Source organism: Podarcis erhardii, assembly GCF_964252035.2.
Source record: "Podarcis erhardii genome assembly, chromosome: 12".
Classification (NCBI taxonomy): domain Eukaryota; kingdom Metazoa; phylum Chordata; class Lepidosauria; order Squamata; family Lacertidae; genus Podarcis; species Podarcis erhardii.
The window spans coordinates 559,021-690,428 of NC_138513.1; the positions used below are offsets into that span (position 1 = coordinate 559,021).

General features: G+C 51.4%; 6 protein-coding genes across 11 annotated transcripts; 3 read left to right on the forward strand and 3 right to left on the reverse strand.

Annotated features, from left to right (window-relative positions):
* Window positions 1-817: 817 nt before the first annotated feature.
* Window positions 818-20,384, reverse strand: LOC309325993 (protein HEG-like). 2 transcript variants are annotated; one of them, XM_081834453.1, is made up of 12 exons: window positions 20,216-20,384; window positions 19,305-19,424; window positions 17,561-17,686; window positions 13,564-13,677; window positions 12,062-12,120; window positions 10,325-10,491; window positions 9,169-9,297; window positions 8,726-8,768; window positions 6,356-6,393; window positions 6,011-6,089; window positions 3,980-4,139; window positions 818-1,121 (listed from the first exon to the last, which is right to left on the reverse strand). In XM_081834453.1, the coding sequence occupies exons 1-12, from the start codon at window positions 20,378-20,380 to the stop codon at window positions 966-968; spliced, it is 1,356 nt and encodes a 451-aa protein (XP_081690579.1). In that variant the 5' UTR covers window positions 20,381-20,384; the 3' UTR covers window positions 818-965. The 2 variants fall into 2 exon arrangements, with proteins under 2 accessions (XP_081690579.1, XP_081690580.1); XM_081834454.1 differs by having other exon boundaries at window positions 13,564-13,682; window positions 20,216-20,356.
* A 1,256-nt stretch (window positions 20,385-21,640) lies between these two features.
* LOC309325896 (uncharacterized protein) lies at window positions 21,641-40,012 on the forward strand. The gene is made up of 17 exons (XM_081834240.1): window positions 21,641-21,743; window positions 24,699-24,805; window positions 24,995-25,152; window positions 25,286-25,407; window positions 25,506-25,637; window positions 26,955-27,462; window positions 29,183-29,284; window positions 29,800-29,878; window positions 30,031-30,239; window positions 32,480-32,722; window positions 33,583-33,681; window positions 35,788-35,981; window positions 36,407-36,581; window positions 37,561-37,720; window positions 38,619-38,772; window positions 38,988-39,099; window positions 39,780-40,012. The coding sequence occupies exons 1-17, from the start codon at window positions 21,732-21,734 to the stop codon at window positions 39,959-39,961; spliced, it is 2,748 nt and encodes a 915-aa protein (XP_081690366.1). The 5' UTR covers window positions 21,641-21,731; the 3' UTR covers window positions 39,962-40,012.
* Window positions 40,013-41,927: 1,915 nt separating this feature from the next.
* Window positions 41,928-64,120, forward strand: ASIC3 (acid sensing ion channel subunit 3; the record flags this gene model as incomplete). 2 transcript variants are annotated; one of them, XM_081834420.1, is made up of 11 exons in its annotated part: window positions 41,928-42,482; window positions 53,568-53,718; window positions 57,268-57,395; window positions 57,642-57,792; window positions 58,331-58,387; window positions 58,495-58,648; window positions 60,370-60,461; window positions 60,554-60,633; window positions 61,612-61,683; window positions 62,181-62,236; window positions 63,656-64,120. In XM_081834420.1, the coding sequence occupies 11 exons, from the start codon at window positions 41,928-41,930 to the stop codon at window positions 63,732-63,734; spliced, it is 1,575 nt and encodes a 524-aa protein (XP_081690546.1). In that variant the 3' UTR covers window positions 63,735-64,120. The 2 variants fall into 2 exon arrangements, with proteins under 2 accessions (XP_081690546.1, XP_081690547.1); XM_081834421.1 differs by lacking the exon at window positions 62,181-62,236 and having other exon boundaries at window positions 42,267-42,482.
* A 1,588-nt stretch (window positions 64,121-65,708) lies between these two features.
* Window positions 65,709-75,782, reverse strand: CDK5 (cyclin dependent kinase 5). Its single transcript, XM_081834548.1, has 12 exons — window positions 75,622-75,782; window positions 75,095-75,183; window positions 74,159-74,226; window positions 71,271-71,331; window positions 70,907-70,963; window positions 70,661-70,756; window positions 70,077-70,151; window positions 68,928-69,024; window positions 68,756-68,825; window positions 66,651-66,711; window positions 66,460-66,540; window positions 65,709-66,096 (listed from the first exon to the last, which is right to left on the reverse strand). Exons 1-12 carry the CDS (start codon window positions 75,656-75,658, stop codon window positions 66,010-66,012), a joined length of 879 nt encoding a protein of 292 aa, XP_081690674.1. The 5' UTR covers window positions 75,659-75,782; the 3' UTR covers window positions 65,709-66,009.
* An 854-nt stretch (window positions 75,783-76,636) lies between these two features.
* Window positions 76,637-92,352, forward strand: LOC309325897 (uncharacterized protein). 4 transcript variants are annotated; one of them, XM_081834242.1, is made up of 8 exons: window positions 76,637-76,712; window positions 81,133-81,625; window positions 81,816-81,897; window positions 83,443-83,930; window positions 84,132-84,189; window positions 84,456-84,538; window positions 85,956-86,082; window positions 88,044-92,352. In XM_081834242.1, the coding sequence occupies exons 2-8, from the start codon at window positions 81,224-81,226 to the stop codon at window positions 89,549-89,551; spliced, it is 2,748 nt and encodes a 915-aa protein (XP_081690368.1). In that variant the 5' UTR covers window positions 76,637-76,712; window positions 81,133-81,223; the 3' UTR covers window positions 89,552-92,352. The 4 variants fall into 4 exon arrangements, with proteins under 4 accessions (XP_081690368.1, XP_081690367.1, XP_081690369.1 ...); XM_081834241.1 differs by lacking the exon at window positions 76,637-76,712 and adding an exon at window positions 76,809-77,198; XM_081834243.1 differs by lacking the exon at window positions 76,637-76,712 and adding an exon at window positions 76,809-77,198 and having other exon boundaries at window positions 81,822-81,897.
* A 13,666-nt stretch (window positions 92,353-106,018) lies between these two features.
* LOC309325932 (vomeronasal type-2 receptor 26-like) lies at window positions 106,019-110,313 on the reverse strand. Its single transcript, XM_081834318.1, has 4 exons — window positions 109,541-110,313; window positions 109,218-109,445; window positions 108,237-108,363; window positions 106,019-107,373 (listed from the first exon to the last, which is right to left on the reverse strand). Exons 1-4 carry the CDS (start codon window positions 110,288-110,290, stop codon window positions 106,454-106,456), a joined length of 2,025 nt encoding a protein of 674 aa, XP_081690444.1. The 5' UTR covers window positions 110,291-110,313; the 3' UTR covers window positions 106,019-106,453.
* Window positions 110,314-131,408: the final 21,095 nt, after the last annotated feature.

Here is a 131,408-nt window from a genome sequence, read left to right on the forward strand (position 1 = left end):
TGCAAAATCTAGTGACAATAACCCCTGGAACATGAAGCAATTGGAGGCCTGGATTTGGCCAGGAAAACAAGGCTGCGTTTCACATACTGTGAAAATCTTTCAGTATCTCCAGGTCAAAAGCCATTTACAAGAGAAGGAAAGGAGTTGTTTTTGCACACTGGCAAAGAAGATGTTTATTTAAGTGTACCCATTTTACAGGAAAGGGTTGTTTAAAACACAGGTGGTTATCTAAGAATAAACAGCAAAGAGGATTTCAGTTAAAAAATTCCAGCAATTCTTTAGATCCCTGTTTTCCCAGGGCCAAAGAACAGCTGCGGCAGTCTCCCCCCTGCATTTTGGGGGTGTCCTACAAGGCTAATAGCTCCTGGGCAACCTGACGACCGAGTTATAAGGAGCAGGAAGTTGCGTATTTCTTGAGACAGCTATTTGGGGCTTTTTGGAAAGGGAAGATCAGCCACAAAACCTGCAGTGGAAGAGCAATCACTGTGTCTGGCCTTTTCCTCCTGCCATTTGCCCCCCCCCAACCCCACACCCCACTTTTCCTCTTTTACGGTTTGCCCCACAGAGGTGAGGAAAGCAGGTTTGGGGTGAACCTGAGAGGACAAGCAGGAAGGGCAAAGTGGCCCCTGCCCCACGGCCATTTCTCAGCCTTGGCTTCCAAGGCCGTTTCTCGGCTTGTTGTTGTTTTTTAAACCACCCCACCCCAGAACAAACTGTCCAGGGCAAGGAAAACGCAGCTGCCCCATAACTCAAAGCCCTGACGTTCATCCAGACTGAAGCCTCAAACCCTCAGCTCAGGCCCCTCGGCCACTTTGTGGGTCTTGTGACAGCCAAACCCTCGTGGGGAAGAAATCCTTGGCAGCAGAAAGCCTGAATGCCGCCCTGGCACCCGATGCGGGCGCCCCCTTGTCCGGGGAGATCCAGGAGCAGGTTGAGGGGGCAGAGAGGGGACCCCAGGTCCTCCTTCAGAAATAGCTCCTCCTGTCCTTTTCCTCGGCGGTGTCGCTGACAAAGACGAGGTTGTGGCAGCCGCCCAGCGGCTGTGGGGGGGAGGGCAGGGAGCTCGAGGAGCCCAGGAACGTCTTCAGCCGGGGGGCATTTGCTGGGCGCTGCCCCACGTCCTGCAAGGCACAAGAGGAATGGGGCTCAGGGGGCGGGACAGGCAGCGCCCCACATCTCCTGTCAAGGATCCCACCTGTGCAGCCAGAGGGACAGGCTGACCTCTGGACTAAACTAAGGATTTGGGTGTGTGTGTGGAGGGGAGACACATTTTGGACCCTCCAGGGAACTTGACTTCCTTCGACGCCAACCTGCAACATGGCCCACAGGCAGGGATGTGAGCGGCATCCATCTCGAGGGACAATGGAGTCTACCTCTGGGGGTGGAACAGCGGCATGAGCAGCCCCAGAGTGAACTCTCTGGGATGCAAGCCTGGGCAGGGGGCCTGGGGGTCCTGGCCTGCCCAGATGGCAAGGCCCCGTCTTGCCAGGCTGACGGGGTCCCAAGGAAAGCAGAGCAAGGCGTTTGGCACCAGCTGGGCTGCAGAAGTTGCTGGAAGACTGTCTTGCCAGATTGGTGCATGCTCTGGTTATCTCCCGCTTGGACTACTGCCATGCGCTCTACGTGGGGCTACCTTTGAAGGTGACCCAGAAACTGCAATTAATCCAGAATGCGGCAGCTAGACTGGTGACTGGGAATGGCCGCCGGGACCACATAACACTGGTCCTGAAAGACCTACATTGGCTCCCAGTATGTTTCCAAGCACAATTCAAAGTGTTGGTGCTGAACTTGAAAGCACTAAACGGCCTCAAAGGCCCAGTCTACCTGAAGGAGCATCTCCACCCCCATCGTTCTGCCTGGACACTGAGGTCCAGCTCCGAGGGCCTTCTGGCGGTTCCCTTCCTGCAAGAAGTGAGGTTACAAGGAACAAGGCAGAGGGCCTTCTCGGTGGTGGCCCCCGCCCTGTGGAACACCCTCCCATCAGATGTCAAGGAAATCAGCAGCTAGCTTATCTTTAAAAGACATTTGAAGGCAGCCCTGTTTAGGGAAGTTTTTAATATTTAATGCTGTATTATTTTTCAACACTTGATTGGGAACCACCCAGAGTGGCTGGGGAAACTCAGCCAGATGGGCGGGGTATAAATTTATTATTATTATTATTATGATGATGATGATGATGATGATGATGAGGCGTCATGCAACCGCCTTCAGGACTTCACTCTGTCTTTGTGGAGGGTTCACCCCTGAGCCTTTTCTTCTCCTGAAGATGTCCCACAAGACAGTGGAGGTTTAGGGTCAGAGTTTTCCTTCTCCTAGATGGGCTCCCTTCCCGGGTGGCTGAGCCCCACCTGCCCCCCACTTGCAGAAACCACCTTCTTGAGCCTTGGGCCACCTCTTGGCCTCATGGGCCCCATCCGCTGGAGCCTGTCTTCACACACAGGCAAAGTCCCAAACTGCCCTCACCTGGTTCAGCCATTCTGGGAGTGTCACCTGCTGGCAGCTTCCAGGAACCACAGGTGTCAACAGAGTGCAGGAGGGAGGTGGGCAAACTGCCCCAGAAGCAGCACAGTGTGCCCCCCATCAGAGGCATGACCCCACTCCGAACACCCCATTCGTCCCAGGGATGATGCTGGCGGAAATTGGGGTCCAGCCATCAGAGGACCAGAGGGTCCCCATCCTTAACCTGGACCATCCCATGTGTTCAAATAATAGTAATAATTTATTTTATTTGTCCACCGTGGGAGCAGGGCCAGGGCAGGAGAGTGCTAGAGTCCTGTCTAGTCAAGTTGCATGGGATCGATTCCAACCTGTTACCTCCGAGGCTGCAGACAGGCTGCTTGGACGAGTGAAACCAACCACCTGTCTCCTTGATCCTTGCCCATCCTGGCTAATAAAAGCAAGCTGGGAAGGGCTGGGCGATGGGCTCTGCGGGGCGGTGAATGCTTCCCTCTGTGAGGGAAGTTTTTTAATGACTGATGTGGGTGGCGCTGTGGGTTAAACCACAGAGCCTAGGACTTGCCAATCAGAAGGTTGGCGGTTCGAATCACCGCGACAGAGTGAGCTCCCGTTGCTCGGTCCCTGCTCCTGCCAGCCTAGCAGTTCGAAAGCACGTCAAAGCGGCTTAGTCCTGCTGGCCACATGACCCGGAAGCTGTACGCTGGTTCCCTCAGCCAATAAAGCGAGATGAGTGCCGCAACCCCAGAGTCGGCCATGACTGGACCTCATGGTCAGGGGTCCCTTTACCTTTAATCTCCTGTTGGAAGCCGCCCAGAGTGGCTGGGGAAACCCAGACAGATGGGTGGAGTATAATAATAATAATAATAATAATAATAATAATAATAATAATAATAATAATACCCCATCCATCTGGCTGGGTTTCACAGTCACTCTGGGTGGCTCCCTACAGAACATTAAGAACAGAATAAAACATCAAACATTAAAAGCCTCCCTAAAAAGGGCAGCCTTCAGATGTCTTCTAAAAGTTTGGTAGTTTATTTCCTTGACATCTGATGGGGGGGGGTGTTCCACAGGGTGGGTGCCACCACCGAGAAGGCCCTCAGCCTGATTTCCTGTAACCTCACTTTTTGCAGGGAGGGAACCGCCAGGCGGCCTTTGGGAGATGGACCCTGGTGTCCGGGATGGAGACGCTCCTTCAGGTCTACTGGGCCCTTGAGGGCTTTCAAGGTCAGCACCAACACTTTGAACTGTGCTTCCTTCAAAATGAAGGGAGGGGGTCTTGGTCTGGCTCCTGGCTGCCCCATCCTTGCTTGACCAGCTTCTCCAGTGCTCACCCCCCCCCCCTTAGCAGTGGGCACCCTGCCCCTCTCGGGCACAGGGGTGGGCATGTGGGGAGGGGAGTGTTCCTGCCTTGCCCCCTTCTTTGCCCTTCTTGTGAAAACCAAGGCAGGGAAGACCGCCAGGTGCCCCTTGCCTCAGTTACAGAAGACAGACCCCCCCGCCCCCCCAAGCCAAGGCTCACCGGGCCCCAGAGGGACAGGCGGTCCCCTCTCCTCATCTCGGCCTCCTCCAAGGTCCACGGAGGCCTCACGCGGGGCAGGCTCAAGGTGGAGGAGGCGTGCAGGGGAAGCTGCGGGGCGCCAGGGGTCTCCTTGAGGTCCTCCTTGGGGGGCCGGGTGCTTCTGTGGGGAGGGGAGAAAGAGAGAGGGAGGGAGGGAGGGAGGAGAGGTCCAAGGAGGAGGAAGAGGAAGAGGAGCCCCATGTCCTCCAGCTCAGCCTCCCCCAATTGCTTGCTAGGCAAGAAGGGGGTCCTTCTTTCCATCCCCCCCAAAAAGAGACACTTTGCTTCTTTTTCTTTCTTTGGCGATCCCTCGTAGCCGAGTAAGATGGTTCTATAAAATTGGAGAAATTGAGAGATATATAGCCACACTGGCAGCATATCTCTTCTTTCTCGTATCCAAAAATGCAAGAAGGGCTTTTAAGTTCTGCCCTCGGCGGTCCTGGAAGGAGCCTTTAAAAAGTCCCATATGCTCAGAGACTTTGCGCCTCTTCACTGGGGGAGATAGGAAGCCCAGAGCACTTGTTCTTTAGATGCCCCTTTTATGAAGAGGCATGTAGTGAGACCATTGATCCCCTGCTGGTGAGGCTTGCTCACCTCCAGGAAAAGCAAAAAATGGACCTTTTCCTGTTAGGCAAAGATCAGAAGACAACTTGGATGGTCGCCAGATTCTGTGTACAGATCTGTAGGCGCAGACCATCCCCCGACCCAAACTAGTTTGTTAAGAAAATCCCCAAACTCGGTTCCATGGGTGACTCTGGCTCATCTCTCTGCGGTAGCTTATCTTAAATTTTTAAGTGTCTATACGCTTATTGCATTTATAAATTTTAAATTTATTGTTGTACATCGTTTTTAATGTTTGTTTTCCTTCTGGGATTGTACCCCCAAGTGTGTTTTATCAGCAGTAATATGACCATAATAAATTATCTATCTATCAACATGGTTTGAACAATGAGTTCGTAAGTGACTGTGGAAGCCAATTCTGGATCCAAGCATCTTTCCATGGGGGGGGGGCACATTGGTTTCCAGGCGGGCACCCTGATGCTGTGTTTGGTCTCCCCTCATGGGCCAAGGGTAGGGGCCAGCACTGTCCCCCCAAAAGCCCCCACCCTCCCCAAGGCAAGGAGGCCAGTTGTGTTCTTCTGCACGAGGAGAAAGAACATGCAATGAAGGAATCAGAGTGACGAGGAGAGTTAAGAGCACAAGATGATGGGGTGGTAAAAGCTTTCTGGAAAATGATACATAATGAGTTGGAAAAAAATGTTTAAGATGATTTTTGTCCCCAAACCAGAGGCTTTTTTGTTAGGCATTATAGGTGCGGAACTACCAAAAGAAAATAAAAGACTGCTTATGTATGCAATGACAGCAGCAAGGATGCTCTTAGCACAGAGATGGAAAGAAGGAGAAAGACCGAGCAGAGAAGATGGAATATGCAGGAATTGCGAGACTGACGGGAGAGATCAGAAACCAGGAGGACCAAGTATTCGTAAAAGACTGGAATAACTTTCTAACATATGGTATGTGAGAGATCACTGTAAACAGTTGAAACCATTGGCAGGAATACAGTGACACTTGTAACGTAACATGGATTTTGGATACTATGATTATATAACAGACAGATTGCACTCAGCAAAAGATGCAGGAATAAAATTTAGAATTGGAACCCAGGGAGGGAAGGAAGGAGGTTTCAAGGTTTGAAAGAACCCCTTTTTAATGTGTGAAAGGTTATGGTGTATAACCTTCATGTAAAACTAATAATTTTTTTTTTATTTTTTTAAAAGAGCATAAGACAAGCCTGGCTTCAGGATCCGGCCCATCAGGTCCAGCCTCCTCTTCTCACAAGGGCCAACCAGATGCCCATCAGGGGAAACCCTCTATCAGGATTCGCACTCAGAACCAGCTGTCTCCCCTCCTGGGGCTTCCAGGGAGAGCAAGAGGCAAACTGGTCTGTAGCCAGAGAGCAGGATTTTTCCTGGGGAGACACCCCCCCCTTACCTGGAAAGAGACCCAGCGATGAGCAGCAGCAGCAGGAGACCAGCGAGGCCAGAGACGACCACCAAGGCCAGCAGGAAGGCTGGGGGGGGGGCAGAGAGGAGTCAGCCCCAAAGCGGAACCAGGTGAACCCAAGGCCCCCCCCCAAGGGCTCTTGCGCTCCCCAGAGAGGAGCCACGGGTTGGCCATGGGGAGGACAGGACGTTGGCCAAGGGGGGTCCCTCTGGCCTGATCCAGCCACTGCAGGCCCCCCCTCATGCCCCTTTGCCCAGGGGGGATTAAGGAGGTGGGGGGGGAAAACGGGCACCAAATTGCCCCATGAGGGCAGGGGGCAGGGAGGGCACTTACGCTCCTGGCAGCCGGCACCACCGAACCCAAATGGACACCTGGGAGAGAAAAGGGGATGGAAGGTTAAGGCAGGTAGAGTCATAGAATGGGGGAGTTGGAAGGGACCCCCCCCCCCCTTGCAGGGCAGAAATCTCATCGAAAGAAGTTTATATGTTGGAAATGTAAAGCGAAGGATGGAGATTTTTTTCACATGGGGTGGACATGTGAGAAAATGAAAAAAAGAATTGGGATATGATTTAAGACGAATTGAAAAAATTGTTCAGATATACATTCCGCAAAAAACCCAGAAGCTTTTTTGCCGGGGTTGATAGGAGCTGAAATAAGAAATGCAGACCATGTGTGCTACGACTGCCGCCAGAGTCTTAGTAGCCCCAAAATAGAAAACTCAGGAAATACCAACATTAGTGGAGTGGCAGACAAAAATGGTTGAATATGTGGAATTAGCAAACTGACCCGCAGGATCCATAACCAAGAGGAAACTAAGTTCAGAAGTGAGTGGAGTAAATTTGTGGAGTATATATGTAATAATTGTAGAAGTTTAAAAACTGTAGTAGGATTAAAATAAATCTTATGATGTGAATAGGATGTTATGGAGAACCTGCGAAAAATGAAAGATTACTATGAAAACTTGTTGAAGGGAGGGAGGGAAGTCTGTGCTCGATGGAGCGTTGGGAAAAAATGTACATAGAACTTCAGTGCATTTATTTTGTTTTGTTTGTGTTAAAGAAAACTCAATAAAAAGCATTAAAAAAAATAAAAATAAAGAAGTTTACAAAATGAGGAATGGCATGGAGAAGGCAGAGAGAGGAGTCTCTCTCATAACAGGGGAACCTGGGGTTCAAATGGATAAAATAAAGTCCTTCATGCAATACAGTTAACCTGTGGAACTCTGCCACGGGAGAAAGTGATAGCGACCAAGCTGGATGGCTTGAAAAGAGGATGAGACAAATTCATGAAGGAGGAGGAGCAGCAGAGGTTGGATGGCCGCCTGTCATGCGTGATCTAGTTGAGATTCCTGCATTGCAGGGGGTTGGACTAGATGGCCTTTGGGGGTCCCTCCCACCTGGACAATGCTGTGATTCTGTAAGAGGGTGATGGGTAGCCATGAGCTTGTGGGTTTCCCTTGGGGGCATCTGGGTGGCCCCCGTGAGAAGAGGAGGCTAGAGACTGCAAGAAGTTTTGTAAGGAGGACTATTTGAAATATTGCAAGACGATGAGGAGAGTTATTAGTTAATGATAATTAGGAGTAATAGAGAAATTAAGAAATGCAGAATAAGTGATAAAGAACGAAAAATCATCAGAGGTGTTGATGGAAGTCTAAAATACTGTATAAGATAAGAAGTTATGTTATATGATTGTTGGAAATGATATGTTAAAAAACCCGATAAAAATGTATTTTTAAAAAAGGGACGAGAAGAGGAGGCTGGAGCAGGTGGGGCCCATTGGGTCTGATCCTGCAGCCTCCAGGTCCCCTTCAGCCGCTGGCTCTGGGGAAGAATGAGGTGGGAGAAGACCCTGCAGGTTCTGCCCAGACCCTGGAGCCCACCTGGTCCTGGAGGGGGCAGCTCAGGGAGGGAGGAAGAAGAAGAAGAGAGGAGGTCAGAAATGGAAGCAGCTGCAGAAGGCACTCCCTGGTAGCCACCCCCCCCCCAAAAAAAGGAAAAAGCCAGGAGGAGCAGAAGGCAGGGAGATGGAGTTTGCCCCGCCAGGGCAGGTCCAGTCAGGAGCCACCTCAGCAGAGGAGATAGAGAGCGGTCATAAAATGTTGCAAGAAACCTCCCAGGTCGTCTCAAAGGGAGCCTTTCGCAGCCTGCAGGGACTTTTCCCTGCCGGAACCCCAGAGGAATTCTGCACATGGCCAGAGACCTCTTGGGATGGAGCCAGGGCACCCCCAGACCTCCTTCGCAATGCACCCCTTGAGGGAAGAGTCTGGGTGGGGCCCAGACATTGTCCTGGGACAGGAGGGGAATGTTTGTGTCCTGCAGGCAGGCAGGCAGGCAGGCAGGCAGGGACAACTCCCCCCCCCCCGGGGGGGGGCAAGAGGGACAAGGCCTCCCTCTCACACCTCCTGCAAAATGGGACACCTGCCCAAGTCTCTTATTTCCCCTTCTTTTAATAATTTCAATTGGGGTGGGGGTGACAATAAATTTTCCGCACCGGGTCCCAGCTGACCTTGCTACGCCACTGCTTGCTGCTGGCTTGTTTTTTTATGGGGTGGGGAGAAGTAACAGCCACAATACGTGAGGGGGGTCTGGGGAGGGGGCCGCTGCGCTCAGGCCCTGCTGGGGGCTCCCTTTCAGAGGGAGGTGGAAGGAGTTGCCCCCGCCCCTGGCAAGTCGCCACAGGGACACCCCCCCCAGGGAAACTCACCTGGTGCAGGTGCCGTTCTGCAGCCAAAATCCACTGCTGCATTCTTTGGGGTGCAGGAGGGAGAAGAGAGAGAACAAGCATGAATCACAGGAGGGACCCCAGGGGTCATCCAGCCCAACCCCCTGGAATGCAGAGGTCTCAGCTGAAGAATCCCAGACAAGGGGAATTGACGTGCCCCCCAAGTGGTGCTCTGCCCCACGACCCCCCTTCCCACTCATCCAGGCAGTGATGACCAAGGGGCCAGTTCACACATCCTTAAGGCAGGACCCCCTCCCACCCCACCTCTGACTGGGGGTCTCCTCTGCCTCCCTCAAGCCTTGCATCACCCAGGGTTTCGGGGTGGGGGGTGCTGGGTCCCTGCCCCTCCCATCTGGCTGGGAGCCTGGAAACCCCTTGGAGGGCCGGCCCAGGCTCCCTCCCTCCCCCCCCCAGGGGAGCCACACCTGCGCAGGTGCGGTCGGCTGGGTGCGCCTGGAAGTGGCCGGGCTGGCAGGTGCATCGGACGAGGCCGTCTTGGAAGGAGCAGCTGGTGGAGAGGGGGTCACAGACGTCAAAGAGGCAGAGGCTCAGGCCTGTGGAGGGAGAGAGAGAGGCAGGGCAGCCGGGGCTGAGCGGAGGCTGCAGGATCCGGCCCAAAGGGGCCAAGCGAGACCAGCCTCCGGGGGGGGGGGGAGATCCACAGGCAGGATCCCAGCACAAGAGCAGCTCTCCAACTCCTCCTCCTCCTCCTCCATGAATTTGCCTTATCCTCTTTTGAAGCCATCCCCGTCTCATGAGGCAGAGAGTCCCACAGTTCAACTCCGCTTTCCTTTATCTGACTCATGGGATGCCCCAGACTTAGAAAAGCTTCTCCCTCTTGGCTTTCTCCGTGTTACGAATTATTTCTCTGAATTTTACAGGTTATAACTCTGATCATAGCGTGTTTCTTACTACCCTTTTCCCCAAACTAAAAGTCCCCGAAGTCAGGCTCTTCTGCAATCCTTTTCCAACTCTGCAATGTCCTTTTCTAAAGGAGGGCAGCTCAGTCGCAGGGAGGACCACCCCCCCAACAGTCTGCGGCAGCTAGACTGGGAACTGAGTGGCTGCCGAGACCACATAACACTGGTCCTGAAAGGCCGACACTGGCTCCCAGGACATTTCTGAGCACAAGTCCAAGTGTGGGTGCTGACCTTGAAAACCCTCAACGGCCTCAAAGGCCCAGTAGACCTGAAGGAGCGTCTCCATCCCCATCATTCTGCCTGGACACTGAGGTCCACCATCGAGGGTCTTGCGAGAAGTGAAGCTACAGGGAACCAGGCAGAGGGCCTTCTTGGTGGTGGCACCTGCCCTGTGGAATGCCCTCCCATCAGATGTCAAAGAGAAGAACAGCTACCAGACTTTTAGAAGACATCTGAAGGCAGCCCTCTTTAGGGAAGTTTTTTAATGTATGAAGTTTTATTCTGCTTTTAGTGTTCTGTTCGAAGCCGCCCGGAGTGGCTGCGGAAACCCCTCCTGCCTTCGCAAGCGCCAGGCCTGCCAGCCCCCCCCCCCGCCTCCCTTGCCCTGACAGACCTGGACCTTTTCCCGGGACACCCCCCCCCCCAGCTCCCTTCCACTCACTCTGGTAGGGGCCCGCCTTGCGCAGGAGAGCACATGTGGGGCCCCCCACGTGGCTGCTGTTGTGGCACTGTGCCCGGAACGTGGCCACGGCCTCTGCCACCTGCCGGCTGGTGACTGGCGCCCGTGCGGAGAAATGGTGGAACAGGGTCACTTCGGAGCTGGGCCACCTGCGGAGCGACAGGTGAGGTGGGGGTCAGGGGGGCATCCGCCTGCCCCAGCCCCAACCCCCCATTCCCTTCCTTCCCCCTCCACCATCTGCTTTCACTGGGGTGAACAGCCACCCTCCAAGCCAGCCCACCTTAAGGGCTGTCGCTGGGTTTACAAAGCTCTGTGGGCGCCCAGAAAATGTGCTTTGTGGATACGGAGGAAGCAGAGGGAGGCAATGATCCGGGACTGCCAGCTCCCCTGGTCTTATTTATTTCTTTACTAATATATTGATAGATCAATTAAGGATTTTTACAATTTTATAACATGCAGAGAATAACAGGTGATGAGAAACCAGAGAGAGGAACTGAGTCTCTTGGGTTTTTTCTTTTTGGGGAGGGGGGAGGGGTAATGAGGATGATGTATTTTGGATAAAATTTTGTGTTGATATGCCTAATAAATTTTTTCCAAAAAAAATTAACTTATTTGTTTCTTTAGTTATTTCATAAAATTTATACACTGCTTGACTGGAGAGGGGGGAAAAGCAAAACTCAAAACGAAAAAATTGCAGCCACACTTTAAAACATACGGAAATTAGAAGACTAAAACAGATTAAAGCCACCTCAACATTCTGGGCATCCGAGTGGGCCTGTCAGTAGAAGGATGTTTATAGCAGGCACCAGAAAGAGTACAGGGAAGGCGACTGGTTGAGGTCAAGAGGCAGGGAGTTCCCAAGGGCAGGCGCTGCCACATGAAATGCAGGGAAAGGGCAGGATGTGGCACCTGGAGCAGATCCCAGCGGTCAAGGGGGCGCATGTGGGGTGAGAGAGACTCCGTTTGCCATGGGGGGGGTTGGTTTCACCTGCACTGCCCCCCTCCAGCCCAGGAGCCTTCAGGGGTCTCTCTGCCACAGGCACCTGGCTATGGGTATTTTAATTTGCTGAAAAGTGGAATATTATGAGCCGTGGGGCAGGGAGTGTGCTTAGTTTATCTCCTGGCCACTATTCCATTAATGTCATTAATACTGTTTCATAGAGTATAAATGTTATATTGATTTGTTAATCACATGACAGGGCTCTGTGACGTTCAGCTTATTTTTGAGTCATTGCTTTCTTAGCAGCGAATTATAGATTGCAAGTGTTTCTCTGGCTGATTTGTTGATTATTCTATATGATTCATGTGGATCAGTGATGCTCCGCCCTGTCATTGCTAATTATTGTTTGTAAGGTGCTTTGGGATTCATCTGAAAGAAAAATGGCGCAGAAATATAATTTTAAAAACTAAAATATTAATTGATAGTGCAGGTAGTGGACTCGCCTTCCTTGGAGGTTTTAAGGCAGAGGTTGGATGGCCCTCTGTCAGGGATGCTTTCCTTGTGAATTCCGGCATCACAGCGGGTTAGACTAGAGGACCTCTTGGGGCCCCAACTCCACCATTCTATGATATCAGTCTTGCCTTGATCCCCCCCCCACAGCGGCAAGCAGGCAGATGGATGCACATGGACACCTCGTTTTAGAGGTGGGGGGCAGGAACCCAACCCCAAGCACCCTGACCCCCCTGACATGCAACCCCCCCTCCCAGCCCCTCACTTACTTCAGGTCTCGGACAGAAGAGCCCAGGTAGCCATCGAGGTGCCCCAGGATGTGTTGGAACTGGGGAGAAAAAGTTGGAAATGTGGGGGGGGAGAGAAGCAGGCCACAATGGAGCTCCAAATTCCCACCATGCCCCCCCCCCAAGTCCCAGACCACAGCTCTCAGCGAAGGGGCTACTGTCATACAGTGGTTCCGCTCCTTCCTCCTGGGCCGAGTTCAGAAAGTGGTGGGGAGGATGAGTGTTCAGACCCCTGGGCCCTCACTTGTGGGGTGCCTCAGGGTTCCGTCCTCTCCCCCATGCTTTTTAACATCTATATGACACCGCTGGGAGAGATCATCAGGGGGTTTGGGCTGGGTGTTCATCAGTATGCGGATGATACCCATCAGAACCAGAGAAGGCGGTGAAGGTCCTGTGTGAGTGCCTGGAGGCGGTTGGAGGATGGATGGAGGCTAACAGATTGAGGTTGAATCCTGACAAGACAAAAGTACTGTTTTGGGGGACAGGAGGCGGGCAGGTGTGGAGGATTCCCTGGTCCTGAATGGGGTAACTGTGCCCCTGAAGGACCAGGTGCGCAGCCTGGGAGACATTTTGGACTCACAGCTGACCATGGAGGCACAGGTTAAATCCGTGTCCAGGGCAGCTGTCTCCCAGCTCCATCTGGTACGCAGGATGAGACCCTGCCTTCCCACAGACTGTCTTGCCAGAGTGGTGCATGCTCTGGTTATCTCCTGCTTGGACTACTGCAGTGTGCTCTCTGTGGGGCTACCTTTGAAGGTGACCCGGAAACTACAACTAATCCAGAACGCAGCAGCCAGACTGGTGACTGGGAGCGGCCGCCGAGACCATATAACACCGGTCTTGAAAGACCTACATTGGCTCCCAGTACGTTTCCGAGCACAATTCAAACTGTTGGTGCTGACCTTTCAAGCCCTAAACGGCCTCGGTCCAGTATACCTGAAGGAGCGTCTCCACCCCCATCATTCTGCCCGGACACTGAGGTCCAGCTCCGAGGGCCTTCTGGCGGTTCCCTCACTGCGAGAAGTCAAGTTACAGGGAACCAGGCAGAGGGCCTTCTCGGTGGTGGCGCCCACCCTGTGGAACTCCCTCCCGTTAGATGTCAAAGAGAAAAACAACTACCAGATTTTTAGAAGACATCTGAAGGCAGCCCTGTTTAGGGAAGTTTTTTAATGTTTAACAGACTACTGTATTTTAATACTTTGTTGGGAAACCCAACCAGATGGGTGGGGTATAAATAATAAATTCTATTCTGTTCTTCCTCTGAGCTAAAGGGGAAAGCCCCCCAGAATGGCTTTTTAAAAAATGAATTGTATGAAACAAATGAATAATCCAGGACTTGGTGGGGAGGGCAGAGGGTAGGGGAAGAATCCCTAAAAGCCGCTGACCATGAAGGCCGGAGGGGTGGGGGGACATACAAGGAGCTGACTGCTGCAAATGGGGACCGATAGAGCCTTCAGCCAATTGGGGAGGGGGGCGTCCCTTACCGATCTCTGGATCTGGAGGGCAACCCACGGCAGCTGTGACTCGCCTGAGGTGATGCCCGGCAGCGACCAGTCGGGGCTTCCCGAATCCCACGGCGAGAGCCGGCCGGGGAAGGCCTTGACTTGGCAAGAGAGAGAGGGAGGGGGCAGAAGTGGGATCAGAACAAGGCAGGGAGGGGGAGGAGAAGCCAGAGCACATTGTTAAACTGCGGAACTCCCTGCCACAGGAGGCCTAGGTGGCTTCAGCAGAAGGGCGGACAAATTTGTGGAGGTGGCTCTCGATGGCTCCTGGCCAGGATGGCTCCACTCTACCCTCCCCAGTCGCAGGCAGAACCGCTTTGAATCCCGTCTATGGAAACCCCAGGAGGAGAGAGGGTTGCTCTCGCACTCGGGTCCCACTTGGGGGTTTCCCCTCATGGGTGTCTGGGAGAACAGGATACTGGCCAAGTTGGGCCATCGGCCAGATCCCGCAGCCTCTCCTTAGGCTGCCTTTTCTTTTCTTTTCAAAATTATTAAAAGTTTTCCAACAAAATTTACAATAGTCAATACTAAATAAAAACAAAATAAAAACACAAATTGCATTTTACATTTCTATTCCCCTTCCCCTCGGCTTCCCCCAACTTCCCTTTCTGGTTTATCACTTATTCATTTCTTCTGCATGTAATTTTCTACACCTTGTATATTGAAATTGAAATCCTACCTTATTGACATATTCTTAACATTTTACCCTCCAATTTATATTTTCTATTTTTTAATTGTAAGTGTCTTAATCAAATCCAGCAAGTGAGTTCATTACAGTACATTGTTTCTGTATATGCAGCACGTATACTGAAATTGGAACGATACAGAGAAGATTAGCACGGTCCTTATTGCTGCCTTTTCTTTAATTTTTTGAATTTTTATTAGAAATTTTATTTACAACATAACATAAACCCTCCACCCCCCCCAATACAGAAATACAATAAGCATAACATACAACAGTACAAACAACCAAATAAAATACTTCCTTTATCCTGTATCTGGCCTCCTTATTTACTTCTTATAAACTGTTTCCTTTATGAATGATTATTAAGATTTTTCTAATTATAACTTAAATATCCACAAAATCTCTTGCAGACATGGATCGAAACAATCGAAACAAGTCCAGGTACGTATTTTAGGGCACTGTTTTGTGAAGTATTCTCTGCATTTTCCCCATGCTTTTTGAAACTCTTGTCTGGTGTGATCTCTAATTGCCTCTCTTAATCTAGCCAGCTCAATAGACTCTTACAGTTTGTCTTGCCATTCCTTTTTTGTTTTTATGCTGCCTTTTCAACCAGGCTGGAGAAAGGCTGCTCACGGAATCGCAGCGCTGGGAGAGACCCAGGGGTCATCTAATCCAACCCCCCCATCCTTTGAAATGGAGCCAAGCGGACGTCAGTGTGGGGGATATTTATGGGGGGGGGCAGAAAGGCTTAAGCACAAGGCGGAGCCAAGGGTCCACACGCAGAATGAGGCCGCGCACCCATTATTCGTCCCTTTCCCCACCGCATTTCCGTGTCACTGGACACATTCGCAGTCCATCTCTCTGTGTCCCCCCCCCCCCCGTGAGTAGAGAGTGGGCACAGGGGTCTTCATACAGCTGACATTTTCAAATCAGATCAAATGTGGCTTGGGGGTGTTATGTACAGTGGTACCTCGGGTTAAGTACTTAATTCATTCCGGAGGTGTGTTCTTAACCTGAAGCACCACTTTAGCTAATGGGGCCTCCCGCTGCCGCTGCGCCGCCAGAGCACGATTTCTGTTCTCATCCTGAAGCAAAGTTCTTAACCTGAAGCACTATTTCTGGGTTAGCGAAGTCTGGAACCTGAAGCGTATGTAACCTGAGGTACCACTGTACTGAGTTGAATAGGATCCAAAATGCAGTAGTCTGATTGGTCCACAGGAGCAGCCCAATCCAACTCCACGTGGAAGTGAATTCGCAACCTGATTGGCCTAGAGGAGAATCCCGGAATTAGCCAGTCACGTGGGGCCCATTGTGTAAATAATGTATATAAAGCAGACATTCTGGGGGAACTTCCATTCCTCCTCACCACAATGAGCTGTATAAAGATCATGAAATCCACTCTCGACTCCAAGTATATATATTTTTTTGGGGGGGGGGAAGCACCTCAAAACACTTATTTCTCATGAAGCCACAGGAGAGGTGTGGATTGGGGCCAACGCAATGTATGCCCAGCTCTCCACACCAGGAGGGGGAGCCCATTGGAGGCAGAGGAAATGGGGTGGGGGAGCCTCTGCAGACCCACAAGAGAGAGGAAAAGCAGTTTCTCCAAACTTCACTTTCACCCATCGGGAAAAGGAGAGGACCACCATCGCCCTCTAGAGGACAGGTGAGGCCATCGCTCTTCCCTCCATCTCAAGCCACAGGCCTGTCTTTCAGTTGTCCTCCCTGATGCTCCTGATTTTTCACAGAATCCTAGAATGGCCAAATGGAAAGGGACCCTCAGGGGTCATCCAGTCCAACCCCCTGCAAGGCAGGAATCTCAGCTCAAGCATCCCTGACAGACCCCCATCCAACCTCTGCTTAAAAGCCTCCAAGGGAGGAGAGTCTGTCCCAGAGGTCCCTACAGGACATAATTTCTTTGCCTTTTACTTTTAATTCCACCCGCCCTCCCAAAGGAGACCAGGGCGGGAAGCAGCAAGTGATAAAAGAGTAAAATATCTTATGTTTTGCGGGGGGGGGGGCTAGATGACCTTTGGGAGCCTTTCCAACTCTACAATTCTGTGAGTGTAAGCAGCAAGGCCCACATTCAGACTTCAGCTTTAGCTGATTCCTGCCTTGCAGGGGTTGGACTAGATGACTCTTGGAGGCCCCTCCCAACTGTTTTATGATCCGGTTCTATGATCCCAGAGACCCCCTTGGCTTTCTGTGACTTTACTTGACCCCTGGACTTAAGCAGCAGGAAGGGGCTGGCTCCTTGGGCCGGTCACAATCTCTCAGCCTAGCCTACCTTGCACGGCTGTTGTGGGGATTAAGAGGCAGTCACCTTCAGCTCTTTGGAGCGGCTAGGGACAAAGGTGAGAGCTGTTTCCTAGTTCTGCTGGATCTCTCAGTGGCTTTTGATACCATCAACCATAACAGCCTTCTGGACCGTCTACAGGGGCTGGGAGCTGGGGGCAATGTTATACCAGCTCCATCTGGTACACAGGATGAGACCCTTCCTGCCTGCGGACTGTCTCACCAGAGTGGTGCATGCTCTAGTTATCTCTCGCTTGGACTACTGCAATGCACTCTATGTGGGGCTACCTTTGAAGGTGACCCAGAAACTACAACTAATCCAGAATGTGGCAGATAGACTGGTGACTGGGAGTGGCTGCCAAAACCACATAACACTGGTCTTGGAAGACCTACCGGTACATTGGCTCCCAGTACGTTTCCGAGCACAATTCAAAGTGTTGGTGCTGACCTTTAAAGCCCTAAACGGCCTCAAAGGCCCAGTAGACCTGAAGGAGCATCTTCACCCCCATCATTCAGCCCAGACACGGAGGTCCAGCTCCAAGGGCCTTCTGGCAGTTCCCTCATTGCGAGAAGTGAGGTTACAGGGAACCAGACAGAGGGCCTTCTCGGTAGTGGCGCCCACCCTGGGGAACGCCCTCCGGTCAGATGTCAAGGAAATAAACAACTATTTTACTTTTAAAAGACACCTGAAGGTGGCCCTGTTTAGGGAAGTTTTCAATGTCTAATGCTGTATTGTTTTTGATATTTGGTTGGAGGCCACCCAGAGTTGCTGGGAGACCCAGTCAGATGGGAGGGGTATAAATAAATTATTATTATTATTATTATTTGGAGAAAAAGGTGGAATATAAAGGCAATCAATCATCAATCAATCAATCAATCAATCAATCAATCAAGGAGGGCCCTTGCTCCGCTCTTCCTCGGTAAGGGTGCTCAGAAAGGCCAGCCCACTCACCCCCATACACACAATTCGAACCCCGAACCCAAGCTCTACCCCCTTACCTGGCACACAGCCCAGGGTGGGGCTGAGGTGGTAGCCCAGCCCACAGCGGCAGGAGTTGCGCCCGGCCTGCTCCTCGCAGCTGCTCCAAGGGGGGCAGTCCTCCTCTCCCCTGCAGGCGGGGGGCTCTGCGGGAACACACAGAGTCAGAAGACAGGAAGACACCCCCCCCCCCATGGGAAAGGGAATTTCAAACACTGGAGAGCCTCTTCCAGGCGTTGCTGAACTACAACTCCCGCTGCTGTGCTTGCTGGGAGTTAGAATCATAGAATCATAGAGTTGGAAGAGACCACAAGGGCCATCGAGTCCAACCCCCTGCCAAGCAGGAAACACCATCAGAGCACTCCTGACATATGGTTGTCAAGCCTCTGCTTAAAGACCTCCAAAGAAGGAGACTCCACCACACTCCTGGGCAGCAAATTCCACTGTCAAACAGCTCTTACTGTCAGGAAGTTCTTCCTAATGTTTAGGTGGAATCTTCTTTCTTGTAGTTTGGAACCATTGCTCCGTGTCCGCTTCTCTGGAGCAGCAGAAAACAACCTTTCTCCCTCCTCTATGTGACATCCTTTTATATATTTGAACATGGCTATCATATCACCCCTTAACCTCCTCTTCTCCAGGCTAAACATGCCCAGCTCCCTTAGCCGTTCCTCATAAGGCATCGTTTCCAGGCCTTTGACCATTTTGGTTGCCCTCCTCTGGACACGTTCCAGTTTGTCAGTGTCCTTCTTGAACTGTGGTGCCCAGAACTGGACACAGTACTCCAGGTGAGGTCTGACCAGAGCAGAATACAGTGGCACTATTACTTCCCTTGATCTAGATGCTATACTCCTATTGATGCAGCCCAGAATTGCATTGGCTTTTTTAGCTGCCGTGTCACACTGTTGGCTCATGTCAAGTTTGTGGTCAACCAAGACTCCTAGATCCTTTTCACATGTACTGCTCTCAAGCCAGCTGTCACCCATCTTGTACTTGTGCCTCTCATTTTTTTTGCCCAAGTGCAATACTTTACATTTCTCCCTGTTAAAATTCATCTTGTTTGTTTTGGCCCAGTTCTCTAATCTGTCAAGGTCGTTTTGAAGTGTGATCCTGTCCTCTGGGGTGTTAGCCACCCCTCCCAGTTTGGTGTCATCTGCAAATTTGATCAGGATGCCCTTGAGTCCATCATCCAAGTCGTTGATAAAGATGTTGAATAAGACCGGACCCAAGACAGAACCCTGTGGCACCCCACTAGTCACTCTTCTCCAGTTGTAGTTCGGGAAGAGGGGAAGGGCCAAATGTTCCCCTCACCTGTGTTAGGTTTGATGAAACCAAAGGAGGAAGCATCTCTTCTGGAGGAGGCAGAGAGAGGATGTGAGAGCCACCTTCAAATTTTTGCTTTCTGCTGCTCCAGAAGACAGAACTCGAACCCATGGCTTCAAATGGCAAGAAATGAGATTCCGACTAAACCTTAGGAATAATCCTACGGGCAAGAGCTGTTTGACGATGGAGCAGATTGTGGGCTCTCCTTCCTTGGAAGTTTTTAAGTGGAGATTGGATGGCCTTTGGGGGTCCCTTCCGACTTTACGATTCTAGGATTCTGTGTTTGGGACTACATCTCCCAGCATCCCCAGCCAGCATGGAGGCAGGTGGCAGGGGCTGATGGGAGTTGTAGTGTGAAACGACTGCACTGCACCCAGGCTGGGGAGGGTTCCTAACTGCACCCCCAAGTCTCCCCCCCCCAAGCAAAGAGCCGCTCAGCTTTACCCTGCTCTCCTGGGGCAGCAGCCCCACTGCTGGCCGTTGCCCTGGGGAGTGGCGTGGTCCATGTCGGAGGGTTGGAGCTGGGAGGGTCCGATCCTGCTGACCAGTTGGCTGTACTGGGCTCTGAAAGAGATGGAAGTTTGTTGGCAGCAGCTCTGTGACACCCAGGTGCCCTTGGCAAGATGTAGCCATGCCCCTATCAGGCTTGGGCAAGCTGGCAGCACTAAGATCATCCATTCTGCTGATTTAATCTTTAACTGGACTTTGAATAATTGCAACCATTTTGAATTTCATGGCATTATTGTGCATCACGGGGGGGGGGGACTAGATGGCCCTTTAGTCCCCTTCCAATGCTACAGTCGTGTGATTATCCTTCTTGTGCATTATCCGGGTTGTGCAAACCGCTCTTGAGAATAGTGCTTTTTATAGGGCAGTGGGCACAGGGGATGAGTTGGTGGAGCTGAGGGGGCGGCGGCCCAAAAAAGCTTGGGAACAGCTGACGTAGATCTGGATTGCATAACCCGCATTCGGTTCCTCAGAGGTAATGCTCAAAAGCTGGAACCCATCCAGAGAGAGAGAGAGAGAGAGAGAGAGAAAGAAGGAGGGGGGAAAGGGGGCACCATCTCACTGGAGTGACTTTCAGCCTCTGGAGGATTTCAAATCCCAAACCAGGAATCCTAAAACCAGGAATTAATGCAGATTAAAGTTCACTTTTTGGCTTTCCATCCCAGGGACACAAGCGAGCTCTTCCCTTCTCCCCTAGCGGAGCAGGTCCAGGCCAGAGTGGCAGGATAGGGCCCCCCAGCAAGCAGGCAGGCAGGCAGGCTGCCCCACTGAGCCAGCCCCCCAAGAGAGGCTGCAGGATGAGGCCCCTCCCAGAGCGCAGCAGCCCCCCTTCCCCCGGGGCCACTTACCTGCCCGCGGCCCCCAGGCGGCCCCCAGCCCCACCTGCAAGGCGGCCACGAGCCAGCAGACGCCCCCCCACATCCTCCTGGCCGCCCGGGATCCGTGGGGCGAAGCAGGGCCACTGGGGGGGGCGGGAGGAAGAGGAGGGCGCTGACCCCACACCTGGCACTCATTAACGCGGCCAGGGCGCCTCCTCCAATCCCCGGAGGGGGAGGAGATTCCAGGGGGCTGCCTTGGCCTGGAATTGCAGAGGGGGAACTGAGGGACCCCACCGGGTCATCTAGTCCAACCCCGGCCAGGCAGGGATGGGCAGCTGCCCCCAGGGCCGGATTGAGGTTGGATGAGGCCCTAAGGGGCTCCTGAAGGTAATGGGGGGGGGGCTTGATATATCCAGCTGCCCTTTTTGTGTTGGAATAGATGCTATAAGGTAATTTATGGACCTCATAGGTATCTGGGGCCATTTGCACATAACAAATAGGAGCCCACGCAACACAAAACACGGTTCTGGATGGAGGTTTTATTTTATTTGTTTTTTATCTTATATTTTGGAAATGTAAAAGCAGTTTTTCCCCCCTTTAATTTTTTTGCCCCCCCCCCCCAAGAGTGGGGCCCTAAGGTAGAGCCTGTTGAGCTTATACGTGAATCCGGCCCTGGCTGCCCCATCTGGGGATTGAAGGGGCGCTCAATTCGCTCCCTCGAGCTGCAGCGGCGGAAGGGACCCCACCGGGTCATCTAGTCCAGCCCGCCTGCAAGGCAGGAGGGAGCCAGGGAGGAAGGCGGTTCCGAGGACTGTAAGCTCTTCTTATATGCAGTAGCAGCAGCGAGAATATTACTGGCCCAAAAATGGAAGCAAGAAGAATTACCGACGCTTGAAGAATGGAGGATGAAGTTAGTGGACTATGCAGAACTAGAGAAACCAACAGGAAGGATCCGAAACTGGCGGGACCAGAAATTCGCGGAAGACTGGAGTAAATTCACGGACTATCTGAAAAGTGATTGTGAAGAACAGGCGAGGTTTGTAGGGTTGCAAGAGGTTTTGTGAGGAGTATTATTGGAAGTATTGCAAAGAGGGAGAAGGGGAAGGATGATCTGTTAAGAGATGTAAAGGCGATATAAAGTTAAGAAATGCACAAGAAGTGGTGAAAACGGTGGATCGTCAGAGGTGCTGGCGGAAGTCCAAAAAGACTGTACACGTTTTGTGGTGCAATTTATAATTTATATGTTAAAATCAATAAAAATTTAAAAAAGAGAAGGCGGGTTCTGGGTGCGGATTCTGCCGTGCACGGGGGGGGGGGAGGCGCTGGCCCCTCCCCTGCCACCACTAGGCCTGCTGGCCTCTCTCCGGCTCTCTCCGGGGTCCGCCCCCCGGGGGCGGGGCCGGCCAGGAGAGGGCGGAGCCTGGCGCCCTTTGACCTCCCGCGCCTCGCCCAATCGCCAGCCTTCCAGCCGCCGCCGCCGCCGCCGCCGCTTCCGCCCGGGAGCTCGGGAGGGGGAGGGGCGCCTCCTGCGGGACCCCCCGGAGAGATGGAGCCCCCGGTGAGGGGGGGAGGGGAGGGGAGGGGGGAGGGGAGACCAGGGAGAGGCGGCTCCGGGGGGCGGGGGAAGAAGGACCCCCCCGGAGACTCCACGGGGGGGGCACTGCTGGGGGGGGGTCAAGCCCCCTGTCCGTGAGGGTCCCCTGCCGAGCCGGGGCCGGGTAGGTGGGCGGGGTAGAAATGGAGTACTATGGGGGGGCAGGAGGGAAGGCAGCCCTGGGGGGGGGAGAAGGACCCCCCCAGGAGACTCCACGGGGGGGGGGCATTGCTGGGGGCCCCCTGCCCGCGAGGGGCCCCTTCCTCGGGCCAGACCAGCTGAGCCGGGGCCGGGTAGGTGGGCGGGGTAGAAATTGGTGATGGTGATGATGATGATGATGATGATGATGATGATGATGATGATGCCCCTGGCAGAACTGTCCGGATTGCGCCCCCCCCCCCCGCCCGCCCGCCAAGACTAGTGAGCTCTTCCTTCCGCCTCTCTTCCCACCCCCACCCCAGGCAGGTCATCCTCTGATTAAAACCTCTTCTCACCAGGCCATAGTCAATACTTATATATTTATAGACCTATTTATGGACATTTTGAAGCGGATGTTGCACACGCCCCCCTCGCCGGCAGCCCTGGCGGGGGCTCCCCGTCCCTAACTGTGGCAGGGCCGGGTTTAGTATAAGCAAAACAAGAAATAGCTTAGGGCCCCACTCTCTGGGGGCCCCCCCAAAATTCACTATTAATATACTTCTTCATTGTGTTTCAATTCAACAGTTACTTTGATAAAAGACATATTTTGTTATGTGCAAATGGCTTTAGATCCATAAGTTACCATATAGCACATGGGTAGGCAAACTAAGCTCCGGGGGCCGGATCCGGCCCAATCACCTTCTAAATCCGGCCTGTGGATGGTCCAGGAATCAGCGTGGTTTTACATGAGCAGAATGTGTGCTTTTCTTTAAAATGCATCTCTGGGTTATTTGTGGGGCATAGGAATTTGTTCATTCCCCCCCCAAAAAAAAATATAGTCTGGCCCCCCACAAGGTCTGAGGGACAGTGGACCGGCCCCCTGCTGAAAAAGTTTGCTGACCCCTGATATAGCATCTATTCAACACACAAAAACTGCAACCATTTGTTGTGGGCAAAGGACAGCTGGACATAGAAAGGGCCCCTTTCCCTTCAGGAGCTGAGGGCCGCATCAAATCTCAATCTGGCCCTGCCCTGTGGACATGTGCCAGGCCGCCTGTGAGGTCTCTCCTGTTGAGGTTTAGTCTGATTATAGGTTTATAAGTTTTCGTAAGTTAGTTTAAGTGAAGTCTGTTGCAAGTGGATTTCTGATGGACAGGGCCAATCCTGAATGTATTGGTTTTGTGACCATGATGCTCATTTGCCTTCAGTAGCAGTAAAGCTCTGCTGGATGGAAGAAACATTAGTTGCCTCTGGTCTCTTTTTGGGAACTCTGCTCCGTGTTTAATTTTTTTCCTCCCCAGAAGATGCTGGGGCGACAGGGTCTCCTCTTTTAAAGACCCCCCCCATGGCCACCACCCCTGCTTCCTGTGGGTGGGAGTTCCACCATTTAACTCAGCACTGCATGAAGAAGAGGCCCTTTCTTTTCTCTGCCCTGAATCTTCCAACTCTCAACTTTGTGGGATGCCCACAAAGAGAGAGGGGAGGGAAGAAAAAACACTTTTCCGTATCCATCTTCTCCATGCCGTGCATCATTTTATCAATTTTATCTTCCTTTGTGGGTTGTGCAAACAGCTACTCTGAATATTGCTTTTTTACAGGGTGAGGGACCCTGGGCATGGATTTATGGGACTCCACTGAATTAAGGCTTTCAGGGGTCCCTGGCTCTTCCTATATTATTATCATTTTGTTTTATAATGTATATAAAACAGAGATAACAAAGTTGCACGCAACTTAAAATAACAATATTGCAAGTACAGAGTGTTGACTGTATCAGATCAACAAATAAAGTTCCAGTTTGCCAGGCTTGAAGATGACGGTTCCGTCGTCTATGTCCTGAAAGAGTCCCAAATTGTATAAAAAGTGTCGGTTCCAGGCCTTGTCAGATCTCAAATTACGTGTGTGTTTTTCCATGATAGAAAGCTCTCTTCCAGAGTGAGTGGAACCAGGCATCCAGTGTAAGACTTGGAGCTGTTTGAGTCGAGTTACTCTGTAATCTCAATTTTGGACAGCAGGCAATAGTTTTCTAAGCAACATTTATCATTTCTGTCAAAATTGAACCTCAGGAGGGGAGGATCCTGCTGGCCGGCCCCCCGAGAGAAGAGGAGGCTGCGCTGGAGGAAAAGTCTTTTTCCCCCCGTGTTCCTCTGACACCTCTCTCTCTCTCTCTTTAAATACATTTTTATTAATTTTTAACATATTAATTCCAACATTCATACAACATAACTTCTCATCCTATACAATATTTTTGGACTTCCATCGACGCCTCTGATGGTTTCCCATTATTTTTCACATATTATGCATTTCCTAATTTCATATTACCTTTAATATCCTTAACTAATAATTCTCCTCATTGTCTTTTTAGCATTATTTCAAATACTTCACCTTACAAAGCTTCTTGCAAACCTACTAGCGTAATCTGTTCATCACAGCTACTTTTCAAATAGTCCGTAAATTTACACCAGCCTTCTGAGAATCTCTGGTCCCGCAGGTTTCGAATCCTTCCTGTTAGTTTATCTAATTCTGCGTAGTCCATCAATTTCATCCTCCATTCTTCTTTTGTCAGTAGTTCTTCTTGCTTCCATTTTTGTGCCAATAATATTCTTGCTGCCTTCATTGCATATAAAAACAACTTACAATCCTTTCTGTTTATATCATCTTCTACAATGCCAAGTAAAAATGCTTCTGGTTTCTTAATAAATGTATATTTCATCATCTTTGTCCATCTCATTATATATCATTTCCCAGAAGTTTTTCATCCTCTGACCTCTCTCTGCCCCACAGACTTTGGGGGACCTGCTCCTGACCCTTTATGAGATGGGCTTCACCGAGCGGCAGGTGCGCGATGCCCTCCGCGCCGGCTGCCTCAGCGCCCCAGAGGCTGCCAACTGGTGAGTGGCTAGATGACCCCTGGGGTTCCCTCCAGCCCCCTCCCCTGCCCTAGAGGGAGACAGTTCTGCCGGCTGCGCTCCCGGAGGTGCTCCCCCCTCTCCCCTGACCAGCCCTGAACTCCCTGGCAGTGCAGGCCCTGGGGCTTCTCCTGCTTGACGGCCTCGTCGTCTCCTCCTCTCTTTTCCCAGGTTGCTGCAGGAGAGGGCGGAAGAGCCGCCAACCCCCCAGAGCAAGCCTCCCAGAGCGCTGAAGGACTGCAGGGCGATGGACGCCTTCAACCCCCCCAGGAGGGTCCAGGAGGCCTCGTCGGGGCCAGCGGCTGCCAGCCTGGGCTGCCCAACCGCAGGTGAAGAAGAGGCTCCCTGTCCGCAGCCTCTCCCCCCCCCCGCAGGGGAGGCCCAGGGAGGCAGCCTGGGTGGACCTGTTGCACTGTCTCCTTTGGGGTGGGCTTCCCAGCATGCTCCTTCCTCTCCCCCCAGGCGCCAGGGTGGAGGTGGCCGCCAAGGACCCCCCCGGGAGAGCCGGCAGCCAGGCTTTTGCTGAGCAGCAGCGGGAGCAGCTGGCGGAGGAGCTGAGGGCTGAGAGGAGGACCAAGCGGCAGGTGAGACAGCTTTCCGGGGGGGGGGGGTGAGACAGCTTTTCTGGGGCGGAAGCTGCCCCGGCTTCCTCCTCACGGCTCCCTTCCTTCCTTCCTCCCAGGAGCACGAGTTGGCCCTGCAGAGAATCGCAGACGACCGGCGTCGCATCCAGGGCAAGGCCCAGCTGGCGCAGGAAGCCCCCCCTTCGGAGAAGAGAGTGCAGCCCCCCAGCGACGGGCAGTGCCTGCTTAGGGTGAGAGGAAGAGCAGCAGCAGCCACAGGCTCCCTCAGGGGCCATTCCCCACCCCCACCCCGGGGGCCAGGAGGGAAGAGAGGAGGGAATTGCAAGTCTTGGGTGGGGGGCTTGATTCAAGGAGGGAGGGTTGTAGCGTTACCAAAACAAGGAAGGATTGGACTCTGATTAATAGAATGCACAGGAGGCTTGACCAGCAAGACTCTGGGAGGGCTGCGTATAGTAATTCCTCTCCCCCCCCCCCCGGCCCAGGTCGTTTTATTCACAAAATAACTTTTTACACATTGTTCGTAAGAAACAATCAGACTCCCTCTGAGCATTTCAAAAACCCCACGTGGGACAAAGTCAGATCAGAAGAAATTCTTTTAACCACAAAGAAACTATTTCCTACTTGAGCATGCACAGTAGTCCAGAGTAAATAAAATAGGAATAAAAGGAGGAAGGCATTCAGCAAAACCCCAAAGATCATAAACAGGAATAAACAGGAGAGACAGGATGGCGGTATTTGCCATCTCCTTGTGAACTCTCTTCCTGGCCCTTAAGGTCTATCTAAAGATGAAACTATGTCAAAGTAACCTACTATGAGAGCCAGTGTGGTGCAGTGGTTAAGAGCGGTGGACTCGTAATCTGGTGAACCGGGTTCGAGTCTCCGCTCCTCCACCTGCAGCTGCTGGGTGACCTTGGGTCAGTCACACTTCTCTGAAGTCTCTCAGCCCCACTCACCTCACAGAGGGTTTGTTGTGGGGAGGAAGGGAAAGGAGAATGTCAGCCGATTTGAGACTCCTTAAAGGGAGTGAAAGGCGGGATATCAAATCCAAACTCCTCTTCTTCTTCTTCTTTTATCTTTATGTACTGAGGATGCCTGGTGAAGCAACTGGCCTGTGTTTCAGAATGCTTATATGTGCCTGTCAGGTGTAGAGAAAACAAATGGCAGAGGTGGAGAGGCTTGTGGGATTCGATCAGAAACCATTGTCAATTAATCAAACCCAGTCAACGCCATGCTTTCATCGCGGACACAATGGCTTGCTCCATATTTCATAATTCCTCAAAGCAATCCCACCTGACCCCCACACTCTGGATATTGCACCCCTACAGAGGGTGTCTGCCTGTTTGCCGGGGTTGGGCTAGATGAGCCTTAGGGGTCCCTTCCAACTCTACAGTTCTGTGATTCTTGGCTGGGGGGGGAGGTCATTTTGGCCTGAGGAATGTAAGGGCCGGGCCGGATCCCAGGCCAGCCAGATGCCCCTTAGGGGATGCCTTCAAGCAATGCCCCGCAGTGGGAGACCCAGCCCATGGCTGCCCCTCTTCTCCCCACAGATCCGCCTCCCCTCGGGAGACTCCGTGCGCCAGAGCTTCCCGTCCGCCTCCCCCCTGGAGGCCGTCCGCCTGCGCCTCCTGGAGCTTCACCCGCAGCTGCCGCCCGCCTTCTCCCTCCTGCAGGGCTTCCCCAAGCGCCACTTTGGGCCGGCCGACCTGCCCCGCTCCCTGGGGGATCTGGGCCTGGCCCCCAGCGCCACCCTCTGCGTGGTGGGGCCCCCGGCACCCCAGGCCCCGGCCTCCAAGGGGGTGGCGGGGCCTGAGTCCCCACCGCAGACCCCACACGAGGAGGAGGAGGAGGAAGAAGAGGAGGAAGACGAGGAGGAAGAAGAGGAGGAGGAGGGGATGGCAGGGCCTGGTCTCCCGACCCCAGAGGGGAGAGGCCTCTTCGCTCAGGGCGCCCACCTGCCTTCCGTCCTCCGCTCTCCGGCACAGAGGGTGACTCCAGGGGACTTTGCGGGGCTGCACGGCCACGGGGAGCTGGCCTTCCCTGAGCCCCACCGCTGGGGTAAGTATTCAGGAAGGGGCCTTTTGCTGTAGTAGTAGTAGTAATAATAATAATAATAATAATAATTTATTATTTGTACCCCGCCCATCTGACTGGGTTTCCCCAGCTACTCTGGGCGGCTTCCAACAAAGATTAAAAATACATTAAAATGTCACACATTAAGAACTTCCCTGAACAGGGCTGCCTTCAGATGTCTTCTAAATGTCAGGCAGTTGTTGATCTGTTTGACATCTGATGGGAGGGCGTTCCACAGGGCGGGCGCCACTACCCCTGTATGCCTCCAAGCTGCTCTGCTTTTCGTCCACCCACTGAGCGGCGCTCCCCTGGGTGTCAGCCAGGGAGCCCCTGTCCCCTGCCCTCCCTGGGGACGCCCTGGGGGGCTGCACCTGCCAAACAGGGGCTCCGTCGCTCAGCCCCAGCCCTGGTCCCCCTAGGAATGAAGATTGTTCTAGTCCTCTGGACTCTGAGTCCAGGTCAGGGGACATGTCAGAAGATGAGTCCGTCAGGCTCTGCAGGCAGCAGAGGCTCTCTTCAGGCAGGGGGCCTCTCCCAGCAGGGGGTTGAACCCGGCACCTTCTGCATGCCAGGCAGGGCTCTGTTGCTGAGCTGCAGCCTTGTCCCTGAAAGCAGAGCAAGCTGCCAGCCCTTTACAAGAGGCGCAGAGATGCTCTGGGCTCCTTGAGTTCAGTGCTGCCTGCACAGACTGGCAGCAGAGACTTTTCAGGGGTCTTCCAGCCCTGCCTGGAGAGGCTGCCAGCGGGGAATTGAACCCGGCACTTCTGCATGCCAGGCAGGTCTCTGCCCCCCAAGCGATGTATATTTGGGGCTCCTCCCTGGAGCTCCCTCCCATCCCCAGTTCCATGGGGGGGAGCACATCTGTGGGCAGAGGATGTGACTGCCCCACCCCACCCCCCCGGTGTTCCTCCCTTCTCTACAGCTGCCTTGGGCTCCTATCAGGGTGGATTGGATTGGATTTAAATCACAATTTAATTCACTAGTCAGTATTACACTTGATTTCAATCATTTCTTTACAGAAAGACTCATTCTTGCTGGTATAATCTTAATATTTGCAACCAGATGAAGGTTTCGTTTTTGAAATAATAAATTTTCAGAATAGCTTTTACAGTTATATCAGAAATGGCTGATTTGGTTATACTATTAGAAATACATAGAAATTATTGTGAGGTTTAATATGTTAACTGTTTAATTTTGGACAACTTTTCTGCTGTACTTTATTGGAAGGAGAAAAATAATCATTTCCTTAATAACAATAACTTAAATGGAAAATTTATCTTTAGAAAGATAAAGCATTTTATTTCAAAAATCCAATTTAAAATTTTAAAAATCCAATTTTTTGTTGTTAAATCATTGATTTTTCATCCACCCTGGCTCCTATTAATTCCCTGCAGACACACCTCTTGGGGTGGGCGGGCAATAAGCCCCTTCCCAGGCCAGATCAGAGCTGCCTTGGACTCCTTGCCAGGCCTGTGCCAGGGGGTGTAGCAGATAGTGTTGGGCAGGGACCTGGGCTCGAATCCCCACTCAGCCATGGTGTTGGCTGGGTGACCTTGGGGGCCGCTCCCTTCCTGTCAGCCTAGCCTGCCTTGCAGGGGTGTCGTCGTGGGGTTTAACTGAAGAGGAGGAGAACAACAACAACAACTGGATGTGCCCCCTCTAGCAGAAAAGTCCGAAACAAAATGCTCTCTCTGTCCCCCCACAGGGAGGGGCCACCGGATGGACGTGGAGGAGCCCATGGAGCAGGAGTCCTCGGCGACCCTGAGGGAAGGAGAGGCTTCCGGGGGCCGGGGGCCGCCTCTGCCAGGTCAGCACCCGAGGCAGGAAGGTGGGAGGCTCCAAGATCTGGCCTGCCTGAGTCACTGTAGAATTGGGAGGGACCCCTGAAGGTCATCCAGCCCAACCCGCTGCAAGGCAGGAATCTCAGGGTGGAGCCTCTGCTTGGAATCCTCCAAGGAAGGAGAGGCAGCAGCACGCCCTCCCCTCCTGTCCCCAATTACGGCCAAGCAGAGTATAAATCTAAATATACTTCATTAAAATGGGGGGGGGGCCTCGAGACGCTTCCTTGGGTATCAGCACTGCAAACCTGGCTGGTGGGGAACAGGGTGGGGTGGGGGCGAGGAAGCCAAGATGAGGGGGGGGTCCCCTGATTTGTGGGGAATGTGGGTCTACTCTTGAGGAGGGAGATCCCTTGCTGAAGGTTGGGAGGAACTTCTGGCGAGCAGAAAGAAGGGCAGGGCGTAGGCCAGAAGGGGGGGTGGGGTGGGGGCGAGGAAAGAACCTTGATCCTAAGTTTGGGGGGGGTCTTCTTTCTGTTTGAAGGCTCCTTGTCTTTTGGGGAACGCGCTCAGGGCCTCCTGGGGTCTCGGCACCAGTGGCCGGCGGAGGGCAACCTGCTGAGGTAGGGGCCTGGCCCAGCCTGGGCTATCTGGGGGTACTTGTTTTCTAGTGGGCGGAGGAAGGCCGGCTGGGAACGTGGAAGGGGGGCGGGAAGCAAAGCGAATGGGGGTGCCTGGGTGTCTTCATCATTGCCTGTCTCTTTCTGCCCCCCAGGACGGCCACCGGGAGCCGAGCCGAAGCGCCCGCCCTCCCCCTGGCTGTGGCCCAGGCGGCCGAGTTGCGCCTGCAGCGGGTGAATGCGCAGGGCCCCGAAGGCGAGGAGAAGGCCTCTCCGGCCGCCATGTCCCCCCAGGGCCGCCCGGCCCCCGCAGTGCCCCCACTCTTCCAGCTGTCCCTGCGAGGGGCCACAGCCCTCCTCACAGGTAGAGGCTTCGCACTGCAGCTTGCTCCTTCCTGCTGCTGCTGCTTAATATCATTTCGATTTACCGTATTTTTCGCTCCATAAGATGTACCTAGTTTTTAGAGGAGGGAAAAAAATATTCTGAATGAAACAGTGAATGTATGATTTTTGTGGTTCATGCTGTGGCCACAGACATGATATGTGATTTGACGGTGAGTTTGGGGTAGCCCAATGCAAAAATCCTGAGAATCCATGTGGATCCGTGCTTTGTAACCACGTTTTTGCGCCATTGCAGCCCCACAAAACAGTGGATGCGGGGTTTTTTTGTGCAGGCTGTAGCCATGGACATGCTATGTGATCTGATGGTGAATTTGGGGGACCCAATGCAAAAATCCTGAGGATCCATGTGCTTTTACCTCCCCCCTCACAGGCAGCCTCCTTTATCTCTAAAGTCCCTTATCTCCCTCCCAACACCCCCTTCCCTCTTTCTAAAAAAAAAAAAAGCACGATCTGCTTTTTGCCCCTGGGCAATTCGGCTCCAGAGACCACACATTTGCCCCATAAGACACACAGACATTTCCCCTTACTTTTTAGGAGGAAAAACGTGTGTCTTAAGGAGCGAAAAATACGGTATATATCTCTCTTAACCCAAAGGTCCCAGGACCATGTGCAACATTCAGAGCATGATTTGCGCAACGTAATGCAGAGCCTGATATTGCCCAGCTAAGCCCCTGCAAGACAGGGGTCTCCGGCCAGAGAAGATTTAATGGCCAGAAGTCTGGGAGAAGAGGAATGCGCCTAGAGGCAAGCCTCTCTGGGGAGAGCAGGGCACATGCCTATGTCTTCAAAGGCAAAGGATGAGGAAGAGGAGGAGGAAAAGTTCTGGGAAACTTCATCTGCTTAAAGCATCTTCCCTGGCTTCCCATCTCCTCCCAGAGTCCTCATAACGGTTTACAAAACCCTGAAGAACTTGGGTCTGGGGCACCTCAGGGACCCCCTGAACCCTTAGAATATGGCAGCTGCGTCACAGAGATCGTTGGTCCTTCTCTGGGGCCCATTGGACAACAACGAGAAACCAAGCCGTTAGTATCATCCGCCCATTCCTGTGGAACTCTCTGCCACTGGGCACCTTCTGTGCCAACCTTTTAAACACCTGCTGAAAACGTTTCAGTTAAGAAAACCTTCCGCAATAGTTAGTGGAGGCTTGCTTTTAGCGCTCTGGCTTTTCATGTTTTATTATGCTCTTAGTCTGTGATTTTGTTGTTCTGTAGTTCTAAACCGCTCTGATATATATCGAGGACTCAGCAGGATAAAAATATTTTTATAAATAGGCCAACCAGCTCAAAGCGCTGCAGCCGGACTGCCGACTGAGGCTGGTCAAGGGGAGCCGATGACCCTTTGCTTCGGCCGCTGTTTCTGGACACAGTTCAAAGGGCCTCGAAAGCCCTCTCTGGCAGGGGTGGCAAGGTTTACCAGCCGTGGGCTGGATCACTCCCACGGAGATCGTCTGTGGGCCAGACTGGCGCAGTGCGACGCCAGAAATCGCGTCTGCATATGTCCGCGGTGCCTGAAATCGTTTCTGTGTATGCCCGGATGCTGAAAATTGCGCCTACGCAAAAGCAATTTCTGGCTTCTAGACAGGCACAGATGTGATTTCCGGTATCTGCAGCTGCGCAGACGCGATTTGTGGTGCCGCTTAGCGAGTCCCCATGCCATGCTGCGCCAGTTTAGCGCAGCGCAGGGGGGACTCGCTAAGTGGGTGGCTCAGTTCGGGGGCGGCTCGAGGGCCAGTAAAGCGGTCTTTGTGGGCCGCATCCGGCCCTGCACATTGCTGACCCCTGCTCTATGGCTTCTGTCTAGGCTATCTGGAAGACCACCTTCCCCAGAAGAAACCCCCCTGGCTTTCTGGGTCCCCCCGCCCTCCCAAGTCCCTTGCTGGGGGAGGCAGGAGGGGCCTTTCTGGTGGGGGCTGCTCCTAGGCAACTTTGGAACTCCCTGCCTGGAGAAGCCTCCCTCCTCGCTGTCCTCCTTTTCCTGACTTTTTCCAAAAAGGAAAATGGCGCTGTGCTGTTTTTACTCTCTGCCCTTTAATAGATTTCCTGTTTTAGCTTGATTAGAGTTCAGTTACTTTCTGGCAATGATCTCTTTTGGCTTCTCCTGTGGTCTGGTTTTCCTGGGCTCCCCGCTCGGGGGGAAGGCGGGATCCGAACTCAGGGCTGCAATGTTTCCGTCGGCTTTGTCCCCCCCCCCCCCCCCCCGCAGCGCCCAGCAAGCAGTACTGCAGCAGCCTGGCTTCGGTGACGCCGGTGCTGGCGGAGCACCTCCTGGGTCACCTGATGCAGCAGGGCCTGCTCAGCCCCCGCAGCCTCAAGCTCTTCTTCGGCTGCCCCCTCCAGAAGCTGCGCCTCGACTGCTACCCCTACGCCACCAACCAGCTCCTGGGCCAGCTGCGGGCCTTTCCCAGCCTCCGCCACCTCAGCCTCCTCGCCTGCTCCGTCATCACCGGTGAGCGGGGCGGGAGCGGGATGGGCAGAGGGGCCCCCAGGGGTCATCCAGCCCAGCCCCCTGCAGTGCAGGATCTCAGCTAAAGAAGCATAGAATGGCGGAGCTGGAAGGGGCCCCCTAGGGTTATCCAGCCCAGCCCCTGCAAGGCAGGATCTCAGCTAAAGAAGCATAGAATGGCGGAGCTGGAAGGGGCCCCCTAGGGTTATCCAGCCCAGCCCCTGCAAGGCAGGATCTCAGCTAAAGAAGCATAGAATGGCGGAGCTGGAAGGGGCCCCCTAGGGTTATCCAGCCCAGCCCCTGCAAGGCAGGATCTCAGCTAAAGAAGCATAGAATGGCGGAGCTGGAAGGGGCCCCCTAGGGTTATCCAGCCCAGCCCCTGCAAGGCAGGATCTCAGCTAAAGAAGCATAGAATGGCGGAGCTGGAAGGGGCCCCCTAGGGTTATCCAGCCCAGCCCCTGCAAGGCAGGATCTCAGCTAAAGAAGTATAGAATGGTAGAGCTGGAAGGGGCCCCCAAGGGTCATCCATCCCAGCCCCTGCAAGGCAGGATCTCAGCTAATGAAGCATAGAATTGTGGAACTGGAAGAGACCCCCAGAGGTCATTCAGCCGGCTGCAGTGCAGGATCCCAGCTAAAGAAGCATAGAATGGTGGAGCTGGAAGGGGTCCCCAGAGGTCATCCATCCCAGCCCCCCACAGTGCAGGATCAGAGCTGAAGCATTGCTGACCGGGGGGGGGGGGCAGAGAGGGTCTGGGCAGGAGGCTGCTCCACGGGACCTGAGAGCTTAGCTGTGGGAGGCGGGCGGGTTCTGTGCTCTCATCCCCCTGAGCTGACCCTCTTCCCCCATTTCTCCCCCCCCCCAGACCAGGGCGTCTCTGTGGTCCAGCACCTACCCCGCCTGCAGCACCTCAACCTCTCGGCCTGCGTGAAGCTCACCGACAACTGCCTGCAGTTTCTGAAGGGTACGTCACGGACACCCCCCCCCCCCCCGTCCTGCTCTTTTGGCTGCTTCCTCTCCGCCTGCAGGATCAGGCCCATGAGAGCCTGCAGGATCAGGCCCCATGGCCCACCTAGTCCAGCCTCCTCTCCCCTCCCCCTCCCCCCCGCAGCCCCCAGCAATGGGGATTCAGAAGCATCGCGGCCTCTGACTGCGGAGGCAGAGCCCTGGGCTTCTCCAGGAATTTATGTTCTGTTAAAGAAATAATATTCTGCATTAGTTTTCAATTACAGTCCAATAATAACCTCATTATAACAATGCCAAATTACAATGCCATTACTAATACCAATCATTCAGGTACCAAGTTATATAATTTAGGTGCCCCGCCCCCATGTGCTAGACTCAATGGTTTGGTGATTGACTTTATTTCTGCGTTCCAAAATCATAGTAATTTCAATTACACTCCAGTCTAGATAACAATCCTTGCAATATTAACAACTTCCCTTCGTATTGAAACATTAAATGATGTATAAACTTACAAGCAAGGCATTCAAACTATATTCTTATTCTTCCTGTGTGTGGCAGTTATTCTTTCTGTGATATTTCTTCCTGTCCTTGTAAAATGTTACGTCTGTATTTTCCCAGTTGCTGCTGTTCTCCATCATGCTTTGGGCAGAGCTTCAGAAATTCTCCATCGCTCTGTCCTGGGCTCCATTGTTTTGCAACTTTCAACAGCAACCTCAAAAATCACTCTGTCCCAATAAATAGCCTTGTAGAGGCTCTTTTCCCTCTCTGCCTGGGAAGGAGAGCAGTCCGTCAAACTGCAGATGACTCAATAATGAACCTTATCAGTTCCTTGGCAAGTTTGCAGACTCCTTTCATCCTTCCGTCTGACTGAAGATAAATGAGCAGTTATACTCCCAATTAAATTAAATTCCAGCTCCATGGATAATAAAGGATGGGAAGTTTCCATCGTAAACCTTTTGCAAAATAGAGCTCCCCTCCCTTTTTCCTTTTCTTTTTAACACACACAGTTCCATTTGATGTTATATTCCATACCTTCAATACAGTTTCATCCCTCCTTACCTGTACATACATAATAATCTGAGCTAGCGTTCATCTCCATGAATTTATCTCATCCTCTTCAAATGCCACCCAAATTCCTGGCTATCCCAGCCTCTGGTGGGAGGGAGTTCCACAGTTCAATTCTGCGCTGCGAGAAGGAGGACTTGCTTTTAGCTCTCCCCGTGAAAAAAGGGGCCTCTCACCCTTAGGCATTTATTTTGCGTTTGCATTTATTTATTAAATTTGTATACTGCCCCCTAGACCCATAGATTTCAGGGCGCTTCGCAGCATAAAATTACAATTCTGCTTTATTGACTTGCTGATCACAGAATAAGATTTTGGCTTTAATTGTGATGCTTAGCTTATTTTCACTTGTCGCTTTTAAGGCAGTGTTTTATAGAACGTAATTGTTTCACTGATGAATATATGATTTCAACTGCATTTGTGACGCTCTAGTACACTCTGTCGAGCCGTTATTATTACTGATTCTTTGCAAGCCGCTGTGGGAATAATTTGAATGAGAAACGGCAGAGAAATCTATTTTGTGAAGTGTCCTGAGAACTAGAGGGTGTAGGATGGTATACAAATTTAATACAATCAATTAAGGACTTTTTAAAATATATATATATATTATTAAGAATATTACAGTGAGTTAAATAAAATAAAAGATAAAAAGAATACCTAAAGAAGGCAGAGGAAAGTAACAACATGGCAATAAAATATAATTAAGGTGACAGAACTATAATTCGGTATCATCATAAATATAATTATAAATAAATTATAATATACTGTATGTATGTAAACGGTTAAGCTTATTGTTTCCCTCAAGTATACATCAATTCATGGGTCACTGTGTTTTTCATAAATACGTTCCAAATATCGTTAATTTTGTCCATATGGTAATCATTGAAAGCAATCTGTTCCTGTGTTGCAAGAGCTGCCATGTTACTCTGGTCCGTGTCGCTGGGTTTTCTGTGCCCGGCAAAAAGATTGGAATGGATGCCTTGAAAGAACGATGGAGAAATGAATGGGCGTGTGATGGATCTGGCCCCCGCTCTCCCCGCAGGGCTCCCCCAGCTGTCTCACCTGGCGCTGGACCAGACGCACGTGACGGATCGGGGCCTGGGCGAGTTCCTGCTCTCGGCGCCCCCCTCCCTCACCCACCTGAGCCTCAACCAGACAGGCATCACGGACGGCACCCTCGGCCTGCTGCCCCAGTGCGCCCCCCAGCTCTGCACCCTCAGCATCAAGCAGACGGGCGTAAGTGGCCCCCGCAGCCTGGAAAAGGGCCTTCTCCCGGGGGGGGGGAGCTTGGGACGGGTGCAGCCGGCTGGCACCTGGGGGTGGGTGGGTGCGGGTGGTCCTCTCTTGGTCCCGTGGGGGGGGGGGGGCTTTCCCCACCACCCCAGTGTGGTGTAGAGCGTCAGGCCTGAGAGACTGTGACGCTCTTGGGAAGACCTTGGAAGTCGCCTCAAGCTCCTCGGGGTTTAAGCGCAGTGAAATATTGCCCTTTTAAAATGTGTTTTTTGGGGGGTATTGGGTTGTTCTTTTATTTTTATTCGGCATGTTGTGGTTTTATGTCTTGATTTGATTCTGTCAGCCGCCCTGAGACCCCCGGGTATAGGATATATATAAATTCAATAAATAGTAATAATTCAACCGGCTGCGCTGTGTTGCTTCCGCAGGTGGTGGACGTATCAGCCCTGAGGCGCCTGGAGGCTCTGCAGACGCTGCATCTGGACGGGACCCCGGTGAGCGAGGCCTCCCTGTGGGCGCTCTCCTCGCACCCGGCACTCTGCACCCTGACGCTCTCGGGGGTCCAGTCGGTGGACGGCAACACGGCCCTGCAGCTGGTCTCAGGTGCGGGGGGGGCGGGGGCTGTGCCCCTCAGGCGTTTGGGAAAGGGCCCCATTGTCTCTTTGCCCGTGGGTGCTGTCCCAGCTGGGGAAGTGCAGCCTGAGAAGGTTTGCCAGCAGAGGCTGGAGAGGCTGGCACCAGGGGGGCAGGGGGGGGTGTTGCCCATGGGCACACGGAAGACGCCCCCTGGCCGACAGTTCCCCCCACAACAGCTTCCTCTGGGCAGCGAGGGCGCATTAGAATCACCGGCTTCTAGACTTGGAAGGGACCCCCAGGCGGTCATCTAGACCAACCCGGAATGAAATGCAGGACAGGAAGTGAGAGCACAGAGCTTCGCTGGCAGCTGAGGCAGGACCTGTGGCTTGCTATTAGCATTGGTTTATAATTGGAATTATTACTATTAATGTTTTGCTCACCCTGAAGTCCCAGGCTGCAACAATTTAAAATGCAGTCAAACCTCGGTTCTGTTTGACTTCCGAAACGTTTGACAGCCAAGGCGCACCTTCCGACTGGTTGCCAGAGCTTCCTGCACTCAGGCGGCGCATCCGACGTTCAGCTTCCGAAAACTGGAATGTTTGCTTCCGTGTTTTCAGTGTTTGGCAGCCGAAAGGTTTGGAAATGGAACTGAGGTTTGACTGTGCAAGATTGAAAAAGCATGTTAAGCCACCTCAGGAGTCGTAACTGGGGGTTGGGACCTGGAAAGTTACTTCTCCAAGCCCAGCCCCAGTCTGTGGGCCCTGACCCAAAGCTCCCCTGCAGCCCACCTCTAGGGCACTCGCCCTGTGCTGTAGATGCCGCAGACGGAGCCAGGAGCGGCCCCTGGCCCCTGCTCAGTTTTGGCTTCCCTGGCCACCTTGTCCAGGAGTGTTGGAGAGCAGGTCCCCCCATGTTGGGGGGTTGGGGGGGGGAGCTGCGCTGCGGTTCCCAGCTGGCTTGGAGGCGCTTCCACGTGGGAACCCACCCCTTGGGGCTCTTTCTCCAGGTCTGCCTGCCCTCTCTCACTTGGCCTTGCCCAGCCGCCACACGGTCACTGACGCCGGCCTGGCCGCCCTCTGCCGCCTGGCAGGGCTCCTGGAGCTGGACCTGACAGACTACAGCCACATCACCAACGAGGGGCTGCAGCACCTGCCCCAGCTGAGCAGGTGAGGAATGGGTGCACGGATCCTGCCCCCCCCCCAGCAAGGCTGGGCTCTGCACTCCAGCCCCCCAACCCCCCTTCATAGCAGGCCTTGCTCCCTGGGCAGCCGTCCAAGATGTTGGGTTGCGGAGATTTCTTAGAGATTATCCTTCCTGCCTCACGTTCGGGAGTTCAGCAGAGGGTATCCTTTTGCAGCTTAAAAAGTGATGCTTTGATAGGCTAGCATTAGCCATTAATAATAATAATGATATTATCATTATTAGAATATTTGAAATGGTTTCCCTGATGAATTTGAAATGGTTTCCCTGATGAACACTCTGTTACGCTCCGCCGTGTCGTCATTATTACTGATTCTTTGCAAGCCACTGTGGGAATAATTTGATTGAGAAACGGCAGAGACATTTATGTTGTGAACTGCCCTGAGATCTATGAGGTATAGGACAGTATACAAATTAAATTAAATTAGGTTTTTTTAAAAAAATAAAATTATTAATTTTATTACAGTCAGTTAAATAAGACAAAAAGAAAAAGAATACCTAATAATAGTTTATTATTCAAACCCCGCCCATCTGGCTGGGTTTCCCCAGCCACTCTTGGCAGCTTCCAACAAAATATTAAAATACAATAGTCCTTCAGATATTAATAACTTCCCGATACAGAGCTGCCTTCAGATGTCTTCTAAAAGTCAGAGAGTTGTTTATTTCCTTGACATCTGATGGGAGGGCGTTCCACAGGGCAGGTGTCACTACCAAGAAGGCCCTCTGTCTGGTTCCCTGTATCCTCACTTCTCGCAATGGACCCTCGGAGCTGGAGCTCAGTGCTGTGGGGTCCAGAGGCCATCTTTGGCCACTAGACTGGGGGGGCCGATGGCCCGACCTGAGGCTCTTCTGCGGTTCTTTCAGGCTGCGCCGCCTGTCTCTCTGCAACACGCTGGCCACGGACCTGGGCCTGCGCCACGTCCAGGGGCTGCCGCTTCTGGAGGAGCTGTGCTTGGACCGCCTCAACGTCTCCAGCGCAGGGGTGGCACGCTGCATCGTCACTCTGCCCCACCTGCAGGTACGGCCGGGAAGGGAGCAGCGCCGGGGGGGGGGGGCTCAGCCGGCTCAGCCCCTGGGGGAGTGGCAGGCACTGGCCAGGGGCTCCTTCCCTCCTCCAAGCTCCTCTCTTTGGGCAGCTGCAGAGACACAGAGAGGGAGAGACCTGGGGCAGGGCAGGCATGAGGGCCCCAGGGGCCCTGCCCCCCCACTTTATCATCTTCCTCCCCCCCCCAGGTGCTGAGTCTTGCCAGCACGCCGGTTGGAGACACAGTGGTGCACCTGGGCATCTCCCGCTGTAAGCAGCTGCTCAAGGTGAACCTGAGCCGCACCCGCCTGACAGACCGAGGTGAGTCCTGGCCCCCCAACGCTTTTCTGGCCCCCAGCCCCACCTGGCCAGAAGCGGCATCCAGAGCTGCAGTTTCCACGGCCCACTAAGAGAGACGAAATGCAGCAACATTCGAAACCGCAACGGCTGATTGCACATTCACTCAAAATCCGATTAAAGCCCTTTAGTTCCATTAATTAATTTGGCAAAGGAGATGAGCATGATCTGGAGATACTGGCTCTCCGAAGCCTCGCAGCCGTTGGCAGATCCAGGGCTCCCCCCACCCCCCAGGGTTGGTACTGCCACTTTGGGGGACGCCGCTCAAGAACAGCTTGGCGGGGGTCTGGCCTGGGGTGTCAGCTGCCGGCACAGAGATGGGAAGCAGAGGACACCCTCCCCCTTCTCTGTGGGGGGTGCGCAAAATAGAACCAGAATGATAAGAGTTGGAAAGGGACCCCCAAGGGTCATCCAGCCCAACCCCTGGCAATGTCAGCGTCCCTGACAGCTCTGCTGAAAAACCTCCAACGAAGCAGAACCCACATTGCCGGGGGGTGGACTAGATGACTCTAGGGATCCCTTCCAAGGCTCTTTCTGCCCTTAGTCCTCCCTGAGGGGCACGGGCCAGGACACGGGGGAGACTTTGCTGCAGGAAGACCCAGCTCCTGCCCAGCTGCCTTTTGCCCCTTCCTGTCTCTCCGCAGGGCTCCGCTTCCTGCGCCACGTGCCCCTGGTGCAGCTCAACCTGGACGGCTCCGGCGTGACCCCCGAGGGGGTGGCCGTCCTCCTGGCCGCCTGCCCCGCCCTCGGCAGCGTCCGTGCCGGCCACCTGCGCACCTTGCCCTCGGAGGACGTCTCGGACGAAGAAGGAGAAGGACCCAGCTAGGCCAGCAAGGCCTCCTCCTCCCTCCCCCCGGCCTCCCCCCCGACGCACGGCGCACTTCTCTTCCTGCGACTCTGAAGGTTTGGCACGGCAGGGCTCCCTGCAGGGCTGGACTTTCCGCCTCGGAGCCGCCCACGTTCTCAGCGCCCTCGTCATCACCGCACCAGGTCCGCTGGGAAGCCTGCCTCTGCGGACGAGGCTTGTCCTTCACTCGTCTTCCAGTCTCCAGCCTGACTTCTTGTTTCCCTGTAGCTGCATGATGGGTGTTTCTTTCCTTTTTTAAAAGAAGAAGAAGAAGAAATCCATTTCGAAAGCCCAGGCTCTTAATTCCTGGGGGACGCAGAGAAGGAGGAGGGAAGGGGGAGCAGAGGGCCTGGGGTGGAGGAGGCCGGGGACCCCCCATTTCTGAAGATGCCTGACGCAAACGGGTGCAGTCCTTCCCCACCCCCAGCCCAGAGGAGTCCTGGGGGGCAGGGGGGGCCAAATGGGACGCGGAACTCCTGAAAAAACTTCTCTGCAGCTTGTGCCTTAACAATTTCCAATAAAAAAACATTGACGGGTCTCCTGATTGTGTTGCCTCTGATTGTGCTGGCTTGGATCGGGGTGGGGAGCCTCCAGAGACCCTCCAAATGTCTCCCATCACCCCACTGACCATGCTGGGAGCCCCAAAGCCTTTGGGATGATGCCCAGTCAACGATGCCAGGGCTGCCCCTCTTCCACTGTGGGGCTTTTGGAGTAGGGCCAGACTGCCTTCCTCATCCTCTTCTCTGCACCTCAGGCTATTGTGAAACCTTTCTGATCCCACATTCCCTGCCCCCTAAAATATGCACTGCAGTGCACATAGTTAACCAGTGGAATTCCCTGCCACAGGATGACATGGTGGCTACCAGTTTAGATAGAGTTAAAAGGTTGGGCAGAGCCTTGGGGGAGCAGGTGGACAGCCTCCATGGCTGCCTGCAGGGTGAGGGGTGCCGTCCCTCTGAAGGCCACCCAAGGAGGGATTGGGCCGGCCAGGGGGGGCTGAGACAGCAAGGCGGTCCTTAGGTTCTGCAAAGGTTGCGGAAGTGAGAAATCAAAATTCGCACTCAGTCCACACTCCTGGGAAGGGAGGGCAGAGAGATATTCTCCCCCCCCCCCTTTGCACGGCCTGCCCTGTGCTGGTGCCTCTTCCCACCCTTCTGGCACCCGCTTCCTCCTGGGCCACCTGCTGGGGGGGGCAGTCTTGGGAATCTGAGGGAGAGGCCCATGAAAGGGAAGTTGCCCCCAGTTGCAGTCACCATTTGGAGAGCTCTGGCGTTGCGATTCCTGCATTGCAGGGGGTTGGCCTAGATGACCTTTGGGGGTCCCTTCCAACTCTACGACTCTCTTCTTCTGAGCCACCGCTCCAGCCCAAGTGGCCCAGAGGCGCCTTGGGTCCCCCTGCTCCCTGCCAGACCCCCGTCTCAGAGGGGAAGAAGGGCGCTCTGGAGTCCCCGGCTGCTGCTGGGGCGGGGGGGGGGGGCTGGCCGAGGACCCTTCCCTGCGCGGCGGCGTCCTTGGCGGAGCCGGTTCCGCAGCAGCAGGAGCCGCAGGCTGCGAAAGAGGCAGAGGCGGCGGCAGGCGGCAGGCAGGCAGCGAGCCGATGAGGCGCGCAGCTGAGCCTGCCGCATCCACCGCAGAGCCCCCCGCGCTGCGCCTCTGCCCGCCCGCCTGCTGCGCCCGGAGGACCCCCGGCCCGCCGCGGTGACTGGGGAGGGGCCGCCCCCGCTGCCGCCCCCTCACCTCGCCTCCCGGGGATGGGCGCTGCGCCGGAGAGAGCCCCCCGGCAGCGCCACGCAGGGCGCCCAGGGCACGGGCGGCGGGCCAGCGGGGAGCGCGCCGCCTGGCAGCGGGGGGTGCGCGCCTGAGCGGCGGCGGCAGCGGCAGCAGCAGGTGGGGCTGCGCGGCGCGCGGAGGCTGCGCGGGCGGCGCCCCTCCGGGAGATGCCATGATGCCCGGGGAGGTGCCCGGGGTTGGCATGGCCCGCGGGGAGCGCCTGCCCGGCCTGCAGGCCTTTGCGCGCGGCTCGTCCCTGCACGGGCTGAGCCACCTCGTGGCGCACGGCTCGCGCTCCCTGCGCCGCCTGCTGTGGGCGCTGGCCTTCGGGGGCTCCGTGGCGCTGCTGGCGCTGGTCTGCGCCGAGCGCGTCGCCTACTTCCTCAGCTACCCGCATGTCACCAAGCTGGACGAGGTGGCCGCGCCCAACCTCACCTTCCCCGCCGTCACCCTCTGCAACCTCAACGAGTTCCGCTTCTCCAGGATCACGCGCAACGACCTCTACCACGTGGGCGAGCTGCTGGCCCTGCTGGACGCGCGCCACGAGGTGGCCCCGCGGGGCGACCCCGAGCTGCTGGCCGCGCTGCGGGACAGGGCCAACTTCAGGGGCTTCAAGGCGCGCCCCTTCGACATGGCCGACTTCTACAACCGCACCGGGCACGACCTGGCCGAGATGCTCTGGCAGTGCACCTTCCGAGGCGCCAACTGCAGCGCCAGCAACTTCACCGTGGTGAGGAGGGGCAGACCCGGCTCGGGGGGCGGGCAGGGCACCGGGGCGCCGCCGGGGAGGAGAGGGGACCGCGCAGCGCCCGCGCTCCCGTCCCGCTTGCGCGTTGCCCACGGAGGGTGCCGGCTGCGTGGCCGCTGAGGGAACGGGGAGCAGGGCTAGGCTGCCCCCCGCGGGCCGGATCCAGCTGGAGGCTCTCTTTAAGTGTGGCTGCTGGGAAGAGTGGTCCTACCGTCGGGCAGAGGGAGGCAAGGTCCCGGGCCAGGTAGGGGCAAGCAGCCCTCCTGGCAATTCTTCCTGCGGTTCACACCTGCTGGAGGAGAGAGACACACCTGTCACCTTTTGTGGGTGGGGGACGCTCCCCTCTTCCCAGGGTTTGGGGTCAGGAAGGGGCAGACTTTGGACATCCTTGATAATATGGGAACCTCAGCATGCCCAAAATTCGGGACGCCCAAATGGATGTTCTCAGTTCTAGATCTTCTCTATTTTGGGCTCAGCACTGTGTGGGGGAACCGCATGCACACCTTGAATTCAGCATGAGGTCAGGGCAGCAATCAGCCCAGATTGGCTTGGGGGGGGTAGGGGCTGCCATCCTGCCCTTCGCCTCAGGCAGCTAAATGTGGTTCAGCCCTGGGGGCGGGGGCTTGTCCAGCAAAGAGCAGCAAATGCCTGACCAGGGAAGATTTGAACCCCGGACTCCTGGCTTTGGGGAGCCAAATCGCCACCTCAGCCGGCATTCCCCAAACCCTTCACTCCTTCCTCCTCTTCCTCTTCTGTCCTGGGCACTTTCTCCAGGGCCCTCTGTGCACCTGGGGCTGCCCTGTGCCATCAGAGGTTTCGCTCCTCTGGGCCCAGGTGGGATCCCAAGTGGGGTGTTGGAGGGGGGCGGGGAGAGGGGCCCCATCCCAGGAAGAAGCCTGCATTTAGCAAGGCAGCATGGACAGCCCCATTCATTGGGGGGGGGGAGGTGGAGGATTTGCTTAGCTGGAGACAGAGAACTGGCCTGAGAGCTAGCAAACCAGCTCTGGGCGCAAACAGCCTTGGGGGGGGGCATCTACCTGCCCCTGTCCCACCCTGAGCACAAGTGGGCATCAGTGCAATGAAAGGGGCGTGGGGGGGGGCTTGTGGCTGACTTAGCTGGACCAAGGCTATTTGGAGACAGTGAGCGCTGGGCTTGTCTCCCCCCTGAGACCTCTTGAGGCAGGTCCTGGGGGTCCCCAGCTGAAAAGGGAGCACAGCAGCCCTGCAGTGGGGGCCATGACCACAACCCTCTGCTCCTGGCGCAATGGGGCACCTGGGAGCAGCTGCAGGAGGAGGCAGGTCTGCTTGTGGGGGAGCTGGGGGGTGAACAGGAGAGCAGAGAGGCCTGTCTTGCAGGGAGCAGCTGCCAAGGGAGAGACAGGAAGCCAGCCATTCCCCGGGGCTGGGGGGCTCAGAGGCCCATCTCCTCATTCCCTGCAGTGGAGCGAGATCAGCCCCCCATGAGCAAAAGCCCCATCTCATGAACCAGCATGGGCCCCAGATTCTGAATATGCAAAACGGGGTGCCAACTTGAATAAAATATTGGGGGAGGCCAGGTAAGCTCTGCCCCACATAACTGATTCCAAGGCATGGCACAGATACACCTCATTTGAACGGCAATGCGCCAGCGGGGTTTGCGTGGGACTCAAAAGGTCTAGGGAGCACCTGCCACTCTGTCCTTCCTGGGGCTCCCTGGCCGTTTTAGGGGCTTATGGCCCCTAAAACGAGGGTCTGGATCAAGGCTCCTGCTGGGTCTGGTTCTCCGAGGCTGGGGCTCAACTGCTCTCATTTCGGCTTCTAGGGCGTCTGAGGGTCTCAACTTGGGTGCCCATTAAGCTGATGCCCTTCTCCCTTGTGGTCAGGGTGGCATTAAGAGGACTGGGTCAGTTCATGCGGGGGGAGGAGGGGGCTCTGGGGGGCTCCATCCAGGATGGCTCTGCTCTGCCTCCACAGTCAATGTCTCCCAATCCCACAGAAGGGGGGGGAGGGCTGCCCCTGTGGTCGGATCCTGTCTGGGGGCTCCCCATTGTGCCTGGTCCCTGTCAGAACAGGAGGCTGGACTAGGGAGGCCTAAAATCTTATGTTACGAAGTTTCGCTGTGAAGCCGGTTGGATTGTGGAGGGGTTGGGCCAGGGAGGGGGCAGCTCTTCTTCCTCACAGAGACACCCCCCCCTCACACTCTAGGTTTCCAGTTCATCTTAAACGTATCCCAGGGTATTGCTGCAAATCTCTCACCTGCACCCCCAAAAACCATGAAATGTTGTCCCTGCACACAGCTTCACATGCCCCAAGGAGGCTGGGGGGGGTCTTGGAAAGTGGGGGGCAGGGGAGTTGAATGGGTGGAAAGGACAGCCACTCCTCTGCCAGCCCCCCCCCCAGACACCTGAGGCTTGGAAGCTGGTAGGGGAAGACTAGATTGCCTTTGGGAGTCCCTTCCAACTCTTCAGTTCTATGATTCTCTTTTTCCTGCCACTGGGACACCCACCTGCCCCAGAGGAATGACCCTGCTTCTGTCTGGACCCCCAAATTCCTCCCCTCTTCTGCCCACCTCTTAGAAAACCTCCCCCCCCCCCAACCTGGCCTAGTCCAGGGGCCCCTTCTGCCAGGGGGGCAACCAGGGACTCCTTTGCAAGGGGGCAGCATGCAAAGTCTCCCTTTTGGGGCAACAGGTTTATTAATTGCCATTGGCCACGGCAGCTGGAAATGGACCTTCCATGGCGAGGGGCAGTCTACCTTTGGTGACTGTATGTGGGGAGGCCAATGAGCAGGGGGAGAGAACTACTTTAGCATGTGTTTTGGGGGCTGGCAGGGCTCAGGGGGCCCTGAGTTTGCCTTGAAAGAAGCTTCTGGATTGCCCAGATCAAAAGCTGCCCACAAGGTGGGCACTCCACTCCTCAGTGGAGGAGACCCCAGAGTCTCCAGCCCCACAGCCAGGGGGCCCTCTGCAGTTTGCCCGTGGCTCCCCCGTCCCCGTTGCACTTCCTCCAAAGCACCCGTTGCCTTGACAACATCCACTCCTTCCTGGGACAATCCGTTGCCATGGTGACTTTGCCCATCTTCAAGGCAACTGAGCTTGTTGCCAGGGCAGCAGCTGCTCCCCCCCCCCCCCCAGGGTCGCCTATGGGGAAGGGTCCTGCCGGCTCCAGCTGGATAGCCATTGTGGGGGAAGCATCTCACAAGAGGGGCAGCCTGCCAAGGAAGGTGCCCAGAGTGTGGTTTTACACACACACACATACACACATGCACAAATGGCAGTTTCTTCCCTTAGCCAAAAAAAAGGAAGAAAACACCTGCCCTTCTGGATCTCTCCTTCTGAGAAACCGGGGGCCGTTCCTGGTCTCATCTGGCCCCCTCAACCATTTCTGCTCTTCTGTGCAGAAGAGGCCATCGATTTATTGATTTCTGCAGGGGTGTTTTCAGAGGCCCTGAGACACTTCCTTTCCCTTTCCCAATATTCACTCTCACACAAACACCCTTTGCTTTTTTAAAAAACACACCAACACACCGGCTGCAATTAGCTCTGTGTTTCTGCACTATTGATCCTTCCAGACTCAAGGGGGGGGGGATTAATCTGCCACCCAGCAAATGAGCTCCCTGCACAATTAAGCCATTTCATCCCAGAGCCTCGCTTTGCCTTCCTCCTCCTCCGCTCTGCCTGCCTGGATTCCTTGCAGATGGACTGAGACTCAATTACCTTGAATAATTCCTGCAAGTTTTGCCACTTCGGAGGAGGAACGTTGCTGAGTAGCCCCCCCCCCCAGGAGGCAGCTGGGCAACAGCCAGTTTCTGGGCTGCCATCATAAAACTCTCTGTATTCTAAAAAGAAGTACCGTATTTTTCGCTCCATAAGACTCACCTGACCATAAGGTGCACCTAGTTTTTAGAGGACGAAAACAACAACAACAAAAAAGATATATATTCTGAAAACAGTGGATGGATGATTTTTGTGGTTCGTGCTGTGGCCACAGACATGTGATCTGATGGTGAATTTGGGGTGATCCAATGCAAAAATCCTGAGGATCCATGGGCTTTTACCTCCCCCCTCCCAGGGTCCCTTATCTCTCTTCCGATCCCACCGATCAGCTGTTTCCTTTGACACCCCCTTCCCTCTTGTTTGCCTTGGTGTCTTTTCCTTAGCTGGAGCAGTTTTTTACTCCTCCTTTTCTTCTAATTTCTCTCCTTATTGCTTTAGTCTTCCTGTTTCCACCCCTTTGCAAGTTTGCTGTCTTTACCTCCCCCCTCCCAGGCAGCCTCCTTTATCTCTAGCATCCCTTATCTCTCTCCCCAATCCTTAAACGATCAGTGGCTTTGTTTCAACACCCCCTTCCCTCTTTCCAAAAAAAAAAAAAAAAGCACGATCTGCTTTTCTCCCCTGGGCAATTCGGCTCCAGGGACTACACATTCGCTCCATAAGACGCACAGACATTTCCCCTTACTTTTTTGGGGGGGGAGTGTGTCTTATGAAGCGAAAAATACGGTACTTCTCCACGAAGCACCTGACTCAGCTATGGCCCTCACGGCTACTTGCTTCGTGGTCAAGTGGGCATTTAAACCCTGGTTTCTTCCAGGTCCTAGTCTGGTATTCTAACTGTTATTGGCTGTTTTTGCATGTTTTTAAGCAAAAGCTGGCCTTGTTCCCACCTCCTAGAACTCTGTTACAGATAAAAGAAAGCCGTTCTTCCTGAGTTAAACTGTGGAACTCCTTCCCGCAGCAGGCAGATATGGCCAGCAACCTGAATGGCTTTTAAAGGGGGTTAGGCAAATTCATGGAGGAGGAAAAGGCCACCGATGGCTATGACCCGTGATGGCTGGGCTGTAACTGCTGAGTGGCTGGACCTGATCTGCCAGGCTCTCCTTAGGTCCTTGGGAGGCCTCTCCCTGCCTCCTCCCCAAAGCTGAATTGTCCAGGGTGCAGCTGGAGCAAGGGCACCAGGACTCGAGTCCCCAGAGCCTGAGCTTTCTTTAAAACAATGAAAAGAATAGAACATCCGTCTGCAGCCCGCCTGGAAGCAAAGTTAGGCATCAAACTGTGCAGGGCACCCACCTGACTGGAGAGCAGACTTTCTAGGAAGCCAAGACACGATGGCTTCCTCTTGTTTTGCAGAGCAGGTCCAGGAGTTGGAAGGGACCTTCCCCTCACACTGTCTGTGCAGCCCCCTCTCCCCTTCTGTTTGGGGTTGGTGTGGGGGCAGCACACAGAGGCCATCCTGCTTTCTGTCTTTGAGGGGTTTGCGGAGGGTGTTTGGGGGCAGAACATGGCAACAGATTGGGGGCAGGGGGCATGTTTTGCTGTCCGGAAGGGCTCTTGAACGGGGGGGGGGGAGAGAGAAAAGACAGGAGAGATGGGGCTTCCTCCCTGGCTTTGCCTTGCCCCCTCACCTGTGCGCTGGGGGCAACTTGCATCTTTACTGGGGACAGAGGGGAAGGAGAAGCAGGGGGGCCCTCCTGCCTGGGTGCTGGTGGGGAGCAGATCTCCAGCTTTGCCCCAAAGGGGAGGGGGGAAGAGGTGGGGGTGTCCCTCTTTGCTGCCTTGTCCTTTGGAAGAGGAGGAGGCGGGGGGCGTCTCTCCCCCATCTTGTGTGCAGTTCTGCCTGTGCAATCCAGCCATGGATTTGCAGAGCTTTTACTGTGTTTAAACACTCCCCCCCCAAAACCTTCCCTTGTCTTTCTCACCAACCGCCCACTAGCCATATTTCTGAAATGCCATTTTCACAGTGATTGACAGTGCACTCCTGTGCCTCCTCAAAAGTAAGTCCCATTGAATTCAGCAAGGCCCCAGGTATGTGGGGTTGGGGTTAGGACTGCAGCCCAAATATTCTAGAATCTGAGTCTTTGGCACCTTGAAAATCCCCCCCCCCCCTTCAGCCTTTGTTTAGCTCTCAGACTTCCTCTCGTGTGCATCATTTTTACTGTCAACAACATGTGTGCTTTTGTGTATGTGTGTGTGTGAGAGAGAGAGAGAGAGAAAGAATGTGGCAGAATGCCCAGTGAAATTTATTGCTGAATGTAGGTTTAAAATTTTCTTTGACTGAGCTGCCTTTGGAAAGTGGGAGAAACTTTTCCTTTTTCTTACTGGACTTTGGGGTTCTAAAACATGGGAAAGCAGACCAGATTAAGATGGTTGTCACTTTGAACCCATACTTATCTGCATGAGGGGGTGGGAAGTATTGCAAACATATACAGTCATACCTCGGGTTACAGACTCTTCAGGTTGTGTTTTTTTGGGTTGTGGACTGCCGAAACCCGGAAGCACCGGAACAGGTTACTTCCGGGTTTCGGCGGTTGTGCATGCGCAGAAGCACTAAATCATGCTTTGTGAATGCGCAGACGTGGTGCTGTGGGTTGTGGATGCTGCGGGTTGTGAATGTGCATCCCACACAGATCACGTTTGCAACCCGAGAGTCCACTGTTATGGACAAAGATGCACCAATCTTGTTAAAGGAACCCCAATTTGATGTCTGTTGTATAAGGACCATTTTACACCTCCTATATCTTCACAACAGCCCCGCGAAGGAGGTTAGGCTGCAAGGGCCAAGGCAGGAAGTGAGTGAAAGACAGTAAGTTAAGTGCACATGCTCAGTTCTTCATTTTGCAATGTGCTGGGAGTTCCATAGCCTTTTGGAGCTTATGCCATTAGGAAACATGTTAGTCTTTCAGATCCCACAAAGGTTAGAGTCTGGCTCAACAGCAGGAAGAACTTTCTGATGGTCAGAGCTAGAATGGAACCGTTGGGAGCAAGAACTCATCACTTGGTGTCAGGGAAGTCATCTCGTAGGACCAGAGAGCTGGAAGGGACCCAAAGGCTCATCCAGTCAACAAAAGCATCCATGACAGAGGCCAGCCAACCTGCTTAAAAACCTCCAAGGAAGGAGAGTTCAGCACCTTTTGTTTCACTGTCAAGCAGCTCTGACTGTCAGAAAGGTTTTTTGAATGTTTAGCCAGAATCTCCTTCCTTGCAACTTGAATCCATTGGTTTGAGTCCTGCCCTCCAGAGCAGGAGAAAACCGGCATGTGACAGCCCTGTGGATATTGGAAGGTGGCTCCCGTATCTCCTCAGAGCCTCCTCTTTTCCAAGCTAAACATCCCCACCTCCTTCAACCACTCCTCATCAGGCTTGGTTTCCAGACCCTTGACCATCTTGGTCGCCCTCCTCTGCCCCCCCTTCCAGCTGGTCAACATCCTCCTTAAATGCGGTGCCCAGAATTGGACACAGTATTGTCAGGTGTGATCAAGGCAGAAGAGAGGGCGTCTATTATTTCCCTTGTTCCAGACACTAGACTACTGTTTCTTGAAACTCTTTATTCTGAGACAAAGCAGCCCAGGCCTAGTGATCTCAGGAACTCTTGATGGTAGATCTTGCCCCAATGAGGCACGCAGGAGGCCTTCCTTCCCACAGCCTTCAGAGTCTCCTCCCCACGTGGTCCTTCCCAAGCAACTCCCAAGACTCTGATGCCCAGTCTGTCTCTGCTCCACCCTCTTCACCCCTCTCCTGGTCCTGGGAGACCAGCAGGGAGGAAAGTTGGTTGCAGCGGGGGGGGGGGGGGAGAGCCACATCTCTTCACCAACAGACCCATTTCTGCCTCTTGGCCAAACTCCTCTCCAGCCTCCGCTTCTCTCTCTGCATCTGCACTCCTCTCTGCCCCAGCCTCTTCCTGGTGGCAGGAATCTGAACATCCTGGACCCTGCCCCATGGTTCCCCTTGCCCTCCACCAAACACCCATCAAGTGGAACAAAAGAGATATTTACATTTCCCTGTTTCCCAGCCAAGTTCATCCCACCCTTTTGTCTTCATCTGGGTTTGTTGTTTCTGGAATGGCTACCTGTCTGGCACTCAGGTATCAGGATGCCAGGGATTATCCCTCAGGCAGAGGGGCTGCTGAGGAGCTGAGCTCAAGTGTCTATATGAATTTCTGAAGTTTTCCCAGTGAGCCAGTACAGAGATACGTTTATCAGTGAATTCTTACATTTGGTATTGTGCAGCAAAGGCCCTTCGGATAGATAGGAAGAAACAGTGATGAAGTGCTTTGTGGGGACAAAAGTCACAAAAGCGATTGTGCTGATTTTGGTAGTGGGCTGCATGTGCATGATATCTGCTGGAGGGGCAAACCCCCCCCCCCAACCTATACATAAATCCCTGCAGCACCTCTGCATCCAGCCAGTCACTGTCAGGAACCAATGGACTCTCCTCCCTTAGAGGTCTTTAGACAGAGGTTGGGTGGCCGTCTGTCAGTGATCCTTTGGCGTTGGGGGGGGGCTGGGCTAGATGACCCTTGGGGATACCTTCTAGGGTTCCACGTGGGGTCTGAGTGCAGCACCCCCAGTACCCAGGCTCTCCCCTCCTTCCCGGAGCTCCCTGGCTCCCGGCCTGCCCTCCCAGTGCCAGGATGCTCCTGGGCCCCCCTCCCTGCCCCCTGGCCCTGGGCCAAGCAGCCTCCTCCTCCATCACCTGCCCGGGATCAGCTGCCTCCTCCTCCTCCTCCTCTGCTGCCCAGAGCTTCCCTCCGGATCCTGACACACAATCCCGCAGCTCCCGACCGTCGAGGGCCATGCAGGAGCCCGGAGCGGGCGAGGCGGCCCCCAGGCCCTCCAGCTTTGCTGCCTTTGCCGGCAGCTGCACCCTGCACGGCCTGGCCCACGTCTTCCTGCCGGGCCCCTTCACCCCCCGGCGGGCGGCCTGGGCGGGCGCCGTCCTGCTGGCGCTGGGCATCTTCCTGCACCAGGTGGGCGAGCGGGTCCAGTACTACCGGGAGTACCACCACGTCACCCTGCTGGACGAGGAGGCCGGCCGGCTGCTGCTCTTCCCGGCCGTCACCCTCTGCAACTTCAACCGCGTCCGCCGCTCCCGCCTGACGCGCAACGACCTGCACTGGGTGGGCCAGGAGCTGCTGGGCGTGGAGGCCCCCGCCTTCCCCGAGTACCTGAGGGCCCTGGGGAGGGCGGACGAGGGGGGGCCCGGCTTCTACCCCACCCCCCGCTTCGACATGAAGGAGTTTGTGGAGCGCACGGCCCACAGCCTGGAGGAGATGCTGCTGGACTGCCGCTTCGGGGCCCGGGGGTGCGGGCCCCACAATTTCACCGCCGTGAGTCCCCTCTCCTGGGCCTGCGCCTCCCCCAACCCCCCCATCCCAATTTGGGGACCCTCAGAGCCCCCCCAGCTTCATTGGGGTTCAGCTGGATGCCCTTTGGGAGTCCCTTGTGTGATTCTGCGTCTGTCAGAGATTCTTTATCTGCGACGGCTGCCTCGCGCGGGGTTGGACTAGATGACCCTCGGGGTCCTTCCAACGCTGCAGCTCCACGAGTCTAGGTCAGAGGCTGGGAGAAAAATAAGAGCAGGCCTCCGAAGACTGGAATTGAAATGCCCGATGGGGCAGCCGCTCTTTCTGTGGGGTGTCAGCAGAGGGTGGGGGTCACTTGGGGAGGCCTGGGGGGATGACGACTAATGAAGCCACTTAGCCAGAGACCCCCCCACCTCTGGGTGAAAAGATGAGCATCACCCCCTTTGCTCTCAGGCAGGATATCTCAGTCTCTAATGCACACCAGAGGTTTGCGTCTAGGGCCGGGCGTTGGGGGTGGGGGGCTTGTCCAGAGGCGGGGGGGGGCAGGCCTTGCCTAGGGAGACCCCTGAGATGCCCCCTCCCGCTTCTCACCCCCCCCGGTCATCTTTCCCTTCTCCTGGCAATCTCCTCCCCAGCTGCTGCCTCTTCCTCCTCCTGCTTCTCCTTCTGCCCCCCTCCTGCCCCCCCAGCCCAGCTGGTCCCCAGGGCCACTCCTGTTACTCTGTGCTGAGCTGCACCAGGCCTGCCGCTTCGACCAATGTCTCCTGCGAGAGGCTGGAGCAGTGTCAGCGCAACCCGAGACGGACGGACGATGGCGTGGAGGACGGGGGGGGGCAGTGCGCTTTGGGTCAGGGGGGGCCAGAGGGGAGGCTCTCATGCCGCAGAAACGGCCCTGCGCAAGATTTGGGGAGGCCCTGCTCCAGGACCGGGGCTGGGGGCTGAAGGAGACTCTGGGGCCGTCCAGCCCCTCCTGGGTCATCGATTCTCAACTTCCATGTGCCGCCCAGCCTCATGTTCTTGCTGTGGCCAAAGGGAAACCAGCAAGCAGGATTCGAACTCAAGAGCAACTCTCTGGGTTTCCAGCAACGGATTCAGAAGCATTGCTTCCTCTGACGCTAGAGGGCAGAGAAGAGTCACCCTGGCTAGGAGCCTTCAAAATGAACATTGAATTTGCACAATCCTCTTTTAAAGCTCTCCAGGTTGGTGGCCATAGAAGCGTAGAATTGTGACGTTGGAAGGGACCCCAGGGGTCATCTATTCCAACCCCCTGCAAGGCAGGAATGTCAGCTGAAGCATCCATGACGACAGATGGCCATCCAACCTCTGCTTCAAAACCTCCAAGGAAGGAGAGGCCACCACCTCTCAAGGGAGGCCGTTCCAAGCTCTTCCTGATGTTGAGTCGGAATCTCCTTTCTTGTACAGTGGTACCTCGGGTTAAGTACTTAATTTGTTCCGGAGGTCTGTACTTAACCTGAAACTGTTCTTAACCTGAAGCACCACTTTAGCTAATGGGGCCTCCTGCTGCCGCCGCGCCCCCAGAGCAATATTTCTGTTCTCATCCTGAAGCAAAGTTCTTAACCTGAAGCACTATTTCTGGGTTAGCGGAGTCTGTAACCTGAAGCGTATGTAACCTGAAGCGTATGTAACCTGAAGCATATGTAACCTGAGGTACCACTGTACAGCATTAAATATTAAAAACTTCCCTAAACAGAGCTGCCTTCAGATGTCTTTTAAAGATATTTATTTATTTCCTTCACATCTGAAGGAAGGGCATTCCACAGGGCGGGTGCCACTACCGAGAAGGCCCTCTGTCTGCTTCAACATCCCCAGCTCCTTCAACCATTCCTCATAAGGCTTGGCTTCCAGACCTTTGATCATCTTGGTTGCCAGCTGCCAGCCAGTGTAGACAATACTGAGGTGGATGGAGCCATGGTCTGGCTTTGGTGCAAGGCAGCTTCCTCTGTTCCGCCTTCCTCATCACGCCACCCTTTTCTCCTCCCCCCTCCTGCAGATCTTCACCCGGTTGGGAAAGTGCTACACCTTCAACTCGGGGGCTCCCGGCCACGAACTCCTCACGACGGTCAAGGGCGGAACGGGCAATGGTCTGGAACTGATGCTGAACATCCAGCAGGATGAGTACCTGCCTGTCTGGGGAGAAACGGGTGAGTGAGGGGTCGGAGGAGGGCTTGGGGTGGGCACGGGGGTCCTTCTTGGGGATGGGCCCTGATTGATCCCAGGAGACGATGGAGGTGGATTGAAGATTAAATCTGTCCATTAAAATTTAAATCTCCTGTCCCGCACATGTGTTAGAAATATGAGAGTAAACAGGCTGTGAAGCCCTTTTAGCAGAGTAAAACCACTTAGGCGCTTTGCAGCTTACTGGAAGCTAGGAATTAGTCAAATACACCTTTTTGTCCCTGTTTATTTGTGGTCTGCTGACCTTTCCCCTCTTTGTCCCCATTGCTAAGAGTGAAGCACACACAATTGTAAGATAAATGAAAAGGTTTACTTACATTTCAATGCAGGCAGCAAATGCATCAAAACAGTATGCAGGTAAAAATGTGTCTTTACAAAAGACAAAATTTGTTTCCAAAACGGAGTCTGAGCTTTGAGCAAAGCCCAGGCATGTATTTCTGCTCAGTTTCTGGCTTCAAAAGGAAGAGAGACACTGAGGCAAGGAGGAAGGAGGAAAAATTAAAATTAAGATGCCACGGGATGTAGGGGATATGACACCACAGATCTGTCTTCTCTGGGAATACAGGAACTCTAAGAGGAGGGGTCAGCAACCTTTTTCAGCTGGGGCGGTCCACCTCCCTCAGACCATGCGGTGGGCCGGACTATATTTTTAAAAATAATAATGAATGAATTCCGATGCCCCACAAATAACGCAGAGATGCATTTTAAATAAAAGCACACATTCTACTCATGTAAAACCACGCTGATTCCCGTACCATCTGCAGGTCAGACTGAGAAGGCAATTGGGCCGCATCCAGCCCCTGGGCTTTAGGTTGCCTACCCTTGTCTAAGAGTCTTAACCCTTTCTTATGATTATATAGCTAACTTAATTGTCATTTTGACTGCAGATCTTCCCACAGGAGAAATTTCTGGTGACCTCAGAGCCACTGAGAGCTACTCAGGATCTGCGCCTTCCTGTCTAGTGGGGCTCATCCTGCAGCAGCAATATCCCAAGCCCGGCTGAATTTTCCTCTGCCCCCCTGTGGGGTTCAGGGGTGTGGGGCTCTCTCAGCCTCCTGAAGCTTCCAGGCTGCCCTTTCCTTCTTCCTCTTTCTGCTCCTAAACTCCCATTTCACCTTTATTATTGTTAGTGTATAAGAGAAAAATGGAGGTCGGCTTTTACAGCCCAACTCCCCACCAAGGGACCCCTTGAGGTCCGCTATCGGCCAGGGATGCAAATGGAGGCGACACCACGGAAGCAAGGCAAGCGGCTGACCTTTATTGGTCTGTTGCAAAAGGAGGAGTGGAGCCTTGAACACTGTGCATTCAGAAATTATAAGAGAAAGACCACCCAAGATCATCAAATCGTAGAGTTGGTCCAACCTCCTGGAATGCAGGAATCTTTCGCCCAATGTGGGTGTTAAATCTAGGTGTGAGGCTGCTCAGTCCCCCAGCTGGTCGGGCTGAGCCCGCGGGTCCCTGCGGAATAAAGGAAGGAGTCCAGCCACCAGCCGGAGCAAATAGCGGCAGACCAAAGTTTATTGCGCAACAGGTTCAAAGAGGAATTTTGAACCCCAAGGATGGGGCGACAAAGACTTTTAAAACTTTCCCACCATATCCCAGCATACAGTTCATTGAGCATCATCACTAAATCATTGCTGCATCAGAAAAGGGGAGGGTTATACACGATTAACACAGGAGGAATGTGTTGGGGCAACAGGCGGATACAGGATATGTATCTGGAAGTACATTCTGAGCACCTGCTGCAAAGGGACAATAGAACTTTGGTTTTCATAGTCTGCCACCTGGGCAAGTCCGGGGGAGTGCCTTTGCCCAGTGATTGACACCTATGAGTACTTTCCTGTGAGTACGTGACCTCCCGCTTGAGGGATTATGGCGGGGACCGAGTGGCTTCCAAGTCCTTGGCCAATGAAGCAAATTGGTGGTGGAATGAAGGAAACTGGCAAAGGAGTTGATTTTATATGATTTTTAAAGCTAGGTAACTTCCCTGAGCTGTCAAGTCGAAAGGATACATTTATGCATAATATTTGTGACATTTAACAACTGTAAAGATGTAAACCGCCCCCCCATAATTTCCGTAACAGTGGGGCTCAAATCCATGACCCTGGAATTGAGAGTCCTCTCCCAAAAGATGCAAACATAAATGGTGGTTATGTAAACTGGGTCACGCTTGGCGTTCCTGTAGATGCCTGGCAATACCTGAGAACGACAGGACTGAGACATCCTTATGAACTGGTGAATGCCTGGCCTCCAGAATCCATTGTCACAGAGCTCCCCATTCATACATGGAAGCTGCCCTGCTGGGCCAGCCAACAGATACTTGTCAAACACCAGAATTTCCTTCTAGACTTGAGAGGGTCTCTCAGAGGTGAACCACAGCCTGTTTTGTTCAGAATATTTGTTTGATTCATGTTTTAGAATCATATCTGAATGAAGTATTGTTCATTGATAAATCGGCCCTTCCATTGAGAGAAGGGGGCCCATTGAAAGTGATACTTCCTCAGGCTATTTGCTGTGCCCGTATCTCCAGACTGAGAGGAGAAATGAGAGCCGCCTTCAGATATCTCAAGGGCTGTAACATGGAAGATGGAGGAAGTTTGTTTTCTCCTGCTCCAGAGGGAAGGACTCGAACCCTTGGCTTCAAGTTGCAAGAAAGGAAATTCTGACTAAACATACAGAAAATCTTTCTGATGGTTTCTCCTTCCTTGGAGGTTTGTAAGCAGAGGCTGGCTGGCCATCTGTCATGGATGCTTGAACTGAGATTCCTGCATTGCAGGGGGTTGGACTAGATGGCCCTTGGGGTCCCAGCTCTACAATTCTGTTATTCTTTGACCACCGGCTTAGGGCAGATTCTGGTGGAGAAAAGGGTGGGAGACAAGAGGCAGAGGGTCGGGCGGTGGGTTGTCTTAGAGAAACCAGAGCAGGGGTAGCACAGAGCCCAGGGACGGAAGACAAGAAGGAGATCTTGCTGGATCCGGCCAAAGGCCCAATCAGGACCTGAGCCCAAGAGACCTTTCTTCTCCGGTGGCTTCCAGTAGATGGTACTCAGAAGCACTGCTGCCTTTGACCATGGAGGCAGACCGTAGCCATGATGGCTAGTGGCCCTCGATTGGCTTCTCCCCCTCCATGACTTTCCCTAATCCTCTTTTAATCTAGGTTGTCAGTCATCAACGCCTCCTGTGGAAGGGAGTTCCGCATGTTAACTATTAAATTTGCTTCCCCACATCTGCAGATCTCAGGGTGGTTCATGTTTTAAATGATAAAAATCTGCCCTTCTTCCCTTATGGGGTATCCAAGAGCCCGTATAGAGTCCTTACGTGGGTTCCCTGTTGGTAGGAGAAAATAAGAGAGGCCAACCAGAGAATATTGAGAAGCAAAGCAGCTAGTAAGCCTGTTCTTTATTGATCTGTTGCAACAGGGTGCTCCCCTCACACACAGGAAAGGAGCAGCACCAGTCCCCGCACTCAGGATCCGGCCCTTTCCTTCTCCCCAATGCGCTTGTGTTTGTGCTGCAGATGAGACCTCCTACGAAGCTGGGGTGAAGGTGCAGATCCACAGTCAGAATGAGCCCCCTTCCATCGACCAGCTGGGCTTTGGCGTGGCTCCCGGCTTCCAGACCTTCGTCTCGTGCCAGCAGCAAAGGGTATGTGCCCTTCTTGTGCGCCGGGCTTTCTGGGCAGTGAGATCCCCCTGCCCACTCCCAGGGCCGGCTTCCTGGCTCTCTCAGCCTTTCCTGCCGTCTCCTATGGGATTTCTCCAGGAATGCGCCCAGCGCTGCCCAGCAGCCCATCTGTGGGGCAGAGAGGGGGGCTTGGTCTTGGGGTGACGGCGGACACCAGGGGTCCTGAGAGGGGTCAGCCAACCCCCCTCTTCCCCACTTCCTCCGCAGCTCTTCTACCTCCCCCCGCCGTGGGGTGACTGCAAATCCAACCCCGTGGAGTCGGCCTTCTTTGCCAACTACAGCATGGCCGCCTGTCGCATCGACTGCGAGACGCGCTACCTGGCCGAGAACTGCAATTGCCGCATGGTGCACATGCCAGGTCGGGGGCAGGGGGAGGGGCTCGGGGCGGGGGGCGGGGAGACGGGCATCAAATCTGGGCTGCTGGAGACGTGGGAGGCTGTGGCCCCGGGCAGGCTTCCGGGGTCCGCATACTCAGGTTGACCTGTCATTGCATGGTCATTCGGGCATCTCCATCTGGAGAGCTGGAAGGGACCACCAAAGGGCATCTAGGGCAGCCCCCTACAATGCGGGAATCGCAGCTTAGGAAACCCAGACCTCCATTTAGAAACCTCCAATGAATTGTAAACTGGTAGAATTGGAAGGGACCCCAAACATCATCAAGTCAAATTCCCTGCAATGGGAACCACACCCCGTTGGCCCTGGCAATGCCCGCTGCACTTTGGGGGGTGGCAGTGGGTCAAGGGGACCCCCCCAAAGGCCCTTGGCATTGATTGGCCCAGGTGCCCACCCTACAGGGCACCTCAAATGACCAGCACCCTCACAAGGAGATGCAGGAAAGTGGGTGCTCTGCTGCCCCCCGTGCCTCCGTTGCCTCAACCGCTGTTTCTCGTGCCCAGGGAACGCCAACCTCTGCACCCCGGAGCAGTACAAGGAGTGTGCCGACCCGGCCCTGGGTAAGCATGGACCCCCCTCTGGACCCCTGGGTTGGGCAGGGGGCTGGAGAGAGATTCCTGTCCCTCTCCGGCCAGCCCTGACCTGCCCCATCTGCCCCCCCCCCCAGACTTCCTGGTGGAGAAGGACAACGAGTTCTGCTCCTGCCAGACCCCCTGCGAGACTGTGCGCTACGGCAAGGAGCTCTCCGTGGTCAAGATCCCCAGCAAGGCCTCCGCCAAGTACCTGGCCAAGAAGTACAACCGCAGCGAGCAGTACATCGCGTGAGTAGAGGCCCCCCCACTGGGCCCCCTCTGCGGCTGGCCCCCTCCGGAAAGATGCCCCCGGCTGCACCAGCCCCCTTCTTTCTTCCTTTTGGTACTTTGTTGAAAGATTTTCATTTATAAATGTGGTATTCATTATTAATTATTATTATTAATTGGATTTATATACCGTCCTATCTCCGGGGGTCTCAGGGCGGTTCACATCAAAAGATCACAGTATATAAAATAAAAATAAAAGCAATAATCCAATAATACCCCCCAAGAGCCACATTTTAAAAGGGTATGGGATGTTGATGAGGTCAACCAAAGGCCTGGTTAAAAAGGAACATAAGTGATATTATCCTAATCTGTAAAGGTAAAGGGACCCCTGACCATTAGGTCCAGTCGTGGTTGACTCTGGGGTTGTGGCGCTCATCTCGCTTTATTGGCGGAGGGAGCCGGCGTACAGCTTCTGGGTCATGTGGCCAGCATGACTAAGCCGCTTCTGGCGAACCAGAGCAGCGCACGGAAATGCTGTTTACCTTCCCGCCAAAGCGGTACCTATTTATCTACTTGCACTTTGATGTGGTTTCGAACTGCTAGGTGGGCAGGAGCAGGGACCGAGCAACGGGAGCTTACCCCGTCGCAGGGATTTGAACCGCCGACCTTCTGATTGGCAAGTCTTAGGCTCTGTGGTTTAACCCACAGCACCACCCGTGTCCCTTTTATCCTAATCTATATATGGTTGCTAATAACCCCCTCCATTCCACATCAACTCGTTCCAAATACCAATATATTTGTCCAAAGTCTATGCCTATAGAGGCTTTGTCCTTCTGACATCTCCAGCAAAGAGCTGCTTTAGCTGGTCATTTTTTTGGTATAAATTAAATTCAGATTGTTAACGGAAAAATCCGAGGGCTCCCTTGGACAAAAACAAAGACACCAACCAGGATAACTTGGAGCAAAACAGCAGCCTGTAGGCTTGGCCTTTATTGATCTGTTGTAACAGGGTGCTCCCCTCACTTGCAGGAGAGAGGAGGGACCCAGAAAAATGGTGTGCAAGGCCTTATAAAGACTTTTGAAATTGCCACCCTGTAGATCAAGACCACCCCCAGAAACATCACACCTACATCACAGAAAAGGCGGTCTAAAACAGAAATTTAGATGTTGTTTTTCTCCTGTCTGGCAGGTTACTTGATTGGATTGCCTGGGGAGCCTGGCCAGTCTTTTGTAGTGATAAATACTTAGTTCCTGGGCCAGGTCACAGGCTCACACCCTATTCAAACACAGATATACCCTTAAGACAGGATTTGTGAAGGAAAAGACAATGGGGAGGCTTTTCCATTTTGACCTTGCAGAGAAAAGATTTGGTCAGTTTAGGAATCAAAATGGTTCCAGGCTGGCCTTCCTGTGCTGATCTATGTATGTGCTTGGCTGGTACACTTATGAACATTACCATATATCTAAGACCATAAAATTCCTATCACAAGATCCATCAAAACCTCAAACGTTCTCCCACAGTCGGGGCAACATGGACATTTCCAGTTCCACGCAACCCGTCCCCTAATGAATGGCCCCCAAATGGAGACCCCATGTGCAGGGGCAGTCTAGCCCGATGGCGTCCCCTTCCAGCCCTGCCTGAGCGCTTCCCAAGGACTTTGGGGGGGGGCCCATGGAGGCTGGCCAAGCCCAGCGCTCCCCCCTGCCTGCCTCTTCTGACCCCCCCCTCCATCTGGTCTCAGGGAGAATCTTTTGGTGCTGGACATCTTCTTTGAAGCGCTGAACTACGAGACCATCGAGCAGAAGAAGGCCTACGAAGTGGCTGGGCTGCTGGGTGAGTGAGGGGCCCCAGGGAGGGAGCGGGGCGGACTTAGGGGTGGGTGGGGGTCCAGGCAGAGTGACCTCTCTTTGTTTGCCTCCCCCCAGGGGACATTGGGGGCCAGATGGGACTCTTCATTGGCGCCAGCCTCCTCACCATCCTGGAGATCTTTGACTACCTGTATGAGGTGAGTGATGGCCGGGGGGGGAGGGGGCAGGGAGAAGCTGGGATGGGGAGGCCGGGGGGGGGGTCTGGAAGCGCCATTGCCGGGGGAAGGCACTCTGTGGCTGCTCAGGAGGATTCGGATTAAATCGTGCAGAGCTTGGGGCTTTTGAGGCTGGAGAAAAGGCCACACAGGATAGAAGTTTGTAAAGTTACGCATTCTGGACAGAGATTTCTCTCTCTCACTGGAATGAAAGGACAGTGAAGCTGAATGTCAGGAGGTTTAGGACAGATTAAAGGGACGTGGGTGGTGCTGTGGGTTAAACCACAGAGCCTAGGACTTGCCAATCAGAAGGTCGGCGGTTCAAATCCCCGCGACGGGGTGAGCTCCCATTGCTCCTGCCAGCCTAGCAGTTCGAAAGCACGTCAAAGTGCAAGTAGATAAATAGGTACCGCTCCAGCGGGAAGGTAAATGGCGTTTCTGTGCGCTGCTCAGGTTCGCCAGAAGCGGCTTAGTCCTGCTGGCCACATGACTGTATGCCGGCTCCCTCGGCCAGTAAAGCGAGAAGAGCGTTGCAACCCCAGAGTCAGCCACGACAGGACCTAATGGTCAGGGGTCCCTTTTCCTTTAAAGGGAAGTTAAACTGTGGAACTCCCTTCCACAGGAGGCCATGGAGGGCTTTAGAAGAGGATCAAAGGCATGGAGGGGGAGAGGGCTGCTGATGGCCGCTGGCCAGGATGGCTCTGCGCTGTCCCCATAGTCAGAGGCAGGAGATGCTTCCCAATCTCAGTTGCTGGAAACCCCAGGAGGGGAAAGTTTGGCTTGTGTTCGAATCTTGCTTGCTGGTTCCCTATAATGGGCACCAGGTTGGCCATTGAGGACAGGAGGCTGGACCAGATGAGCCGTTGGCCGGATCCAGCAGGCTCTTTTTAGGTTCTCACCCCCCCCCAGCCAGCCAGGGACCCCCACTCTCTGCCTCCCCCCCCCTCTGCTGCCTGGCAGGTGTTCCGGGACAAACTTCTCAGCTACTACCAGGCGAGGAAGCAGGCGGATCGCAGCAACAGCGACAACCTGGTAAAGTGGCAAACGCCCTGCCCCCCGCGCTTCCTCCCCCCCCCAAGTCCCCTGGGCTCAGGCCCTTGCGAAGCACGGCTGCCTAAAGACCTCCCCTGTCTCCCTTGGAGAGCCCAAAGGGGGGCAGATGGTGGGTGGGGAGGGGGTGGCCTGAGGGATAAAATCATATCCCCCCATCTGCACCTTTCCCAAACGCGGAGGGGTACAGGCAGTGGGGAATGGGCCTTTTGGGTACGGTACATGGCCCCCCCACCCAAACGTGGAGAGCTGGGGTTTTGTTGGTGGGATGGAAAAGCTCTCTGCGCATGCCCAGGGACCCCTTCCCCTCTCCACTGACTTCATCTTCTACCCCCCCATTGGGACCATTTGCCTCGAGTGTTGCTTCATTGTTCTTTCTGCCCCCCTCCCTGCCCTCCTTTCTTTGTGCCTCCCCACCCTGACCCACTTTGTCTCATCATCTCCTTCCCCCTTTCCATTTGGCATCTCACCTGCACCAGGAACACACGGACCTCCCCCGCAGCCCAGGCACCCAGCTGCCTCCTCGCCCTCTCAGGTAGAGGATCCCTTTCAGGGGCCCCCTTCTGAATCGCCCCCCCCAGGCTCTCTTGGGCCGTTGGACTGGTCAAGGCGCTGCTGCTTCAGGGAGCCAGGAGAGGCTGCAGCCAGAATCTGGCTGCCCAGATAAAGTGGATTTGATTTCTGCATTGCAGGGGGTTGGGCTGGATGACCCCTGGGGTGCCCTCCAATAGAAGAGTATTTTAAGGAAACGCACCTGAGAGAAAGCAGGCAGTATGGAGCTGGTCTGCCCTGGGAAAAGGCAGCTAGATATGCAGAGAAACGACTTCCTCCCTGTCTCCTAACTCCTGGTCGTCCCATGAAGCTGAAGGATTCAGGACAGGCTAAAGGAAAGGACTTCTTCATGCAGCGCAGTTAAACTCTGGAACTCCCTGCCACAGGGATGGCCACCCCCCCTGGATGGCTTTAAAAGAGGATCAGGCAAATTCCCGAGGCGAAGGCTGTCAGGGGATGCTTCTGAATACCAGATGCAGGAAACTGTGGGGAGAATGGATCTTGTGTGCAAATCCTGCTTTTGGGTTTCCCATGATGGGCATCTGGTTGGCTGCTGCCAGGAGAGGATGCCGGGCCAGAGGGGCCATGGGCCTGATCCATCTCCAGGGCTCTCCTTCCTCCTCCTCCTGCTCTCTCCCCCCCCCAACAGTGGTGCTGCATTAACCGCAGACTCCCCAAAGGGGCCACTGAGTCACACACAGACATTTCCCTGGGTCTATTAGTCATGGTAGAACTTCCACATACAGGAGCAAAATACCTTCCAAGGGTACTCAGGAGAGCTGCAACGGGGGGGGGGGGGCAGCCCCCTGCCCCTGCCCCTAAGCGCAGATTTCGCCAAAGGGTTTTTTGGCAAGAGCCTCTTGGATGACAGAAGCTGCTCAGAGCAGTTGCAGGGCATGGGTGTTGTTGTGTTTTTTTTGGGGGGGGTCTCCCCTGTCTGGACCTACAACTGAAAAGGCCCACACTCAAGCCTTGACCCCTTTCTCGGTCTACAGGCAAGCAGGGGGCATGCAAAGCTGCCTCGGGGGGGGGTCTCCCCCCTGCCCTGGGAGCCAAGAAGGAAAAACTGCAGCCTTGGGCCCCTCCTTGTCTGTCCACCTCCGTCAGTAGCCATCTGTTCTGGGCCTGGCCAGGAAATGGTTACCTGGGGGTGGTCCATCATCCCAGCCCCCTTTCCCCTGGGGGGGGGGTTCAGCCTGCATCTCCATCTCACCTGCGTAGATGTTTCATTGGGCGGGGGGGGGTGGCTTCCATTCCATCCTCCACGCCACCCCAAAGCCTCAGGGAGGTGGCTTCTGAAAGCAGCTCAGCTCCCTGCCTTGGGGAGGGGGGGAGATGATGACGACGGTAGCCTTGCCCCCCAGCTGCTGTTCACTGACCCCCCATCTCTCTGCCCCCCCAGAGCACCTGCCACACGCTGTGCAGTCACTCGGACAGTGTTGGATACACCCCGAACATGCTACCTCGTCACCCGACTCTAGGCAACTTTGAGGAATTCGCCTGCTGAAGGAAGGGGACCCCCCCCCCAAAGAAACCTGCGCCTCCTTCTCTCTCCTCTGCTCCCGGCGAAATGGACCAGGCGCCTCCTCCTGCAGGACCCAGCACAGTGCAGGGAGTGGAGCAGCCTGGCATTTTCCGTGGGGGGGGCACCCCCCAACAACACAGACGCCCTTTCCTCCTCCTCCTCGCTTTCTGCACAGAGGAGACCAAGAGGACGGCAGCCAGAGGGAACCTGCTCTCCCCCCCACATCCCCCCCACCCCAAATAGAAGGGCTTGACCGTGGGGTGGGGGGGCTCTTCCGGCCTGGGACTGGGGGAGGGGAAACAATGCGAAATAGCATTAAAAGAATCCCAGATTGGACGCTCTGCAGGATGTGGTTATTTGTAGGGGGGGCCCTACGGTCAGTCCCTCCACCCCCAATTCAGGAAGGAGGGGGGGCCTTGTGGAAAAGACCCTGCGGTCTCCCCCTCCGCCAGGTGGGGAATCTCTAGGTCAAGGGATGGCTCACCTGCATGAACACCTGTCCGTCGGTTCCTGTATCTGTGTCCGTCTGTGCTTGCTGCCCCCCCTCCTACGCTGCTGAGACCCCCCCAACCTCTCTTGTACCTCCGTGTGACCCCCAACCCCACCCCACCCCTTTTGCCCTGTGTACCATTAAAGAGCCTCTTGGCTGTGCCAATTTGCTGCGTCAAACGGGGGGCGGGGGGGGGGCGCTCTGTGTCCATGTTGCGCTTTGGGGATATGTGTGTGGACTGAGAGGAGCCACAGGGGAAAGGGGGGCACAGGGGTGGTTGGAGGGGTTAGCTGAGAGAAAAGGCAAGGGAATCGAATTGTAGGGTTGGAAGGCACACCCAAAGGGCATTTAGTCCAACCCCCTGCAAGGAAAGAATCTCAGCTGAAGAATCCTGGACCTCCGACCTCTGCTGAAAAATCTCCAAGGAAGGAGAATCCAGGGGACACGGGAGAAGTTTAGGAAATTATACACAGCAAGGAGGAAAGCTCTCTCCCTCTCTCCTCACGCGAAAACTCCCATGGGAATCCCATGAAGGTGGAAGAATTGGGAGAGAAATGGCAGTCGAGTTAATCGGTGGAACTCCCTGCCACAGCAGGCAGGGATGCCCATCAAACCTGGAGGCCATTAGAAGAGGGTTGGACACCTTCATGGGGAATTTGTGGCAAGAGTCTGGCACATCCAGCCTCGTCTTCTCCCAGGGGCCACCCAGGTGCTCACGATGGGAAACCTGCAAGCGGGATTCGAACACAGGGGCAGCTCTCTCGTCCTGGGGTTTCCAGAAACTGCAATGCACAGCATTTGCTCCTTCCAACTTTGGAGGCAGAGCACAGGTGAAGGGTGGTATAATAATAATAATAATAATAATAATAATAATAATAATAATAATAATAATAATATAGTGGCTAATAGTCGTCCATAGCCTTCTCCTCCATGAATTTGTTCCATCGGCTTTTGAAGGCGAGTTGGTGGAGGAGATGGCAAGCAAAGCCTTCTGGCCCGGAGTTGCTCTTGTGTTCGAATCCTGCTTGCTGGTTTCCCAGAAGAGGAAGGCTGAGAGCAGGCAGGAGGCTGGACCAGATGGGCCCCCTTTGGCCTGATCCAGTGCTCGGGCTCTTCTGACGTTTGTGTGGAACCTCCAGGGCCAGGGGCAGCCTATCTGGACCCCGAGGTTCTGACTGGACCTGATGAGCCACCGGCCTGATCCAGCACAGCCTTTCTTCTGTCCCCCCCTCCCCATGAACGCTGCCCTGAGCCCCTCCAGGCAGAACACCCAAGGGTGACACTGGAGATGGGAGGGGCAAAGCAAGTCTCCCCCCACCCAGGGGGAACACACAGACCCCTCTTCTATCTGCCCCTCCACTGGGGCCCCAGGAAGGAGGGGAGGGAGGCCCCCTGCCCAGAGAGTGGGGCTGGGGGGTCGCAATACAGATGAGAGAAAGAGAACGAGAAGAAGAGCTTTATAGGAGTCATAAAAGAGTCACAGGGTGAGACAGATGTCCGAGGCCTCCAGGGCTGCTCAGGGCCCCCACTAGAGGGTGCTGGGGGGCAGGCAAAGGGGGCGGGAAGAGGAAGAGGAGGGAACCGGGCCAGCCCCCCCCCCCGCCCCAATATCCTAAATGGTCCCGTGAGGATTGCAGCACCAGCAGTTCCAGCAGGGGGACTGGTATACTGGCGGGGGGGGGGGAGGCTGCATGCACCCCCCACCCTTTGGCCACACCAGACACACGCAGACACCGGCCCCTTAGGGGGGGCAGAAATCCGTGAAGTAGGGGTGCTGGAGGGCATCCTCTGCCGAGATCCGGTGCACTGGGTTGCACTTCAGCAGGTTCTGGAGAGGCAAAGAAAGAGGGGGAGCTCAGAGTCACGGCACCCCCAGAGGTCATCCATTCCAGCCCACTGCAATGCGGGAATCTCAGCTGAAGGATCCCTGAGGGACGGCTGCCCCACTTCTGTGGAAAGCCCTAGATGGAAGGAGAGGCCGGCGCCACCCTCTGAGGAATCGTGGAATTGGAAAGGGGCCCCCCAAGGTCATCCAGTCCAACCCCCTCAAAGCAGGAGCTCAAGGATCCCTGATAGAGGGCCCTGCAAGGAAGGTGAACAGAGATGCCGGCAGGAGAGACCCCCTTCCAGCCCCCTGCGGGGAGCTCCCCTCATGGGAGGGAGGGGGGCAAGGGGGGGGAGAAGCACTCACCTGGAGTAGGTCCCGTCCGGTCGTGTTCAGCTTGGGCACCACGTTGACGAGGGAAGTCGTCGCAGGATACATGGGGTATGGCTGGGGGGGGGGAAGAGAAAGTGGGTGAGGTGTGCAATGGGGGGTGGACCCCCACCCAGGAGGGCGATGGAGCAGGGGTCTCGCTCTGGGAGAGGGAAGGGTCTTCTCACCTTGTAGTCTGGGAGTTTGGTCATCCCCGGCCACTGCTCCTCGGTCGGAGTCCCCAGCAGCGTGGAGGGAGGGTTAAGGACCCCTTGCCAACTGGGAGACCCCTCTGCATCTCCCCCCAGCCAACTCAGCCGTGTCCCCCTCCCAACACCCCCATAGAATCACAGAATGACAGAACTGGAAGGGACCCAGGGGTCATCTAGACCAACCCGCTGTGGTGCAGGAACCTCAGCGCAAAGGCCTGCGTGTCCAGAACTCTGCGCTTGCTCAAAGGAAAGGAAGAGGGGCGGGGCTTCTGTTTGACGCCAGTCCCAGATGGGAGGAGGTTGCAGGGGGTTGGACTAGATGATCCTTGGAGACCCTCCCAACTCCACGATTCTGCAAAACCCTCCCCTGCTTGCTCCTGAGGCCAAGAAACAGGCACCCAGGGCAAGAGGGCTGGATCCACACCTTCTCCACCCCCCACCCCAGTAGAGCCACAGGTCCCCAGCTGGCCAATCACAGCTTTGCTGGGCTTTCCCTTTTATTTTATTATCTGATCCCTCGTAGCCGAGTAAGATTGTCTTCCATAAGCACGGTTTTAACAATGAGTCCATAAGTGATTTTGGAGGCCAATTCTGGATCCCCACATCCTTCCACAGTGGGGACATTGGTTTCCGGGCAGAAGTTATCAGTGTGGTTTTGCTGAGCGTGCCTTCCTCTTGGCACATTTCTCCCTTGCGTCCTGAGTTCGAGCGTCTTCAAAGCCCAGGACACCTTTGGTCAAGGCTGTTCTCCAACTGGAGCACTCGCAGGCCAGTGATTCCCAGTTGTTGGTATTTATACTACATTTTTTTAGATTTGCCTTAAGAGAGTTTTTAAACCTCTTTTGTTGACCACCAAAATTACACTTTCCATTTTTAAGTTTGGAATTGAGGAGTTGTTTTGCAAGATGGTAACCAGGCATCTGATCAACATGACCACTCCAACAAAATTGGCGTTGAAGAATTGTTGCTTTGACATTGCTGATCTTTGCTTCTTCCAGTGCACTGGCATTGCCGCATTTTTCGCTCTATAAGACGCACCTAGTTTTTGGAAGAGGAAAACAAGAAACAATAATTTTTTTGAATCCCAGAAGCCAGGACAACATGTGGTATCGCTCTGCAGTGATCCCGCTGCCTGTCCTGGCTTATGGGATAGCCGGCTAAGGCTCCCCCAAGAAGCAGCCCTTCTCTCTCCTCAGGGAAAAGCCCCCAAGAGCTGCACACACGCTCCACGGGGCTCTTCAAAGGGAGCGCCGAGCAGAGCCTCCCGCCTGCATTCGCTCCATGAGACGCACACACATTTCCCCTTACTTTTTAGAAGGGGGAAAGTGTGTCTTCTAGAGCGAAAAATACAGTATTTCTCCTGTCTTCACAAGTGATGTGTAAGATTTTTCAGAGACACCGTTGATGGAATCTTTCGAGGAGATGGAAATGGCGTTTATAAGTGGTCCATGTTCCACAAGCAGACAGCAAAGGTGGCAGTACAATAGCTTTGTAAACAAGCATTTTGGTTTCCCTGCGAATGTCCTGGTCCTCAAACACTCTGCACTTCAATCAGGAGAAAGCCGCACTCGCAGAGCTCAGGCGATGCTGGATTTTGGCATCAGTGTTGGCCCTTGTGGAAAGGTATCCGCCCAGGTGGGAGAAGGGATCGACATTTTCCAACGTTACACCATTGAGTTGGATTTGTGGCGCTGCAGAGGGGATATTTTGTGCTTTTTGGTGCAGCATTTGGTTTTTTTGGATGTTGAGCGATAGGCCAAGCTTTTCGTAAGCTTCTGCAAAGATATTTAGGATGGTTTGGAGGTCATCCTCTGAGCGTGCAAACACTGCATTGTCCTCCGCATCCTGAAGCTCTAGGACGGAAGTTACGGTAACCTCACTCTTTGCTTTCAGCCTGCTCAGATTGAAGAGCTTTCCATCTGTTCCACATATGATTTCTACTCCGATGGGGAGTTTCCCTAATCATAGACCCATAGAATGAGAGTTGGAAGGGATCCCCAGGGGTCATCTAGTCCAACCCCCTGAATTCAGTCCCAACTGCCCCCCCTCCACCCCCTTGCAATGCCAAGTGCCAAGGATATCGGAAGATCCGCTTCAGCTGGTCATCCACGTCATTTCCTGGGAAGAGGGGGCGCCCAGCATTGGCCAGCTCTGGGTTGTTGGGGGGGGGGAGAGAGGAAGAGGTCAGTGGCGCCCCAGAGCCGTTGCCCACCCCCCTCTGCCCACCCCCAGTGCCAAAGCACCCCCCCTTACCTGCAAAGATGCAGCCAGCAGACCACATGTCTATGGAGGTGGAGTAGAGTTTGGCCCCGAAAAGGACGTCTGGGGGGCGGTACCAGAGCGTCACCACCTGTGGGGCAGCAGGGAGAATCAAAGGGTTGGTCTAGTCCAACCCCCTGCAATGCAGGAATCGGGTGGAAGGAAAATCAAAGAAGTCTGGGGGCTGGGAACGGCTGCTGAGACCACATAACACCAGTCTGGAAAGACCTACATTGCCTCCCAGTGCTTTCCAGGCACAATTCAAAGTGTTGGTGCTGACCTTGAAAGCCCTGAACGGCCTCAAAGGCCCAGTCGACCTGAAGGAGCATCTCCACCCCCATCGTTCTGCCCGGACACTGAGGTCCAGCTCTGAGGGCCTTCTGGTGGTTCCCTCCCTGCAAGAAGTGAAGTTACAGGAAACAGGGCAGAGGGCCTTCTCGGTGGTGGCACCCGCCCTGTGGAACACCCTCCCACCAGATGTCAAAGGAAAAAACAACTACCAGACTTTTAGAAGACATCTGAAGGCAGCCCTGTTTAGGGAAACTTTTAATATCTAAGGACTATTGTATTTTAATATTTTGTTGGAAGCTGCTCAGAGTGGCTGGGGAAACCCAGACAGATGGGTGGGGTATAAATAATAAATTATTATTACTATTATTATTATTATTATTATTATTAGGTCACAGGTTAATTGGTTTCTGCAGGCTGGGCTGGGGAAGAAAGACCAGAGCTATACCTTCCAAAATTTCTCTGATGAAAATAGGGACGTCCCATTCCACAATAATAATTTTACTATTTATACCCCACACGTCTTCCTGGGTTTCCCCAGCCACTCTGAGCATCTTCCAACACATATAAAAACATAATAAATCATTAAACATGAAATAAATTTCCCTATACAGGATTGCCTTCAAGTGGGGGGTCAGGTAACTCCATCCCCTCCAACATTTCTCCAATGAAAACATGGGTGTCCTAAGGGAAAGTGGGACATTCTGGGATCAGATCAGAAACTGGGACGGCTTCTCTAGATCAGGGACGTCCCTGGAAAAGAGGGAGAATTGGAGGCTCTGCAGAGCGAGTGGCCCAGCGGAGGGGCGAGGAAGGGAGGGAAGGGGGCACTGCCCGCCCAGCCCTGCTCCTCACCTCGGCCGAGTAGCAGCGCACAGGGATCCCGAAGGCCCTCGCCAGCCCAAAGTCTGCCAGCTTCAGCTCCCCGTTCTGTTGGCAAAGGCAGGTGGTCAGCGGAGGAAAAAGAGCCAGGCGAGGGGCAACGTTGCCCAGGCCCCAGGGAAGGAAGGGGAAATCCCCATGGTGTCATATACCGACAATGTTCCCTAGACCTGGAGACTCCCTGGAAGTCCCTTGCAGCTTGACGACCCCCCTAAATCAAATGGGATCGTGGGCAGATCTGGCCCCTTCGCTGCTCATCCCAAACCTCCTATTTTTTATGAGCACATTAGAAAGCACCAATCCTGGGTTTTTTTGCTGGTGGGAAGGGACCCCAGGGGGTCATCTAGCCCAACCCCCTGCCGTGCAGGGAACACAGTTAAGATGGCAACCCATAATAAGCAGACCGAAGGAGACCTTTGGGAAGTCCAAGGGCACAGCCCCTACCAGTTCTCCCCCATCTCTGGAAAGGTGAAACAGGCAGGTCTTTGCAGGAGCCACGCTGAGTCTTGCCCCCCCAACTCCCCCTGCCTGCCCAATGTGGCCCCCCCAACACTCACCCGGTTGATCAGGAGGTTCTGGGGCTTGAGGTCCCTGTGCAGGACGTTCCGGCTGTGGCAGAACCCCAAACCTTTCAGCAGCTGGTACATGAAGGACTGCGGAGAGAGTGGGGGGGGGGGAGGCTGGCGTGAGGACCCCAAGTCTGGCCATGGGGGATGGGCGGAGCACTAGCTGCCCCCCACAAGGACACCTGTCCCCACCCCTCCACTCAGCCCCTCGCCAGGGCCACCCTGTGCCCTCCTCACCTTAACAATCTCTGGGTCCAGATCCCCATTGCAGCTGTCAAAGTACTTCTTCAGGTCCTGGGGGGAGCAGAAAGCAGGAGGCGGAGGCATGGGGTCAGCAGCAGGGCCAGGAGACCCCCAAACAGGCTGGTCTCCCAGGAAGAGGCACCCCCAAAATTTCAGGATGAAGAGGGGACCCCCAGATGCCCAGGTCCAGCTCCCCTTGCTGCCTCTCTCTCGCCACACAGGAGAACCGAGGCAGAGCCCCGCAGGATCCTGCCCCCTGCCCCTGCTTGTGGGCTTCCCCGGGGGGCACCTGGCCGTCCACTGTGGGAACAGGACGGAGCCAGCCCTGCAGGGCTCTTCCTGCTCCTTCCCTCCTTACCTGGTCACAGAACTCAAAGACCAGAGTGAGCTTCTTGTCACTGTGGAGGACGTCGTGCAACCTGGGGGGGGGGGGCAGAGAAAAGAGGGGCTCCAGTGAATGGTGTGGGCTTCCTCTACTCACTTACTCTCAGCCTGACCCACCTCACAGGATTAGAATCATAGAATCACAGAGTTGGAAGAGACCCCAAGGGCCATCGAGTCCAACCCCCTGCCAAGCAGGAAACACCATCAGAGCACTCCTGACATCTGGTTGTCAAGCCTCTGCTTAAAGACCTCCAAAGAAGGAAACTCCACCACACTCCTTGGCAGCAAATTCCACTGTCAAACAGCTCTCACTGTCAGGAAGTTCTTCCTAATGTTTAGGTGGAATCTTCTTTCTTGTAGTTTGGAACCATTGCTCCGTGTCCGCTTCTCTGGAGCAGCAGAAAACAACCTTTCTCCCTCCTCTATATGACATCCTTTTATATAAAAACAAAATAAAAAAATTCCTTCCAGTAGGAAGGTATCTGAAGAAGTGTTCATGCACACGAAAGCTCATACCTAGAACTAACTTAGTTGGTCTTTAAGGTGCTACTGGAAGGAATTTTTTTATTTTGTTTTGACTATGGCAGACCAACACGGCTACCTATCTGTAACTGATCCTTTTATATATTTGAACATGGCTATCATATCACCCCTTAGCCTCCTCTTCTCCAGGCTAAACATGCCCAGCTCCCTTAGCCGTTCCTCATAAGGCATCAATTGTTGTGGGGGTTAAATGAGGAGGACAAGAACCATGGACACCACCTGCAGCTCCTTGGATGAAAAGGGTGGGGAATAAATGCAGAATGAAGGACACCTGGCTTGTTGTTGTTTAGTTGTGTCCGCCTCTTCGTGACCCCCTGGACCAGAGCACGCCAGGCCCTCCTGTCTTCCCCTGCCTCCCGCAGTTTGGTCAAACTCATGCTGGTAGCTTCGAGAACACTGTCCCACCATCTCGTCCTCTGTCGTCCCCTTCTCCTTGTGCCCTCCATCTTTCCCAACATCAGGGTCTTTTCCAGGGAGTCTTCTCTTCTCATGAGGTGGCCAAAGTATTGGAGCCTCAGTTTCAGGATCTGTCCTTCCAGTGAGCACTCAGGGCTGATTTCCTTCAGAATGGAGAGGTTTGCTCTTCTTGCAGTCCATGGGACTCTCAAGAGTCTCCTCCAGCACCAGAAGTTAAAAGCATCCATACTTCGGCGATCAGCCTTCTTTATGGTCCAGCTCTCACTTCCATACATCACGACTGGGAAAACCATAGCTTTAACTACACGGACCTTGACACCTGGCTTACCACCTGTGAAAAGGATGTAGGGGGTCTTAGTGGACCACAAGTTTAACTTGAGTCCACAGTGTGATGCAGCAGCAAAAAAAACCCCCTAATGCTATTCTGGGCTGCATCCACAGAAGTCTGGTCTCCAGATCAAGGGAAGTCATAGTCCGACTCTCTTCTGCCTTGGTCAGACAAACACCTGGAGTCCTGTGTCCAGTTCTGGGCGCCACAATTGAAGGAGGATGTTGACCAGCTGGAATGTGGGCAGAGGAGGGCAGCCAAGATGATCAAGGGTCTGGAAACTAAGCCTGATGAGGAGCAGTTGAAGGAGCTGAGGGTATTTAGCCTGGAAAAGAGGAGGCTGTGAGGAGGTATGAGAACCATCCTCAAATATCTCAAGGGCTGCCACAAGGAAGATGGAACAAGCTTGTTTTCTCCTGCTCCGGAGGGCAGGACTCGAACCCATGGCTTCAAGTTGCAGGAAAGGAGATTCTGACTAGACATAGGGAAAAACTTTCTGACAGTCAGAGCTGTTTGACAAGGGAATGGTCTCCTTCGGGAGATGGTGGGCTCTCCTTCCTTGGAGGTTTCTAAGCATCTGTCCTCATGGAGGCTTCAGCTGAGATTCCTGCCTTGCAGGGGGTGGACTAGATGACTCCTGGAGTCCCTTCCAGCTCTACAATTCAATGCTTCTCTTTGTGACTGGCATAAGTGACAAAGGCAGGATTCCATGTGGGACATGTGTGGGAAATGATCAGCTCAAGCCCTCTAAGAGATGCAGCCGGGGTCTCAGGCCCCACGTTCACCCCCCCACCCACCCAGAGACACCCAGAGCTTCAAGCCCAGAGTTGAGTCAGCCCTGCAAGCTGAGCTCAAAATGAGGGAGCCCCCCAGGGGGTGGGTTCTTTCGGAGCCAGTGTGGTGCAATGGGTAGATCATACACCCACTGTTTCGTTCAGAATTGCCCCCCCCCCCTGTTTTCCTCATCTAAAAACTAGGTGCGTCTTATGGAGAGAAAAATACGGTAAATGTTGGAAGAAATTTAAAAGACTATTTACAGAAATATTGTAAAATTAAGGAATGTTAGAAGGATGCTGGAATGAAGTTATGTGGTTTTAGCAGTAATGGAGTATTTAAAGATGGATTGTTAACAGGTGAGAATGTAAAGTTATAATATATTAAGATAAACTATTAGGATAAAAGCAAAAATGGAAAGGATTTGCTGAAATAATTAATTGAACTAGAATACAAAAAAGGGAGGTGCGAGGAAGTCAGGGAAACAAGTAAATGAAAGTTAATATATGGAAAGGTTGATTTGTTTTTAATTGTTTTTTACCTTTTTGTGTTTTGTATTTTTCCCTTCTTCTTCTTTTTCTTTTCTTTTTTATTATTGTAACTTTTTTGAAATCTTAATAAACATTATTTTTAAAAAAAAATACGGTAAATGAGCAGAAGATCCATTTGCAGCACTCTGAGCTTCTTGGAGAGGAAAAGGTGGTCTTTAAGTTCAGGGAATAAGCTCTGACACGGCCCCCTGCCCTTCTCCACCCCACAACGTGTCCCAGAGCTGAGCCTCAGCCCCCCAACCAGCTCACCTGACGATGTTTTTGTGCTTCAACTCCTTCAGGAGGCAGATCTCCCGCAGGGCAGAGCTGGGGACCCCCTGAAAGAGGAGGAGGAGGAAGAGGGAGGGGAAAGGGTCAGGGGGCACTGCCAGCCTCAACCCCCACCACACCCCCAATTCATTCACAATGGGCAGGCAAGTGGGGGGGGGGGAGACAGGGAATCCCCACCCACCCACCAGAAGCGGCTAAGGAACATCTTACTTCCCTTTCCTATGGCTCCCAACCAAGGGAGCGTGGGAACTAACAAGGGAAGAGGGAACTCTTCTCAGAAACCTGCCCCAAACTTGGGAGGGCGAGGCTGCTCTGCCAAGTCCAATGCGGGGAGCATGTGGGGGGGTGTCCCCTGTCAAAGAGCAGCAGGCTCCGCCCCCCAGCCCCACCCCAACATCCTTTCTGCTCAGCATTTGGGATGCTATTGAGGTGCTCGAATGTGACCCCCCCAAGCCCAGTGCTGTTTGTGCCTGCAAATATTCCGGGGTTCTGCATTTCCAGTCAAGGAACTTCCGGCAAGGATCCGGCCCCTTTTCTTCCTGCAGATGCTCCGTTTTATTCTCCCTTGCCCCCCCCCCTTATTATTGCAGAATACAGCTGCCCTGGAGGGGGTCCCTTAGCATGCAAATCCCAGGAGTCGGGGGCGCTTTGCCCCTGCCCAGCACCCCACTCTCCTTTCATGGGGGGCGAGCAGCTGCTCGGCATGCAGAAGCACCGAGGCGCCTCCCCCCCCCCCGGCAGCATCTGCAAGTAGGGCGGAGAGCATCCCCTTCCGAAAGAGGCTGCGGGACTACAACTCCCACAATCCCCCGCCCTTGTCCAGGCGGGCCGGGGATGATGGGAGCTGTAGTCCCGGCTCCCTAGGGCGGCGCAGGCGAGCCGGAGCCGGGGGGGGGGTCGCGGGGGTTTCCCCACCTCGTCGTCGTCGTCCAGCCGCACCCTCTTCAGCGCCACGATCTCGTGCGTCTCCCGGTTCTTGGCCTTGAACACCGTCCCGTAGGTGCCTTTTTTTTTGGGGGGGGGAGAGAAACACAAAAGGGTCTCGCTGATTCCTGGAGCCAAGCGCTTTGCAGGGCCCCCCCACCCCAGCCCTGCAGAGGAGCCCCCCTGGCCAGGACGGGGGCGCAGCTGCCACGCCTTCCTGCCGCTGGACCCCAGCCTGCACCAGACACCCCCCAATTTCCTCCAGGGTTTTTTTTTCGGGGGGGTGTGCATTGCATGCATGCAGAGGCCGCCACCCCCAGGCTCAAAGCAGTCCTCTCCTCGCCCCACCCGGCACCAGCAGCACAGATCGCGGGGGGGGGGGGGAGAGAAGCAGCCCCCCCAAACCTCCCAAGGAGAAGCCCCCAGCATCGCCATCTCCTGCTCCCGGTTGCATGCCCCCCTTCCCGCTTGCATGCATTCCCCGCCCCCGGCTGCGCGCCCCCTCCCCAATTGCGCACCCTCTCCGATCTTCTCCAGCTTCTCGTATTTCTGCATGGCTCTCCGTCTGGGACCCCGGCGGGGCTGGAGGCAGCCGCCCTCCTTCCTCTCCCGGCCGGGCTGGGACTACAATTCCCAGAATGCCCCCTGCAAGCGCGCGCCCGCCCGCGCCTCCCCGCTCGTGCCCGCAGACGGACTGCAGTTCCCGGCTGGCGCCGCTCCGTGCGCAAGAGCGCGGGCAGAAAGGCGCGCCCGGGGCTGCAGGGGGGGAGTCTGCAGAAGTGCCGGCTTGGAAGGGACCCCCGGGGGTCATCTAGTCCAACCCGCTGCTTCGGAGAGCAGGAGGGGGCAAGCGCAAGAGCAGCTGCCATATCCTGCACTGGGCAGCAGCGACTGTGGCTCAGGAGCGGGAAGAGAGTGCCTCTAGGCGTGGGCAAAGTGCCTTCGCGTGGCTGCTGGGCAAACCTGGACAGCCTTGCCCAGGAACGCGGACTTATAAAAAATATTGGGGGGGCCCGGGAAAGCTCATGAATAATAAATAAGCTCATGAATATGCAAATAAAGTGGCGCCGCCTCCTCGTGAGCGAATAGGGGAGCGTGCTGCGCCTATTAATCAGCTCCAAAGGAAATTGGGTGGAGCTTTTGCTCGGGAGGGAGGGCAGGAGGCATGCAGCCCGCGCCTCCCTGTGCATTTTGGGCTGGGGGAGGGGCGGCGATGGCGCTCTGCTGGAGGGGCGCCGGAGATTATTGGGGGGGCGGAGCCCCCCCAAACGAATTTTTGAGGGGGCTCGGGCCCCCTCAAGCCCCATGGAGTCGGCGCCTATGGCCTTGCCCAACCGGGCGCCCTCCCCCTGCTTCAGATTCCCAACTCCAGGGATGGGATGGCGGCTGTAGCCCAGCTACCAGGAGGGCACCTGGCTCCCCACCCGTAGGGCCGGTGGTGATCGAGGGGTGGGTGAAAAGGCTCCGCACTCTGCACATGCTCCGGAGCGGCCCTTCGCTGTTCCTTGGCATTGTCATTGCTTCTGGGTTTAAGCGTTTGATCTTTCCCTCGGGGTTCCAGGTAGGGGGAAGCTGCCAGGTAACCCGGGGCAGGTGTCTCCTGGGGCAGGTGAGTGGATGAGGGTCCTCCTTCTCCCTCTCCAAGCATCCTCCCCCGCCTGCCCTTGGCACCCGGCTGAACTGGGCGCGCAGCTTCACCACCTCTGCTTGGCACCCAGCGCAGCTTAGCACGAGGAGCTGCTGCCAGGGGGGCCGGGGGGGGTGTAATCTGAAGTTTTTCCATGGGTGATTATTCCTGTGGTTGGCATAATTTGATGCCCAAGGATGCTGAGCTGGTTGCAAGTCTTTCTCTTGACCCAAAATGAATGCCCTCCTCTGGCTGCGCGCCCGGGAGGGAGAGGAGGGTGAGCTGAGGGCGCACGGCTTGGCAAGGGTTAAGAGGAACGGAGCTGCCTTCCTAGAGGGGACAGGAAGTCAAGCCTGGGGGGGCAGGTTCTCCAAAGCAACAGCCCCTCCCTCCCAGCCAAGTCCCTTTTTGCAAGGGGGGGGGCGGTTGGTTTGTCTCCTCTACAAAGGAGGCGCCTCCGGGGATCCGGTGAGTCTTCTCTCTGCTCCCCTTTTGGGTGCATTGGGGAGAGGGGAGGGGGGGGGTCCCAGGGGAAGATGCATGGCGGGGGGGGGCGTCCATCTCATGCATGGGGAGACCCCCAAGTCAGGGGCAGCAGATCTGCAGCAGATCGGCCAGCCTCGTCTTCCTGGGAATCGAGAAAGAGGCTGCTGCTGGCCCCTTTGGGGAGGGGGCTTTGGGGGGGGGATAACGGCAGACAAAGGAAGCCCATTCAGAAATAGGCTGGGGAAACTCAGCCAGATGGGCGGGGTATAAATAAATTATTATTATTATTATTATTATTATTATGAACGGCATTTGAAGCCGGAGAGAAACAGCTGGACATAAAATATACACAAGAATAAAACCCCCTTTGCAGTCAGTCGAGAAAGGCTGTTGGAAGATGGAGAACAGAAAGAGCTGCTTCCTTTAGGGCAGAGTTAAACCTTTGGAACTCCCTCCTACAGGAGGCAGGGAGATGGAGGGGGAAATGTCGACTGGGGGGTCTGCAAGGCACAAGGGCCAGGCTCTGCCAGGGGCTGGGAAGGAAGCGCGGGGGGGGGGGAGGAGAGGGGCTCTTGCACTCCAGTCCTGCGGGGGGGGGGGCTTCCCAGAAGAGGCCCCTGTAAGAACAGGAGGGGGCACTCAAGAGGGGGCCCCTTTGGCCTGATTCTGCAGGGCTCATGTTCTGATGCTGAGTTCCTTCAGATGCAAGCGAACCCTCCCTTGTCCTCCAGCTAGAAGAAAAGCTTCCCCCCCCCACCCGTTCATCAGGCAGGGAACTTATCCTGGCTGACCCAGGTGTGCCCGTTCAGACATGCAGCCTCTCAGGTGTCCAAATGATCTTCTGAGACTGACCAGGAAGCCCTGAAGAGAGAACCACCAGAGGTCTCCCTGCCCAAGGAATCCAAGGGAGCAGGAGAGGCCCTGCTGGGAAGGAAGCAAAGCTGTGCTGGGGTGAAAGGGGCAGCCCCCCCCCCAAGTGCTGGGAGTTACTGGGAGACCCTCTTCCCACCAGCTGTAATTCCTGAGTTCCCTGGCAAGGAGGACGGTTGCCTAGCCGCTCCAAGGGAACCTCTCCCAGCCGCGCTCAGCACCCTTTACAAACTACGGTTCCTGTGGTTCTATGGACTCTTTAAAGGGGTCTCATCCTGCTTTACAGATGCAGTTCCGGGGGAGAGCTGGGAGTGTGTGTTGTCTTTTTGGAATAACTTTTAATGGAGTTTTATAACAAGGATCATGGGAATAATGAAGGATACAAAGAAATTGTCCGAGTCTTCTCTTGTCATTTGTATATCACAAAAATAACACAATAGCTTTATGGGAATATCTACAACATATAGTTCATTATTAGAGGTCAGGCAGTGTCTAAGTTCTTAGTCCATTAATATGTTTAAGCAAAAGCCGGAAAAGGGCCAAGAGGACAGCAGTCAACAGATAACACTGAGCATCGCATAGCCAAACGCCCGAGGCTTTATTTATTTTCTTCCATGCTTGAGGCTTTATGTTACTATTATTGTTGTTTGTTGGTATTTTTCCTACTATTACCGCTGTTCCAGAGCAGATTGCAACCATTTTTAAATACTTTAAAACGTCAAAACAAATAATAATCAGAGGAATAGGCTGGGTCCTCCGTTGTCAGAGGCCTTGGGAAAGAGGGGGAGGTGCCTGTGTGGGGAGGGAATCCCCCAAGGGGGGGGTCTGCCCCCAGGATGCCCTCTCTTGGGCCACCCCCAACCAAGACTCTCAAGGGGCTGAAGCTGCCAAGAGGGCCCCCCCTGCCAAATTTCACAGCCAAGAGGGTCTCTAGCGAAGAAGGTGGTTCTTCACATATCTGGGGGCCAAAGTGAAGTCCTCCTGTGAGCACTTTTTGAATTGGACCTGGAAATGAAGGGACCACCAGTGCAGCTGTTTTAAAACAGGAATTAAATGTGTTCTCAAGGGTTGTAATGGGGGTGGGATTCAGTGAGGAGGGGGAGACCCTTGGATGCTCCTTGGAGAAAAAGGGGGGAAAGAAATGCCCTTCATAAAGAAAGGGAGCCCAGCCAAGGGGACTGGCTGGCAAAGGAGCCGGAGCTGGAATGGACACTTGCAATCCCAGTGGGAATGTGAGCCCCTTCTGCACTCGCTTTCTCGTGCTGCCCTTTGGCGTGGCCCTCGGGGGCTTCTTATCTGGCCCTCAGAGTAGGGATGCCACCCCAGTAGTGTGTCTTGAATGTGCTGGAGATTCCCAGGGCTAGAAAATGAGACGGAAGCAGGAAAGAGATGAGCCTTCAAGATCCCCCTGTGGACCTCACCTGCAGAAGCAGTTAAGAAAAAGAATATGGAAGGAGAATGGCCCACATACCGAATATTATTAGAAGGACAGCAGGATGAACCCACGTTGAAAAAATATGAAGGAATTAAAGGGTATCTGACGGATTGGCTGCAATATTTTCAAATACATCAGAGATTAATCATGGATAAATAAACAGGTCTTACAAAAGAAACATCAAAATTTGAAAAAGAATTGATACCAAGTAAAGGAAAATACATCTCAAGGATATATGATCTACTATTAGAATGGGAGGTAAAGGAAGATCAAGGGAAAGCAGTAATGGCGAGGTGGGCACAAGACCTGGGTTATAATATTTACATGGAACAATGGGGAAAATTATGGGGGGAAGATATAAAATTTACGGCCTCAGGGAGAATATAATGAAGATGATGTACAGATGGCGCCAAACTCCAGAAAAACTTGCTAAAATGTACAGGAATAGATCACCTTTACGTTGGAGATGTAATAGAGAAATTGGGTCTTACTTGCATATGTGGTGGAAGTGTACAGACATCTTCGTATTTTGGAATAATATATATGAAGAACTTAAAAAAAAATTCAAATTTACATTTTAAAAAATGCCAGAAATATTTCTATTAAGGATATTGCCAAAAGAAATAGGGAAATCGAAAAGAACTTTGTTCATGTATGGGATAACAGTGGCCAGAATCTTAGTAGCAAGAAATACAGCAATACCTAACACGGCGGACTGGGAAATCCTAATGGTGGAATACCTGCAACTAGCAAAGGCGACAGGAAGGATAAGAGGCCAAACAAAACAAATAGCCTCTAAGGATTGGAGGATTTTTAAAGAATACTTTTAAAAATTACAGTATGAAAGGAAACTTCTTGGCAGAATTAGACTGAACCTTGCATTGTATAAATATAAGTTTGTAGGGAAGTTAACAGAAACTATATAAGAAATATATAACTGTGCGGTGTAAGATAATCAACAGATAAAGTACAGTGAGACTAAAGTCATTTTCAATTTCTTGTTTTACAAGCTTTACAATCATTCACATCATTGGGAGTACAAAGGATGTTAGTTATAAGAATTGTGTTGTTTCATATATTGCTACTGTCTGTTTGTCAATTTATAGTTTGTTTGTTTATTTGATTGTATGTTGGTTTGTTGGTTTGTTTGCTATCCTGGCATAAATGCATCTATTTTAAAACAATTAAGATATACATTTAAAAGAAAAGAAAAGATATGAGCCTCCAAGTGGGGGTGGGAGGGAGAGCAACCCTAGAGGACCCCAGGATTAGGACCCCCACTCTAGCCTAGTATCCAGATTGCATTCTGTACAAATGACTCGCTTGTCAATCACGGTTCTGACCTCTTCCATTGACAGAAAACACTGAAAGGCAGGAGCAACTAGGCGGATTCATCTGACAGAAATTCCCTATGTTGCCTGAATATTTTGCATAGTAACTTTCCTTCTAAGAGAGCTAGATGCTGGCCTCTCCCTTTTTAAAAAGGAAAGCTCAGAGTCTGGGTTGTGTTGCAGCCCAGCCCTGGTTCCTAGTGAGACTCATCCATCATTGCTCAAAGAACCTTTTTCTTCTCCTGACCGTGTTTCAATTTCACATGTATTTGCTTTGTAGGATTTGCAGACGCCTCTATTTAGGACAGACAGAACTGGGCAGAAGAACAAGGACGTCCTTCTGATATCTTGGAGGCTTCGTGAGAGCCCAGATGGATGAGCAAGACTCAGCTGGTCCTGAAGCAGGAAGAGGCCATGCCATCAACACCGGGAGCAGTGGGGGAATCTGGGAAAACTCTGTGCAGAAGATCCTGGGAGAGGAGGACACCCTCCACTCAGATGTGCAGAGACAGAAGTTCAGGCAGTTTTGCTACCAGGAGGCCAAAGGACCCCGTGAGGTTTGTAGCCGCCTCTACTGCCTTGACTGTCAGTGGCTGAAGCCAGAAAGGTATACAAAAGATCAGATGCTGGACCTGGTGATCTTGGAGCAGTTCCTGGCTGTGCTTCCCCCGGAGATGGAGAGCTGGGTGAGGGACTGTGGAGCGGAGACCAGTTCCCAGGCGGTGGCCCTGGCCGAAGGATTCCTCCTGAGTCAGGCAGAGGAGAGGAAGCAGGTGAGAGAGACTTTCCTCTGGATACTCCCAAGGGGGTCTGAACAGGAGGGCAAATATCCCAAAATCCTCTACTAATTTTTTGGAAAGCATCCAAGGAATGATACCTGAGAACTCTAAAGTGCTTGCCTCTACCATTCCTTTTCTAATCTTTCTCCCTGTTCTCTGTCTTGAATCCTTGTTTCTCTTTCAGGGAAAGGATCTGTTTGCAGAAATGGGCCTGGATTCCTGTGAGGCAGAGAAGACTCCGCTGGACGCCAGAGAGAGGCCGCTGGGTAAGGAGGAAGGAGCTTTCCCCCCTCAGTTTGGTCCCATTCTGTGGATTTGGAAACTAATCCCTGGATTACCATATTTTTCGCTCTATTAGATGCACCAGACGATAAGACATACCTAGTTTTAGGGGAGGAAAACAAGAAATAAGAAAGCAACACAAAGCATGCTGAGCGAAGAGGGAGCGCTCCCCCGTCTTCGCTCAGGAGGCTTTGCGGGGTATCCCTGAAGCCAGGAGAGCAGGTGGGATCGGTGCGCACTGATCCCTCTTGCCCTCCTGGCTTTCCTCCCGCAAGAGCCCCACACACTTTAAAGGGAGCGCAGCTCTTGGGGGCTTTTGCGGGAGGGACAGAGCTGCATGCTCTGTCCCTTCCCCCACCTCCCGCAAAAGCCAGAGATAGCCGCGCGAAGCCTCCGCAGGGCAGCGGGATAAAGGCTCCCCGCTGCCCTGCAGAGGCTTCCTGTGGCTAAACCAGAAGCTAGAGCAGCCAGAGGGAGCACAGCGCAGCAGTCCCGCTGGCTGTCCTGGCTTCTTGCTTGGCCGCGCGCAGCCTCCCCGGCTGGGAGAGACTGCGTGCGGCTGTGGCATAAGCCAAGACAGCCAGCGGGATCGATCCCGCTCGCTGTCCTGGCTTCTTGTTTAGCTGCGCACCCCCTCTCCCAGGCAAGGGGAGCCTTCATCCCCTGCCCAGGAGAGGCTGCGCATGGCTGAGGCTCCCCCAAGAGCCGCGCTCCCTTTAAAGAGCCGTGGAGCATGTGTGCGGCTCTTGGGGGCTTTTCCCCAAGGAGGGAGAAGGGCAGATCTGGCCTGGGTGTGTGTCTGTCTTGTCTTTTTCTTTTCTTTTCTTTTCTTTTCTTTTTGGAAAAAAACCCCCACACTTTTTATTGGGTTTTATAAACAAGGGTCATAAGACAAATAAAGCATACAAATAAATAGACCGAGTCTTCTCATGTCATTTGTAGATCACTGGATGAGCATAATAATTTGGTTATTATGCTAAAGCCAATTTGGTTGCCCATAAAGGAAGGCGACTCCTACTGTACTTGCTTTGGAGCGTTCTCCTTTGGCCCCGCCCACATGGCCCTCAGGGGCTTGGCCAGATATTAAATATATAGCTCTCAGTGTAAAGAAAAAGGGACCTCACCCCAGTAGTGTATATTGAGAATGTTGGGGATTCCAAGGGCGAGGAAATGAGATGAAAGCAGGAAAGAAATGGTCCTTGGAGTGAGGTGGGGGGTGGGAGGGAGAGCACAATCGGTGAAAATGACTAACTCGTCAGTCACTGTTCTGACTTCATTCACGATTGAAAACACTGAAAGGCAGGAGCAACTAGGCTGTGTCACCTCGCAGAAATCCCTTCAGTTGCCTCTACGTTTTGCATTATAAATTCCCTTCTACGTTTCCTCCTCCTCCTCCTCCTCTTCTTCTTCTTGGCTGTGGTGCAGTCCAGCCCTGGTTCCTCAAGACTCATCCATGCTTCTTGAAATAACACTTTTCTTCTCCTGATCATGTTTCGATTTTATAACAGAACAATGTATTTGCTTTGTAGGATTTGGTAGCACATCTCCTTTGGACAGGCGGAACTTGGCAGAAGACGAAAGGGATTCCTTCCGATCTCTTGGAGGCTTCATGGATGAGCAAGATTCAGCTGGCCCAGAAGCAGGAAGAGACCATGACATCCAAAATGGGGGATTCTGGAAATCCTCAGTGCAGAAGATACTGGATGAGGAGGACCCCCACAGCTCAGATTTGCAGAGCCAGCAGTTCAGGCAGTTCTGCTACCAGGAGACTGAAGGACCCCAAGAAGTTTGCAAAAGACTCTTCCGCCTTTACCATCAGTGGTTGAAGCCAGAAAGGCACACCAAAGCTGAGATGCTGGACCTGGTGATCTTGGAGCAGTTCCTGGCTGTCCTTCCAGAGGAGATAGAGAGCTGGGTGAGGGAATGTGGAGCGGAGACCAGTTCCCAGGCAGTGGCCCTGGCCGAAGGATTCCTCCTGAGTCAGGCAGAGGAGAGGAAGCAGGCAGAGAGAAAGCAGGTGAGAGAGACTTTCCTCTGGCTGCTTCCAAGGGGCTCTGAACAGGAGGGAGAGTATCCCCAAATTCTCTCCTAATGGCCCATCCTTTTTTTGGAAAGCATCCAGTGAGTGTTATTGGGTACCCCAAAAGATTTTGCCTCTGCTATTCCTTTTCTAATCCTTCTCCCCGTTCTCTGTTTTGAACCCTTGTTGCTCTTTCAGGGAAAGAACTCATCTGAGGTAGAGAGAACTCCATCTGACAACAGAGAGAGGCCATTGGGTAAGGAGAAATCAGGGTGTCCTGTCCCCCCGTTTCGTCACATTCTGTGGCTTTTGAAACTAATCTGTGGGTTCTTTTAATCTTTTTGTGGAAGACGCTTGGGACCAGGAGCCCAAAGGAGGCGAGAGCTAGTTTTGCCCAACTAAAATATGAAGTGGGTGCAAACGTCAAAATGCAGTCAGCAGGGGAGACTTCTTTTTCAAAGGCGCGTCTGAAGTGAGAGAGACACAGATTCAGGGCTCTCCACTTACCTTGCTCTCTCGCAGGTGACAGAAGGATGCCAGCAAGACCTCCAAGTCCGTCTTCTCATGGCAGCAGAGAGGAGGCAGCGGCTGTGGAAACAGATCAGGTAGCGGAAGGAGCCTTGCGGGGAAAGAGGCCGAGGGGGGGGGGGCTGCCAGGGGAATGAATCTCTCTCCTCCTCTTGTCTTCTGTCAAAAATCCCCCCAACGAAGGATGAAAACGCCATTTGAGAAGGTTTCTGTGCTGAGAATAAGGAAGAGAATTGGGATTCCAGATTCCCCTCACGGGGCTTCCCCTGCTATCCTCCCTCTCCCTGTGTCCCCGTGATTCCTTGGAAGTTGGCTTTAGGGAATCGGGAGGGTCCCCCCCTTCCAAAAACAGGGGGGATCTTTCTGCCCAGCAATGCTTCCTCAGGCAGAATGATTTGAAGAAGGCAATGTGGAGTTGCACCCATTTACACAAAGGTTAGTAAAGGTAAAGGGACCCCTGACTGTTAGGTGCAGTCATGGCTGACTCGGGGGTTGCAGCGCTCATCTCGCTTTATTGGCCGAGGGAGCCGGCATACAGCTTCCGGGTCATGTGGCCAGCATGACTAAGCCGCTTCTGGTGAACCAGAGCAGTGCACGGAAACCCTGTTTACCTTCCCTCCAGAGCGGTACCTATTTATCTACTTGCACTTTGATGTGCTTTTGAAGTGCTAGGTTGGCAGGAGCAGGGACCGAGCAACAGGAGCTCAGCCCATCACGGGGATTCGAACTGCCAACCTTCTGATCGGCAAGCCCTAGGCTCAGTGGTTTAACCCCCAGCGCCACCCGCATCCCACAAAGGTTAATACCCATCATTAAAACACACAGTAAATGAATTCCATTAAGATAACAAGAGCTGTTGGACTGTGGACTGGTCTCCCTGGGGAGGTTTTTCAGCAGAGGCTGGATGGCTGTCTGCCAATGATGCTTTAGCTGAGATTCCTGCATTGCAGGGGGTGGACTAGAGGACCCTTGGGGGGTCACTTCCAACTCTATGATTTTATGATTCTAAGACAGAGGTCGGCAACGTGTGACCCATGGGACGGATGCGGCCCACAAAGACCGTTTTACTGGCCCACGAGCCGCCCCTGAACGGAGCTTCCTGCTTGGTGCCTGCGCTAAACCGGCACGGCACAGGGACTCGCCAAGCACACTGGAAATTGCATCTGCGCACACGTAGATACTGGAAATCACATCTGCGCATGTCCAGACGCCGGAAATCATTTCTGCGCAGGCGCAATTTCTGGCATCTGGGCATGTGCAGACGCAATTTCCGGTGTCATGCTGCCCCAGTCCAGCCCATGGACAATCTCCGTGGGAGTGATCTGCCCCATGGCCGGTAAACCTTGCCAACCCCTGTTCTAAGACATTAAGCATAATTGAAATGTGAAGCAATTCCATGAAAACAACAAAGCAATGATCAGGCAGAAAACAGCCATATGTAGTCGATAATCAGTGTGCTGTCTAAGAGGAAGAGCCTTTTCCTTTTCCTCAAAGGGTCTGGTGTGCTTTGAAGACGTAGCTGTTCATTTCACAGAGGAGGAATGGGCGTTGCTGGATCCTGACCAGAAAGCTCTGCATGAGGAAGTCATGGAGGAGAATCGTGGGATCCTGGACTCTCTGGGTAAGGCCCCCCGATGGATCCCCGCTTTGAAATTCCATACATATCTCTAGGTGATGAACGCCCCAGATTTTGCTGGAGCTCCACAGTGCCCCCTGTTCGAATCTGACACCCCCACATCAAACCTTGAATGGAGGGGTATCCACTCTTTGGTCTGTGCATCTTCTTCCTCCAGTTTTGCCTTTTTAAACCATGATCAGGCTGGTCTGTACTGCCCAGGCCTTTTTAAAGATAGGCCTCAGGGCGGTGAGGGAACTTGAAGCAGCTTCTGTCTGGTTTTCTGGGTTTGCTTCTTCTTCTGCCAGTTTTTGGTTGGCCAAAGACATGATTGATATTGGAGATGGCTTGGATTCCATGATTGGGCCAAACAAAATCCATCCCAGATAAGAGCCAGGCTTTTCAAATCTCAGTTTCCCATAGATATGCCTGTTAATGCCAGTCAACAAAGGCTGTCAACCCTGTAGAAAGACTCTGCATCTAACTCCTTTGTTCTTCCTCTATCACAATTCATGTTTATAAGCATCATTTAATAATATGGGGCTCCATGTTTTCCTCTTTTTAAATTGTATTTTTATAATTTTTATTTTTTCGGTTTTTCAAAAATTCACAGTCATACAGATTGTTTGTTGTTTAGTCATTTAGTCATGTCCACCTCTTTGTGACCCCCTGGACCAGAGCACACCAGGCACTTCTGTCTTCCACTGCCTCCCGCAGTTTGGTCAAACTCATGCTGGTAGCTTCGAGAACACTGTCCCACCATCTCGTCCTCTGTCGGCCCCCTCTCCTTGTGCCCTCCATCTTTCCCAACATCAGGGTCTTTTCCAGGGAGTCTTCTCTTCTCATGAGGTGGCCAAAGTCTTGGAGCCTCAACTTCAGGATCTGTCCTTCCAGTGAGCACTCAGGGCTGATTTCCTTCAGAATGGAGAGGTTTGCTCTTCTTGCAGTCCATGGGACTCTCAAGAGTCTCCTCCAGCACCAGAATTCAGAAGCATCCATTCTTTGGTGATCAGCCTTCTTTATGGTCCAGCTCTCACTTCCATACATCACTACTGGGAAAACCATAGCTTTAACTATGCGGACAAAACACAAATCACATACATTTCCAATATGCATATATTTGACTTCCCTCCTCCCCTTTTGTGGTTCCTTTTTAATTTTAATTTTCATGTTGCATTTTCTACATTACTCCATTTTTTAGTTATTCTTTATTTTCTCTTAATATGTTTAACTGCTTGTATTGCGATAACCCTGCTAGTGAGCTTATTTGGATAGATGAGTTTTCCAGATATTCCACAAATTTTCCCCAATCTTTAATAAAAACCTTGCCATTTTTTCATAGTCCATTAATTCAGCCCTCTTTCTTGGCTGACACTTCATCTCCTTTCCATCTCTGGGCAAAAACCATTCTAGCTGCAGTTGTGACATACATAAGCAATTTTGGGGGTCTTTTGGAATCTCAGTGCCTACTACCCCTAGAAGAAAAGCAGCTGGGTTTTTATTAAAAGTTATCGTAAACATTTTTTTCAATGTAAGCTTTTACTCTCTTACAAGACCCCCACATATGGTAAAAGTACCTTCTTTTTCTTTACTTTTCCAGAATGAGTTTTTTTATTTATACATTTTTGCCAATCTACTAGGAGTTAAATGGAAGATTTACCGCTGCTGCATGGAGCTCAAGGCTTCTCACCATGGAGTTTTGCTGCTGCCTTGTGTCTGCGGCTCGATCTCAGCCCACCCCCACTTCTTTCGGAGCTGAGAAACAGGAGAGAGAGCTCGCATCCAATGCTGGACCCTTCGGAACCTAAATAAATCCTCTCGGTGTTCATGGGATGCACAGTGCCCCAGTGCGTTTCCCAACACTCTCGTGACGAGTGAGCTGCTTAGGAGAAAGCGAAATTGCCATCCATTGCCATCAGGGCTCCTTGTCTTCCTGAGGTTCTAATCCATTTCTCTCTTCGTTGCAGGTGGTGATGAATTAGAAATTAAGAACAAGGAAGACGATGACAAAGTCCACACAGTGGAGGAGACATATCAATATTCAGAGTGTGAAGTCAGCTTCAGTCAGAGCTCCAATTCCACTTCCCATCAAAATCTCATTGAGAATAAACCCTACCAGTGCTTCGAATGTGGAAAGAGCTTCAGTCACAGCCACCATCTCACTTCCCATCAAAGAATTCATACCGGGGAGAAACCCTATCAGTGCTTGGAATGTGGAAAGAGCTTCGGTCAGTGTGCCCACCTCGCTGCCCATCAGAGAATTCATACAGGGGACAAATCGTATCAGTGCTTGGTATGTGGAAAGAACTTCAGTCAGAGTTCCCATCTCACTTCCCATCAAAGAATTCATACAGGAGAGAGGCCGTATCAGTGCCTGGAATGTGGAAAGAGCTTCAGTCACAGCACCCATCTCACTGCCCATCAAATAATCCATACAGGGGAGAAACCTTATCAGTGCTTGGTATGTGGAAAGAGCTTCAGTCAAAGCGGCCATCTCACTGCCCATCAAAGAATTCATACTGGGGAGAAACCATATCAGTGCTTGGAATGTGGAAAGAACTTTGGTCAGAAAGCCCATCTTCTTTCCCACGAAAGAATCCATACAGGGGGGAAACCATATCAGTGTGTGGAATGTGGAAAGAGCTTCGGTCAGAGGTCCAATCTCGCTGCCCATCAGATAATCCATACAGGGGAGAAACCCTACAAGTGCTTGGAATGTGGGAAGAGCTTCAATCGGAGCGCCACTCTCTCTGACCATCAAAGAACTCACAGCAGGGAAGAATTGTATAAATGCTTGGAATGTGGAAGGACCTTCACCTGGAAGCAAAGTCTCATTACCCATCAAAGAATTCATACAGGAGAGAAACCGTATGAGTGCCTGGAATGTGGAAAGAGCTTCAGTCACAGCACCGGACTCTCCTTCCACCAAAGAATTCATACAGGGGAGAAACCCTATCAGTGCTCAGTTTGCGAAAAGAGCTTCAGTCAGAGCAGCCATCTCACTTCCCACCAAAGAATTCATACAGGGGGGAGACCCTACCAGTGCTCAGTTTGTGAAAAGAGCTTCAGTCAGAGCAACCAACTCACTTCCCATCAAAGAATTCATACAGGGGAGAAGCCCTATCAGTGCTCGGAATGTGGGAAGAGCTTCAATCGCAGTCACCATCTCGCTTGCCATCAAACCATCCATACCGGAGAGAAACCATATCAATGCCTCGAATGTGGAAAGAGTTTTAATACAACCACAGGCTTCAATAGTCATCAACGTATTCATGGCGGGGAGAAACCATTTCAATGCCAAGAGTGTGGAAAGAGATTCACCTGGAAGCAAAGTCTCATGGCCCATCAAAAAATTCATACAGGGGAGAAACCGTACCAGTGCTTGGAATGTGGAAAGAGCTTCCGTCGGAAGTCGCATCTCACTGCTCACCAGATAACTCACAGCAGGGAGAAAACCAACGATGGCTGTGTATGAAATTAATTCTAAGAAACTTTAATTAGTATGTAGTTGAGGATTGCAGCAGTGTTCTTGTCCTTCGGCATCCCAGCAAATAAGTCAGCCTTGGCTCAGTACCATGGAGCCCACCCTCAGGGCCAATATTTCTTCATACTATATACGCAAGGTACAAGTCATTGGCATAGATGTTGAATAGCTTTTCCCTGACACGTCTGGGAGGAGGGTCAATAGCAATTTGGAAACAATGATGAGGTTGCTATTGATGTTTGGAAGACGTTGGCAAGCAATTCATATACTTCCACTTCAAAAGCCTCCAAGTTGCAAATTGGTGGTGCTACTTGTTTTCTCTTGCTCCACAGAGTTGGACCCAAAGATATAAGAAAGGAGATTTTAACACCAGGAAGAACTTTCTTGTAACTTGAAGCCATTGGTTTGAGTCCTCCCCTCCAGAGCAGGAGAAAACAACCTTTCCCATGAGATAGCCCTGTAGATATTGGAAGATGGCTATCATATGTACTCTCACTCCCCTCTTTTCCAGGCTAAACATACCCAGTTTCTTCAACCATTCCTCGTAAGGCTTAGTTCCAAACCCTTCATCATCTTGGTTGCTCTCTGCACACCTTCCAGCTTGTCAACATCCTTTTTAAATCGTGGTGCCCAGAATTGAACACAATATTCCAGGTGTGGTCTGACCAAGGCAGAAGAGAGTGGGGCTTCCCTTGATCTGGACAATAGGCCTCGATTGATGCAGCTTAGAATAGTGTTAATCTTTTTTGCTGCTGCATCACACTCCTGACTCACGTTAAGCTCGTGGTCCACCAAGACCCCTAGATCCTGTACTGCTTGTAATCCAGGTGTCTCTCGTCTTAATTTGTGCATCTGGTTCTTCCTGCCAAAGTACAGAACCTGACACTGGTCCCTCTTGAAATTCATTTTGTTAGCTTGGTCCCAATTCTCCAATCTGTTAAGGTCATTTTGAATCCCAATACTGACTTCTGTGGCATCAGCTATCACTCGCAATTTGGTATCATCAGCAAATTTCATAAGCATCTCCTCAGTTTCTTCATCCAAGTTATTTAAAAAGACATTGAACAACAACAGGCCTAGGACAGAAGCCTGTGTTACTCCACTTGTCACTCTTTTCCAGGATGATGAGGAACCATTAGCAAGAACTCTGTGGGTTCGGTCAGTCAACCAACTACAAATCCACCCAACAGTTACCTCGTTCAACCCACATTTTAACAGTTCCCTTGCATGAATATCACAGGGGACTTGGTCAAAAACCTTACTGAAATCAAGATACACTATGTCCACAGCATTTCCCTGGTCCACAAAGTTTGTAACTCTTTATCAAAAACAAAGAAAAGAGATTCATCTGGCATGACTTATTTTTTGAGAAAGCCCTGCTGGGTCTTAATAATAACACCATCCTTTTCTAAGTGTTCAAAGACTGATTGTTTAATTATATTTTCCAGGGCCTTTCCTGGCATCAGTGTCAAGCTCACCAGTCTGAGCTTTTGCCTGCCTGACCTTCACCCTTGAACTCATCTATACACCTCCTTTGTGATCTTCCCTTTATTATGTATGCCCCTTTTAAATATCAGCTCCTTATGCAATCACACCAGTTTCCTTAGATGCCTCCCACTTTTTTTCTTGTTAGAATTGTATGTGTTTGGGTCTTCAATATTTCTCCTTTTATAAACTCCCATCCATCCTGGACTCCCTTCCCTGAATATTTCTGAAATTGGGATCTCACCCAGTATCCTTAATCTTTTTGAAATTGGCATTCTTAAAGTCCAGAGTGCGTGGACTACTCCAATGCACTCTCCATGGGGCTACCTTTGAAGGTGTCCCATTAACTGCAAGTAATCCAGAATGCGACAACTAGACGGGGGACTGGGAGTGGCTGCTGAGACCATATTACACCGGTCCTGAAAGACCTACATTGATTCCCTGTACATTTCCGAACACAATTCAAAGTGTTGGTGCTGACCTTTAAAGCCCTAAACGGCCTCGGTCCAGTAGACCTAAAGGAGCGTCTCCACCCTCATCGTTCTGCCCGGACACTGAGGTCCAGCTCCGAGGGCCTCCTGGCGGTTCCCTCCCTGTGAGAAGTGAGGTGACAGGGAACCAGGCAAAGGGCCTTCTCGGTGGTGGCGCCTGCCTTGTAGAACGCCCTCCCATCAGATGTCAAGGAGATAAAGAACTACATAACTTTTAGAAGACATCTGAAGGCAGCCCTGTTTAGGGAAGTTTTTGATGTTTGATTGCTTTTTATTAATATTCTATTGGGTGCTGCCCAGAGTGGCTGGGGAAACCCAGACAGATGGGCGGGGTATAAAAAATGATGATGATGATGATGTCTGACTACACTCCGCTTTCCCTTGCCTCTGTATCATGAAACCCAGGAGATGATCACTTTCTCCCAAGTTTCCCATTACTTCGACTTCATCAACCAGTTCCTTGCTATTGGTGAGGAACAGGTCCAAGAAAGATTACCCCCTTGTTGCTTCTTCCACCTCGGAAATGAAATCATCAGCAAGGCAATAGAAGAATTTGTCAGACCTTCCATTCATGGCCGAATTTGAGTTCCAGCAGATATTGGGGTTGTTGAAGTCTCCCATGACTACTGTATCTTTTTCAAATGTGGTAATCTTCTATTGGAAGGCATCATCCAAGTCTTCAGTCTGGCTTGGAGGTCCATAGGAGACCCTCACAGTAAGGTCACTGTTGTATCTCCTACAATTTTTACCCATTGTCACAAGGCTGATAGGGAAATGCCGTGTCTCCACAGGTCGGGAAAAGGCTGGAGGCTAGGAAAGTAACAGCGGGGTCTCCCTGGCTTGCCTCCTTCAGCTTGAGATGTTGCTGGAAACTGACCTCTGGACGCGCCTTCCCCCTCCAGCCTCTCACTCTGGAGCCCTCCCCAACAGATGGAGACTGCGACGTGGGGGTGAGCTCCTCTTCTGGACCTGTCTAGCCCTTTGCTGAGCAACATGAAGGACTCTCTGGGAGCGAGGTGTGAGAGGTGGAGAACCAGCAGGACTGAGACTGATTCTTCCCCGTCTGCGATTTATCTGGCAGGGGAAGAAGCCAATAATTAAATATAAAATATTGATGGATAATAAAGAAAGATGCGGATTCACAATGCCAGACCTTAGATTATATTATGAAGCCTCCTGTTTGTGTTGGCTAACAGAATGGGTAACATCTAAAAATGTCAGACTATTAGATTTGGTAGGATACAGTAGGCAATTCGGATGACATGCGTAACTGGCATGCAGATATAAAGGTTCATAAAGACTTTTTGAATCATAATATTAGACAGAGTCTTTATCAGGGGTCAGCAAACTTTTTCAGCAGGGGGCTGGTCCACTGTCCCTCAGACCTTGTGGGGGGCAGGACTATATTTTGGAAAAAAAAATATGAACGAATTCCTATGCCCCACAAATAACTCAAGAGATGCATTGTAAATAAAAGGACACATTCTACTCATGTAAAAACATGCTAATTCCTGGACCGTCCGCAGGCTGGATTTAGAAGGCGATTGGGCTGGATCCGGCCCCTGGGCCTTAGTTTGCCTACCCATGGTGTTTGGTTGAGAATTTGTTGGGAAGAGAAACACTGTCATGGCTCTCCCCCATCAAAGCAAGTACCTGAAAGGAAACTCGCGTGGAAAGGAAACGGGGTACTTATAGAGATATATTGACTTTGGCTGATGCTGGTTTTAAACTCAAAAAACTAGAAGATATCAAGGACTGAGTACAAGACTGGTTCCAATATTATCAAGCTAACAAAATATTTAAGAAAGGTATCGTGAATGGCTTTTTAGAGCAAAGTTTCGACTTTGAAAGGAGTTCATTAGAAGATAATGAGAAGTTAATTTCAAAAATGTATAAATACTTTTGGAATGGGAATCCAAGGATGACTTGGTTAAAGCAGTGATGACACACTGGGCAAGAGACTTGGGAGGTAAAATAGAACTGGCTGTGTAGGAAATTCACAGCTGGCTATACTTTTAAGAGAAAATTATATGAAGATTTATAAATGGGATACAACACCAAATAAATTAGCCGAAATGTATAAAACAAAGTGGAGTGTGTGTTGGAAATGTAAAACAACAGAAAGAACATTCTATATGTGGTGGACTTGCAAAACAGCGAAGGCCTATTGGGAAATGATTTATAATGAGATAAAAAATATGTTTAAGATGATGTTCCCTAAGAAACCCAAAGCTTTTCTTTTAGGGATTACAGAAACGGATATACCAAAACAGTTGGTTAATTTGTTTATGTATGCAACGACATACATTTTTATGCTCAAAAATGGAAAGAGAAAGTTGTTCCAACAAAGGAACCATGATCTGGGCGGCTCACAATTTGCCATAATATCTGAGATGGACCACCGTGTACTCAGGACACTCCTCCCAGTTGCCAAACCAGGTGTCCTGGTCCCAAGAGAGGGACCAGATTACACTTTGTCGAAGAGACACTTCCCACTTGAGTAGAAATCATATATCAAACAGATGGAAAGCTCTTTAATTTGAGCAGGCTGAACGCCTTCCCATCAGATGTCAAAGAAATAAACTTACCTGATTTTTTCAAGGCAGCCCTGTTTAGGGAAGTTTGTAATGTTTGATCTCTTATTGCTATTATTATTATTATTGCTATTATTATTATTATTATTATTCTGTTGGGAGCCACCCAGAGTAGCTTGGGAAACCCAGCCATAGGGGTGGGGCATAATTATTATTATCATTATCATTATTATTAACTTCCATCATGGAGCTTCAGTATGCTGAGGACAAGGTCGTGTGTGCACGCTCAGAGGATGACCTCCAAACCATCCTAAATATCTTTGCAGAAGCTTACAAAAAGCTTGGCCTATCACTCAACATCCAAAAAACCAAAGTGCTGCACCAAAAAGCACAAAATATCCCCTCTGCAGCGCCACAAATCCAACTCAATGGTGTAACGCTGGAAAATGTCAATCACTTCTCCTACCTGGGCAGATACCTTTCCACAAGGGCCAACATTGAGGCTGAAATCCAGCACCACCTGAGCTCTGCGAGTGCGGCTTTCTCCTGATTGAAGTGCAGAGTGTTTGAGGACCGGGACATTCGCAGGGAAACCAAAACGCTTGTTTACAAAGCTATTGTACTACCAACCTTCCTGTATGCACATGAACCATGGACACTTACAAATGCCATCTCCAACTCTGAAAGATTCCATCAATGGTGTCTCTGAAAAATGTTACACATCACTTGTTAGACAGGTGAATTAATGCCAGTGTACTGGAAGAAGCAAAGATCACCAGTGTCAAAGCAACAATTCTTCAATGTCAATTTTGTTGGACTGGTCATGTTGATCAGATGCCTGGTTATTGTCTTCCAAAGCAACTCCTCTATTCCGAACTTAAAAATGGAAAGTGTAATGCTGGTGGTTAACAAAATAGGTTTAAAGACTCTCTCAAGGCAGGTAGGTAGCCGTGTTGGTCTGCCATAGTCAAAACAAAATAAAAAAATTCCTTCCAGTAGCACCTTAGAGACCAACTAAGTTTGTTATTGGTATGAGCTTTCGAGCATGAATCTGAAGAAGTGTGCATGCACACGAAAGCTCATACCAAAAGCAAACTTAGTTGGTCTCTAAGGTGCTACTGGAAGGATTTTTTTTTTATTTTCTCTCAAGGCAAATCTAAAAAAATGTAGTGTAAACACCAACAACTGGGAAACACTGGTCTGCAAGTGCTCCAGTTGGAGAACAGCCTTTACCAAAAGTGTCATGGACTTTGAGGATACTCAAACTCAGGACGCAAGGGAGAAACGTGCTAAGAGGAAGGCATGCTCGCATTTACATCTGTTCTTCCATCATTTCTTGGACATAGCCATTTCTTGGACAAAATTTCTTGGAGATAGCCAGAATTGGCATTCGGAAACAGTGTCTGGGCAGAAATTGCTAAAATGTCCAGGAAAATTTGGACATATGGCAACCCGTGTCAGTAGTGCAGATTTTGGCAAATTTCCTTAAAAATAGCTCACAACTTCCATTTTTTGAGATTTTGCAAAACAAACTGAACAGTTTTTGTGTCCGGATTTTTACTTTTTGAGATATGGCAATCCTAATGTAAATACTTTGTCTTTGTGAGATACATGTTGTAACAATGTATGATTGAGAAGGGCATGTCTGGATTTCAGATTTCTGCCTGACATCACTCCTCTTCTGTGACATATCCATGATGTTTTGATGACACTGTGTGAAATGTATTATGGGAAATTGGGGGAACTTAAAAAAACTCATGTAATCTTTGTTTTGGGCTTCTTTGCTCGCCTTCGAGTTTGAGACCCTTGTTGCAAAAAATAAAGGTTTAGGCCTCTGGCTGCAGATCTGCTTTGTCGGCTTGGTTGAAATCTCTTGTTTTCTGACTGATCCAGGGATCTGCAGGGCTAGACTCTGGCAAAGTTGGGAAATGCTTTAAGTAGCAGACCCCAGGATTTGTCCTCCTCAGAGGGCAGTTTCCCAGCGGAGCCCAAAGCGCCAAGCCAGAGTCGTCCTGTCCTGTTCCCACCCCAACAAAGGCAGAGGCTGCTCTACCACCATAGCTCTATGGGTCGGAAATTTCCAATTGGGCTAAATCAGCATCCCAAGAAATGGGAGGTTTTAGAAAAGGAACGGGAATAGCGATCAAGGGGAGAGGATCATAGGGTCTAGATGCCGTGTGGTGATGAGAAGGGCAAGGGGGAAGAAGGGGGCAAAGAGACCCCACCCCACACAAAGAGCTCCTTTCCTGGGACCCATTGGCAGGGGTCTGGATCCATGCAATCCAGCTGCAAGGGGCCCCCCAAGACCGGTAGGGTTTCCATGGTGCCATCTCCCCTCAAGGCATCTCTGCCCACACCAATGTTTGTCCTCTGAAGACCAAGCGAATCTCCGCTTCCCTGCACTCCTTTTTTTAGGCCACCGCCCCCTTGGTTCCATGGTGGATCAAGCACTGGACCTTCAAGGCGATTCATAAACTTCTCCAGAAAGATACCGTATTTTTCGCTCCATAAGATGCACCTAGAGGGGGAATGCAAGAAAAAAAATATTCTTTAAAGGGAGCACTGAGCAGAGCCTGTAGGCATCCCAGGCTCTGCTCAGCGCTCGCTTTAAAGAGCCACGCGGAGCGTATGTCCGGCTCTTGGGGGCTTTTCCCCGAGGAGGAAGAAGGGAAAAGCCCCCAAGAGCCGCACACACACTCCGCACAGCTCTTTAAAGGGAACACAGCTCTTGGGGGCTTTTCTGGGAGGTGGGGGAAGGGACTGAGGGGCTAAGCCAGAAGCTAGAACAGTGAGAGGGAGCGCTGCTTTCACTGTGCAGCGATCCGTCTTGCTGTTCTGGCTTCAGCAAAAGCAATGTCAAGCCTCTTCAGGGCAGGGGGAGCCCTGAAGAGGCTTCACGCGGCTATCCCAGAAGTCAGAACAGCAAGAGGGATCGCTGCTTTCACAATCCCTCTTGCCATACTGGCTTCTGGGATAGCCATGCAGCCTGCATTCACTCCACTGAACGCACACACATTTCCCCTAACTTTTTAGGAGGGAAAAAGTGTGTCTTAAAGAGCGAAAAATACGGTACCATGTAATGCTTCTTTCCCCATCTGCCAGAAGCCTAAGCTCTATTTGGGGTTCCCCATTCCGCACCCCCAGGTTCCTCAATGGCCTCGGGGAAGGAAACCGAGGCAGCTTAGCCATTGCGGCAGGAAGAGCTTACATGGTTTTTCTTTCAAGGGCCCTGCAGGAGATGGGGGGGGGGGGCTTTCTCTTCCTCAGGCCACTGTAGCATCCAGCAAGCCTAAAAAAGAAAGAAAGACTGCCATTCACTCCCTCTTCCAAGAGCTCCCTCTATATCTTGTCTGGGTTGGACTGGAAGGACCCCAGTTCAGCCAGTTCCCCAGAGTCTCCCCACTGGGCTGCAGTGGCCCCCCGAGACCTGGAGGGATTACATACCCTCCAACATTTCTCTGATGAAAATAGGGATGTCCCATTTCCTAATGATAACTTTACTGTTTATACCCCACCCATTTTACTGGGTTGCTGCAGCCACTCTGGGTGCCTTCCAACATCTATAAAAACAATAAAGCATAAAACACTTAAAAAATCCCCTATACAGGATTCTGATGCTTAGGCAATCTCCAGCAATATCTCTTGAGCTTTGAGGAGAAGAAATCACTATGATTATGATCATTATAAGTGGAAGACAGTTCAAGACCTCAATAACTTTCTAGCCTCTTGTCTGGCTCAAGCGGCAGGTGCAGAGCTGGAGAAAAACATGTTTGCAATATGTTTCTCCAAAGTTTGGCATAGGTCAGTGTTTGTGTTTGGGAGGGGGAAGTTTGAACACTGCTCACATGGACCTAAGGAGAGCCCCCTGCAGCTGTATCGGACCAAGGGTCCAACTAGAACAGCAGTTCTCCACCTGTGGGTCCCCAGATGTGGTTGGACTACAACTCCCCTCATCCCTGAGCTCTGGCCTTGCTAGCTAGGGGTGGTGGGAGTTGTAGTCTAACAACATCTGAGGACCCACAAGTTGAGAAAGGCTGAACTAGAACAACACTGCATCTCACAGTTGCAAATGTGACAAGCAGGACAGGAGCCTCCCCAGAGCTGCTCACAATTTCTCACGGGGCTGGGGGGTTCTTAAAGCTTTAAAAGGCTCCTAACCAAGATGGCTGTGCTCTGCCTCCCCAGGGGAGAAGTCCGTTGCACTCAGGTCCAGCCAGGACTCTCAGTTGAGGCATCGGTTGGCCACTGTGAGCCCAGGGTGCAGGATGATGAGGGGCCATTGGCCTAATCCAGCAAGCTGGCTCTTCTTAGTGTTACTGTGTTTTGATTTCACAATTGTGCCGTGTTTTGCTACCATGAACGCCTTTTAGAAGATAGAAATGTGAATAAGAATATAGAATTGCCCTAAGATAAATTAGGCCGGTAGGATCATGGTCTCTACTTCCTTGAGGTAAGACCAAAGGCTGCGCTTCAAAGCAGTTGAAAAGAATGTGTTTGCTAAGAGTCTTGCGGACCTGTTCAGGAAAGGTTCCAACTAGAACTTGAGGGGGAGAGGGACATTGTGGAGGACAGAAGAGCACCTGGCACAGGGGAGAATAGCTGCATTGATGCACAGGAAACTGAGGAGGTGCTCCAGAAACCGGCTAAAGGGCAGGAAATGTCAGGCATCCAAGGTTCCAATCCCCCACGGTAGGTTGCCAGAAACAAATAAGAGAGTGAAAGTTCTTTCCAATGCTTTTATTCAGTAATTCACACAGAGAGGCTTAGAAACGCAGCCGCTTGGAGTAATGGCGTTGCTCCGAATGAGTCTCCACCCCCTCCCCATTCTCCCACTCACTCGCATCATCACTACGGTTGCTGAGATGTGTCCTCTGTCTCTGAGCTCTCTGCTCTCCTACTTTCAATGCCTGCCGGGTTCTGGGAGGAGGGGGGGTCTGGAATGCTTCCTAAAGACACTGTGTCTGTTAGCTGCCCCCCTCTTCTTCTTCTTCCTCCTCTCCCATTATTTCCCAACTTTCCACCTCATCTGCCTCTGAGCTGTGATCGCCCTCAAACTCTTGTAATCCTGAACTGTCTTCTTCTTCTCTGGAGGTTCAGTCTAAGGAGTCGGTCTCCACCATCCCTCCCTTCCCCGACCCTGCCCAGTCCCTGAGTGTTTTGCCGACCTTGAGCCATCTTTGCAACTCTTTCAGCTGCTCAAGAACAGGAGACAGGAGAAAGAACCTGAGAGGCTGGAACTGAAGCAAGCAGGACTTTCTGTAACCACAAAGCTCACCCCATGTAGAGCTCACACAGTTCTGTACTCTGGATTCTCTGGAACATGTAGTTCTAGAACACCCAGTATTGAGACATCTGGATACAAAGAACTACAGATGGGAGAGGAAGAGACCAAGGGAGCAGAGGGAGGAGCAGAACTGAAGGGGGAGTCCGAAATTGGAGAAGAAGAGGACCAAAACGGGGAAAGCTCGCAAGAAGAAGAAGAGGAAGAAGAAGAGGTAGATAGACTGTGAATCAAAAACTAAACTTATTTAATTGGAAGAAAAATGGCGCTGAAATTTTGGAACTGGAACATTAATGGGATGAATGATAAGAAGAAACGAAACAGAATTGAACAATTTCTAAAAAAGAAAAATCTAGATGTCATTTGTTTACAAGAAACTCACGTGGCAAAAAGACAGAAAAATTCTGATCAACAAAAGATTAGGGAATGAATTTATATCCTCGGATAAAGAGAAAAAAAGAGGTGTTGTTCTATATATTAAAAATAAAATTGAATCTCACCAATTATTCAAAGATGAAGAAGGGAGAATCACAGTGAAGGCGGTGAAGGTCCTGTGTGAGTGCCTGGAAGCGGTTGGAGGATGGATGGCGGCTAACAGATTGAGGTTGAATCCTGACAAGACAGAAGTACTGTTTTTGGGGGACAGGAGGCGGGCAGGTGTGGAGGATTCCCTGGTCCTGAATGGGGTAACTGTGCCCCTGAAGGACCAGGTGCGCAGCCTGGGAGTCATTTTGGACTCACAGCTGTCCATGGAGGCACAGGTCAAATCTGTATCCAGGGCAGCTGTTTACCAGCTTCATCTGGTACGTAGGCTGAGACCCTATCTGCCTGCAGACTGTCTCGCCAGAGTGGTACATGCTTTGGTTATCTCCCGCTTGGACTACTGCAATGCGCTCTACGTGGGGCTACCTTTGAAGGTGACCCGGAAACTACAACTAATCCAGAATGCGGCAGCTAGACTGGTGACTGGGAGCGGCCGCCGAGACCATATAACACCGGTCTTGAAAGACCTACATTGGCTCCCAGTACGTTTCCGAGCACAATTCAAAGTGTTGGTGCTGACCTTTAAAGCCCTAAATGGCCTCGGTCCAGTATATCTAAAGGAGCGTCTCCTCCCCCATCGTTCTGCCCGGACACTGAGGTCCAGCTCCGAGGGCCTTCTGGCGGTTCCCTCACTGCGAGAGGCCAAGTTACAGGGAACCAGGCAGAGGGCCTTCTCGGTAGTGGCGCCCGCCCTGTGGAATGCCCTCCCATCAGATGTCAAAGCGATAAACAACTACCTGACATTCAGAAGACATCTGAAGGCAGCCCTGTTCAGGGAAGTTTTTAATTTGTGACATTTTAGTGTATTTTTCATCTTTGTTGGAAGCCGCCCAGAGTGGCTGGGGAAACCCAGCCAGATGGGCGGGGTACAAATAATAAATTATTATAAATTATTATAGCTGTACAAATCAAATGGCAAGGCGAGAAATTAATAATTGTCGGGATCTACGCACCAAACGGAAATAAGACTGATTTCTATAGATCATTGGAGGAAAAACTATTTGAGTACATGGACCAAAAAATTGTAATATGAATTGTAAAAAATTGTAATAATGGGAGATATGAATGGTGTGGTATCATTGGAAATGGATAGATTAAGAGAGGCAAAGAATAAAGAAGGGAAATTGCCTAAGACTTTTTTTACGATGATGAAGAATGGTAACTTGATTGATATCTGGAGACTCAGGCACCCCTTGGAAAAGCAATTTACTCACTATTCAGAACCGAATCAGTCAATGGCAAGAATAGATCAAATTTGGGTTTCGAACGAACTGACACCAAGAATCCAACAAATTGAAATACAAGCCAGAGTGATCTCAGACCACAATCCCATAGAATTGGAGTTAAAAGGTTTTGAAGAGAGATCATTTAGGTGGCGTTTGAATGATAATTTGTTGAAAAATGGTTGAATGATAATTTGTTGAAAGATGGTTGAAAAAGCGCAAAAGAACCTATCTGAATACTTTATGGACAATGTGGACAAAGGCACTAAAATGAGTATTGTTTGGGACACAAGCAAAGCAGTAATGAGAGGTTTTTTGATTCAACAGAACGCATTGAAGAAAAATAATAAGGAAAAAAGGACAAAAGAAATTTTAAGACAGATTACGGACTATGAGCAAAAATTGATCAAAAAACCCAACAATTTGAAAATAAAGCAGGAAATAAAGATTTTACAAACACAATTTGCGATGATAATAAACAAAGAAGTAGAGTGGAACATTAAAAGGTTAAGACAGAAAAACTTCGAATCAGCAAATAAATCAGGAAAATGGCTTGCGTGGCAACTGAAGAAAAGAAAGGAGCAGAATACAATTAACAAAATTAAAATAAACGGAGAAGAGACAACAGACCCGAAAGAAATAAGAAAAGGATTCTTGGACTTTTATAAGCAATTATATAAAAATAAAGAAAGGAACATTAAGAAGAAAATAGAAAGATATCTAAGAGAGAAAACGGTGCAAAAGATCCCGACAGACCAAAAAGACCAGCTGAATGCCCCAATAGAAAAAGAAGAAGTAAAAGAAGTGATAAAGGAATTGAAAAGAGGGAAAGCCCCAGGTCCGGACGGGTTTACATCTAGTTATTAATAAAGATATTAATAAAAATTATTCACAAAGATCAAGCAGGTTTCCTACCAGGCAGACAATTGAGAGACAACATAAGAAATATAATTAATGTAATAGAATATCTGTCTGATAGGTGTGACAAACCAGCGACTCTAATGTTTGTGGACGCAGAAAAGGCCTTTGACAACATAATTTGGGAATTTATGTTGAAAAATTTGGAACATATGGAGGTTGGTCAAGAGTTCTTCAATGGCATAAAGGCAATCTATACAGAACAAAGAGCAAAATTAATAGTGAATAATGTTATTACTGAAGATATAAAAATATCTAAAGGAACAAGACAAGGTTGTCCACTTTCGCCATTGTTATTTATAACGGTTCTGGAAGTCTTCTTAAATGCAATCAGACAAAATAAGAAAATAAAGGGGGTAACAGTAGGTCAAAACGAGTACAAAGTTAAAGCCTTTGCCGACGATTTGGTACTGACTATGGAAGAACCAATAGAAAGTATCGAGGAGGTATTGGATGAGATGGACAAATTTGGTACGGTGGCAGGATTCAGACTGAATAAAAGGAAGACAAAAATGATTGTAAAAAATATGGAGTCAAATATGATTGAATTAATGCAACAATGAACAGAGATAGAGGTGGTGAAAAAGGTTAAGTATTTGGGAATTTGGGTAACAGCCAAGAATATCGATTTATACCAAAATAATTATATCCCGGTTTGGAAGGGAATAAAGAAGGACCTGGAGGTGTGGGCCAGAATGAAACTATCATTTTGGGGAAGAATCTCTACGATAAAAATGACGGTGCTACCAAAGATGCTATTTTTATTTCAGACTATACCCATATTAAAGGGTATAGGAATTTTCAAAGAATGGCAAAAAATGATTTCAAGGTATATCTGGCAGGGGAAGAAGCCTAGAATAAAATTTAAATTATTGACGGATGTAAAAGAAAGAGGAGGCTTCGCCCTGCCAGATATGAGACTGTATTATGAAGCAGCCTGTTTATGTTGGTTAAAAGAATGGATAAAGTTAGAAAATAATGAATTATTAGATCTTGAAGGATTTGATAATAGATTTGGGTGGCACGCGTACCTCTGGTGTGACAAAAAGAGGGTTCATAAAGGATTTGGAAACCACATCTTCAGGGGTTCTCTAATAGAGGTTTGGGAGAGATACAAAAATATATTGGAACCAAAAGTTCCACATTGGCTGTCCCCGTTAGAGGTAATAAGTGTGAAGATTAATATGAGAAATAAATGGGCCACCTACGGGGAACTGATAATTAATGAAGGAGGAAAATGGAAAGTGAAGCCATATGAACAAGTTAAAGATCTAGTTTATGATTGGTTGCATCATTACCAGGTAAATGAAATATTTAAAAAAGATTTGAAGGAAAAAGGTTATGTAGAAAAAGAATCAAGTTTCCAAAAGGACATTATAAATAATGAGTATAAAATTTTGTCAAAAATGTATAAGATATTGCTGGAATGGAATACGAAAGATGAAGAGGTTAAATCGGTAATGATACAGTGGGCAAAGGATTTTGGGTATAATATTCAATTTGAAGATTGGGAAAAATTGTGGAAAGAGCATTTAAAATTTACGGCCTGTACTACACTGAAGGAGAATGTGATGAAAATGTTTTATAGATGGTATATGACACCTGTAAAACTAGCAAAGATGTATAAGGTTGATAACAAATGTTGGAAGTGTAAAGATAAGGAAGGGACATTCTTTCATCAGTGGTGGGAATGCAAGAAAGTGAAAAGTTTTTGGGAAATGATATATAATGAGTTGAAAAAAATGTTAAGATATACTTTTGTGAAAAAACCCAAAGCTTTTCTCTTAGGTATGGTAGGAAAGGACATCAGAAGAAAGGACTGTAAGCTTTTCCAATATGCGGTAACGGCAGCCAGAATCCTGTTAGCCCAGAAGTGGAAACAAGAGGAAATACCGACGATAGAAGAATGGAGACTAAAAATGACTGATTGTGCAGAACTGGATAAATTAACTGGGAAAATCAGTTACAGATAGGTAGCCGTGTTGGTCTGCCATGGTCAAAACAAAATAAAAAAAATCCTTCCAGTAGCACCTTAAAGACCAACTGAGTTAGTTCTAGGTATGAGCTTTCGTGTATAGCTCTCTATATTGGACAAACAGGCCAAACCTTACGCCAAAGAATAAACGGACATAAATCCGACATCAGGAACCACAAGACAGAGAAACCAGTAGGAGAACACTTCAATCTCCCAGGACATTCTATACAAGATCTCAAAGTAGCTGTTCTATTACAAAGGAATTTCAGAAATAGACTGGAAAGAGAAGCTGCTGAATTACAACTTATCACCAAACTTAAAACTATGGAGAGACCTGGTTTGAACAAAGACATTGGATTCTTATCTCATTATACATGACTGTCAGAGTCACCCGTGGTCCCAGCTCACAAGAGACCAAAGTCCACTCCAGCTTATGTACAAAAGCTTTTATTGAAGAACATTATTAGCTTTGCATCCGAGCTCCGTGACTCTACGTCTGTTACCCTTAGACCGCTGAAGTCCCCTCTGAGTCGGTCCCCCCTCTACACCAGTTTAAGAGGCTTGTACTGGTCCACCTCTTTCTCTCTTTCCTTTTCCGCAGGGTCTTTCTGCCCCCCTGTGTTCTCTCCCTTCGGGACTCTCCAGAGGCTGAATCCTCTGCCGCCTCCTCCCCCCTCCTTCGGGCTTTGGGACCAGGCTCCTCCCCAGGACTCTCTTCATTTCCGCGCGCCTCCCATTTTGAACTTGGCGCGCGTACGTTGCTCCTGACCTTCCCTTCGACAGTTACACTGCCCTCGATACTACTTTCCTCCCCTTCCGGCAGGACGTTTTGCCCTGATCTCCTTTCCCTCTCTGCTTCCTGTTCTGCTCCTTCTGACACACTGGTCACTCCTCCCCCCTCACTCCGTCCCAGCGGAGCAGCCGATCTCGCTCTCCAACTCCCACTGGGGGTTCCCCCTTCGTTCCCCTGCTCCTGACTGCTTCCCCCTCTAGCTTCCCTTGGCTTGGCCAGAGGGGCTCCCTTTTGGGAGTCCTCCGATTCACTGGACGGACTCATGGACAATCTTGGGTCATTGTCATCCTCTTCCTCGTCACTCTGGAATCCTTCCCCCTCACTCTCTGTCTCCTCCCTCATCTGCGCCTCTCTCCCTGAACCCCTGACAATGACAAAGCCATTTTTCACCTTCTCACCCCTTGCTTTTTCCTGTTAGACCTATTGCAGTCGTTAAGAGTCATCAACAGGCTCATCGCAGCTATCTGCCAATCACCCATTCCCACCACCCTTCTGAGTAATACCCCTCCCCACCTTCTCACTATATAGAAAGGTCCGGTGACTTCTGTTTCAGTGTATCTGAAGAAGTGTGCATGCACACGAAAGCTCATACCTAGAACTAACTCAGTTGGTCTTTAAGGTGCTACTGGAAGGATTTTTTTTATTTTGTTTTGGGAAAATCAGATATACTAAAGACCAAAAGTTCATCGAAGACTGGGGGAAATTTGTGGATTATCTGAAAAATATATGCGGTGTGAATACAACGCTAGTGGGATTTAAAGAGGCACTGTAAAAAAAAGAAAATAAGTATTGTTTATTAGAAATAAGGGGACTAAGAAGGCAAAATGGCAATACGAAAAAGGGAATGTGTATTAAAGGTATAACCACGGATGATTGCCAGAGACGCTGAAGGAAGTCAAAAATAACTAAGATTTGCTGTAAGCGGGTTTAAACGAAAAATTGGATGGAATTTTATAAAATGTATAACAATAAAAATTATTTTTTTTTTTTTAAAAAAAGAGACATCTGGTTCTGGGACATTCAGATTTGGAAGATTCGGATCTGGGCCCATAACCTTGCTAGTGCGTGAGCATCTACTCTTGGGTTTTCATTTCTGCAGCAGAGTTCCTTTTACAGAATTTTTTTTCTGCATCTTTTACTTCTTTACAGTAGCAGCAGCAGCAGCAGCATTCCAGCTATCTTTTAGAGAAATTCTCATTACAGGAATAGACACCATTTGGTTCTGTTTCTCAGAGTCTTTTCTATTTACAATGGTCACTAATAAATAAAAACAAATAAAGCAATATAATCTTTTCTTCTTTTAGCCATTCATCTAGAGACCGAATGCTGACCTATTCACTTGCTCATTTACACTGACCCAGACCCACATGCCCTAATAAGGACAACACTTGTTGGGGAAATTTTCCATTGCCTAGCAACTTGTTTAAGACTGTTTTCATGTTTCTTCTAGAATATTCCAACATTGGCCTCACTCTTCCCACCTTCCTGATTTAAGTCCAAGGAGCTTGTAGTCATAGCAGTTATTATAGGTTCATTTTCATCATTCATGATTTATGCAAAATGAAGAGAGATTTTATCGATGGAGCATTAATCTAAAAACAACTATGTGTGTTTCCTTTCTGCAGTGTTGGGTAGAATCAACATGGAATACTATACAAATCCGATGCCATCTGAAGTCCTTGTTCCCAGGTGCTCCTTTGTATTCAGATCAGGCCTCAGCACAATAACGTAGCACTTGGGGAGGAAGATGCAGCCCAGAAGCCCAGCGCTGGAGGCCAACATAGAGAAGATCTGCACGGCCACCATGTACTTGCCCTTGGTGCTCAGGTAGGTGGGCACAAAAGACACCCAAACACTGCAGAAGACCAGCATGCTGAAGGTGATCAGCTTGGCTTCGTTGAAGGACCCAGGCAGCTTCCTGGCTAGGAAAGCCACCGTGAAGCAGATGGCAGCCAGGAAGCCCAGGTAGCCGAGGGCAACATAAAACATGGCCACAGAGCCTTCGTTGCATTGCAGGATGATCTCTTCCACCTGGGAGCGCACGTCGGGCTCTGGGAATGGGGGAGAAGAGCCCAGCCAGATGGTGCAGATGAGAACGTGCCCCCCAGAACAGGAGATGACAATGGAGTTGGCCAGACTCTGGCCCAGCCATCTCCTCACCCTGTTCCCTGGCCTTGTGGCCAGGAAGGCCAGCACCACCGTGATGGTCTTGGCCAAGAGAGAAGAAACAGCAACGGAGAAGATGATGCTGAAGGCCGTTTGTCGGAGAAGGCAGGTCGCTATTCTTGGTTGCCCAATGAAGAGGAAGGAGGACAAACAGGAAAGCAGAAGGGAGGCGAGCAGGATGTAGGAGAGGTCCCGGTTGTTGGCTTTGACTATTGGGGTTTCTTTGTATTTAATGAAGATTCCTAACACAATGCCTGCTGTGGAAGATAAGAAGAGGACAATGGAAGCTAAGGTGATCCCCAGATGTTCTTCATAAGCCAGGAAGGTCACAATCTTAGAGACACATTGATCTCTGTCCTTGTTTGGATGCTGATCTTCTGGGCATTTGGTGCAACGTTCTGCACCTGAGGAAGAGGAAAAGAGTGGCTTCAGCATCTCTTACATCCATCACCACCTGTGCCCCGGAAATAAGAATGTGTAAAGAGGTAAAGAATGGCAAGAAATTCTTTGTTCCCTTTTTGCAAAGGGCACCCTTACATCTTACATTTCCTCGAAGGAGGCAGAGGTGGTGCACAAGGCTTTTTTCATTATGCTCACTGCAGCAACATTGTGTCAGGCGGCTGCCAGCAACTCCTTCTGCTCAGGAACATACAAAGACAAGGGATGTTCCTACCACCCATTTTTTATTCAGTATATACAGAGAGATGCTATAGAACCCAGCCTCTTGGACGTCATCCCAAGTGAATTTCCACCCCCCCATCTCTTCCACTCTACAGGTGCTGATATTTGCCCTCTGCCTTTGAGCTCTTTGCTCTCCGGCTTTCAAGGCTTGCTGGGTTCTGGTCGAGGAAGGCTTTCGAGGAAGGTTCAGGAAGGCTTTCTAAAAACAATGTGTCCATCAGCCTTCACCCTCCTGGTGCTTCCCCTTCCTCCTCTTCTCCCCTTATTTCCCAGCTTTCCCCCTCATCTGCCTCTGAGGTCCCTCAAACCCCTTTTGTACTTCTGAACTGTCTTCATCTTCTCTGGTCAGAAGGGGGAGGCAGTCTCCACCATTCCTCCTCTGCCCAGGCCCTCACAAATGGTGTCTAGGATCGAGTGAGAGGCAAAGACTTCTCCACATCAACTGCGTTCTATGTTTTCTGCATAATCCTGAAGAAACACCTCTTGACCTTGACCTTGTTAAGGCAAACAGTTTTCTGTTCCTTCCATACAATGCTCCCGATAGTGAGATCAAAATGGTCCCTCTCTTGTAATCCTTCTCACCCACCTTCTTGGTTGGACATGGTTCCTTCCGCACATGGATCACAAGCATAGCAGCAAACAGGCTTTCCTTCTGGAACCACCTTTGCAAATCCAGGTGGACATATTTTGCTACACCTGGAACGAGGCACGGCCTAACCATGAAGATAAGAAGGTGCATGGAAAATCAATAAAAAATATAGGGGGGGGGGAGAAGATGCATTGCACAGAAAGTGTTAGGGGTATTGGTGTGTCTGGATTTCACCCACATAGCTTGGTAATCAATCAACAGGCTCTCTTGTCCCCCTGACCTCATCCACTTTCTGCATAGAAGCACGATTCTCCAGCTCTGACCCTGAGTTCCATCTCCGAGGGCCTTCTGACGGTTCACTCCCTGTGAGAAGTGAGGTTACAAGGAACCAGGCAGAGGGCCTTCTCGGTGGTGGCACCCTCCCTGTGGAACAACCTCCCATAAGATGTCAGGGAAATAAATAACTAGCTGACATTTAGAAGGCAGCCTGGTACAGAGAAGTATTAAATATTTGAGGTTTTATTGTACCAATTGGCTGTTTAGATCTCTAATGTGGTTTTGCCAAACTTAGGATTCTCCCACGTGTCAAACCACAGGGTGCACACGCCAGGGTATAAGATTTGGGGTTTAGACAAAACCAGCCACCAGCCTATTTTGATGCTGGGGGGGGGGGGAACCGGACAGGAGAGAGGGGGACGACGACTGGGTGCTGCTTTCCTTCCTCCCCAGGTGGACTGAGAGGGACCTGTCTGAGAAACATAGTCTGCCTTTTCTCAGGATGCCTGGGCGCTAGCGCATTCTTGAGGCTCCAGATTCCTCTCCCCTCTCAGCTGCTGTGGCAAGAAGGAGCAGCGCTGGCAGCTGAAACTGGGTGGAAAGGACACCACTGGTCCCCCTTCTAAGGCCATTTGGCAAAAGAGGCTCCAGGAAGAGGACGAGCAGGATCTCCTAGCCTTCTTCCTCGCTAACATCCCCTACCTTGTGGAACTTCTCAGGCCACTCAATGGCTTCTGGGTTGATGGTGAACTTGATGCCAGTAGAGGCCTCTCTTGTTATACTGCCAATCTTCACTAGAGCACGAGACTCATTGGGAAACATCACCCAATTCAGGATATCAAAGTCAGGAGGCAGCTCCCAATTCTCATCCAAACACATTGTGCCCCTGGAAGTATTCAAACACTGGATTCCTTTTAAGAAAAGGTGGAGCTGGAATGACAGGGAAAACAGCAGCATTTTATTGTTCCTCACTTGGAGCAAGGGGCTGTACAAAATAAGATTAATGCAAAAGACAATAAAATCACCTGCCATGGCTGAAGCCTTCCCTGTTCCCATTTGGCTCCTTCTCCCACCATCAGCATCCGCCATGGTCTAGATGAAAACGCAGCATTCAAGGCCTGGGCTGCCGCTTGAACATTGATGTAAGTGCCATAGCTGTCTGCAGACAGGACTCTGTCAATCTCCCCTTGGGGCAAAGACTCCCGTTCCTCCTTCTCTCTGCATCTTATCCAGCCTTTCGGGGATAAAACATGCTTTGCATATGAACAGTTTAATGCTTCATCCAAAAAATGGATAAGAAGACTGGACAGGGATTCATCATAACCATGTTTGGTGCTCCTTATTCTGGTCTTAATTGCAAAAGAGAGAGAACCATGAATGTGCTGGAAGAGTGTAGGAGGCAATATCAAGCCAGTGCTGATGCCCAGGAAAGCTGTTGTGATCCAGACTTTCCCCCCTATTTCCTCCTCATGATCCGTATATATTTCCATTATTAATAATATTTCCACTGTATCAGTTACATAGCAAACAAATACCCCAACTTGTCTCCTGTTGATAACAGCTTCACTTGGGTCCATTAGTTGAAATAAATCCTCTTCTGTATATATTTTTGAGAAGGCAACACAGATCCCTCTTCTGATCATCAGAGGTGTCATAATGCTCACGAACTTTTCTCCACTGTCATTGTCTGAAGCCAAGAGACCAATCCAGTTCCATCTGAAATGGAGGAGCAACTCCACGATCCCTTGGTACTGACTTTCCTCTTTGGGGAGCATCTGGTAGAGGAAAGGGAACTGTGTTTTATCTTCAAGAACCTGGGCTGTGAAGCCATAACTGAGCTGGTGAGGAAAGGAAAGAGTAATTGTTTTGCTTTCAGGAAGGGAGCAGATATTTAGTAATCTGAAATGATTGATATAAATTGTGCTGCTGGGATCAATGGACGTTTTATTCTGAAACAGCTGGTGGTGTCAGGAACTGTTCAGATGAGAAGAAGAGGTGGAGACCCTCAAGAGTCTTCCAGGGAGGGGGCAGAGGAAGACAGCATGGAGCCAGGTTTGTGGTGGTGGGAAGAGGACACAGCCCAGAAGAAGAAAAGAGCTGGGGAATGTTGGAAGGTGAGGAAGAAGGGCAAGGTAGTAGATGCACCAGCCCTGAAGAGAGACAGGAGTCAGATGCAGTGGAGACAAGATCGGAGCCAGTTGAGACTAGGTCCCTTGGGAGCCTGCTAGATCTTCCTCCTTCCTCTAAAACCAGGCGTTTCACCCACATCACAGAGCAGAAAACGACCCAGAGGCAGAAGGGGTCCCTTGGCCGCCACCGTAGGCAGCAGGAGGGCAAGCTGGGGCAAGGAGGAGTGGGCACACTGGGCAACAGCTCCAGCCTGGAGGGAACATACTTTGTGGTTCTCTGTCTCTTTCGTTTGATATTAAGAAGTGAAGGGATAAAAACGTTCCCTGCCTGCCTGGTTCCCCTTGCTGGTACTTTGCCTGTCAGCTCCCTCCCTGTCAGGTGGGGGCCAAGTAGGAAAAGGCTCAGTACCTTCAAAAAAGAGTGTTGGATTACATTCCGTTTATTATATTTCTGTGCTGCTTTTCATTAACAAAAATCACAAAGCGGCTCATGAACAGCAAAAACATAATAGGACATCACAAATGCAACATAATTAATATAGAATAATTTACAAATCATCAGTAAAACAATTATGTTCTATAAGACACTCTTAACAAAAGAACAGTACAATTTCAACAAAAGTAACATTATATGATTAACAAAATAGTACCTGTCAGGGTTTTAGGGAGAGAGGAGACAGAGAGCGAGGGCGAGGAGGAAGAGGACGACAACGAGCCGAGGTTGTCCCAAAGTCCGTCTAGCGAATCAGAGGATTCCCAGAAGGGAGCCCCCCTGGTCAGGCCAAGGGGCAATAGAGAGGGAAGCAGTCAGAAAGAGGGGAACGAAGAGGGAATCCCCAGTGGGAGTGGCAAAGCGGGACCAGCTCTCCCGTCGGAAAGGAGTGGAGGGGGGGGAGTTGCCAGTGTGTCAGAAAGAGCAGGACAGGAAGGAGGAAGGGGGAGGAGTTCGGAGCAAGACGTCCTGCCTGAAAGGGAGGAGTGTAGTACCGAGAGCAGCGTAACTGTAGAAAGGAAGGTCAGAGGCAACGTACGCGCGCCAAGTTCAAATATAGAGGCGCGCGGAAATGAGGAGAGCTCTGAGGAGGAGCCTGGTGCCAAAGCACGAAGGAGGGGGGAGCAGGCGGGAGAAGACTCAGCCTCTGGGGAGTCCCGGAAAGAGGGAAGACAGGGGGGCAGGAAGACCCTGCGGAAAAGGAAAGAGAGGAAAAGGCGGAGCAGTACAAGCCTCTTAAATTGGTGCAGGGGAGGGACGGACTCAGAGGGGACTTCTAACATCTAAGGGTAACAGATGCGGAGCCACGGAGTTGGGATGTAATGGCTACAATGATCTTCAATAAATCCTTTTGAACATAACTTGGACTGGACTTTGGTCTCTTGTGAGCTGGGACCTCGGGTGGCTCTGACAGAAAGTCCCCTCCAAAGAACGCAAAATTTTTTTTTTTGCAAAGCTCACGAACGGTGACAGCCATGAGTGCGGAGGAGCAGTTGACAGCGCTGCGAACTACAGTTTCCGAACTCACTGCTGCAGTCCTTGCGTCTCAGAAGAAGCATGACGAAATGGAGAAGCGCTGCCTGGACCTGCAAACAAGGTGGGAACGTGCAAGCAGGGAAGGGTTCCCAGGGTCCAGATCAGAGGGGATTGGACTTGGACGGAGGGGGGGCAGCCTAGTCACCCACTTCGATGGGAACCTGAAGCACTACCCCAGTTTCAGAGCAGACGTTTTGTATGCATTGCACTTGCTTCGTCATGACTTTAAAGATGAGGAGGAGAAAGTGGGGTTTATTGTTTCTCACTTGCATGGGCCGGCCAGAGACTGGTTGCGCAATTTGTGGCGTGAAGATGGCCCTGCCCGCCGCGATGCAGATGAATTCATTAAAGCGATGGATGCCTGCTTCCAGGCAACTGTAGATGTGGATCTTGCACGCAGGGAAATTTTTGGATTGCGGCAAGGCAAAGCCACTGTGCGTCAGTACCATTCTAGATTTTTTGCTTTACTGACTGCGCTAAGCTGGGAGAAGGATTGTGCACCTGTGAGGGATTTGTTCTGGGAGGGGCTCAGCGGTCCCATTAAGGATGAACTTGCCAGGGGAGACAGACCCCAGACCCTGGAGGAGCTTGTGCAGAGGGCTTTGGCGATTGGGATACGGCACGAGGGACGTCCTTGGCACACTGAGGAAGAACGTCAGGTGCGTCCACCAGCGAGGACGTCTTCTTTCATCCCCAGGGAGTTCAGTCAGTCACATCCTTCGCCACTGGGAAGGCAGGGGGAGGAGCCCATGGAACTTGGTGGTGCTAAGGCTCAAGCAACAGCCAGAGCCCCAGCTTCCGGTGCAGTGAAGGCAAAGCCTCCTAGAGGGACCAGGAAGTGTTACATTTGCGACAGTGCACAGCACATGGCGAAAGAGTGTCCCCAGAGGCTGCAGAAACACACTGCAGCTTTAGCAACTGTTGCAGCAGAAATGATGCAAGCAGAGCAACCTCAGGGAAACGACAGTGCCTGGCTGGAAGCAGAGCTGCTGGGGCTCAGCCAGGCGAATCTGTAGAGCAGTCCCCAGCGCTTTTGCAACGCACAGACCCTTTACCACCCAAGCCAGCGGTGCAGCTCACTGCAACACTTCAGTTGCCGAATGGAACCACCCTGGAAGTCCCCATCACGATTGATTCTGGGAGCAACGCAGATTTTGTGGGGACGCACTTTGTCAAGCAGCATCGCATAGCGCTTCTGCCAGCGACAACACCTCTGAACGTAGTCACGGTGGATGGCAGGAAATTGCTAGGAGGACAAGTTGTGCAACAGACGCCTCCCATGGTGATGAGGATTGGAAATCATCGAGAAGTCATCAGCTTCAATGTCACCCGCCTTTCAGACACGCCTATAGTATTAGGCATGAGTTGGCTGGAGAGACACAGTCCTGCTGTAGCGTGGTACCAACGGCAGATCACCTTTTGCTCATCGTACTGTGCTCAACATTGCATCCAGTCCAGCCAGGAGGAGGGAGCTGAGCAGCAGTTGCAACTTGGCATGGTGCAGGCAGTACCCCGCAAGTACGAGGGGTTCCTGGAGGTTTTCTGCGAGAAGGAAGCTGACCAGTTGCCGCCCCACAGGCCTTATGATTGTGCCATCGACCTGGTGCCAGGGGCGCAGTTGCCGACTGCAAAGCTGTATTCCATGTCTGAGGACGAGATGCAAGAACTCAGGGAGTTCATAGAGCACAATTTGAAGCGCGGATTCATCCGAGAATCGAAAGCGGTGGGGGGCAGTCCTGTTTTCTTTGTAAAGAAAAAGGACACGCCCCAAAAAAGACTCATTGTGGACTATCGATTCATAAACAGTAAGACCAAACCCAAGGCCTTCCCCATGCCCAAGATAGATGATCTCCTGGCAACCGTAAGGAAGGGGAAGATCTTCACCAAATTGGATCTGCGTGGAGCGTATAACCTCATACGCATCCGGGAGGGCGATGAGTGGAAGACGGCCATGTTCACGCCTCTGGGCACGTACGAATACAGAGTTATGCCATTTGGTCTCCAAAATGGATCTCACGTCTTCCAAGCATTTATGCATCACGTGCTAGCGGGACTTCTCTACAAGAAATGCGTGTGTTTCCTCGACGACATCCTGATCTTTTCGGAGACGGAGGAGGCCCATGAGAAGGACGTAAAGGAAGTCCTGCAGAGACTACGGGAGAACAAGCTCTACGCCAAGTTAGAGAAGTGCCAGTTTGATGTGACGGACGTGGATTTCCTAGGCTACAAGCTGTCCGACAAGGGGCTGGCCATGGACAGCGCCAAGGTCCGCGCGGTGTTGGACTGGAAGAGCCCTCGCAATCGGAAGGAAGTCCAAAGATTCATCGGCTTCGCCAACTTCTACCGCAAATTCATCAGAGGTTTTGCAAAGGAGACGGCAGCGATCACGGACACTCTCAGTTCCAAGAAAAAGAGGTTCGTGTGGACGGAACAGGCGGAGCGCTCTTTTCAGAAGCTTAAAAGCCTTTTCGCCTCCGAGGAGCAGCTGCTGCACGTGAATCCAGGCAAGCCCATACGACTAGAGACCGACGCGTCAGACAGAGCGGTTGGAGCCGTACTCCTGCAAGAAGATCCACATGGAAACTGGAGACCCGGTGCCTTTTACTCCAGAAAGCTCAGCAAAGCGGAGCAAAACTACACCATATGGGACAGGGAGCTGTTAGCCATTCACGCAGCTTTCAAAGCGTGGCGACACTTCCTCATAGGAGCCAAGCACACAGTACAGGTCCGCACGGATCACAAGAACCTAGAGTATTGGCGCACGGCGAAGCTCCAAAGCCAGAGGCACATGCGCTGGGCGGAATTCTTCGCGGATTTCGACTTTCGGATAGAGTACGTCCCAGGAGATTCCAACGTTATAGCCGATGCGCTATCCAAGAAACCGCAATATCTCGATGAAGCGGCGCCTGTAGCAGCCAAGCACATTTTCGCACCGCAGGCGTGGTCGTGCGCTGCCGCCACAGTAGATCTGGACGCGGTGCGACGCGCGTTGCAAGTGGATCAGTTCGCACAGTCCAAGATGGAGGAATTGCGCAGAGGTGTGCAGAGTGGCGAAGAGTTCCAACTACGCGACGGGCTGCTAACTCGCAAAGGTGCCCTCTACGTGCCAAGCGACGAGCTTCGCGCAAAGGTTCTGCAGCAGTTGCACGACGCCCCCAGTGCGGGCCACTTCGGTAAGGAGAAGATAATAGAACTGGTGGCAAGAGACTTTTGGTGGCCCCGGATGCGTGGAGAGGTAGCGGATTACGTCGCCAGGTGTGACACTTGTCAGAGGTTCAAGCCAGTACACCAGAAGCCAGCGGGGCTGTTGGAACCGCTGGAAACGCCACAGCAACCGTGGGAGAGGGTAGCTCTGGACTTCGTTACTGACCTGCCCAGCTCCAGGGGGAAGACGGCGGTACTGGTGGTTGTGGACCTGTTCACCAAGATGGCGCACTTCATTCCATGCGCAAAGGTGGCGACGGCGGAACAGACTGCCAAACTCTTCATCGATCACGTGTTCAAGGTGCATGGGCTGCCGCAGTCCATCCTGTCCGACAGGGGGCGCCAGTTTGTTTCCAATTTTTGGCAGAAGCTTTTAGGTATCCTGAACGTCAAGATCAACCTCACGTCGGCGAGACACCCACAAACCAACGGCCAAGCTGAGAGGGTCAACGCGATCATGCAGCAGTACCTGAGATGTTACGCCAACCAGCGACCAGCAGTTTGGGTGGACTACCTGCCGATGGCAGAGTTTGCCTATAACAACACGAAGCACGCGTCCACGGGGGTGACGCCGTTTTTCGCGAACAATGGTCGTCATCCCAGAACCTTCCCGGGGTTCGTGGCACCGGGAGAGGGGGTGCCGCAAGGAGCCGACCAGTTTGCAGCGGAGCTGCAGGAGGTGCACGAAGAGTTGCGGAGACATTTAGAGCTGGCCAAGCAAGCATATAAGGTGCAGGCTGACAAAAACAGGAGAGAGGGAGAGGAGATCCAGGTGGGGGACTGGGTGTGGTTAGCGGCCCAAGCGATGCCAGCCAAGTCGTTGGCCAAGAAGAAGCTGGGGCACAGGCAGTTAGGGCCGTACCAGGTGGAGGCTAAAATCAACCCTGTAGCCTTTCGACTAGCCCTCCCCGAAGGTTCCAGAGTGCACCCGGTCTTTCATAGATCGGTGCTCACTCCCTACAAGGCACCGCACAGGTTTCAGGAGTCTGACACAGTCACGCAACAACACACTAAGTCACAGGAGAGGGAGAGGGCGCCTAGGGCCGAACCACTCAACGAGGTCACAGAGATCCTGGACTCGAGATGGGGGCAAGAGGGAGTAGAATATTTTCTAGTCAGAGACGGTGCCCCAGTCAGTACCAATGGTTGGGTGCCGGGCTACGCCTTAGACGAACCTCTTTTAAAAGACGAGTTCCATGCCCTTTTCCCTCATAGACCCATGCCAGCCGAGTACTTTGATGACTGGCTCTTTACGCCCACATGTTCAGGCAGCACTTTCCACGGCTTTTCTTCAGCCGAAGAAAGGTCGCCGGACTCCAACTCGCCCAGGGGATCGTGTTCGGGGGTGGACACAGAACCCTCTTATTGGTGGGACGAGCAACCAGAGGAGGACTGGCGCAGGAAATGGCTGACGGGACCTTGGCAGGCAGCACCGGACCAGGTACCAATGGAGGAGGGAGAAGAGAACACCTTGGGTCGAGAACCCGAATTCGAACACTCGTACAACGAACTGCAAACAGAGGAGATGGAGGTGCAGAATCTGTATCCTGCGTCCGCATCCGAAGAGCGGCAGCTTCCACAACCTGCACCCGATGAGCGGAAGGGGGGAAGGGGGGGCTTCGAGGGGGGGATGGATGTCAGGGTTTTAGGGAGAGAGGAGACAGAGAGCGAGGGCGAGGAGGAAGAGGACGACAACGAGCCGAGGTTGTCCCAAAGTCCGTCTAGCGAATCAGAGGATTCCCAGAAGGGAGCCCCCCTGGTCAGGCCAAGGGGCAATAGAGAGGGAAGCAGTCAGAAAGAGGGGAACGAAGAGGGAATCCCCAGTGGGAGTGGCAAAGCGGGACCAGCTCTCCCGTCGGAAAGGAGTGGAGGGGGGGGAGTTGCCAGTGTGTCAGAAAGAGCAGGACAGGAAGGAGGAAGGGGGAGGAGTTCGGAGCAAGACGTCCTGCCTGAAAGGGAGGAGTGTAGTACCGAGAGCAGCGTAACTGTAGAAAGGAAGGTCAGAGGCAACGTACGCGCGCCAAGTTCAAATATAGAGGCGCGCGGAAATGAGGAGAGCTCTGAGGAGGAGCCTGGTGCCAAAGCACGAAGGAGGGGGGAGCAGGCGGGAGAAGACTCAGCCTCTGGGGAGTCCCGGAAAGAGGGAAGACAGGGGGGCAGGAAGACCCTGCGGAAAAGGAAAGAGAGGAAAAGGTGGAGCAGTACAAGCCTCTTAAATTGGTGCAGGGGAGGGACGGACTCAGAGGGGACTTCTAACATCTAAGGGTAACAGATGCGGAGCCACGGAGTTGGGATGTAATGGCTACAATGATCTTCAATAAATCCTTTTGTACATAACTTGGACTGGACTTTGGTCTCTTGTGAGCTGGGACCTCGGGTGGCTCTGACAGTACCGTATGTATAATCTATGGAACAATATTAATACCCTCAACAAACCAGCAACCAGAAATGAACTGAGCACTCTTGAATTCATGCACCCAGTCTCCCCACCGCATGACTCAGGATCTTTCTCTCGATTCAGTTCACTAAAAGACACATGCAGATAATGTCCATGGCAGCAGCTCAGGGCTGGAAGAAGCCTTGGCCTGATGTCCAGCACATAGCTCTGAATTTTCCCCCTTAACTCCCCCCAGGAGAAAGTAGAGTTTCAGTCTCTGTCCCTCCATGCCCTCTGTCCCATTCATACATGTGGGATTTTGTAGATGCCTGACATGGTGGAAATCTCCTTTGAGATGTCAGAATCACTCCTTCCAAGAACAGCCAGAAGGGGATTCTCTTCTCCGCAGCGAAAATTGGGAATGTTTCTTCCGCTGCCTGCAAGCAGCTCTAGCATGGCATCTGAAGTCATCCTGGCATCAAAATAGTTCTCATAGAGGTTGTAGCCAAGGGTGGTGTTGGGTAAGAGCCTGAGATCCCAGTTGATCTCCTGGATGGTGAACAGGAAGGACAGGGTGTGCCCATAGAAAGCAAATGTGTCGCTGCAATGAATGGACCAATTTAAAAGACTCAAACCCTATTCACAGGTGAATGATAACAAAATATTATCCACAAAGATTAGTCTCTATTAAATTATCTTATTGCATTTGTATCCAACCCTTTCCTGACTATTATACAATAAAGATTTGGAGATTTGTTCTCCAATCCAGGAGTGTAGAGGTACTCCGGAGAATAAAACAGAGTAAGAAAATGAATCTCCCTCCCCCCAAATTTCTGAAATACTGGGAAGTTGCTGCAAATGTTTTGCCTGTGCTTTCCCCCCAGGGGTTTGGCTCCTTCAAAGGGGGGCTGTACACATTCCCCAGCTCTTATTCAGAAGGAAAAATGGGGGTCAAGTAGGGGGGGTGTTTTGTCCAGGGTGACCAGTGGGTTAGTTAGGAGCAATTTGAGTCCAGGACCTCAAAACATCTTTACCGAGGAGGAGGAGGAGGAGGAGGAGGAGGAGGAGGAGGAGGAGAAGAAGAAGAAGAAGAAGAAGAAGAAGAAGAAGAAGAAGAAGAAGAAGAATTGCTCATGTTTAAGAGATCTGACTGCATAGCATGGGAGTCTCCTGGCTTTTATTGTTTTATTTCCTCTTTTTGTAGAAAGCATACCTTTCTCTCTCTCCAGCTAACAAACGTCACCCAGAGGATCTTAACATTTCATTCTCAAAACTGCATCCCTTAAAAGCAGTTCTGGCTAGGCAGTTTATAAATTGTACCAATAGAATAGTACAAACAAAAAATTCCTTCCAGTAGCACCTTAAAGACCAACTAAGTTAGTTCTAGGTATGAGCTTTCGTGTGCATGCACACTTCTTCAGATACACTGAAACAGAAGTCACCAGACCCTTCTATATAGTCAGAAGGTGGGGAGGGGTATTACTCAGAAGGGTGGTGGGATTGGGTGATTGGCAGATAGCTGTGATGAGCCTGTTGACAACTCTTAACGACTGCAATAGGTCTTACAGGAAAAAGCAAGGGGTGAGAAGGTGAAAAATGGCTTTGTCATGTATAATGAGATAAGAATCCAAAGTCTTTGTTCAAACCAGGTCTCTCCATGGTTTTAAGTTTGGTAATAAGTTGCAATTCAGCAGCTTCTCTTTCCAGTCTATTTCTGAAATTCCTTTGTAATAGAACAGCTACTTTGAGATCTTGTATAGAATGTCCTGGGAGATTGAAGTGTTCTCCTATTGGTTTCTCTGTCTTGTGATTCCTCAATAGAATAGTAATAATAGTAATAGAATAGTAATAAATCAAATCTTGGAACCTTGAATACTGCCTGAGTCTCATGCCATCCTCACCTCCTTCCTGCAGGTGGGAAACTTCAGGGGATCCCTTTGATCCCTGACCAGATTCTCTTGCATTCTTGTGTCACCAACCTCCAAAAGCAACCCAGTAGCATGAGAGGGAGGGTATTTTACTTGGGAAGATGCAAGGAACTGGGAGAGGCTTTGGGAGAAGTCTTTTCCTGGACTCCAACTCCCATCAGTCCTAGCCATCAAGGCCAAGGATCAGGCAGGCAAGAGGGGGTTGTAATCCAGCGATCTCTGGAGGACCCCAGACTCCCCAGTCTTGAGAAAGGGGCTCTCTCCTTCAGAGATAGGGACCAGGGGCCCTTAAGGACTTTGACATCCTTCTGTAAAGAATTACTTACTCCACTATCCTGGTGAAGGGTGTCTGGGAAAAGACATAGGGATCATATTCTAAAAAATCTTTTGGAGATACGATTCCACCAATGAGAAAGTCTCCAGGCTGGTAGTAATTGCGAGCATCAGTTTGATCTCTGATCAGATTCAAGGGGCATTTTGCCTTCTGCTTCACACAGACTCCTTGGGAGCAAATTAGCAGCAGGAGCAGCAGGGATCTCATCCTGGCTCTGCCTCCTTCAGGTCTGCTACGTGTGGCTCCTCTTCCTTCCTGACCCAGCCAAGCAGGAGAATCACAAGACTCTTGCAAGACCAAAGCTGCAGTGGCTTTCCTGGGGTGGGGATGGGGGTGGGGGTGGGGGCTCAGCTCTGGCTTCCCTCTTCCCCCCAGCCCTTCACCTGCGCTAAATCTTGACTCACTCTGTCTCCAACACTTTTTCTTTTCCAGTCCAGGTACAATTAATAATGTCATGCTGTTGGTGCTTCAGATGCAATCTCCAGAAATATCTCTTGGGCTTTGAGAAGAAGAAATCACTATGATTTTGATAATTATAAGTGGAAGAAATCTCACCTAGATAACTTTCTGGCATCTTGAATGCCTCAAGCAGCAGCTGCAGAGTTGGAGGAAAACATGTTTGCAATGCTACTCTAACATTTGGCATATATCAATAGGGGGGCATGTTTGGCCTGAAATTTGTGCACTGGACTTCCGGAGAGAGACCTGCACCTGGATCCGACCAAAGGCCCAACTAGTCCAACACCCTGTAGCTCACAGTGGGAAACTAGAGAAACAGACCTCACCTGGAGTACTGTGTCCAGTTCTGGGCACCACAGTTCAAGAAGGACACTGACAAACTGGAACGTGTCCAGAGGAGGGCAACCAAAATGGTCAAAGGCCTGGAAACGATGCCTTATGAGGAACGGCTAAAGGAGCTGGGCATGTTTAGCCTGGAGAAGAGGAGGTTAAGGGGTGATATGATAGCCATGTTCAAATATATAAAAGGATGTCACATAGAGGAGGGAGAAAGGTTGTTTTCTGCTGCTCCAGAGAAGCAGACACGGAGCAATGGTTCCAAACTACAAGAAAGAAGATTCCACCTAAACATTAGGAAGAACTTCCTGACAGTAAGAGCTGTTCGACAGTGGAATTTGCTGCCCAGGAGTGTGGTGGAGTCTCCTTCTTTGGAGGTCTTTAAGCAGAGGCTTCACGACCATATGTCAGGAGTGCTCTGATGGTGTTTCCTGCTTGGCAGGGGGTTGGACTCGATGGCCCTTGTGGTCTCTTCCAACTCTAGGATTCTATGATTCTAGGATTCTAGGATTCTAGGACCGGGGTGTCCCAAGGGAGCTGCTCACACCTTCTCAAAGGATTGGGGTGCTGAAAGCTTGGAAAGGCTACAAGCCCCCAAAGTCCTGCTCTGGCTCCACAGGGTGAGGGCTGTTGTGCTCAGGTCCAGCCAGGGCTTTTCATGGAGACATTGGATTGTTCACTGTGAAAATAGGATGAGGAATGGCAATGAGCCGTTGGCCTAAATGAGCCATTGGACACCTCCATCAGAAGCACTGTAAAGCGTAATGCCCTGTGAACTGTCCTTCTAAAATTTGGCTGTCCAGATAAATTTGTGAACATCATTCGGCTCCTCTGTGATAATGACAGGAACAATAGCAGAAAACAATGGCTCTCAAAGTGAGCCATTCACAGTAGGATCGGGTGTTAAACAGGGTTGTGTTATTGCCCCAGCTCTATTCATTATTTTCATTTCTATGATCCTACACTTTATTGAGCCTACCCCAGCAGAGTAGAAATCATATATGGAACAGATGGAAAGCTCTTCAATCTGAGCAGGCTGAAAACAAAGAGTGAAGTTACCAAAACTTCCGCCCTAGAGCTTCAGGATGCGGAGGACAATGCGGTGTTTGCACGCTCAGAGGATGACCTCCAAACCATCCTAAATATCTTTGCAGAAGCTTGCGAAAAGCTTGGCCTATCGCTGAACATAAAAAAAATCAAATGCTGCACAAACCAGTACAAAATATCCCCTCTGCAGCGCCACAAATCCAACTCAATGGTGTAACATTGGAAAATGTCGATCACTTCTCCCACCTGGGCAGATACCTTTCCACAAGGGCCAACATTGATGCCAAAACCCAGCATCACCTGAACTCTGCGAGTGCGGCTTTCTCCTGATTGAAGTGCGGAGTGTTTGAGGACTGGGACATTCACAGGGAAACCAAAATGCTTGTTTACAAAGCTATTTTACTACCAACCTTGCTTTCTGCTTGTGAAACATGGACCACTTATAAATGCCATCTCCAACTCCTTGAAAGATTCCATCAACGGTGTCTCTGACAAAATTTACACATTCACTTGGGAAGACAGGTGAACTAGTGCCAGTGTACTGGAAGAAGCAAAGATCACCAGTGTCGAAGCAATGATTCTTCAACATCAACTTGGTTGGACTGGTCATGTTGTTCGGATGCCTGATTTTCAAAGCGACTACTCTATTTCAAACTTAAAAATGGAAAGCATAATGCTGGTGGTTAACAATAGAGGTTTAAAGACTGTCTCAAGGCAAATCTAAAAAAAAAAATGTAGTATAAACACCGACAACTGGGAAACACTGGGCTGCAAGTGCTCCAATTGAAGAACAGCATTTACCAAAGGTGTCATAGGTGTCGTGGGTTTTGAAGACGCTCGAACTCAGGCCGAAAAACAGAAATGTGCTAAGAGGAACACAGGCTTGGCAAACCCATGTGATCCACTCCTGCCCGGAAACCTGTGTTCCCACTGTGGAAAGACATGTGCATCCAGAATTGGCCTCTGCAGTCACTTACTGTTACAAGCATGTTCATGGAAGACCATCTTACTCATCTATAAGGGATTGCCAAAGAAGAAGAAAGATCAGACTCACCATAGCCTGTTGGGAAACCCAACTCCTTAGTGGAATGTGACCCAGGCTGAACAGATAAACTGCCAACCAAGTTTGAATGTTAAAGGGACATGTAAATTAGGACTGCCATATGTCTGAAATTTCTCGGACATAGCCAGAATTGGCATTCGGAAACAGAGTCCGGGTGGAAATTGCTAAAATGTCCAGGAAAATACAAACATATGGCAACCCTCACTGCGAGAAGCCAAGTAACAGGGAACCAGGCAGAGGGCCTTCTCGGTGGTGGCACCCGCCCTGTGGAACGCCCTCCCACCAGATGTCAAAGAGAAGAACAACTACCAGACTTTTAGAAGACATCTGAAGGCAGCCCTGGTTAGGGAAGCTTTTAATATCTAAGGACTATTGTATTTTAATATTTTGTTGGAAGCCGCCCAGAGTGGCTGGGGAAACCCAGCCGGATGGGCAGGGTGTAAATAATAAATTATTATTATTATTATTATTATTATTATTACAACCCATGCCAGTTCCCCAGAGTCCTGTCCTGTCCCCCCCGCTGGGCTGCAGTGGCCCCCCGAGACCTGGAGGGATTACATACCCTCCAACATTTCTCCAGTGGAAATAGGGAAACCCAGCCAGATGGGTGTGGTATAAATAATAATAATAATAAAGTATTACTACTACTACTACTATTATTACATGCATACATACCCCGCCCATCTGGCTGGGTTTCCCCGGCCACTCTGGGTGGCTTCCGACATGCATAAAAACATAACAAACCATTAAACATTTTTTTTTAAATCCCCATCAAGGATTGCCTTCAGGTGGCTCAGGAGCTCAGATAACTCCATCCCCTCCAACATTTCTGCAGTGAAAATAGGGACGTCCTAAAGGAATGTGGGACATTCCGGGATCAGATCAGAAACTGGGACGGCTTTTCTAAATCAGGGACATCCCTGGAAAATGGGGACACTGGGAGGGTATCGATTAGGAGCGGGAGCGACTTCTCCTGTTGAACTACCACCTGAGTGGGAGGAACAGAGAAAGGGCTTCTGGGACCCGAGTTCGAGGGGCAAGAGGAGGAGTATCCAGCCTTGTCTTTCCCCTCCGCCTGAAGGTCGGGGGGTCGGGGTCTAGCCAGGGTTTCTGTCCCGGGTGAAGACTCCCCAGGGGGGCCCCTGAGGCTCCCAGCCTGGAAAGCCCGGCTGCATGGCTCTTCCCACTGAAGACGGGATCCCCTGTGGGTATGCTGCTGTGCGGGAGAAAGAAATTCTGGAGGGGAATGGAGGAAGAGAATCCGCTGGACTACCAGGCATGTCCAGATCCCAATAGACTGCAATCTACTCACAGTATTAAAAAAAAACCTGGCAGTGATCTACCCATTGTAAAACAAAAAACAACTGGCAGTGATCCACCCACTGTAAAACAAACAAACAAACAAACAAACAAACAAACAAACAAACTGGCAGTGATCTACCCATTGAAAAAAAACTGGCAGTGATCTACCCATTGTAAAACAAAAAACAACTGGCAGTGATCCACCCACTGTAAAACAAACAAACAAACTGGCAGTGATCTACCCATTGTAATTAAAAAAACTGGCAGTGAACTACGCATCGTAAAACTGAACCAAAACAAAACAACAAAACAAAACAAAACAAAACAAAACAAAACAAAACAAAACAAAACAAAACAAACAAAACAAAACAAAACAAAACAAAACAAAACAAAACTGGCAGTGTTCTACCCATTGTTAAAAAAAATACTGGGAGTGATATACCCATTGTAAAACAAACAAACAAACAAACAAACAAACAAACAAACAAAAAACTGGCAGTGATCTACCCATTGTAAAAAAATCTGGCCGCGATCTACCCATTAAAAAAACTGGCAGTGATCTACCCATTGTAAAAAAATCTGGCCGCGATCTACCCATTAAAAAAACTGGCAGTGATCTACCCATTGTAAAACAAACAAACAAACAAACAAACAAACAAACTGGCAGTGATCTACCTTTTTTTTTAGAAGCGAAAGTTGTTGGGCTTTTTTTTGGAAAGGCAAAGTTGTAGAGCTTTTTAAAGGAAGCCAGAGTTGTTGAGATAATTTTCGGAAGCTGAAGTTGTTGAGCTTTCTTTTTTTAATAAAACATTTTTTAAAAAAGATCGCTGAGGCTCCAGAGATCGTCCTGGATCTACCCGGAGTACCCCGAGATCTACCAGTAGATCGCACTCTGCCTGGTCCTTGGGGTCCCTTCCAGCTCTGCCATTCTCTGATCCCTTTCAGGAGCTGAGCTCAGCTGGAGTCCTTTCACAGGCTCTGTGTGATCCACCCGCAGGAGAGCCTTTTCCCTGCCCAGGCAGATCCCTGGCCAGCCAGGACGGGGACCAAAGGGCCCTTCCTGCTTCAGACCCACAGAAAGCATTTCTTCGCCTCACGTGGAACCGCAAAGGACTACAAAACCATCATTTCCTCAAACGAGTAATCAGACAAAAATAAAACTTGTGAAGCTTACTTGGGAATAAATTTACGCGCCAAAACTCCTTGAAAGGGTTTGCACAGAACAAAGAGTGATGGGGGGCAAAAAGCCTCAGAGAGAGGGGGGGGGGAACCATTTTAAAAGGAGACCAGAGGGTCTTGGCTGATCTGAGGGAAATGCCGTCTTTTAAGGACCCCGTGACCCAAAAAATCCCATTTGAAACCTGACCTCAGATAGACTTTTACTGCCCCTGGAAGTTCTCCTTTGGACAAACAATTTGCTTTGACTGGAAGGGATGCTCACTCCCCCTTTGCTCCTAAGGCTTCCTTTGTACTCAGATGATAGACGTCCTTGAGGAATAAACGTGTTGCGGGGTGTTTCTTTGCGGGCGTATGGGCGCAAAGACACACCCGGGGTGCCCAACTGGGCCTTGGACCCCGGGGACAGAAAGCCCCCTTTCGGCCCTGGGACAAAGAAAGCTGGTCCTATTATTATTATTATTATTATTATTATTATTATTATTCCTCTTCGGCCTAAGGGAGGGCCTTTCCCTCCTCGCTGCCTCTTCTGGCACAGAACATGGAGGATCCCCCCAGGCCTGGCATCTCCAGGTGCCTTGGCCTCCTCCATTGTGCCAACATGGCGAGGAGAGAGGTGCCCCCTGAGGCAAAGCCACCCTGGGCGCAGATGCCGAGGGAGGGCGGCCAGGCGGCCAGACACCCCAGGAGCGCTGGCACCCAAAGGTGCCGCCATCATTCAGCTGGGAGGAGAGAGCACAGAGGAGCCAGGAGGCCCGCAGGGGCCGCCATCACATCTCTAGAAGAAACAAAATGGCGTTTCCCGCCTTTTTCGGAAAAGGGCGGGAAAGGCCTCCTCCTGGCCCTGCCGCCTCCCTGGGCTCCTCCTGGGCCGGCCTGGCCGGGGGGGGGGATCCAGCTGCCCCCCAAAATGGAGGGGAAAGCGAAAGAGGGAGAGACAGAGAAATGAAGGAGCAGCCGAGAGGGAAACTCAAGGGGGAAACTCCCTCAGGAAAGCGGGCGAAGGAGAGGCCCAGGCCCAGGGGAGTGTTAGAATTCCTGCTCCAGGTTTGCAGTCATGGGATTGTTGCCTTTCACATGTTTTGACTCCACCGAGTGGGAAGTGACGGAAACAAGATGTTTGTGTTCCGTGAAGTGGGACTATTGTCCTTTGTCCCTTTTCTCTTTGCTGTCTGATGCTAGAGAGAGAGGGAGCCACGTTGCAGTGCTCCCTGTGGGTTTATATATAAATAAAGTAGATTAGCCAAAATGCTGAGGTGCTGAGGTCCATCATGCAAGCGGCACAAACTCGTGTGCTGGTGTTGGTTGGCATCGGTCGCTGTGATGTTGGGGCAGAAGAAAGCTTATGAAGCTCCCGAACGATTGGCCAGGAGGGAGGGAACATGCCAGTCAGGCAGGTGTCTCTGCCAGGGTCCTACTCGAGTGTAGGCTGAACTCCTGACAGGGAGATCCTCACCAAACTGGCCCTCCAGGAAGGCTTTCTCCACCTCAGACAGAGAGAGACACAAAGCCCCCGCCATCCCTGGCTGCAGGTGGGAGAGCCTGCCTGCCCCCCTCAGGAATGGCGGACACCTGGCATTGGACCGGGCAAATCTTTCAGAGACAACGATGGCAGGATCTCTCAGAGTTGGAGATGGCGCTCAGAAGGGGTCCACGTTTCATAAGCAGACACTCAGGTTGGTAGCACAATAGCTTGCTAAAGGTGCATTGCGGTTTCCCTGCAAATGTCCTCAAATGCTCTGCGCTTCAGTCAGGGCCGGATTGAGGTTGGATGCGGCCCTCAGGAGCTCCTGAAGGGAATTGGGTCCTTTCTATGTCCAGCTGTTCTTTGCCCACAACAAATTGCCGCTTTTTTTTGTGTTGAAGATATGCTAGATGGCCATTGATGGACCAACCCGCGGACGGTCCAGGAATCAGTGTGTTTTTACATGAGTAGAATGTGTCCTTTTATTGAAAATGCATCTCTGGGTTATTTGTGGGGAATAGGAATTTGTTCATTTCTTTTCCCCAAAATATTGTCCGCCCCCCCCCCCCCAGGTCTGAGGGACAGTGGACCGGCCCCCTGCTGAAAAAGTTTGCTGATCTCTGACCTAAAGGTTATCTAAAGAACATCACAAAATATGTATTTTGTCAAAGTCATTGTTGAACTGAAATACAACTAAGAAGAAGTATATTAAGAGTGAAATACAATTAAGAAGAAGTATATTAAGAGTGAAATAATTATGAAGCTCTAACTTAAAATGATTTTTTTATTCATAACCAACTTAATAATGCAAACACCTTGGCATTTGGCAATAACAAAAGTTCCTTTAGAAACACCATTTACAAAGACTCCTCATCTAGTCTCTAGAACAGGCATCCCCAACCTTCGGCCCTTCAGATGTTTTAGACTCCAGTTCCCATCATCCCTGACCATTGGTCCTGTTAGCTAGGGATCATGGGAGTTGTAGGCCAAAGCATCTGGAGGGCCGCAGGTTGGGGATGCTTGCTCTAGAAACTTGCTATAACATGAAACAATCATATGATGCAAACTACTAATAATTATAAAGAGCAGAATGTAGGCACTCTATATCTAGAAAGGAGCAAGCCAGTGATATTTTAGGGAGCAGGTGGAGCCCATTACTTATTTTATTTTTTTCTCTCTATAAGACTCACTTTTTCCCTCCAAAAAAGTAAGGGGAAATGATTGTGCATCTTATGGAGAGAATGCAGGCTGTGCAGCTATCCCAGAAGCCAGAACAGCAAGAGGGATCACTGCTTTCCTCTTGCTGTTCTGGCTTCTGGGATTCAAAATATGTTTTTTCTTGTTTTCCTCCTCCAAAAACTAGGTGCGTCTTATGGTCTGGTGCATCTTATAGAGCGAAAAATATGGTACATCGTAGGAGCCTACACAACACCAAACACTGTTGCTGTACGTAGGTTTTATTTCATTTGTTTTTTATTTTATCTTTTGGAAATGTCCATCCAGGTTTTTTTCCTTTAATTTTTTTGAGTGGGGCCTTAAGCTATAACTTGTTTATCTTATATGTAAATCCAGCACTGACTTCAATCGGGAGAAAGCTGCACTCGCAGAGCTCAGGCGATGCTGGATTTTGGCATCTGTGTCGGCCATTGTGGAAAGATAACTACCCAGGTGGGAAAAGTGATCAACATTTTCCAACGTTACACCACTGAGTTGGATTTGTGGCGCTGCAGAGGGGATATTTTGTACTTGTTGGTGCAGCATTTGGGTTTTTTTGATGTTGAGCGATAGGTCAAGCTTTTCGTAAGCTTCTGCAAAGATATTTAGGATGGTTTGGAGGTCATCCTCTGAGCATGCAAACACTGCATTGTCCTCCGCATCCTGAAGCTCTAGGACGGAAGTTACGGTAACCTCACTCTTTGCTTTCAGCCTGCTCAGATTGAAGAGCTTTCCATCTGTTCCACATATGATTTCTACTCCGATGGGGAGTTTCCCTTTGACAAAGTGTAGGATCATGGCAATGAAAATAGTAAATACAGTTGGGGCGATAACACAACCCTGTTTAACACCTGATCCCACTGTGAATGGTTCACTTTGAGAGCCATTCTTATCTGTGATTGTTGCTGTCATGTTATCATGGAGGAGCCGAATGATGTCCACAATTTATCTGGGCAGCCAATTTTCAGAAGGACAGCCCACAGGGCATTATGCTTTACAGTGTCAAAAGCCTTGGTCAGGTCAATAAATGCCATAGACAGGGGTTGGTTTTGCTCTCTGCATTTTTCTTGAAGCTGTCGAGCGGTGGAATTCATGTCCACTGTCCCCCTAGAAGGCCGAAAACCATTTTGGGATTCAGCAAGGCTCGCCACGGATGTTGTTAAGAGACTGTTTGCTAAGACCCTTGCAAGAATTTTGCTGGCTGCAGCTAATAGAGAGATGCCTCGATAGTTTCCGCAATCACTTCTGTCACCTTTTTAAAAGAGATTGAGAATTTTGGCATCCCTGAAATCTGCTGGGATCTTCTCTCTCCAAGATTTTTTTCGATGAGCTTGTGAAGTTATTGTGTAAGTTCAATTCCACCCACTTTGAAGACCTCAGCAGGTATCCCATCAGGTCCGCTGACTTTGTTGTTTTTCATTTGGTTAATAGCTGTGCACAACTCTCCCAGATTTGGAGATACTGCAAGCTCATCTCTAACTTGTTTTTGAGGAATTTGTGAGAGGACCTCAGCAGCTACGGGGGAGTTGTGGTTATGGAGATGTTGGTAATGTTCTTTCCAGCGCAGTGAAATAGCTTCTTTATCTTTATCCCAGGAGTAATAAATGATGCAAATATATAGACCACATCTTCTCATGCCATTTCTGCATCCCAAAAAGAGCACAATAAGTTTGCGGGAATATCTGCAACATATTGTTTCTTTTTAGTGGTCAGAATATGAGTTATTGGTTTGTGAATTGGCTTAAAGAGAATCCAAGGGGGAACAGGACAGAGCAGAGTTAGCGTATCAGTCAGAGTCCTTGTCCCTCTTCCGTTACCAAGGGAAGCATAGAAAGTGTGGGTCTGTGGATGGACATGGGGGGCGGCTGTTCAAAGCAAAGGTCCTCATTGGTCTTTGGATTCAAATGTAGATCCACCAGACTGAGCCCAGTGCTGCTGGTGGGGCTAGCAGGTGGGAGTTCTGGAGGCTCATTTCTTCTCTCACCCTGCTGTAAAGTTAGTTATGCCAAAATCTCAAGGGGGGGGGGGACTGCCAGTGGCAACAGGCTCCTCCTACCCTTTAATGAGGCTTTGTTTTTTCCACGCTTGAGGCTTTGTGTTATTACATATTAAATTTGTATACCGCACTTCATCTGAAGACTGCAGGGCATAACATAACATAAATATATGAAACAAGAACACAAAATCATAAGAAAAGCAGACCCATAACCCCCCACCCCCCCAAACACAGGAGACAGCAAAAGTTGCAAGGCTTTTAGCTGGGGCAATTAGAGTAAGATCCACTATTTGACTATTGATTCAAAACCCTACAATGAATTTTATATAATCCACTTTTTATTTCTATTTCTATTCTTTGTTTGTCGTATTGTTGTTTTATTGCTATGGCCGATGGCTGATGCAAATGAAGATTCATTCATTCTGCCTCATTCTGCCCCTCCCACAAACACGTTAAAGAGGCCAGAGAAAGGGCTGGTTAGAGAGGAACATTTTTGTTGTGGAGGTGGGGTTTGTGCGAACAAAACCAATCCCCTGGCAAACTGGGAATATCCCCTCGAACACCCAAGTTTAGGGTGTCGCACACCTTTCCTCAGCGGTTTCTTTTTCGAGAAAAATAAGTGACTCATGCAAATGTAAGCTAATCTTTAAAATAAAGAAAACTGTAACAATATTGTCGAAACAAAATAAAAAAAAAATCCTTCCAGTAGCACCTTAGAGACCAACCAAATTTGTTACTGGCATGAGCTTTTGTATGCATGCACGCTTCTTCAGATACCTTCTTCTGATATTCTTCAGGTATCTGAAGAAGTGTGCATGCCCACGAAAGCTCGTACCAGTAACAAACTGAGTTGGTCTCTAAGGTGCTATGGGAAGGAATTTTTATTTTATTTTGTCTTGACTACGGCAGACCAGCACGGCTTCCTACCTGTAACTGTAACAATATAGCATACAGAGAGAAACTAAATACAGCAGGAGGCCAGTTTGAGGCAAGAAGCAAGCGGCTGCTGGTCCCTCTTAATGGACATTTTTAAGGGAACAGACCCTGAAGGGAGAGGCTGATCCTGGAGCAAAACACACAAGCCCCACCCACCAGGGATCTTCCGGATCCCCAAGTACAGGAAAGTTGTTGTCTGCCAGGGGAATCTCAGAAATCCCAGGTGCCCTTTCCAGCAAGCGAGATCCATCCGTTGTCCTCCTTAACTTCCCCAAAGAAAAAGTAGAGTTTCCTGCTGTGTCCCTCCATGGCCTCTGTCCAGTTCATACCATTTTGTAGATGCCTGACATGGTGGAAATCTCCTTTGAGATGTCAGAATCACTCCTTCCAGCCAG

What these genes read in the sequence shown, in the direction of transcription:
- LOC309325993 (XM_081834453.1), bottom strand. Translation starts at nt 20,380, where the DNA reads ATGAGTGCCAGGTGTGGGGTCAGCGCCCTCCTCTTCCTCCCGCCCCCC. An exon ending in AGCCGACCGCACCTGCGCAG is followed by an intron (nt 8,769 to 9,168) that starts GTGTGGCTCCCC and finishes TGCACCCCAAAG; the next exon opens with AATGCAGCAGTGGATTTTGG. An exon ending in TGGTGCCGGCTGCCAGGAGC is followed by an intron (nt 6,090 to 6,355) that starts GTAAGTGCCCTC and finishes CCCCCCCCCCAG; the next exon opens with CCTTCCTGCTGGCCTTGGTG.
- LOC309325896 (XM_081834240.1), top strand. An exon ending in AGAGGAGGACCAAGCGGCAG is followed by an intron (nt 25,408 to 25,505) that starts GTGAGACAGCTT and finishes CCTTCCTCCCAG; the next exon opens with GAGCACGAGTTGGCCCTGCA. An exon ending in ACGGGCAGTGCCTGCTTAGG is followed by an intron (nt 25,638 to 26,954) that starts GTGAGAGGAAGA and finishes TTCTCCCCACAG; the next exon opens with ATCCGCCTCCCCTCGGGAGA.
- CDK5 (XM_081834548.1), bottom strand. Translation starts at nt 75,658, where the DNA reads ATGCAGAAATACGAGAAGCTGGAGAAGATCGGAGAGG. An exon ending in TGGACCCAGAGATTGTTAAG is followed by an intron (nt 70,757 to 70,906) that starts GTGAGGAGGGCA and finishes CTCTCTCCGCAG; the next exon opens with TCCTTCATGTACCAGCTGCT. An exon ending in TGCGCTGCTACTCGGCCGAG is followed by an intron (nt 69,025 to 70,076) that starts GTGAGGAGCAGG and finishes GCTGCCCCACAG; the next exon opens with GTGGTGACGCTCTGGTACCG.
- LOC309325897 (XM_081834242.1), top strand. Translation starts at nt 81,224, where the DNA reads ATGGATGAGCAAGACTCAGCTGGTCCTGAAGCAGGAAGAGGCCATGCC. An exon ending in CGCCAGAGAGAGGCCGCTGG is followed by an intron (nt 81,898 to 83,442) that starts GTAAGGAGGAAG and finishes TTTGCTTTGTAG; the next exon opens with GATTTGGTAGCACATCTCCT. An exon ending in AGCAGGCAGAGAGAAAGCAG is followed by an intron (nt 83,931 to 84,131) that starts GTGAGAGAGACT and finishes TTGCTCTTTCAG; the next exon opens with GGAAAGAACTCATCTGAGGT.
- LOC309325932 (XM_081834318.1), bottom strand. Translation starts at nt 110,290, where the DNA reads ATGCTCCCCAAAGAGGAAAGTCAGTACCAAGGGATCGTGGAGTTGCTC. An exon ending in GAAGGCTTCAGCCATGGCAG is followed by an intron (nt 109,446 to 109,540) that starts GTGATTTTATTG and finishes CTGTCATTCCAG; the next exon opens with CTCCACCTTTTCTTAAAAGG. An exon ending in AACCATGTCCAACCAAGAAG is followed by an intron (nt 107,374 to 108,236) that starts GTGGGTGAGAAG and finishes CCTCTTCCTCAG; the next exon opens with GTGCAGAACGTTGCACCAAA.